This window comes from Pseudochaenichthys georgianus, chromosome 15 (assembly GCF_902827115.2).
Source record: "Pseudochaenichthys georgianus chromosome 15, fPseGeo1.2, whole genome shotgun sequence".
Classification (NCBI taxonomy): Eukaryota; Metazoa; Chordata; class Actinopteri; order Perciformes; family Channichthyidae; genus Pseudochaenichthys; species Pseudochaenichthys georgianus.
Genome location: NC_047517.1, coordinates 5200452 through 5344630, shown reverse-complemented (window position 1 = coordinate 5344630; position 144179 = coordinate 5200452). Strand labels below are relative to the sequence as shown.

The 144179-nt window shown below is 43.3% G+C and overlaps 5 protein-coding genes across 7 annotated transcripts in view; all 5 read left to right on the top strand.

The window, feature by feature from the left end:
- The window catches only part of vps8 (VPS8 subunit of CORVET complex), a 111329-nt gene extending 79940 nt beyond the window's left edge, over positions 1–31389 (top strand). Inside the window, 13 exon segments of the mRNA XM_034101307.2 lie at positions 3751–3797; positions 3917–4061; positions 4760–4849; positions 4944–5111; positions 5699–5780; positions 6398–6480; positions 7022–7102; positions 9141–9310; positions 24199–24324; positions 24326–24368; positions 25475–25528; positions 26281–26361; positions 29015–31389. Coding sequence (XP_033957198.1) covers positions 3751–3797; positions 3917–4061; positions 4760–4849; positions 4944–5111; positions 5699–5780; positions 6398–6480; positions 7022–7102; positions 9141–9310; positions 24199–24324; positions 24326–24368; positions 25475–25528; positions 26281–26361; positions 29015–29140 — 1296 coding nt within the window. The 3' untranslated portion in view covers positions 29141–31389.
- Positions 31390–45096: 13707 nt separating this feature from the next.
- fam98a (family with sequence similarity 98 member A) lies at positions 45097–56199 on the top strand. Its single transcript, XM_034101303.2, has 8 exons — positions 45097–45250; positions 46002–46150; positions 47012–47146; positions 49543–49724; positions 51526–51606; positions 51693–51809; positions 52344–52511; positions 54786–56199. The coding sequence occupies exons 1-8, from the start codon at positions 45213–45215 to the stop codon at positions 55569–55571; spliced, it is 1656 nt and encodes a 551-aa protein (XP_033957194.1). The 5' UTR covers positions 45097–45212; the 3' UTR covers positions 55572–56199.
- A 493-nt stretch (positions 56200–56692) lies between these two features.
- LOC117459824 (uncharacterized protein DDB_G0287625-like) lies at positions 56693–84668 on the top strand. Its single transcript, XM_034100961.2, has 8 exons — positions 56693–57070; positions 77151–77293; positions 77403–78018; positions 80034–80655; positions 81768–81835; positions 81939–82035; positions 82117–82235; positions 83522–84668. Exons 1-8 carry the CDS (start codon positions 56840–56842, stop codon positions 84080–84082), a joined length of 2457 nt encoding a protein of 818 aa, XP_033956852.1. The 5' UTR covers positions 56693–56839; the 3' UTR covers positions 84083–84668.
- A 22683-nt stretch (positions 84669–107351) lies between these two features.
- On the top strand, positions 107352–117816 carry LOC117460153 (perforin-1-like). 3 transcript variants are annotated; one of them, XM_034101418.1, is made up of 2 exons: positions 107352–107454; positions 117284–117816. In XM_034101418.1, the coding sequence occupies exons 1-2, from the start codon at positions 107382–107384 to the stop codon at positions 117679–117681; spliced, it is 471 nt and encodes a 156-aa protein (XP_033957309.1). In that variant the 5' UTR covers positions 107352–107381; the 3' UTR covers positions 117682–117816. The 3 variants fall into 3 exon arrangements, with proteins under 3 accessions (XP_033957309.1, XP_033957308.1, XP_033957310.1); XM_034101417.1 differs by having other exon boundaries at positions 107352–107472; XM_034101419.2 differs by lacking the exon at positions 107352–107454 and adding an exon at positions 110106–110126.
- Positions 117817–122595: 4779 nt separating this feature from the next.
- LOC117460023 (ferritin, middle subunit) lies at positions 122596–125297 on the top strand. The gene is made up of 4 exons (XM_034101229.2): positions 122596–122907; positions 123588–123734; positions 124762–124887; positions 124992–125297. The coding sequence occupies exons 1-4, from the start codon at positions 122806–122808 to the stop codon at positions 125145–125147; spliced, it is 531 nt and encodes a 176-aa protein (XP_033957120.1). The 5' UTR covers positions 122596–122805; the 3' UTR covers positions 125148–125297.
- Positions 125298–144179: the final 18882 nt, after the last annotated feature.

Genomic DNA, 144179 nt, shown 5'->3' with positions numbered 1-144179 from the left:
TCTATATGTACAAAAGTGGTGGGGCACAACAAACTTAGATGTCTATATATAAGCTTCTGCAGTGAGGTTCATGGCTGGTGAGGCACTGGCACTGACTCTTCAGGTTTACAAATATTATATTTTGACCTAAATCAAAATATAATATTATTTTCAAAAGCCTCTTTAGTCTGATGCTTCAATTCATTTTAAACAGACAGTTCAACAGAAGGATACCCACAAAATGTAATTTTATCATTTAAATATTGAATTGTTCTCTAAGATCCCATGTAAGATCCCATGTAAGATCCCATTTTCAATAAAATGGTGGTCTTGAAAATGAAGTCCATTTGCCTATCCTTCTGGACAAAAATCTCTATTACCATCCATCCATCCATCTTCTCCCGCTTATCCGTGGTTGGGTCGCGGGGGTAGCAGTTCCAGCAGAGAGCCCCAAACTTTCTTTTCCCTGGCGACATCAACCAGCTCTGACTGGGGGATCCCAAGGCGCTCCCAGGCCAGCGAAGAGATATAATCCCTCCACCTGGTCCTAGGTCTACCCCTTGGTCTCTTCCCAGCTGGACGTGCCTGGAACACCTCCCTAGGGAGGCGCCCAGGTGGCATCCTAACTAGGTGCCCGAACCACCTCAACTGGCTTCTTTCGACGCGAAGGAGGAGCGGCTCAACTCCGAGTCCCTCCCTGATGACCGAACTTCTCACCTTATCTCTAAGGGAGACACCAGCCACCCGGCGGAGGAAACCCATCTCGGCCGCTTGTATCCGCGATCTCGTTCTTTCGGTCATGACCCATCCTTCATGACCATAGGTGAGGGTAGGAACGAAAATGGCCCGGTAGACAGAGAGCTTTGCCTTCTGGCTCAGCTCCCTTTTCGTCACAACGGTGCGGTAAAGCGACTGCAATACCGCTCCCGCTGCTCCGATTCTCCGGCCCATCTCACGCTCCATTGTTCCCTCACTCGAGAACAAGACCCCGAGATACTTGAACTCCTTCACTTGGGGTAAGGACTCATTCCCTACTTGGAGTGGACAGTCCATCGGTTTCCTGCTGAGAACCATGGCCTCAGATTTGGAGGTGCTGATCCTCATCCCAGCCGCTTCACACTCGGTTGCGAACCGATCCAGTGAGTGCTGAAGGTCGCAGACCGATGAAGCCATCAGAACCACATCATCTGCAAAAAGCAGTGGTGCAATCCTTAGTCCACCGAACTGCAGACCCCCCCCCCCACGACTACGCCTCGAAATCCGATCCATGTATATTACAAACAGGATTGGTGACAAAGCGCAGCCCTGGCGGAGGCCAACCCTCACCGGAAATGGGTCCGACTTACTGCCGAGGACCCGGACACAGCTCTCGCTTTGGGAGTACAGAGATTGGATGGCCCTGAGCAGAGACCCCCTCACCCCATACTCCCGCAGCACCTCCCACAGTAACTCCCTGGGAACCCGGTCATACGCCTTCTCCAAGTCTACAAAACACATGTAGACCGGATAAGCGTACTCCCAGGCCCCCTCCAGGATCCTTGCGAGAGTAAAAAGCTGATCCGTCGTTCCACGACCAGGACGGAATCCGCATTGTTCCTCCTCAATCTGAGGTTCGACAATCGGCCTGACCCTCCTTTCAAGTACCTTGGAGTAAACTTTCCCGGGGAGGCTGAGTAGTGTGATGCCTCTGTAATTGGCACACACCCTCTGATCCCCCTTTTTGAAAAGGGGGACCACCACCCCGGTCTGCCACTCCTTCGGTACTGTTTCCGACTTCCACGCAACGTTGATGAGACGTGTCAACCATGACAGTCCCTCAACACCCAGAGCCTTCAGCATTTCCGGGCGGATCTCATTTTCTCTTTGCCACTGTGGAGTTGTTTGACGACCTCAGTGACCTCCCCCCGGGAGATTGGTGTTGATCCCCCGTCATACTCCAGCTCTGCCTCTAACATAGAGGGCGGAGTTGTCGGGTTCAGGAGTTCCTCAAAGTGTTCCTTCCAACGCCCCAACACTCCATCAGTTGAGGTCAACAACGTCCCATCCTTACTGTACACAGCTTGGATGGTTCCCTGCTTCCCCCTCCTGAGGTGTCGGACAGTTTTCCAGAACAACTTTGGTGCCGCCCGAAAGTCCTTCTCCATGTCTTCTCCAAACTTCTCCCACACCCGCTGCTTTGCCTCGGCCACGGATGAGGCTGCTGCCCTTCGGGCCTGTCGGTACCTTGCAACTGCCTCGGGAGTCCCCCGGGATAACAAATCCCTGAAGGCCTCCTTCTTCAGTCGGACGGCTTCCCTGACCACCGGTGTCCACCAGGAGGTTGGAGGGTTACCGCCCCTTGAGGCACCTAGGACCTTGAGACCACAGCTCCCCACCGCGGCTTCGGCAATAGAGGCTTTGAACACCGACCACTCTGGTTCAATGTCCCCAACCTCCACAGGAATGCCCGAAAAGCTCCGCCGGAGGTGCGAGTTGAAGGCCTCCTGAACTTGGGCCTCCTCCAGACGTTCCCAGATGTCATAATAACATACAATTGTATAAAACACAATTTGCTTACATCTTTGTTCTCTTTTGAGAATCAAACAAAACAGATTTAAAATTAAAAAAAAGAATGCAAACAAACAAGTGAAATGAACTAAATAGCTGAATTGCTTTTAATTCACTGGCAGGAGCGACAAGTGAGGAAGAGCAAAAAGTGAACAACGAGGGAGAGATTGAACAAAAGGAAAGAGTAGAGGACAGAGAGAGTAATGAACAGGAAGAAGACAGAGAGACTAAAGACGATGGAAGAGAGGCTGCAGGTTATGGAAAGGAGAGATACATGGAAAATGAATGTTGACAATGTGTTGTGATCATTTTAGCCTCTTCTGCATGTCCAGATCATTAATAGTAACAATCAACTGATTCTTATGTATTACACTTTAAAAATAATTGATGCTGACATTGTCAGCCCACTGACATGGGTTGAAATCAATATATTATCCAATGTGTGACCCCCCACAGGACTTAAAAAGCACCTAACTAGATCATGAAAATCCCAAAAATCTCAGGGGGTATCCCCCGAACCCCCCTAGCATGTTTGGACCTCGGTATTTAGGAAATCCTGGATACGGCCCTGTGTGAGTGTGTGTGAACTAGCTTTACAGCTTCCCTGCCATTAATCTGAATACTTTATTTATCTTGGGGGAATTGGGTTTTGTAACACTTGCTCCATTTTACGCTGAAATAAATAAAATATTGAATAAAATTGAATTAAAAAAATATATAATCATAAGAAGTTTTAGTAATAATATGTAACATAATTTACGTTACATCTTTGTGTTTACTGTGACCCTGACGACGTCCTGGTCGTTTTTTGGATCTATTAAAAAAACTCAATCAAATTTGCACAGCTAATTCATTATGTGATAAGAGGACATATAGGTGATAATCAGTTGGCAAGCTGTTTTTTGTAAATATCTCTGCAAAAAAACAACTCATTTTATACAAATGCGGGGCCAATGGGGTCCAGGAAGACGTCTTCCTGGACCCCATTGAAACAATCCATGAAAACAGGAAGCCTTTATGGAAAATGTGGATGTAGTTATTGTTGCCGTTGTTGCCGTTTTCTTTGTCTTTCAATGCGGAAAATAATAAAGAAAATTATGGGTTTATAAAAATATATTAATCTGTGCAACACAATATATACACACCTGCTGTACAAATGTATCCCTCTCTAACTCTCTCTCTCTCTCTCTCTTGCTCTCTCTCGCTCTCTCTCTGTCCCTTCAGGATGACCAGTTACTCTTCAGGTTCCTCAGCTGCCTCCTGGAGCCACGGTAGGGGGGGCTTCCTGTCCTAATGATAACTCTGCTGCCTATCTCCTTATATACATTATCTCCTCCTCTCCTCCCTCCTCCTTCTCTTCCTCCACATTTCTTGATGTGCTGTGTCACAGGGAGGGCCATCTCTCAGGGACCATGCTGCCTCTGCAGAGGGACCTCCATGAGCTCCTGCTGGACTTACTGTGCCGCTTCGGCCCCCGGCAGCTCCTGGGCTTCCTGCAGACCTCCCAGCACTACAGACTGGAGGAGGCCATACAGGTACCGTCCACTATACTACTGTTGTTGTTGTTGTTGTTGTTGTTGTTGTTGTTGTTGTTGTTGTTGTTGTTGTTGTTGTTAATACACATTGCATGTGTTTGTGAACAGGAGTTAAACTTACTCCAAGTCCACAGCAAGGCACGTTTTTAAATATAGCACCTTTTAAACACGGGGTAATTCAAAGTGGTGGAAAAAACCATTATGACGAACATCAAGGGAAAACATTATTACATTACTGTATAAAACACAGAGATTAAAGTTAAAGAAATAGGTACATACTTAATTTCACCTGCTTAACATTAGCATGTTAGCATTGTTATTGTGAGCATGTTATCATGTTGTTGTTAGCATTTATCTCACAGAGATGCTAGCATGCCTGTTTGGTTTTATAGTTCAGTGCCCTCCAATTTCGCAACAGTAGATGGTTTTACAAGTGATTGGGCTGCATGTTCTCAATGGTAACTGGCTTAAATCGTTCATGAATGCAAGACTTTTAGAAGGATAATAGAGAAAATATCAATATTTCAGGTCTCTTTGTTTCACACATTTAACCAATGATGATCTGTTTTTAACTTGTAGACACAGGCACATAAAATAAAAGTTCAGAAATGATTTTACTTTCAATGTGTTGTGTAACCAAGGTCTGAGATTCTTCCTACAAAAACTGTTCTTCTGCGTCTTTCTTTCCACCTCTGTAGACAACTCAGAAGTACCACCACAGCGAGGCCACAGCCTACTTGCTGGAGATGAAGGGAGATGTTCATGGAGCTTTTGCTGTCCTGTTAGAGGTAGCTACAAACTAGCACAGATAAATCATTTCTTAGATGTATTAATGAACGAACATGTCACCATTTACCAATTTGAAATGTGTTTGCTTTGAAGACTCTGAAGGAGAAACTGAGTGTCCTCACTGCTGAGAGTGAGAGAGCAGATGCAGGGGGGGAGGAGAGAGACAGGGACCACACACTGAGCAGAGTGAAGGAGTCGCTGAATGACATCATAGAGCTGTGCCACCGAAGCTCTGACAGCCTGGACCAGCAACAAAGAGAGGTACTGCTGCTTCCATGCATGGGAATCAAGGTATTATTTTCAGTCCTGCATTTGTGTTTAACGGTATTACATTTATATCACGAAAATATATAATATGAATAATTAGAGGATTAATGGTCATTAATCCGTAATTTTGTTATTAGAGCTTCGTTTTGTTTTTATGCACTTCTGTATTGGATGTTGTAATTTAATCTATCCACAGAATGTGACTAGAAGATTTATAAGGCATATTTACCGAATTTAAATATTTCCTTTACCATTTAACAGTTTGACAGTGTTCTTTATCCACTCATGCAACACAAACGACTACTTACTAAAAAGTAAGCACATTCATTGTTTATAATTGTTTATCATTTAAACCGCTCTCTTATACATCCATGATTGATACGCGAGTTGTTATAACACTTTCTCATAGCCTGCACTTGTGTTTCCTCACTCCCCTCTCCTCCCTCCTCACTCCTCTCTCCTTGACGTCTCTACATACAATTGCGACGTCCTTTGATTTGGCGTGCCCCGATCAAAGAGGACAGAGGAGGGATTTTGGGATAAACCTGCTGTCTCCTCATTCATCTTTTCTTGTCTCACAGGTCTTGTGGTTTCCACTTCTGGAGACCATGATGGCCTCTCAAAAACAAGTGAAGGGGCTTAATGACGAACACACATTTGAGGGTAAACACGCACACACGCGCACACACACAAACACACATGCACACGCACGCACACACACACAAACACACACACACACACACACACTGGAGGAGCAAAGATTCACATTCTTTGACCCTCGTTTTGTTAATGTGTTTTTATTTTAATGTGGAACAAAACAATTCATCCAGATATTTAAGATTAGATTATATTCAATCAAGTATTACATCAAGAATAGAAACATATCTTTATGATTATATTTGGTATGATTGTGTTTTATGTAGCCATTTTTTATTATTCATCAGCTCAACAGTTGGCCAGTGATAATGATGGTGAAGATTATTCAGACAATGCTGCTGACGTTTGTGTATAATCATTTTTATATTAATGGTGTGTGTGTGTGTGTGTGTGTGTGTGTGTGTGTGTGTGTGTGTGTGTGTGTGTGTGTGTGTGTGTGTGTGTGTGTGTGTGTGTGTGTGTGTGTGTGTGTGTGTGTGTGTGTGTGTGTGTGTGTGTGTGTGTGTGTGTGTGTGTGTGTGTGTGTGTGTGTGTGTGTGTGTGTGTGTGTGTGTGTGTGTGTGTGTGTGTGTGTGTGTGTGTGTGTGTGTGTTTGTGTGTGTTTGTTTGTTTGTGTGTGTCAGTGCTGAAGGAGCTGACCATGAAGGTTCTCAACTGTATGAGCAGCTTTATTCCTCTGCCTGCTATCATCCAGCGGATACTGCAGGTGTGTGTGTTTACTGCTATTAAAAATATTGTTTTTTATAGATGCACTTTTGTAAAAATCTTATTTCACAACTGCAACTTTCAAGAAGACACCTACACATTGTCAATCTGTTTTGAAACACTCAAAACTATGATTAGTCCAGCATGATGTTAATATAAATAACAGCAATGTTTTTGATAAATACAATGAAAGATAAATCCGGAGTGCAGGAAGTGTCCTCCGAGTTAAATCAGGATCAGTTTGAGCCTAAATGTGATTGACCACGCCCACATGCACCAATCAATACAGCATTTCAGAATGTTTGTTAATACTGTACATGCCCCAAGAGCATGCGCATAAGAACTGTTGAAATGCACTCCTCTGGGTTACATTTGACAGATTATTCAAATTTGCAATAATCCAGGATGCAAGATATTTATGATCCAAGGAGACTTGTTGAAGAGCAGATGTTGCTGAAGGGATGTAACTTATGATTTTATAAAAGCGAGATATATCCCTTGGTGATGTTTTCTGTGTATGACGTGACGCCTTTGTGTGTCAGGACCCGGTCTATGGGAGAGGAAAGCTGGCAGAGATCCAAGGCCTCATCCTTGGTATGCTGGATACCTTTAACTATGAACAGGTAACCACTTTGTATCATAAGTAAACAGCAGCGCAGCACCTGAACACAACACATATCAGAGCTGCTCAACTATGCTGCCTGTAAACAAATAAATAAAACAGACCTAAATGTTTTACTCTGGTTGTGTGAAGAAAAACTTTTGCTTGTTTAGATTTCAAACTTCTATTATACAGTGGGGCAAAAAAGTATTTAGTCAGCCACCAATTGTGCAAGTTCTCTCACTTAAAAAGATGAGAGAGGCCTGTAATTTTCATCCTAGGTATACCTCAACTATGAGAGACAGAATGAGAAAAAAAAATCCAGAAAATCAGATTTTTAAAGAATTTATTTGCAAATTATGGTGGAAAATAAGTATTATGTCAATAACAAAAGTTCATCTCAATACTTTGTTATATACCCTTTGTTGGCAATGACAGAGGTCAAACGTTTTCTGTAAGTCTTCACAAGGTTTTCACACACTGTTGCTGGTATTTTGGCCCATTCCTCCATGCAGATCTCCTCTAGACTCTAGAGCAGTGATGTTTTGGGGCTGTCGCTGGGCAACACGGACTTTCAACTCCCTCCAAAGATTTTCTATGGGGTTGAGATCTGGAGACTGGCTAGGCCACTCCAAAACCTTGAAATGCTTCTTACGAAGCCACTCCTTCGTTGCCCGGGCGGTGTGTTTGGGATCATTGACATGCTGAAAGACCCAGCCACGTTTCATCTTCAATGCCCTTGCTGATGGAAGGAGGTTGTCACTCAAAATCTCACGATACATGGCCCCATTCATTCTTTCCTTTACACGGATCAGTCGTCCTGGTCCCTTTGCAGAAAAACAGCCCCAAAGCATGATGTTTCCACCCCCATGTTTCACAGTAGGTGTTCTTTGGATGCAACTCAGCATTCTTTCTCCTCCAAACACGTCCAGTTGAGTTTTTACCAAAACTTTCTATTTTGGTTTCATCTGACCATATGACATTCTCCCAATCCTCTTCTGGATCATCTAAATGCTCTCTAGCAAACTTCAGATAGGCCTGGACATGTACTGGCTTAAGCAGGGGGACACGTCTGGCACTGCAGGATTTGAGTCCCTGGCGGCGTAGTGTGTTACTGATGGTAGCCTTTGTTACTTTGGTCCCAGCTCTCTGCAGGTCATTGACTCGGTCCCCCCGTGTGGTTCTGGGATCTTTGCTCACCGTTCTTGTGATCATTTTGACCCCACGGGGTGAGATCTTGCGTGGAGCCCCAGATCGAGGGAGATTATCAGTGGTCTTGTATGTCTTCCATTTTCTAATGATTGCTCCCACAGTTGATTTCTTCACACCAAGCTGCTTACCTGTTGCAGATTCAGTCTTCCCAGCCTGGTGCAGGTCTACAATTTTGTTTCTGGTGTCCTTTGACAGCTCTTTGGTCTTGGCCATAGTGGAGTTTGGAGTGTGACTGTTTGAGGTTGTGGACACTGACAGGTGTCTTTTATACTGATAACAAGTTCAAACAGGTGCAATTAATACAGTTAACAAGTGGAGGACAGAGGAGGCTCTTAAAGAAGAAGTTACAGGTCTGTGAGAGCCAGACATCTTGTTTGTTTGTAGGTGACCAAATATTTATTTTACCGAGGAATTTACCAATTAATTCATTAAAAATCCTACAATGTGATTTCCTGGATTATTTCCCCCCATTCTGTCTCTCATAGTTGAAATGTACCTTGGATGAAAATTACAGGCCTCTCATCTTTTTAAGTGGGAGAACTTGCACAATTGGTGGCTGACTTTTTTTGCCCCACTGTATATGTGAATATATCTGTAATTGACATGAAATATTAAATGATTCAATTTAATTCAAATTAGCTTTATTGGCATGACGATAATACATACACAGTTAAAACAATAAAAAATCATGTTAACAATGTTAGGTATAAGTAATTGAACATAACTAATTGAAATCAATGATAATATATAGATAATAGATAATATAACATAATGATCTGTAATGATGAAAATCTCTATTTCCTCCCGACTTCTACAAGAGAATAATAATGCTGTCTGTTCTGTTTTAGACTCTTCTTGAAACCACCACCAGTCTGTTGAACCATGACCTCCACTGGTCCCTCGCTCACCTTCGCGCCGCCGTCACCAGGGGGCTGCACCCCCGACAGGACCACTGTAACATCTGCCTGCAGCAGTACAAGAGGAGGCATGACTCTGCGGAGGAGATAATCGTGTTCAGGTACCACTGCAGCAGACTCAAATTCACATGACCTGTGGCTTCTGTTAAATCTCACAGGCTCCGCCCTCTATTGGACTCTATGGGTACTGCCCTCGACCTCACTATGCGAGCGTTCACCTACTGAGAAATCTATAAACGTAGCCGGCCCCCGGGGGCGGGCCTACCTGAGTGCGCGCGCAGTTCCACAGTATATAAGGCGGCCTCGCCTCCCGCCCGTCATCCTTTTCTCTTCAGTGAGCAGGATAAACAACTGAGAGAGCTAAGGAGAGAGAAGAAAATTGAGAAGAATGGAAAACTCACCAGTCCTTGAGCACCGACCTTGCCCTACGTGCAACGGTCTAATCGCAGGTGCCGATCCCCACCGCCTGTGTTTCGAGTGTCTGGGGCCTGAAAACGCAGGGGACGGCTTGCAGTCTCCCTCCTGTAATGCCTGCCGGATGCTACCACCGCATGGAGCACTTTCAGGCCTACTATGCGTCGCCGGAAGAAGCGGACGACCATGTGGAGATGGAGGAGCAGGAGGCAGTGCCATTTGTGGGACAAGGGGGGGCAAGCTGGGACACACCGTGTCCCAGCTTGCCCAGCGTGTCCCCTTGATGAGAGCCTGGCGGCCCATCTGCTTCCGCAGGCAGCTGGATGGGCGGAGGGGAAAAAGCCTCTGCCCCCGCTGCCGCGTGACCGAGAAATGCTGGATTATTTGGACAGAATATTCCGGCTCGGTACGCAGATGGCAGCAGCGGCCAATAATCTCGGTGTGTTGGGCGTGTCTCTGATTTCCCCTCAGCAGGCCGCCCCCGACCCCCCGCCTCAGGACGGTAGTGATTATTCGGACCGCTGTATTGGCCAGATGAACAATCTGGTCCATGGTGTAGCTGCCGCAGCTGGCCGTGTGAATATCCCTGGCCACGGTGGCGTCACGTGTGGCTGGGACTCACTGCGCTGTCCAGGAAGGACCGCAAGGATCTCCTTGGGGCCCCCGTATCCACGGAGGGGCTCTTTGGGTCGATCACCTCGGTCACCCAGCGCTTCCTCTGCCTGGAGGAAGAGAGGCTGCAGCTCAGCCGTATGCTGCCACTGGCTCTTCCTCGAGCTCCTCCGCAGGGGAGAGAGTGCAGCGCTACAATGAGGAGCAGAGAGAGGCGACGGTATAGAGCCCCCTCGGCTCCCGTTGCCCCCTCCACCTCCGCGGCCCGTCCCGCGGACCCGGCTCAGAACCGGCAATTGCAGGTTTCGGCTCCCTATCCCCACACACGTTCAGCAAATGTGTGGCCATGGCACTTCAGCCGCTTCGCGACCACGGCATGAGGGTCTTCTTTTATTTATAAGGCTGACTTCATCTCTGGCTACGCCTCCCTGCAGTCTCTGGATTTCCTTGCTCTCACTGAGACCTGGATTACTCCATCCAACACATCCACCCCAGCAGCTCTCTCCACAGCATATTCCTTCTCCCATACACCCAGACCCACTGGCAGAGGAGGTGGCACTGGTCTCCTGCTCTCTCCCAAATGGAGCTTTTCCCTCTTCAAGCTACCTAACTTCGCTCCTTCCACCTTTGAATTCCATGCCGTCACAGTGACCCATCCTATACAACTAACCATTGTTGTTCTCTACGGTCCACCAGGCGCCTTGGGAGACTTCTTGGAGGAATTAGATCATCTCTTCTCACACATCCCTGAAACTGGCCCTCCCGCTGTACTTCTCGGAGACTTCAACCTCCAGACGGGGAAGATAGACGAACTAACATCTCTGTTAACCACCTTTGCTTTCTCACTATCTCCGTCTCCACCGACTCATAAAGCTGGCAATGTCCTTGATCTCATATTCTCAAGGAACTGCACTACTTCTAACCTCTCTGTAAACCCGCTCCACACCTCCGATCACTTCTTCATTTCATTCTCTCTACCCCTTTCCAAACATAACAAACTAATCTCTTCGCATCCTGCACTTGTCCGCCATAACCTCCGTTCCCTCTCCCCCTCTACCTTTGCCTCCTCGGTGCTCTCAGCCCTCCCTTCCTCTGACTCGTTCCAACTCCTGCCTCCAAACTCTGCTGCAGAAACTCTCCTCTCTACTCTCTCCTCCTCTCTGGACTCTCTCTGTCCTCTCACATCTCGACAGGCTCGTCAGTCCCCTCCTGCTCCCTGGCTAAATGACGCACTGCGTGCTAATAGAACCGTCCTTAGGGCAGCAGAGCGGAAACGGTGGAAATCCAAACACCGTGACGACCTCCTAACCTATCAGGCTCTCCTCTCCTCTTTCTCTGCTTCGATCTCTCAGGCAAAAAGCACTTTCTTTCAAGATAAGATCCAATCTTCCTATTCCAATCCTAAAAAACTATTTTCCATCTTCTCCACCCTCTTGGACCCTCCCAAAGCCCCTTCCCCCTCCTCCCTTCTGTCAAGCGACTTTGTTAACCACAGGTTGACGATATTCGCTCTTCTTTTTCTGACTCACCTTTACTCACCGCCGGATCACCTGAGCCACCTTCAACCGGCACACTAACCTCCTTTTCCCCTCTCTCTCCAAGTGAGGTTCTTACCCTCATTACCTCTGCCCGCCCCACCGCCTGTCCTCTGGACCCTATCCCTTCAAACCTCCTTCAGACTATCGCTCCTGATATCTACCGTTTCTCACCCATTTCATCAACACTTCTCTAACTTCTGGTCACTTTCCAAACAGTCTCAAGGAGGCAAGAGTAAACCCTCTCCTAAAGAAACCCACTCTCAACCCGTCAGATGTTATAAACTACAGGCCTGTCTCTCTCCTCCCGTTCCTGTCTAAAACACTTGAACGCGCTGTCTTTAAACAACTCTCCCGTTATCTCCATCAGAACAATCTTCTGGATCCGCACCAGTCTGGTTTCTTTTTTTTTTTAATTTATTCTACTAAAATCATACAAAAACAAAAACGTATAATTCATACACACAAATGAACAAAATTAGTAGAAGCGGGAGGGCTGAAGCATAGCTTATGGGGAGTAGCCCTCCCGTGCATCGTCATTAGCATCAATATAGTAATGGCACATATTTCGTCAAAAACGTATAGAAATTAAGGAGTACAAAAAAATAAAGAAAACTAACGAAAACTGGAAAAAAAATAAAATAAATAAAATAACAGTTAGGGCAAGAAAAAAGTAAATGCATATATAAGCAACACTGGGAATATCAAATACTTGTTAGCTGGAGTAATCTGCAAATATAATTGTTTTTACTTTAGTTTTGAATTGTTGATGACTAGTAATACTTGAAAGGTCTGAGTGAAGTCCATTCCACGTTCTAACTCCGATTATGGATAAGCTGTGTGATTTGATGGTTGTTCTACAGGGCTTGCTATACAACCAGTTAGGATGCCTGGTTGGGTATTTCCTAACTGTGGTTTGGAACTGCTTTTGAATGTTAGTAGGCATTTTGTTATGGTAAATGTTGTGCATAATCAGTACTGTTTTAAGTTTTACTATATCAACACATTTGAATAGATTGAGTTTTTTGAATATGGGAGTTGTGTGTTCATATTTACCAACACCACAGACTATTCGTAATACTTTTTTTTGGGATGTTATTATTTTTTGTAGATTTGTTGCGTACGTGTTTCCCCATATTTCGGAGCAGTAATAAAGGTAAGGGAGAAATAGACTGTTATAAAGAGTTCTGAGTATTTTTTCCTCGAGAATGTTCTTAGTACGATACAAAATACCTATTATTTTTGACAGTTTAGTTTGTACATAATTTATATGATGCTTCCAGTTGAGTTTTTCATCAACAATGAGTCCTAAAAATTTACATGCACCAACTTTCTCTATCTCAGTATTGCAAATCCGTATAATACAGTCATTTCTACTCTCAGACTTTGTATTGAATAACATGTAATTTGTTTTGGCCACATTAAGGGATAATTTATTAACTGCAAACCAGTTACATAGTATTTCCAATTCTGCATTAACAATTTTAACAAGATCACCAAGATTATGATGGGAGCAGAGAATGGTGGTATCATCGGCAAACAAAATGAATTTTAACATGTCTGAGGTGTTGATAATGTCATTAATATAAATCAGGAACAGTTTTGGACCTAAGATTGATCCTTGAGGGACTCCACATGTTATAGGAAGATTGTTTGATTTCGCCTCGTCTATGTCCACATATTGTAGCCTATTTATCAGATAACTCTTGACCCATTCTTTGGCTTGACCCCTTATGCCATAATGTTCTAATTTGTGAAGCAGTATGGTATGGTTCACAGTATCAAAAGCCTTGTTAAGGTCAATGAATATACCAGCTGTAATCATTTTTTTTTCAATGTTGTTGGTAATTTCTTCAACCAATTCAATTACTGCTGAAGAAGTAGTGATTTTTCTGAAATCCATATTGGCTGGGGCATAGTATATTAAATTTGCTGAGGAATGACTCCAGACGGTTGTTAAAGAGTTTTTCCAGGATTTTTGAGAATTGTGGTAGTAAAGAAATCGGTCTATAATTATTAAGACTAGATTTATCACCAGATTTGAAAACCGGAATTACCTTCGCGATTTTCATTTCATTGGGAAAAATACCTTGTTGAAACGATTTATTGCATATATTTACTAGGGGGGCTACAATATTTGGTGCAACTTGTTTAACAATATTCATACTAAGTCCTAAATAATCTTTGGACTGTTTACTATGTTGAGTATTAATAATATCAAGCAGTTCATTTTGCGTGATTGGGTTCAGGAACATACTCTGTTGGTTGCAGTTTTTCAGAAAATCATCCACTTTAGATGAAGTTGGGCTGATTTTACTCGCCAGGTTGCGGCCAATTTCAGTAAAGAACTCATTAAAGCTATTTGCAACATCCGTTGGGGTTTTTCCTTCAGTTTGGAATTTCTTGAATTCGTTTCTGTTGTCAGTTCTTTTCTTCTTAATTATGCTATTTATTACCTTCCAAGTGGTTTTCATATCTCCTATGGCATTTTCTAATTTTTCAGAGAAGTATCGTTTTTCACAGTTTCTAAGGATTGTAGTCAATTTGTTTTTATACAATTTATAACGGCTTTCATCTTCAGTGCTTTTACTTTTCAAAAAAGTCCTATATAGTGCATTTTTCTTACAGCAAGCGTTTTTCAGTCCACGAGTGAACCAGGGTTTTGAGTCATTATTATTCCTGTTGCCAATCTTAATTTTAATATATGGACAACATTCATTCATGTTTTGCATGAAAATCCTTACAAACTCATTATAGGATTTGTTTACATCTTTAATCTCAAATACTTCTTGCCATTTTTCATTTTTTAAGTTAATATTTAATTTATTTAGAGAACTGTCATTTAATGTCCGTTTAGTTATGTATGTCTTTTGTTCTTTATTATTTACAGGTTCTCTTCCGCAAATTGTGAATATTGGCAGGTGATCACTGACATCAGTGATGAGGGCCCCACTATGATGTTCCGTTTCAAGGACGTTAGTGAAAATGTTATCAATTAACGTTTCAGTAGTGCTAGTTAACCTGGTTGGTTTGGTTATTAGAGGGAGAAGCCCGAGAGAAGAAAACATATCCATAAAGTGTCTCGCCTGTTGGAGCGAGTTGTATTTTAATAAATTAACGTTGAAATCTCCACACACATAAAGGTTTTTAATTCTATGAGGTCTGAGCATTTTTTCTACTTGTTCATTAAATTCCTCAAGATTGCTTCCAGGCTTTCTATACATGCATGAGACGAGTATATGTTTGTTCTGTTTTAGCTCAATGTCTACGGTGACAGATTCAAGGAGGTTGTTGCAACAGAGGGAAAGACTCTCTACCAATCTCGCAGAGAGTGTGTTTTTAACAAACAGTGAAACCCCTCCACCTCTTTGGAGCTTGCGATTCATATGAAAAGCCACATAATCGGGTAAAAAATTGTCAACAGTGTTTGAGTCTGTTTGCCAGGTCTCTGAGATTGCAATGATGTCAAAAGATCTATTTATGAGTTGAAGATATAATTTGATTTTGTCACTATTTGCATTAAGGCTACGGGCATTAAAGTGTATTAATGAAAAACCATTAATAGCTTTAAGTTCTAAGTTAAAAGTGTTTCACTATAGTAGCAGCAGTTGTTGGTAAGATTCCTGAAGAAATTAGAGTCTGGGTCAATGTGGGAGTCGAAACAGTTCTGTCTTATTAGATTTTCATCAAAGAGATTTAAATCCTTAGAGTTCACTCCGGTCACTGTGGTCACTGGGACTGGGTGATTTGAGTCCATGGTGCATACACGGAGGTAAGTTCATGACTGATCATACAATACAGAGGATTTATATTAACACACAGGACAAGATACAAAACTGAATATAACGGATTATTATCGAGTGGTCGATGTAACTTTTGACTCACGCTTAATGAATGAAGTAAGGGAAAATAGCGCATAGATATAATTGCATTATTTGTCAATACTTTACCAATAGCGGGAGTAATATTCTTATCCTCAGAGTTCATTAAAATATAGATAAATCCACACTGTCCTTCACAATCGATACTTTTCCTTCGTTTGTTTTAATGAATATTTTACAGTCCCTGATCCAGGTAGCTTCGATTTTGTTCCTCTTCCTCAGGTCTCTCGCAGTTCTTGCGATATCCGCGTTCCTTTTCGTGAGGTGCTCGTTAATGTAGATTCCGGTCCCTTTCAGTTTCTTGGCATTTATCATCATACGAACTTTTGTCTTTCTGCTCACAAGTTTTATGATCACCCTTTGGAATCCACTTTCCGACGGCTTCCCAAGTGTGTGGCAGATCTCAATCTCCTCAGACTTCAGGTACACGCCACGATCGTTAAGTGCCTCGAGCACCTGTGTTTCGACCGAATCATGTCCGTCTTTGTCTGTAGAAGGCGCAGAATCTCCTTTCACTACCTGGGAATATGGTTTTATGATTTTTAATCCGGTCACGATAACATCCTCTTTTCGGGTGTGTTGTTCAAGCTCCTCGATCCTTCTCTCCAGCGTGACAATCTTCTCGTCTTTTTCCTTCATTATCCTCTCCATGCTTCCGATCGTTTCCAGCAGTTTTTTAATTGTTATGCTGTCATCCTTCCGGGTCTTATTTAAGTCACTTATATCCTTGGTAATACTGGATAAAGCGTCCTTAATTTCTAGGAGATCAGCGTTCGCTGCGTTCGCAGCATTCGCTCGTGTCGCCATCGTGTCATTCAGGTGTGTCCACTGAACAAACAAACTCAAAACTGATATTTTTAGCAGCAGTAGAGATGCATTAGCTTGTGCATCTCTATGAAGTCCTTTAAAGTAAGATGCCACAGTTCGTTGCAAAGCTAACCTCAAGTTACTTCGTTTGCATTCGAACAGTAGCAAGCGATACAACGGCTACTGACTGTCAGCATATAAGAGATTACCAAGGCAGGTCACTCCACAGAAACTGCTCTCATTGCTGTCACTGAGGAACTGCACACTGCTAAAGCAGCCTCCCTCTCCTCTGTCCTCATCCTGTTGGACCTGTCTGCTGCATTCGACACGGTGAACCATCAGATCCTCCTTCACACTCTCCAAGAACTTGGAGTTTCAGGCTCTGCACTTTCCCTCCTCACCTCATACCTCAAAGACCGCACCTACAGGGTTACTTGGAGAGGGTCTGAGTCCGACCCTTGTCAATTAACTACAGGGGTCCCTCAGGGCTCTGTTCTTGGTCCTCTCCTCTTCTCCCTGTACACAAACTCGCTCGGATATGTCATTAGCCTGCATGGTTTTTCATACCACTGCTACGCTGACGACACCCAATTAATTCTGTCCTTTCCCCGCTCAGAGACCCAGGTCGTCGCACGCATCTCTGCTTGTTTAGCTGACATCTCTCAGTGGATGTCCACTCATCATCTCAAGCTCAACCTTGACAAAACTGAAGTGCTTTTCCTTCCGGGAAAAGATTGTCCCTCTCTTGACCTAACTATCAACATCGGCCCCTCTGTTGTTTCCCCGACTCAGACTGCAAGGAATCTGGGTGTGATCCTAGATAACAACCTGTCGTTTACTGCAAACATCGCTGCTACAACCCGCTGCTGCAGATACACGCTTTTCAACATCAGGAAGATACGTCCCCAGCTGACCCAGAAATCGACGCAGGTTCTGGTCCAGGCTCTCGTCACCTCACGCCTAGACTACTGCAACTCCCTCCTGGCTGGTCTACCTGCATGTGCCATCCGACCTCTGCAGCTCATTCAGAATGCAGCGGCTCGTCTGGTCTTCAACCTTCCAACATTTTCCCACACCACGCCGCTCCTCCGCTCCCTCCACTGGCTTCCGGTAACTGCTAGAATCCACTTCAAGACACTGGTACTTGCGTACCATGCTGCGAATGGATCTGGCCCTTCCTACATCCAGGACATGGTTAAACCGTACACCCCAGCACGTGCTCTACGCTCTGCATCAGCCAAACGGCTCGCTGCACCCTCGCTGCGAAGGGGACCCAAGTTCCCATCAGCAAAAACACGTGGGTTTGCTATCCTGGCTCCAAAATGGTGGAATGAGCTCCCCATTGAAATCAGGACCGCAGAAAGCTTACACACCTTCCGGCGCAGACTGAAAACTCATCTCTTTCGACTCCACTTCGAGCGATAGAATGACTAACAAAGAACTGCTAACAGAGCACTTAAGGCCCTGACACACCAAGCAGTCACCAGAGGACTAGCCGACTCTGAAGTCGGCTGTTGCCTGGCCGTGTTCTCCTGCGTTTTGGCCATGTGTCGCACGGGAACACACCGCACCGACTTCAGTGCGTGAGTGGCAATAACTCTCCTTACCAGCAGGCGGCGGTAGTGTGTATTCGTCATTCAAAAGAGGCAACAACCGGAAGACAGAGAAGAAGAAGAGTATATTTTCTCAGTAATATCATACAGAGCTGGCGTCTCCTGGATCAAGGTGATGAGCAGGTCTTCGTTTGCATCATTCCAGATCGCCATGATGAGATGAAAATGAATAGCAGTCTGTGTGTGCCTTCTTAAATCGTTTGTTTACGTCCCTCACTTCCGCTTCGCTTCTCATGCACTGATTTGCTAGCTGAACAGCCAATCAGAGTGATTATTTGGTCCGACTGCCAGACCCGATGCATGGCCGATTCAACATGTTGAATCGGCCATGCATCGGGTCTGGCAGTCCAAATAAGGCGTGTCAAGGTCGACGGTGCGGGACACACCAACCTGACTACGGCGCCGCGAATGCCCGACAGCCTCTGACGGCCTCTGACTCCCAAAATCGGGTTGGTGTGTCAGGGCCTTTATATACTAATAAAGGACTGGCTTATCTAAAGCCAGTTGGGTAGCACTTGAAACGATTGGCTCTTTGAAACCTGATGTTCTTATATGATTCTGTTTTCTTCAAGGTTGTGTCTTCCTGGTCGAATGTACTTATTGTAAGTCGCTTTGGATAAAAGCGTCAGCTAAATGCAATGTAATGTAATGTAATCTGGACGACCTCATAGTCATGTCCAGGTCCATGGAATGGGCAATGTTTCACACAGCCCAATTGATCCTACACCTAACCAAGTTTGGTTTTGCGGTCAATTGGAAGAAGAGCAATCCCATACCTCACCAGCAGGTGCAGTATCTGGGGATGGTGCTCAATGCAGGCTACGCGCCACGCTGTCAGAAAGCAGACAGGCGTCCCTGCTGTGGGCAGTTCGCAGACTGCGACAGGGGGCAACAGTGACGGTGTTGACCATCATGCAGACTCTGAGTCTCATGGCGGCCACTCACTCCGTGGTGCTGCTGGGGTTGCATCTGTCAGTCATACTAGTGGCCCCAGACTGCCGCGTGGCGCCGTGGTTCGTGGAGGTGACATAGATGATGGTGGGCCAGCCCTGGGCAGTTCCTCAGGTCTGGGGGGCAATGTCTCAGGGGACTGGTGCGATAGGGGCGTTACCCTCTCTGAGCCAACCTCTCCAGGCTTGGCTCCTGAGAGGGACAGGCTGAGACAGGTGGGATTGTCTGACGAAGTTATCTAGACTATCCAAGCAGCAAGAGCAGGATCCACCACAGCCTGTTACAGGCCAAAGTGGTTGGCATTCCAGCGATGGTGTGAAGAGGGAGGTCTGGAGCCCTTATCTTGTACACTGGGCTCTATACTGTCCTACTTACAGTTACTGGTGGACAGAGGACTGGCTTATTCCACTGTTAAACTGTATGCAGCAGCCATTTCATCCTGTCATGAGGGATTTGGCGGCAGGTCAGCCTTCAATCAGCCGCTTATGTCGCGGTTTTTGCAGGGGGTCAGGAGGCAGCGCCCAGTGGTGTATGCCTCCGACCCGCAATGGGATCTGCCGTTGGTGCTCGAGGCTCTGGTCACAGAACCATTTGAGCCTCTGGAGCTCTCCTCCCTGAAGGCGCTGTCATTAAAAATAGTGTTGCTGCTGGCCCTGACTTCGGCCAAGAGTGTGTCCGAGCTGACCGCTCTGTCGGTGCACCCGAGTTGCCTGTGGATCGGGGGGGGCCGTAGCAGGGCGACACTCAGGCCGACACTCAGGCCGACACTCAGGCCGAACCCCTCCTTTGTTCCCAAGAACTTAAGGAGTTCGTTCAGGTCAAGTGCTATACAGCTGGGCGGCTTTAGGCTGCGGCCACACGAGGACGAATACGGCTAAACGCATAGGATTAACGCAAACGCAATCACAAACAAGCTTCCGTCCACACGCAATAGTTATCCGGATAGTGTCTGCCCACACGAGACCGCTCCGTTTAGCTCCAACCGCTGGAGAAGCTGCAGTACATATGCAGGAGCCTGTACGTGGCGCTGTAACTTCCTCCACAAAAGCAGCGAAGAAGCATGGTTGTCATGGTTGCCCTTCTGTTTATTCTCCGCGGTGGGGGCCGAGGGAACCGGGCAGAGTTTTTCGCCAGTCAACGTGTATTAAAGTTTAAATCTTCTGGACAAAATGATAAAAGTGCCGGTCAAAGGTCTTCTTTGTTATTTATTGAGCTTTAAAACAAATGAATAACGACTCTATATATTATAATAATAAAATACTCGGAGCCTCTCTTTTTCCTCCCTCTCTTCGGACAGCGTCAGTGTCTGTCTCATGCAGCATCTGATCCAGTAATCAGTGACCCGGCCGACAGTAAAAATAAACATATTTATAACTAGTTTAGGGAGTTTGAGAGGTAATTAAAATAGCTAAGGGTGATGATCTGACTTGAAGTGTGTGTGTTTTGCTGCAGCGGGAGGAGCTGCAGGTGAGCAGAGCTGCGTGTCTCCGTCCTGTCAGATTACACTTCACTCGCGTTTATGTCCATATCGAGAGAAAGATAAATAATCTGAATTCAGGGTGCAGTTTACTTTGACACGGGGGTGAGCAGCAGAGGTGGGGAGAGGCGGGGCTATTGCCTCATCATTATTGCTGTAGATGTTGCACAAACAACTGTAGCATGGTCAATAGCGTCCGGAGCACGATAGCAACTCTGCGATCCGCCATTGTTGTTGTTGTTGGTGGCGAAACACTTCAGCAATGGCGCGGGGTAAGCGGAGGTGAGCAGAAGAGGTGGGGCTATTGCGCAATCACTATCAGTGATCTGGAAATGTTCGGATAGGGCGTACACACGGAGCCGTTTGACCCCCCAGAGAGTTGCGTATGCCTTTCTATCCACCTTGGGACCCGTTATCGTTTCCTCAGTCGTTTAGTGCCGTATTCGGTCGTCCTCGTGTGGCCGAACGGTCTATATGACACTAAACAGTAACGCAAACGACCGAATTCGTCCTCGTCCCACGAGGACGAAAACGGCTAAACGCATAGGATTAACGCAAACGCAATCGCAAACGCAATCGCAAACGCAATCGCAAACGCAATCGCAAACGCAATCGCAAACGGCTTCCGTCCACATGCAATAATTATCCGGATAGTGTCTGCCCACACGAGACCGCTCCGTTTAGCTCCAACCGCTGGAGAAGCTGCAGTACATATGCAGGAGCCTCTACGTGGCGCTGTAACTTCCTCCACAAAAGCAGCGAAGAAGCATGGTTGTCATGGTTGCCCTTCTGTTTATTCTCCGCGGTGGGGGCCGAGGGAACCGGGCAGAGTTTTTCGCCAGTCAGCGTGTATTAAAGTTGAAATCTTCCGGACAAAATTATAAAAGTGCCGGTCAAAGGTCTTCTTTGTTATTTATTGAGCTTTAAAACAAATGAATAATGACTCTATATAATATAATGATAAAATACACGGAGCCTCTCTTTTTCCTCCCTCTCTTCGGACAGCGCCAGTGTCTGTCTCATGCAGCAGCTCATCCAGTAATCAGTGACCCGGCCGACTGTAAAAATAAACATATTTATAACTAGTTTAGGGAGTTTGAGAGGTAATTAAAATAGCTAAGGGTGATGATCTGACTTGAAGTGTGTGCGGGAGGAGCTGCAGGTGAGCAGAGCTGCGTGTCTCCGTCCTGTCAGATTAGACTTCACTCGCGAGAGAAAAATAAATAATCTGAATTCAGGGTGCAGTTTACTTTGACGTGGGGGTGAGCAGCAGAGGTGGGGAGAGGCGGGGCTATTGCCTCATCATTATTGCTGTAGATGTTGCACAAACAACTGTAGCATGGTCAATAGCGTCCGGAGCACGATAGCAACTCTGCGATCCGCCATTGTTGTTGTTGTTGGTGGCGAAACACTTCAGCACTGGCGCGGGGTAAGCGGAGGTGAGCAGAAGAGGTGGGGCTATTGCGCAATCACTATCAGTGATCTGAAAATGTCCGTATAGGGCGCACACACGGAGCTGTTTGACCCCCCAGAGAGTGGCGTATGCATTTCTATCCACCTTGGGACCCGTTGTCGTTTCCTCAGTCGTTTAGTGCCATATTCGGTCGTCCTCGTGTGGCCGAACGGTCTATATGACACTAAACAGTAACGCAAACGACCGAATTCGTCCTCGTGGGGCCGCAGCCTTAGTCTTCCACCCCATATTGGGGACAGGGAGGCTAAACTGCACCTCCTCTGCCCGGTACGTGTGCTGGCATGTTATGTGGAGAGCACGGCTGTCATTAGGCGCAATGAACAGCTGTTTGTGTGCTTCAGGGGGGGTGTGGCCGGTAAAGCTCTGTCCAAGAAACGCCTGGCAGAATGGCTCTGCGAGTGCATTACACATGCCTACGGTCAGGCGGGGAGAGCCTTCTCCACGGGGGTCCGTGCGCACTCTACACGAGCTATGGCTGTGTCAACAGCCTTATTTAGCGGCGTGAGTGTGGAGGACATATGCACGGCAGTGTCTTGGTCCACGCCAGGCCACTTCATAAGGTTTTATCCCTTGGAAATGTCTGGCTCCTTCTCATCGTCTGTGCTTGCTGGGGCAACACAGGACTGGTGAGGGGGGGAGGCGGGCTGTGGGTCAGTAGTTATCTGACCCCCCCCCCCCCCTGGACATAATGCACTTATGGTTTCCCATGCTCCTTAGGCACCCGGGAAACATGGTGCGCAGTGAGCCCCATACAGGGCTGGAGCCTTCCTCACTTTTTTCCATGCACACTCTTCACGAGGTAAGCGTGTCTGAGTGTGCTCTATCAGCCTAGTAAACTGCGGCCCCGACTCCTCCACGGTCATGGCCGAGGGAGGAGAGGTTGCGGTGCAGTGGCTGCTAATCAAAAAGCCGTTCCACATTAAATAAACAGATGTGGAGCAGATGTTGAGTTTACATTATCTAAGCAGAGCTACTCAAGTATCTAAAACTTAAAATGCTAAATTGTATACTTACAGGATTTGAGTGTATTAACTAAGAAAAAGTAAATATAGATTAGATTAGAATCTTTAATGACCACACAGCCAGGCTGGTGGAATTCGTGTTCAGTGCAGTGTATTACAGCTTGTTCCATACAATAAACAGACAATAAAAAGTACAACACACAGCACAGGGCAAAGACATATCATAACATAAAGTTCAAGGTGTGGTGGATTGTTATTGTTCATTGGGGTTATGTAGAGTCCATTTAGTGTCCGTATTGCAAAGGGGAAGAAGCTGTTTTTAAAGCGAGCGGTTTTGGCGGACAGTGACCTGTAGCGCCTCCCTGAGGGCAGAAGTTGGAAGACATGGTGACCTGGGTGGGAGGGGTCCGAAATTATTTTCTTTGCCCTTGTGACAGTTCGTTGGTGGTGAAGTGATTCGAGTGATGGAAGGGGACTGCAATCAAACTAAAATCAAGTCAAAGGATGTAAATTGTATTAACAGCGCTACGCATTATGGCATAATCATAATCACTATTATTTTCAATTCAGAACAAGAGTTTTTATCATGATTATTGATTAATAACTTTCACTTCTAAACTTTTTGCCTGCTAATGTACAATTTGGGCTACACAATTTTGGAAAAAATATTTTGTTTGGCATTAAAATGCATCAATTGAGAACCTCTTCTAAAAATAAATAAAAAAGTAGGTGGCAGTGGCTCAGTCTGTAGGGACTTGGAACTGAAGGGTCGCCGGTTCACGTCCCCATTGGACCAACAACAACAAAAAGTGAGCTGGTAGCTGGAGAGATGCCAGTTCACCTCCAAGGCCACTGCCGAGGTGCCCTTGAGCAAGGCACCTAACGTTGAAACTGCTCCCTTAGCGCCAGGTACCTGGCAGCCTCTCTGCTCTGCTACCTCTCCTATGTGGTTGTGTGTGTGCATGTACAGTATATCCTCTGTGTGTGTGCATGTATATCCTCCCTGTGTGTGTAATGTGTGTAAACACAACAGAGTGGGGAAAGACATTTCCCTGTAAGGGATTAATAAAGCATATCTTCTTCTTCTTCTTCTTCAAATTAGTGTTTGTTTCTTTAATTGAGTGCTCTAATTCTCATGTTTATGTCAAACGAAAGCATCACATATGTACCTGCCCTAAGCTGTGTGTGTGTGTGTGTGTGTGTGTGTGTGTGTGTGTGTGTGTGTGTGTGTGTGTGTGTGTGTGTGTGTGTGTGTTTTGTCAGCTGCGGCCACCTGTACCACTACCAGTGTCTGCAGCAGAAGGCCTGCGGGGGGGGCGTCACTTCAGAGCTCAACCAGCGCTGGAGCTGCTACAAGTGTTCCTCCAGCCAGGGGGGGAGGGGGGGGGACTACCACCGAACTGAAGAGAGGCCGCATCACGTCCCTGGCACAGGTGTGTGTGTGTGTGTGTGTGTGTGTGTGTGTGTGTGTGTGTGTGTGTGTGTGTGTGTGTGTGTGTGTGTGTGTGTGTGTGTGTGTGTGTGTGTGTGTGTGTGTGTGTGTGTGTGTGTGTGTGTGTGTGTGGTGTGTGTGTGTGTGTGTGTGTGTGTGTGTGTGTGTGTGTGTGTGTGTGTGTGTGTGTGTGTGTGTGCAGGGTTGGGAGGGTTACTTTGTAAATGTAATCAGTTACTGAATACATGGCTCTGAAAGTAATCCGAATACAGTTACAGTTACGTGTCTTAAAAAAGTAACATAATCAGATTACTTTTGGATTACTTTCTTTTTCCTGGGTATGTTTTGGTGAACAGGAGACACAAAAAGCAAAAGGAAACTGAACGTGTTTTTACGGTTTTAATGGCTTATCAAGAGCACAACTGAAACATCACATCTGAAACGATGTAACAACATAATACACTCTTTGGGAATGCAGCTTGGGACGTGAGGAGTGAGGGACACGGCTTAGAACGGGCGTGTCGCCTTCTGTCCTGCCAGTGTTGGCAGGACATGAATTAAAATGTCGAACTCGGACTTCATTTTAAGGAGTGTGTGCACCAGTCTGCCTTGATCTATGTATTCAGTGTGTGTGTGTGTGTGTGTGTGTGTGTGTGTGTGTGTGTGTGTGTGTGTGTGTGTTTTAGAAGATCCTAACAAAGATTGTTTCAGATGTTTTCACATGCTAACCTTTTATTTGTAAAGCTTTTGGTCAGGGTGTCGCAAATCTACGGTTATCGTCTAGACAGGACCATGTCTATGGCCCCTTGGTTCCTACTAAACATATTCATGTATAAATATAAGCTTACAAGCATAGGGTTCTATTTTCCTGCAGGCGCAAAGAAGCACTTGGGTGCAAGCAGATTTGATGCACTTTTCTTTAGTAGAATGTATCTTTAGCATCAGTAATTTACTGGTGCTGAACTAATGTGTTGACAAATTATCTCAGACCAACCATTGTATAAAATGATTTGATGATTCTGTAGAATATTTGAATAGATACACTGTTGTGAATTTTCTTCCAATAGCTCACAATCCTGACTGCCTGTTCTTCTCTCCATCTCCCAGACTCGTGTTACGTCGGTGCATCATGACGGAGGAGCAGAGGCTAACGGGAAGAAGGTACAGCTCACAGACAGGATATAGAAATAATGTACTGCTGGTGGGCCGCCATCTTCGGCTCTTGTTATGTTTTACAGTCAGATTGAATTTCAGTCGTTCAATTTAAAAAGGCAATTCCTGCTTATAACAGCCTGGGCCTCGTGTCCTGCGACTTATTTTTTTACATAATGTACATCATTTGTAGCAGTGCTATAAACACAGTACATAAAGCTTTATTGCAGCATTCTAATGTGTCTACTGTCAGGTATGTAGGGAGGTGTGTGACGCAGTGGGTTGTGCGTAGGTGTTCGGATCAGGGGATCTCTCTCTCTAGGTCGTCCTTAGACGAGCCCTCCATCGTCACTTCCAGTCATCCCGGTTCTCCATACATCTGGCCAGTTCACCATCCGCTGCGATGTTCCTGCGGACTCTCGCCGCTGGAAGTATAGGATTTGGGATGACTTTGTTCTTCATGGTTGGCTTTACTATGCTGATTAAGGGCGCAACTCCTCTGTCTTGGTTTTAGTTCAGAGTGTCCTTCTCCTAGATGGGTTGCCTTCCATGGCTATGAGCCCCATCTGCCCCTGCTATTTTGCCCATAGCTGGGGAGCAGTTTTTAGGGAACGGTTTCAGGTAGAGAGGAGACTTGGGGCTTTTAGCAATATAAAAAAGGTGTATTTCTGCTGCTTGTACTACAGCTGCTCTCTGCATTAGTTCATTTTAGTTAGTGCTTATTCTTTGACAACCTTCTTCTGTTCTTCGCCGTGGGCCAGGTGTTTGTTGAAGCAATGCTGGACTCTCAGCAGGAGCAGTCCTGGGATCAGCTGCGCTGTCTGTACAGAGGACCGTCCAGGGTGAGCTCAGGAAGAACCTCCCTGTTAACACATTAACCTTTTGAAGTATTCTTTTATGATTTTCAACAAACAGAAAGGTTGAATTGTGATAATATAATAGATTTGACACAGAGATATGAACAACATGATTAACAGCAGCATTACATACAGTAATCTGCTATAATACAGCGTAGTGTTGTGCATGCATTATGCCAACCTTGTTAATAGGACATTGATATTGGTTTAGAAACATGCCAGAGAGCCTCCTTCTTCAGAGTTTTATGGTTTTTTACTATTTTTTTAATTTATATATTTTTTTCTTTTCGGTAACTTTATATTAAGGTACACAAATTCACCATCAACTAGTTGTTAATTAACATGCATATTAGCAGTATATTGGCTCTTTATTAGTCATTATAAAACACTTATGCGCCTCTCAATATGGGCCTAATAAGGCAGCAGCACCACAAGAATAGTAATTCTCCCATAATAACACTTAACAAATATGATCTATTCTTCTGTAACAAGACATGAAACTATAAGTGTTAATTGTGTTTAAATAACTCAAAATGAGGTATTTCTATCTAAGAATATGTTCCCCATTTTAAAGTGAAGTCTTGTTCATAACCAATAAGCTATTAGTTGGACTCTAATTGACCTGAACAGGTTCCCTATTCTGAAGTTGCCTCCTCTTCACACTTTGTAAATACATTATAGCACACAACTACTGAAATTAACCTCAACAGTACATGAACAAAGTAGGCACACGTTGAAATATTATGCATTATGCATTACATGTCACTTGTTAGACGCTTTTATCCAACGCGACTTACATACTCAGTACTGTGGACAATCCCCACAGGAGCAATTTGGGGTGAAGTGTCTCAGGGACACAACGACACGCTGACTGCAGTGGGACTCGAACTTGCCCTGATTCAAAGTTCAGCGCACTAAGTTCAGTGCATTATCCCACTGAGCCACAGCCTCCCTTAAACCAGAGAACATACAAACATTCATTGTGTCATGTATTCTGGTAACTATCACAATAAATACATTGTTTAGTGTTCATAACAGTATTTTAATGTAATAAATAGCTAGTTAATATAATAAAATACACAGTAACAATACAATAATTATACAAAAAACAACCAACCTACAAATTAACCTACATCAAAATAAATATATTATCTAAAACGGGTGCATTTTATTAAAAATAATAAATAGTGTTTAATATTTAAATGGGAACAAAAACGGTAACAATATGTATGATAAGAAATGCAACAAAGAAATTACAACATTTTTTTCTTAAATGTTTTTTTCCCAATCTGGCCAACATTTCTGTCTGTTGAAGCCACTTCTTGAAGCAAAGTGAAAAGAAATGTACATATATAAGTACAGTGATACAGCTTCACCAGCAATAGAGTTATTTTAGACACAATTAACATTTATAGTTTAATGTCTTGTTACAGAAGAATAGATCATATTTGTTAATTGTTATTAAGGGATAATTACTATTCTTGTGGTACTACTGCCTTATTAGGCCCATATCGAGCAGCGCATATTAAGACCAAAACCATGTACAACAACTTCCTTACTTGCAATAAATAAGCACTAATTAGAGGGTCATTGAGGAAAAACTCTCAACTAATGGCCTATTACTTCTAGAATATGGTCATGTAGAATAAGGCAATAATACATGTTTTATAATAACTAATAAAGAGCCAATATACTGCATGTTAATTAACAACTAGTTAATGGTGAATTTGTGTACCTTTAATATAAAGTGTTACCTTTTTTTCCTCTTTTCTCGTGTGTGGAACCCAGGAAGAATAGCCAAGTGTTAGTGCTAATGGATCATAGAAGACATAAATGGTAGTTTTATAACCATGACCAGGACTGGAAACTCCAAAACCATCGAATCTTTTATTAATGCAATTTTTTAAAACTTAATATCTACCTTGCGATTACTATTTAAAGGTCACCTATTATGCTATATTTGAACAATATACACTGAACAAAAATATAAATGCAACACTTTTGTTTTTGCTCCCATTTTTCATGAGATGAACTCAAAGATCTAAAACATTTTCTATATACACAAAATAACCATTTCTCTCAAATATTGTTCACAAATCTGAAAACATCTGTGATAGTGAGCACTTCTCCTTTGCCGAGATAATCCATCCCACCTCACAGGTGTGGCATATCAAGATGCTGATTATTGCACAGGTGTGCCTTAGGCTGGCCACAATAAAAGGCATAAAACAACTTTACTCTAAGTCCCTCCCCTAGATGAATACACAGACACACAGCTGGGGAGGGGATTCAGCGAGAAACTATATATGGGGACAATAGGTTGGGCGGGACATTGCCAGGAGTTCAACGTAAAGCCAGCCCACATTATAGTAATGTCGTCTTATCGGCAGCAACTCTGGATCAGCTCCGTTGTACCCGCATTTTTTGGGGATGTGGGTAAGGAGGAAAAAAGAGAGGGTTTTATTTTCTGACACTTTGTGAGTCTCCTTACACACTAGGGACACATATTTATGTATAAAAGACATCAAAAAGTGCATTTTGCATATTAGGTGACCTTTAACACTTATACAGGTACTTTAGGTAATTATTTCAGTGTATGAGTGTGTTCTAAAATATTTTCTCACTCTCTTTCTTCCAGTTGTCCATCCTTGCAGAACTCTCACAATGCCAAAGCAACGAAAAGACAGGGCTACTGATGCCGACCCAACCCGGGACAGAGAGTTTCCAACTCAAACTCTCTCCTCCACCCTTAATAGAAGAATAGCACCATCACTGGATCATATTTTCTTCATTTGTTCAGAGACTGAGATTTAGCTTCCATCTGATTTCCTTCATTCCCTAACTATCTTTCATAAGTAAATATTGCATTGTAACACTTATTATTATTCAATGACATTTGATATTATATAAAATGTTTCAATATGTTTATTTCAAAACAAATTGTAACTGTCTAATTCTGATAATTGTACTGATCTCATCCATTGTAAATGTAATGCAGTTGGCTGAACTGGGTTGCGTTACTTGCATCTTTTTTGTGATGGAAATTATACTGTAACTTTGTTTACACCCAGTAAAAACACGCTTTAGCCTCTTTTTTTTAGAATGTGTCGGAGCCGGGATGCCTGTTAACTTATTCCGGCAAATTACTCAGACCTGCTAATAACTTCAACTGCCCAATTCAGTTGTGACATTTACAATCGTCCGACAGAATTCAGAGGCATCTCCTCATAAATGGCCGGTGATAATAAAAAGCACATTCACACTTTCATTCAACAAACCAATTCTCATACACACCTATATCCAGCATGAATTCAGAGGACCATCCTCATAGGTGGCTGGGTGCTAATATTCAACAAATCAATTCACATACACCGCTATCCAGCATGAATTCAGGGGGAAGTTCCTCATAGGTGGCTGGGTTATAAAACTAATTTGAACATTCATCAAACAATTCACTCAGCATTCAACAAATCAATTTGAGAGATCTTACCAAGTTTGAGAGCCCTTACCCGGAGAGAGCTTACCAGGGGAAAAAAACCCCACTCTCTAGTTTTCTCCCTCTCAGCTAGTGCTTTTATGATCCACACAGGGACAGAAAACCAAAGACACACCTTCATGCCCATATTTGTGGAAAAAGGGCATGGCCTCTGATATGCAAGACTGGACATGTACAGACCTATGTTACAGACATATTCTATGGCTATGGCATAAACACCTTTTTGGGGCCTCAGTATTTCTCCAACAAGTCAGGAGCCCCCCCCCCTCCCTATTGTGCACCGCTGTGAGGGAAAACAACTGTCTCCCCTCTCTTATCAGTGACACTCATAAACTATAATATGTTTTTAAACTCAACTTAACAAACCACTTTGTGTGGTACATACTGTGATTATAGAAACATATAATGCATTTTCATTGAGGGTTATACAAGAATATATTTGATTATAATTAACTTTCGTCTTAATTATTCAACCTAATATGGAGACCTCAACAAATGTTATTCTGAAACACTTCTTTATTGTAAAAATATCACAATTACCTTGTCAGCTTCTTATTGATAAATGGTCTGTGTTGACTGAAACCAAAAGTGAAATAAGACTCAAAATGTTACCTCCTTGATAACTGTGGTGCATGCAGCAGAATTTAAAATATTTGATTGGATGTTTCTTAGGCCCAATCCCAAACCAGGCCCAATCCCAAACCACGCCCTACCCCTACACACTCCCCCTCCGTGACGTTGTGAACTCCGTGGAGTGACACTCGCAGCTCAACGAGGCTCCCTCCTGTCAGATGGAGGGAGTAAATACAGCTGCAAGCTTTGGGATGGCCTCCTCTCTCTCGGCAGAAACAGGAAATGCTGTAACTGTATGTAACAACGGTTTCAAATCAGCATCTCTTGGGAAAAAAATAAAAATTAAGAACTAAAATAAAACTCCCAACACCTTTTAATTGTGTTGCTTTTTTGTAAAGCTCTTTTAGTTTTAAACCTGATTTTTATAAGCTTCTCAGTTTTTGCAACAGTCTGGGGGGGGGGGGGAGGAGCTCCAACAAGCCATTTAGGACAGAGTGAATATCGGTGACTACACATACTATACAGAGATGCTGTATGAGAAACCAATGTGAGTTTGGAAAATTGCACAGTATAAATCTATTCTAGACCTCAACAATGGAATTATGATCAGTAGAAATGGCCATGACATGGGCCCTTTCAGAATAGTTGAACTAACAACCGGAAAGTCTGCACACTGTAACCAGAAACAGTTACACATGTAGACTGATTCTTCATTGTAAAAACACAAAAGAGGAAAGGAAAACTGCAGATAGAGGCGAAGTCCCTCCCCTTCCGAGGGATCTCATGGGACCCCGGAAGCGGAAAATTATACATTGAAGTCAATGGGGAGAGAAAAGTAATCTTTCGATCCCGTTTGAATTGTGCCACGAATGACACATATGATGTTTGTCAATTTAAAAAGAACATTTTGCAAGTCAAAAAAATAAAAATGTGTCGTAAAACTGTGAAGTTACAATTTTTTTTGTGTGAAACCGCTCAGTGAACTACAGGTCTCTGGTCTCGCACAATACGCGTCACCATCACAAAGATGGCCGCCACGTTAGCAAATTTCACCTGTTTCTTTCAGAATAAGGCGAAAAGTATAAAACGAGGTGAAAATCACTACAAGTCTGGGCATGTTGAGAGCTGTACATACACGAAAGGGGAGTTAGTCGGTTCTGTAAGAGCAGCGGGACCGGCTTTACAAGGTTTCGGTGAGTAATATGAGTGCAATGTTTAACGTTAATGTCAGCTAGCTAACATTACAGTAGCTAACAAGGTACACTAACGTGTTTTGTTTTCTCCTGAAGAACATCGTGGTCTGTGTATGCTGTGGATAACATTAGTGTTCACAAGAACAAGATACACTCCCGTGTTTTGTTTTAGTTGCTCTTCAGATTGAAGCGGCCAGTTTTATATCGACTATACTGTATGTGTGATCTCCTTTTACATCTCGTGTCATTTGAGTTTATTTGCTGTGTGTAGATTCAAGGGTTTTGGTTATCCAGGCACAGCTGTGTGTGACTCCCTCGGGTACACTGGTATGTGTTTTCCTAATGTAGAGAGCATTGATTAATTAATAAACTACACACTGAGTCTAGATCCTGACCAAATCCTTTTTTTTTGTTGATCAAATGTTTTTCAAAAATGTATTCATACACATTTAGAAAAATACAATGTACAATCACAACCAATACAACACACATTACAGAAAAAACAAGCAACAACAATCAGACAAGAGGACAAAACAATGGAAAATGTCTGTGATTGTGCACGGGGGATGTACAAATGCAGCCACGCTGCAGCATTGGCAATATTTGCCATGTGGCAGATCAGCTCCACAGATGTAGAGTGCCAGTGGAGGAAGCCTGGCACTTCAAAAGTAGTCCAGCTGGTGTCTCAACTGTACCAACAGCGAGAGGAGACATACAACCCACTGGCCAGAGACATCGCCACTGAGGATGTAGACTGGTTCAGGTCTGCACTGAGGGGCACACAGTGTGGCATGGCATGGCTTTTGTCACCTGAGCCAGAGCCGCGGCCTCAACATCAGGCCATTGTCACCGTGAAGGAGCAAGGGGGTCGGGGGCTTGAGGCAACCCTGCCCTGCAATCCTTGCCTCAATGCGACTGAGCAGAGACCAGCAAGCTGCCATCCAGACAGCCACCGTAGGACAGTGGACAAATCCTCAGTGGCAGTTACACAGACAGGGCAGGTTGACAGCCAGCAATTTTGGTGCTGTGCTGCGGTCGGGACTTTCATCCACTCCATGCGCGTCCCTCATGAAGAGGGTGCTTGGGGGGTACAACTTGGACGGAGTCATGGCTGTCAACTGGGGGGTTGTAAACGAGGCCGAAGGGGTGAAGGCTTTTGTGTAGGCCTATCGGGTGACAGTGTTCGAGTCTGGTCTCTTTGTGAGTGAGTCGGGTGTTTTGGGAGCATCACCCGATGAACTTGTGCAGCCATCTGCCCTGCTGGAGGTGAAGTGTCCACACAGCCAGAGAAACATGACCATCGCAGAGGCAGTCCAGTTACCATCCTTCTGTCTCCGTGAGGAGGGTGGGTCTTATGTTCTCAAGGAGAATCACCCATACTGGCACCAGGTCCAAGGGCAGCTGCACATCACAGACCGGAGTCTCTGCTATTTTGTTGTGTGGACCACGAAGGAGGCGATCATCATCCCCATCCCCAAAGACCCTGCATGACATGGAAATCTCCTCCTCCTGGAAAAATTCTACACCCAGCATATGCTCCCTGTGTTGGCCAGTAGAGAGGGGGACATTTAAATAAACATACTCTTAACACCCTCGGACTCTGCGTTGTATTTCGTATGTGTGATGGGATGTTATGCAAATCTTTTGAAAAATGTATCTGTAAATTGTATAATTTTATTTTTCGTATTTGGGATTGTTAGAAACGTCTTTTTGATCTCTCTGTCTATAAACACAAACTGAGTAAGATTGACAATAAAGTTGACTTTGAATTTGAAAAATATATATATTCTTTATGAAAATAGTTGACTGTTGTCAAATGAATCCAAATGAAACGTTGGACTGAACTACAACTACGCCTTTAAATCTCGACGGACTGTTTTTCAGTGGGATGGCAAGTTCCTATCTTTAAACATTTATTCGTTTTTTCTCAGAACAGATTTGATTTTCTGAAGTTAATTTAACTTTGCCGACCATGTAAGGTCATTATTAAAAAGGTACAATCAATTTGTTTAGGGTTGACTAAAATAATGAAAAACATTTCATTTGGATAATTTACTGACAGAATAAGAAACTCAATGATGCTCTACTCACCTGTTCCCGTTTTATAAAGTGAAACAGTTGAAACGATAGATTTTAGTAAACTTAAAAACAACCTCCAAAAGCTATCAAGGAATATACCGAATACTTTTTTTAACTTTATTACATATTTTTATATAAATAGTTTGAATGATCCATAATTGACAGAAGCTTGTGTTTACACTGACCTGTTACTCATATATTAATGTCTTTGTAACTTCAGTAAACCACTACCTCACTCATTTCTTTCATTCATCACGGTTCAGTAAACTAAGTGATACATGAACCAGTTTAATCATAATAACGTAGGATTGCAACTCTTTGAAAATGTAGGTGGCTCTTAAAAGAGCCGTTGTGTTTGGGTGTGCTGGTCTCAGGTCAGTCTAAGCCCTCTCTCCGCGGATGCGGCGGGCCAGCTGGATGTCCTTTGCCATGATGGTGACCCTCATGGCGTGGATGGCGCACAGGTTGCTGTCCTCGAACAGGCCGACCAGGTAGCGCGCACACGCACGCACGCGCGCACACGCACACACACACACACACACACACACACACACACACAACAGCTGGCTATTTCTTTTATCAGGGGATTTTGCAGGTTGACCAAGGCACAGCAAAGCTGTACCAGCACATTTGCCGTGTTCCTGAGGTGGGAAGGAATCAGGTCCAGAATCCTGAACTCCTTTATTCTGGCATTTGCCCTCTCCACATGGATCCTGTTCTTTGCAATTTCCCTGGTTGCTTTCACCTCACTCTGTGAACTTGCCCTTATTTAGGAAAGGGGGAATGTTCACTATGACACCCTCAGGCACAATGTCAGAAATTAAAAAGCCCTTGTCTGCTAAGATAAGGTCGCCAGTCACTAAATGTTCCAGAATGCCTGAATGCTGCATAATGGCCTTATCAGACAGAGCCCGGGAATAGTTGGCTGCAGAAGTTGATGACTCCATTTGGGGCCACAGAGATGAGCACTTTGAAGGAGTGCATCCCTCTGTAGGTGGAGTACGTCAGTTTGGCTTGGTCCATCTGACTTGGGGCGGCCACGTGGATGTCGGTGCAGTCTACAATCATTCTGCAGTTGAAGGTAGAGGACTGGAAAGCAGCAGGCATGCTCTTTTGGTTTTTTTGCCTACTGGGCACAGTGAACATCATGTTCTCGAACAGCAACCTGTGGAGCAGATGGACCATTGTGTTCACCACATTACCCACTGTTGCGGTACTGCAGTGGAACAGCTGTGCAAGGTGCTGGTGTGGATAATTCTGCCGGATCTTCATCATGGCCATGAAGACCTGGTCTGCCAGCAGGATGCCCTCCACTTTCCATCCAGCGAAATAGACAATGGAGCCCTCAAAGTGCTCCACCAACCCTGCCACCCTTTTAAACATGGCCTGATCAGGAAGCCCCGTTTCCATTCGGATGACATCATCAGGTAAGCCTGCTGCTGAATATTTGGCCATTCTCATAAAATTCTCCCCTGCCAGGTCTGCGGAACAACTGGACTGCACGCTGGAGAATTCGGGGGTCAGTTTCTGCAGACTCAGGCTGCAGCTGTGGTCTCTGGACTGATTAACAGCTAAGCTCCCTTTCTCTTTTGTCCACTCAAATACACTTGGCCCTTTCTCTTTTCCATGTGGAAAATGGCAGCTGCATATTCTGCTTTTCTCATCTGGCTCCCCGTCTGCTCATCTACAATGAGAAAATGATATAATTAATTACTAATAATCATTTAAACCTGTTATTACCAATATTTCACAAATTCTTCATGTAAACTTAAGAGCACAGCTGTATGTTGAGTATGTCAACTTTGCTTGGTTCATCTTACTGGGGGGCAGCCACATGGATGTCGGTGCAGTCCACAATAATTTTGCAGTTGAAGGCAGAATGAATGAAGGCAGAATGAATTTATTGACTCAGAATGAAGCACAACTTCATGTTGACATTGACTTTATTTGTAATTGTGTAAACAAATATGAGCATTGATTAGCAAGCAGGACCTGCAGGAACAGAGCATGGTGATGGATGGAGCTGGGAAGAGAGAAGAATAAAGAAAACGGATAAACTTTATTATTGGATATTAAAAATTCAATTTCAAAACAAGTTGCCGCTCCTACAGTTTTCTAGTATGTAAAGATGATTTCACATGACCTATGCAAAATATCACACTCAATACATGTGTGTCTCTGGGGGGTGCATTGTGCCTTTGATGTATATAAATAATATACCATAACCAAATACTATTACGTACAGTGGAAATCAGGTTGCCAGAGCAGGTCAGTCCAGTGTGCATGTTCCTCAGGGTCTCAGCAGTTACAGGTGAGGTAAAGAACATAAAAGAGAAAAAGATCAGTAACAACACTTTAAAGTAACAACACTTTGAATAATGATCTCTTTTAATAATTTACTCTCAGTAATCACTCAACTACAGTCTTTCCAACAAACAGATGTGACGTTAGCCTACCTCCCGCCCCCTAAGCACCTGGTGGATAGGCTACTCTTCAAATGTTTCATAAAATACTTACCATCATGACTACTCTTACTGTTTAACATTTTGGTTTACTTCATGTTAAGGCTAATACAAATGATAAGGCTAAGTAATGTAATGTAATGCTATCTAACGTGCTCGCTACTAGCTAGGTAGCTAACTTGACTATGTTCCATGCAAAACATGTGTATTACCTGATATGTTTGGTCCAACGACTCCTGGTCCTTTCATCAGACGGGAAGCGATAGAACGAGCAAGTGGTATGATCACTTTTGTGATTACAACCTCGTACAAAGCACACAGGCATCTTGTAAAAGTGAATGTCTCTTATATTTATTGGAGGGAATAAATCAGTTAAGAGATCTTCTTCTTCTTCTTTGCTTTAATTACGAGTCGCAACCAGTCTTGGAGCATTATCGCCTATGACATCACTTACGCGACCCAGAATGGGATTTGTAGTCTTTCTAGTTGCGTATTTTTCATAGTCTTATATTTCAACAGTTTTACGACAAACTGTGACTTTTTTTACATGGAAATGATTGTTTAAGATTGACAAACATCATATGTGTCATTCGTGGCACAATTCAAATGGGATCAAAAGATAACTTTTCTCTCTCCATTGACTTCAATGTATAATTTTCCGCTTCCGGGGTCCCATGGACCGGAAGTAGATGGGCGTAACTTTGCCACTCTATAAGGCCTGTGACCAGTAGTGGAATGTAACTAATTACATGTACTCAAGTACATGTACTTAAGTAGAAATTTGAGGTACTTGTACTTTACCCGAGTATTTTTTATTTATAATACTTTATGCTTCTAATTTATTGCATATTGGAAGCAACTTTTGTACTTTTTACTCCACTATATTTATTTTACACATTTTTTTCTGAAATGTGAAGATTACAATATTTAAAAAATGTGAGTATATTCTGCAATGAGTACTTTTGATAATTGATGTACATTTTCCTGATCGTACTAAAATGCATTTACTTCAGTACAATTCTTGTTGCAGTACTTTTACTGTATTCGTACAGTGTGGTATGAGCAGAGTTGGGTGTAACGCGTTACAAAGTAACACCAGTGTGCGAAAAAGTACACGTCCCACCGTCCGGGACGTGTACTATTTACAATATCGGACAAGTAGATCTTTCAATTGACTTGTCCGGCGGACAAGTGAAGTTTTTCGACCTGATTTATTGACAAATTATTGATACATTCAGTTTACAAAAGGCAGAAGTCATTCGCAAATTGTACGTGTCCGCCATTGTTCGTTTAGAAGTGTTAGTTTCGGTTCTGCTTGTCGATTCCTAAGGAAATGCATCTCGCCGCTTTCTGTACAGTTAGACGGGGGCGGAGCGGGGCGGGAAGTGTAGCACAGTGGCAGGCTTGGGAAGCAACATTTTTCCGGTACCGGGATTAATAAGAGTTGTGAGGACTGCAGCTCTCTCTCTCTATGTATGTATGTGTGTTTGTTGTTTTTTTTCTCTTTCTCTTTCTCTCTCTCTCTCTCTCTCTCTCTCTCTCTCTCGAAGTGAAGCAGCCTCATCAGAGGAGACTGGGCCAATTGTACATTCTCAAACTGCACCACTTAGAACTAACTAAACAATGCAGAGATTATTTTTATATAATTGTATTCAATAACCGTAAGAAATTAAACAGTATGTGATTTGTAAATAGGAATACAGATTTGACTTAATGTTTTCATAAATATATTACTAAATAACCGGAATCCAAACGATACCCAACCCTATGTGTGATGCAGTAAAATCTCACTTCTCACTTACGTTAGCGGTGTCATAAAAACCGTGGGAAAATGTAAAATACGATGACGAAGAAGAAGATTCCAGTGGCCCCAATTTTTGTCCATTCTGGACAAGTGAAAAATGTATTCGGACAAGTACATTTCCAAACTCACTTGTCCATGGACAAGTACTCTCTAAAAACTTTTTCTCACACTGAACACGTTACAAAGTAACGCGTTACTGTAATAATATTACTTTGTCGGTAACGGAGTAATTTATAATTCAGTAATCACACTACAGTTACTAACATTGCCCCGACAGGCGTTACTTCGTTACTTTCTAAAATCAGTCATAATCAAACCTCAACAAACACCTGCAAAGAACACATGCTAAGGTGAAGCTAACGCACATAGCTGTTGTTTATTTATATCACACACGTAGTCTGTTCTTCTTCTCTGTTTTCCGGTTGTTGCCTGTTTTGAATGACGAATACACACTACCGCCGCCTGCTGGTAAGGAGAGTTATTGCCACTTACGCATGCGCAGTTCGTACGTGCTCGGCTGAAGTCTTTGCGGTGTGCTCCAGTCTGGCTCCAGTGCAACACATGGCCAACACGCTGACGCAACAGCGTGAGCAGAGATAGACTGCGCAAAATATACAGATAGCAGGAGCCAGAGGACAGCCATGGTCAGATATGAAAACATTCAGGAGCTATCTGGATCAGTCTTATGCGAGAATGGAAACTGAACTAAAGAGAACATTTGAAACTTTAGCAGTCTGCGTGATCTGCCTGTAGGGAGGGGCGGGCCGGCCCTGCGAGTAAAGTAACGAATTACTTTATGTAGAGAGTAACGAAGTAGTGTAATATATTACTTTTTTTTTTTAAGTAATATGTAATATATTACTTTTTTTTTAGTAACGACCCCATCTCTGGGTATGAGTAGGCTACTTTTACTCAATTAAAGAATGTGAATAGAGAGGCGAAGTCCCTCCCTTTCCGGTGGACCTCCATGGGACCTTATTTCGGAAAAATTATGTATTGAAGTCAATGGCGAGAGAAACTTTATCTTTCGATCCCGTTTGAATTGTGCCACGAATTACACATATGATGTTTGCCAATTTAAAAGATAATTTGCAAGTAAAAAAAAAAATGTTTTGCCGTAAAACTGTGAAGTAAGACTTTTTTTGTTTGAAACCGCTCAATGAACAACATCTCTGGTCTCGCACAACAACACACGTCACCAAGATGGCCGTCACTACTGTCTTGCCAAACAAGGGATTGACTACCCTCACTATTGTAACGTCCGAGGTGTTAAGAAATATCTCCGCAATGGAACAAGCTTACGTTTCACTCTCTATTGCATGATAAAGCCCAGGGCAACACCTTCGTCACACATGTTGCCACTTGTTTGTACCATTTCCAGTGTTTTTTTATTGGTTAAGTGGTCCTTGGTATGAAAAAGTTTGAGAAACACTGCTCCAAGGGAAAGGCTACCGTGAGGTTGTATCGCCGTAGCCTGTCATAATGGACAGTTTGGAGAGAGGATTCATCCCCAAACGGGCTACTTAGTTGGTACGTGACTAGGGCTGAACAATTAATAAAAAAAAACAGCCATTGTTCATCAATCAGAAGTGGCCCATGATAGAAGGTGATAGACAGATTGATCCAATCACCTGCCAAGTATTTTTGAAAGTGCCTGCCCTTTACCAAATGGCTTCCAATGGAGCTTTCCTAGATGGTTCGGTGAAACAAACCATCTGAGTCAGGTTAGTAATGCGCCATCACATGTTTTACATATATTACAGGGTGAATCTTAAACTGAAGCTTGACTTTAAAGCAACCCAACGGAAGTTTCATGTAAGTTTAGTTATTTCACTCATATCTCGGGCTGCGGGGCTGCTAGAGACGGGAGTACGTTGATACGACCTTCCTAGCCGGAGATATGGCCGCATTTTACAATAAACTTCCGTTTGGTCGCTAAAAAATAAATATCGCAATTCGAATCGCAATCACAATATTTGTCAGAAAAATCGCAATTACATTTTTTCACAAAATCGTGCAGCCCTATTTGACCCTGTAGTGGTGAAACCGGCATCTGGGTCTCGATGCCAGTCACTGGAAGTTTCCCTGCAGCCGTCCGTGCGAGGATGGAGATGGTGACCGCCGAGAGGGAGACAAAAACCTCACTCCACGCCTTGGCTGACGTTCCCCAGCGCTGTGTGATCCTTGCGGGACATCGCTGCCTGGTCGTCGCGGTGAGAAGTCCGCAGAGGTGTCTCGGGTTCCCGCTCACGTGGAGACCATTCCCTGGCACCAAAACCATCCTGCGGTCTGCGCTGAGGAGAACGGCCCCTGCTGCGGTCGTCCCTGTGGGAATCCCCAGTGGTAGATCTGCAACCAAACCCGCCACAGTCACAGTGGCAGGCACGCCGGTGCACCCTCTGCCCCACTTGGTCCTGCTGACGATCCCAGGTCAAGGCGGAGCTCCCTCTGCCATTCTCAGCTCCACGGCTATGTGCTCTCAAGTCTTTCACCTCAGTCTGTAAGTTGTCCACCTTCAAGGTGAGGCGTTCAACCACATTTATGAGCTTATCCGTGGTATTAGCATTACCAGTGGCGACTGGTCATTAGGGGCACAGCCCCACCTAGTGTCAGCAGAAAGTATTAAAATAATGATTACAACAAAATGCAAAAAATAAATTAAAATATATATAAAATATATTTTAAGTCATTTTTAATCATCTGATTCGTCTGTACATTGCTGTTTTAGTATGTGTTCTTCTAATTAGTGTCTACAGTGTGTGCCTATTGAGCTGTTTGTTTAGAGCAGGGGTGGGGAACCTGCGGCCCCCGGGCTGTATACGGCCCGCGAGACAATTTGGTACGGCCCTCGAGGTAATTTATAAACACACGCAAAAAAGAAAAAAATTAAAGAAATCTAGACCGCAAAAAAATTAAACAAGCGAGTGCCTGTTTTTCCTGGCCAATGTCAGGGTCCTTGAACACAACACAAGCCTAACGTGTCATCACGTGATATGTCTCGTCTGACAGGGATGCAGTTCTGACGGAGAGCACCAGAACGCCGCTCCGCTCCTGCACTTCCAAAAATTGCAGTACCGATAAGGAGCCTGACACATGCCGCAGTTTCTCCGTGTCTGTGTCTTTAGTTGAAAGCCCAGTGGCGATCTGTTCATCTGTCAGACTGATCAGACAGTCAATAACTGTGTTGTTATTAGCATCTGGTTAGCTAGCTATGCTAACGAATATAAGAAGCTTTGTCGACAACCAGTGAGGTAAAGGCACATCTTTATATGATCATTATAGTTATCAAAAAATAAGAGAATAAAGTAAACGGGTATAAAATACTATATGACAGTAAAAAAAGTTGTTATTAATAAACAAGAATACAGTTTGAAAGGGGAGTGATTTGTAAAATATCCATAAAGAAAAATAAATCTGCTTCCAGTTCTGTTTCATCTGGGTGTTGAGAGATGTCTCCATAGATCTCTTCATGTTGCTCTCAAAGTGCAAAAATCTTCGGAAACTAAATACATTTGCACACATCTTGTGTCCATATCTTTCTGTTTTGGTGGTCATGCCACACCGTGCACGTGAATGCATGTGCGAGTCATGGTAAGATATCTGGATTAAGAGGTTGCTTTTTCTTTGCACAGAATGAAAGAAAGGTGAAATTAATGAGCTGTGATTTTATAATTTTTAAGCAGAGGTCAATAATTTGTACGGCCCTCGGAGGATGTTGAAAACATTGAAATGGCCCTTGAGAGGAAAAAGGTTCCCCACCCCTGGTTTAGAGCCACGTGGGACTAGGGATGCACGATATTGGTTTTTTGAAACCGATACCGATAACTTCCTGCTTCTCAAGACCGATACCGATAACCGATATTTAACCAACATTTAATATATATATATATTATATATATATATTAAATGTACCTGTAGTTTTTACACACCTGGTGGTAAAAAAAAGACTAGTAGTGAGCAAATGACATGAGCATTACTACTCTGAACAAAACAAAGCCAAGAACAGTTTTGACTCTTCAAAGTGACCATATTTATTTCCCCAAATAAATATAATTGAGTATTTTTTTGAGTATTGCCTTTTTCAAAAGCCTCGTCGATAGGTAAAAGCCCCGGTGCCTTTGCAGCTGGCTTTGGATTCACCGCTAGTTTAGCAGCGCAGGCGTCTTCGTACGCTTTGAACACACCATCGTAGCGATGGCGATGTTTCAGGTGACTAATCAGGTTGGAAGTATTATAGCTCGTTGCCTTTTTCCCTCCTTGTGGAACTTCTGCATTGCATTTGTTAATACAAATAGCAAGCGAACTATCTAACTCTGAAACTTTGAAATAGTCCCATACTACCGACGACATGTTTGTTTACTGTCCTGGCTTCACGGCCGCACACCATTTACGTCACAGCCAGGCATGAGTTAGGGAGCGCTGGATTTGTGAAAAACTCCCCTCTTCCTAAACCACTAATAACACAGTACTGGCAAAACGGGAGGAGCCGAGTAAAAAACAAGCGCCCCTCATCCCAATCCACCCACACCGCAGTATTTTGTTCTTTTTTTTTTACCCAAAAAATATATTGTATATTATCAGGGCTATTAATATTTTATCGGGTTTATCGGGATGACGTCATAATTCCTAATATCGGACCGATAATTATCGTGCACCACTATGTGGGACAAAACCCGATCCTGCCCCTCCCTCTCACTGTCTAAGTGAACGGTGACTGTAAAAACTACACTGCGCATGCTCAGAGTATTTTCCTATTTAATGTGTGTGGCAAAAAAAATGACCATAGGGGCATAGAGCTGCCATCCCCACCATACGTCATCTCACATAATTCAGAGCTGATTGGCTGTAAGTACGTGTGCCGCGAAAAGTGTGGTGTGTGTGAAGAGGAGAGAGACGTGTCCTAAAACCAGGAAGTAAGCTGTGCATGGCTTCCCTCCACAAAAAAGCAATGAGATTTCTTCATAGGATTTTAGAAAATAGCTCAAAATATGATCTGTGGGAAACGTAGCTGTTAGATAAATGTATGTTTTGTTCAGCCGGATAATATCCACATGTCTACCCTACTTATATAATTTTCGAATCATAAATCCATAATTTAGATTTATGATAGACTTTTGAAACTACAAGAAGATAAGGAGGACTTTTACAAAAAAGTAAGAGATTTTTCTCCAGAAGGATAGGCAAATGAAGTCAAGGTAAGACCACCATTTTATAGAAAATGGGATCTTACTAAGAGAGAACAATTCAATATTTAAATGATAAAATTACATTTTTTTGGGTATCCTTCTGTTGAACTGTCTGTTTAAAATGAATTGAAGCATCAGACTAAAGAGGCTTTTGAAATAATATTATATTTTGATTTAGGTCAAAATATAATATTTGTAAACCTGAAGAGTCAGTGCCAGTGCCTCACCAGCCATGAACCTCACTGCAGAAGCTTATATATAGACATCTAAGTTTGTTGTGCCCCACCACTTTTGTACATATAGAAACGCCACTGAGCATTACAATCGAAAACACCAGCCGATGGTGAATTTAGCGCTGCATCAACAGCAGGATGCGGAGGACAGTAGGGCAAACCAGGCGTGTTCAACCTCATTGCCTGCCTGGCCCGCTCACAACGCCCAGCAATTATCAACGCCTCCTCCATATCAGTCGCCCCCTGTTCATTGCACTTTGCTTGAAGTGCAGGATCAAGGCCAGTCAAAAAACGTCTGAATTTCTCACCATTTACTGCAGCGCGGTCATAATCGGGAAAAGCCTCAGCCACGAGTCTGGAAATGTCCGCCGCATACACCTCCAAACACTCGTTCGCCTGGCGGGGCCGTGCAGATACAGACGTCTGGAAATAAAGCAGGAACTGTCTCTGGCCAAAAGCCTCCGCCAGCTTCTCCTTCACACGTTCGTAATCACACTGCACATCTGCCGGCAAGGTGTCCCACAGCAGGAAAGCTGCACCGTCCAGTCTGGTAGGTAGAATGTTCAGCAAGGTAGCTGCGTAGCTCGTCCCCTAGCACCCCTCGTCTGAGCACGAACAGCGGCTTCAAACTGTTTTATCCACGTAGCGAACTGCCTCTGGCCGTCACCCCTAAATATCGGCGGCAGCTCCACTTTAATATCATTAATCACAGAACCAGTCCAAGAAGCAGTGCATCCGTTATAATCGTCTTTCATATCGCCGTCACTCTTCATTACTCCGAACATGACGCTTCGACGCTAGCACCGTTAGCACAGCTAGCCAGCAGAGCCGACCAGAAAGTGCAGTAATTGTCCACAGAAAATAATAATCCAAGAGCAGATAAAACACACTCCGATACCGCTGCCACCAATGTAACGTCCGAGGTGTTAAGGCTTCAAAGATACTTCTGTGTAACAAAAACTCAGGAATTTAGTACTTTGTGGAGCGTCCGTCCCAGATAGCGCCTCCGTTTATTTATGTCGAGTGCACACCACACTCTCCTTCACCACTCCAGGACAGACTGCGTATGCTCACAGCACATGACATCTCAACCCAATGCTTACACTATTCACCACAATGAAACACGTCCAGAAGAATGTCATGCAAAGCTGCCTGCCTGCTTTCCTTCGATTCTCCCTGCCTGATTTTTTTAATGTTCAATGTTAACCATTGTGCAGATAGCATGAAGTAATAAAAGATCGCCGAAGTTAATGTAGCGTTAGCCTTAGCATGTCTCCCTCGGGGACATCCGGGCTTAAAGGTGTATTATAGAATGATCACACCGGTGTGACAGTAAGCTACTCTTCAAAGGGTTCACGAAATATGACTACTACTCTACTGTTTAACACTTTGGTTAACTTAATATTACTTCATGTTAAGGCTAATAAAAAATGACAAGGCTAAGCCGGCTGCTAACTAACGTGCTTGCTACTAGCTAGGTAGCTAACTTGGTCCAGCCAGCCATAGATATATATAAACAAATATATGTGTCCCGTTTATATATAGACACATATATTTTATATATAATATATTCCCATGGGGCGGAAGTAGAAGTGCGGGACTTCGCCTCTCTGCCTGAGACATCAGAAGGTTTTCTCCTCCCATGATGTCCTGTTTCCACCCCTGTCCACGCGGTGGCGGTAAGGCGCCTCTAAAATGGTATGACAGCCGCCAATAAACAAGTAGAAGAAGAAGTTCAACGTGTATCAGCTGAGCTGGCTGATAACTCTTCTATAGTACCTGATTTAGAGCATAACCACAGAATATTGGGATGGAGAATGATACTCTCGTCTCTCTTGAAGATTTAGGGTGAGTTATAAAAGTGACATGTGTGCCTCTGTGGGAACATTGTGTGCGAAAGCTGCCATTCAAATGAAGCTTATCAGTCTTTCTTATTTTGGCTTTGGAGTGTAGCTTGCTTTAGCATAACGGCTAACTTGCCTTTAGCTAACAGTTAGTGCAACGGTGATGTTTTTTCATTGCTAATCATGTGAACATTAGCCACTTGTGTGCTGACCAGTATTAATAGACGTTCAGGCTTTTTACATGTTGTGCCAGCAGCTGCGTCAGCACAAGCTGCTCCCATGATTCCCATCAGAGCTCCAACACATTCCTGTCATTTCCCATTCCAGCTCCTCTTTCTAAAAATACACCACCTATTCATTCTGTCTTGATTAATTACTATCCTGAAATATATTGTAGCCTCTCACAATGCAGTACACGTCCTGTGCCAGTATTGAGGTGGCATCACCTTTCACTGTGTGCAATTTTACCAAGAACAAAAACCAAGAGAAAAATAGAGAACAAACATATTTATGAAAGATGTAGAAAACCTGAACTGCCTGCAATTACCCTTCACAGTAGGCAAGAAAAGTATTAGTTTTTCAGTTTTTAAAATGTGCTTGGTTTTGATAGGCAAAGGAACTTCGTACTTGAGTGTGGACTGGAGTCTGCTCTTTGAACCTCAGGACAGCTTATCACTGTTGCATGCTGTCCTGATGGAGCCTTGCGCCGTGCCTGTCCGGGTGGAGGTGCTTTAACATGATCTGTGTGTCTGCAGGTACCAGGGCCCTCTGTTGGAGGATGGAGCTCTGGATGGTGCATTGAGCGGAGGAGCAGCTTCCCCTGAGTTCACTAAGCTCTGTGCCTGGATCAGCACCGAGCTGAGGCTCTACTGCCAGCTGGAGGAGAATGTGCACGCCACTAACTGTGAGACTCATCACTGGTTGTTCTCTATCATGTTCTCTTGTGAGGTTGGGGTTGATGACAATGGCAAAACAAATGTCATATGTGCTTATGTTGATGACTCGTGCTGAGGTTTGGATATATTCCAATATTGAATAATTAGGCCTGATTAGTAAGATATTATCCAATGGTAGAGGGGGGGCTATTCTTAATCACCTGTCACCAGGCTTGGGGAGTAACGGGTTACATGTAGTTAGATTACATCATTATGATACAAAAAACAGGTAACCGTATTCGATTACAAATACATTAAAAAACAAGTAATCAAATTACTGCTACATTTTAAAAAATAAAATAGAGATTACTAGCAGGATAACAGTGTTTATTATATTATTAAAGGTAGATGTAATGAATGAACTGTTTGAATGGTTTATATGTATGCTACTTTGGTTCTTCTTTATTTTAAATGTATTTTATAATGCAGTAGGTGGACACCTAGGTAGGTGGATATATTAAACAAAAATATAGTCTATGCTTTTGATTAATATATTACATTTACAGAGAGTTTGTAAAATGTACTGTTACTATTTTTTATATGAAATATCTCGGTTTCTTCTTTCCTAAGGTTACATCGTTGCATACACACATCTTAATGTTATTTATACTGTCTTGTTTTCATTTGCATTGTATTTGATATTGAGGTAATCAGGTGACATTACTTTCATATTGTGATATTCAGATTAGGTTACTGATGTTTTGACATGTAACTAGTTATTGTAACAGACAACGTTTTTAAAGTCACCCTCCCAACCCTAAGAGAGAGAGAGAGTAGACCTTGTCTTATGTCATCATGTTTAATGTGTTCGTCTACCCTGCCCCCCCCAGGTCCGAGTGAGGCCGAGGCCTTCCAGCTGGAGATGAGCGGCCTGCTGTCGGAGCTGGCCTGTCCGTACCCTGTCCTCGCCAGCGGAGACATCACCCAGAGGTTCCTGAACAGCACCGACTGCCTGCTGCTCCTCAGTAAGATACAGCAACTAATGCCACTTTACTTGGTTACTCACTGCTGAAAGTAATTAGTTACACTACTAGTTACATTACTTTTGGATTACTCTGTAACATCACCTTAGATGGGCCATAAATCCAATGACAAAAAACAATATAGTTTAACCTCATTAAGCCCAGATCAGCACAAATCCTTAATCTAATAAGGACAGTACTGCACACAGACCTCAGCCTTGTTTTCTTTAGCCGAGTTACTTTGTAGCGTGTTACAACCCTGGTTATCATACAATACTAAACACATTGAGTGACCGTACCAACTGAACAAAGTAACATCTGGTAGCCATGAGTAATACTTCTCTTGTCAAATAATTTGCTATTTAGAGCAACTATTTTTTTACTCTGTGTTTTTAAAAAGGTATGTAGAGCAACAAGTCTGGATGTTCCACTGTTTAATTGTCCACCTTACTGTAATCTGTTCTTCCAGCAAATATCCTGACATTTCAAACAAAGGTGTAACTAGTGATGTTAATAACAGCAGGTAGTCGTTAAGGTGTGTCTGTGTTGTTCATGCTGGCTAGTTGCCACACTCAAAGCTGGACAGATATTTCCTTTATAATGTTGCACGTTGCTGTGCAGCTACATTAATCCCTGCGCTGCTCACTCTGAACCTCACGCTGGACCTCACGCTGAACCTCACTCTGAACCTCACTCTGAACCTCACTCTGAACCTCACTCTGAACCACACTCTGAACCTCACTCTGAACCTCACGCTGAACCTCACTCTGAACCTCACGCTGAACCTCACTCTGAACCTCACGCTGAACCTCACTCTGAACCTCACTCTGAACCTCACTCTGAACCTCACTCTGAACCTCACTCTGAACCTCACGCTGAACCTCACTCTGAACCTCACTCTGAACCTCACGCTGAACCCACACGCTGAACCTCACGCTGAACCTCACTCTGAACCTCACTCTGAACCTCACTCTGAACCTCACTCTGAACCTCACTCTGAACCTCACTCTGAACCTCACTCTGAACCTCACTCTGAACCTCACTCTGAACCTCACTCTGAACCTCACTCTGAACCTCACTCTGAACCTCACTCTGAACCTCACTCTGAACCTCACGCTGAACCTCACGCTGAACCTCACTCTGAACCTCACTCTAACCTCACTCTGAACCTCACTCTGAACCTCACTCTGAACCTCACGCTGAACCTCACTCTGAACCTCACTCTGAACCTCACTCTGAACCTCACTCTGAACCACACGCTGAACCTCACGCTGAACCTCACTCTGAACCTCACTCTAACCTCACTCTGAACCTCACTCTGAACCTCACGCTGAACCTCACTCTGAACCTCACTCTGAACCTCACTCTGAACCTCACTCTGAACCTCACTCTGAACCTCACGCTGAACCTCACGCTGAACCTCACGCTGAACCTCACTCTGAACCTCACTCTGAACCTCACTCTGAACCTCACTCTGAACCTCACTCTGAACCTCACGCTGAACCTCACGCTGAACCTCACGCTGAACCTCACGCTGAACCTCACTCTGAACCTCACTCTGAACCTCACTCTGAACCTCACTCTGAACCTCACTCTGAACCACACTCTGAACCTCACGCTGAACCTCACTCTGAACCTCACTCTGAACCTCACTCTGAACCTCACTCTGAACCTCACTCTGAACCTCACTCTGAACCTCACTCTGAACCTCACGCTGAACCTCACGCTGAACCTCACTCTGAACTCACTCTAAACCTCACTCTGAACCTCACTCTGAACCTCACTCTGAACCTCACGCTGAACCTCACGCTGAACCTCACGCTGAACCAAACAAGATAAATATATCCTCATTGTTGACACAAAGAGAGACCAACAGTGAACTTTGCAATGTTACCATAAACAAGACCAAAAGAAAAATGGGAAGCAACATTTATTTTGAAAGATGCAGACAACCTGAACTGCCGGTTATAAAGCAGCTACAGTTTTATGTGTAGATACTTTATTCATCCCACATTGGGACATTCTTGTGTTACAGGAGCAGCAGTGTGTTTAGACATAATAAAATGAAAAAATAAACGGTACATTTTAAAATCTAAACATAGTAGAAAGACATATCGCAAATAATACACAATATAAAAGTAATATTAAAACAATATGTACCATTTATAATGGATCTTCTGACAGCTGACCAAACATTGGTCTATGACAGGTGGATTTCTGTATGCCAGAACAATGAATTCAATCATTCTTAAATACATTTCAGGTGTATTTTCTGTTGTTATTTTGTTACTTTGATTTGGTCAATTTCACATAGCATTGAAACATAGCATTCTAAATATGACCTTCTGAAACATAAGTAGGCTGTGAATACATTTTAACCCATCCATTTTTTTCCGCAGCCTTCCTGGTGTCTGAGTTGGAGGCGTCGAGGATGATCCTGGTTAATAAGCCTGAAAAGAAAAACCAGGAGTCGGGCAGCCCCATGTTCCTGGAACTGAAGGGCATCTGCATGTCCCTGGGCATGTCCAAGCCTCCAGCCAACATCACCATGTTCCAGTTCTTCAGCGGCATAGAGAAGAAGGTCAGTAGGTCTGGAGACAGACGATGGATGCTCTGACAAGAAAAAGTGAACAGGGTTTACCTGCATCTCAAGCTGCCATTCCGCCTGAGTTCCTGACAGTAGCTGCAGAAAACCCTCCAGTGCTGTCGGATTGTAAAAGTCATCGACCATTTGAATCGACCATTTGAATCTTTTTCTCTATGCCTTTTTATTGTTTTTCATGTTACATGCCAATGGTAAATTAAGTAATAAGATATTATTATTTAAGTTGTAAAAAATACTCAGTTACAAGTAAAAGTCCTGCATTTAAAATCTTATTTAAAGGTCCCATGTCATGGCCATTTCCACTGATCATAATTCCATTGTTGAGGTCTACTAGAATAGATTTATATTGTGCATTTTTCCAAACTCACATTGGTTTCTCACAGCATCTCTGTAAACTACGTGTATTCACTGAATTTCACTCTCTGCCTTTAACGGCTCGTTGTAGCTCCAATAGCTCCAGCCCCCACACTCCCTGTGAGCACAGTGTGCTCTGATTGGTCGGGACGTTGTGAATCGCACTAAGCTCCGTGGAGGTGTTGTTTCCTTGTTTAGCCAAACTCACCCTGAGCACACACAAAGTCACAGCCGAAGTAAAAACAATAAGTGTGGCTTGATATTGAGTAAGAAAAAGGTTGATAAACGCTGTGAGAATGGGTCTGCAGAGAGAATTTCGCCGCGATCCCAACGGTCTGTTATCAGCCTGCAGCCAGGGAGGAGTGTGTGAGGAAGTCCGTGGATTGGTCAATTTGGACCAATCAGCAGGGGCTTAACGTAACAGCTCCGCAGACGTAACGTAACGGCTCCACGGATTGGTCCATTTCGTTCCGGGTACGGTTGACATCATGATGTCCCCGGAAGAATCAAATGGACAGTGACGTATCTCCAACGAGGCGTTTTGGGGAGGTATTTTCTGTTAGAGTTTTACTCCCTACATGGTGTACTTGGAGGGTTTTGACTCTGCACACCGTTTACATGCAGACAAACCTTCATAACACACAAGGGGACGAGTAATAACCGGAAAAGCATGACATGGGACCTTTAAGTAAAAGCACTATAGTATTTGCATCAAAATATACTAAAAGTACTAAAAGTAGTTGTTAAGCATAACGGTCCATTTCAGAATCATATATGTTTATTAAATGACTGTATTACAGTGCCTGAAAAGATGAAGAGACCGCTCCAAATTGTTCTTGAATCTCAATCTCTACATGTATGGCAGCCATTCCATTCCAGTGTCTGTTGAATTCCAACACAGAGACATCTATTCAGTAGCTTATAGATTCAAATAAGAAGATGTTCATTTGACTTAAACACATATAAATAGTGAAACCAGAGGAACCGATAATGCTGCAGGGTTCTCTTCCTTATTTCCAGAGCTGTATGTTTGTTTTCACCTTTAGTCCATCACAGCTGGTAAAGGTTGCACTCATTTGAATTACTGTAATACTGCAGCTGGATTATTTTATATTTATTTTTTAGTGTAGTTATTATTTTTGCAAAGGTATCATCTAAATCTGTAAAGTAGCTAAATCAGTCAGCTAAATGTAATGGAGTAAAAAATACAGTTTTGACTTCTAAATGTAGTGGAGTAGAAATATATAAAGTAGCATAACATTGAAAAATACACAGGTCTCGTATAAATGCCTCATAATTCTACTTGTGTACAGTACTTGAATAAATGTACAACAATGTGTCTTGTGTGAGAACAACATGAGCCTTACACATTGCTATCCGAAGTGTGGTTTAATATGTTGTATTTTCTGTTTGATCTTCCCAGCTGAAAGAAGCTATGAGTAAAGTCCCACCACATCACGTAGGAGAGCCTCTGATGAAGAAGGCCCTTGGACCTGTGCACGTGGTGAATACCGAAACACTATCAAGAAACAGAACGTTTTTAAGGAACATACAACAAATAACAATACATCAACATTCTCTCTTTTCCAGGAAAAAATTGAAGCCATCAACCAAGCACTTGTGAAGGAGTATGAAATGAGAAGGAAAATGCTGTTGAAACGTCTCGATGTGACCGTGCAGTCCTTCGGTTGGTCTGACAGAGCCAAGGTATGTGGAAGCTTCCTCATTGTGGATGAAGCACAACTGAAGCATTTCACAGAGGACGTCTGGACACTTTGTGTTTACTTAGCAATATCTAGGTTGGGCCCCTCTTGTTCACGTGTGTGTTCTTTGCCCTGCTGAGGGGAGAAAGGAGTTTAACAAGAGAAGGAAAGTGAATGCAAAAATGTAAATGCTATACATAGACACCGAAAGCATGTAGATGCATTAGAAAACGAATATTGTCAATATCAATAAGTTTGACTATTGTTGATTAATTGTTTATTTTTTATAAAACTTGAAAATCGATTTTTATTTTTCTGTCATTCCATTAAATCAATCCAAGTGGACTACATGACACAATGTTATACCCTTTAATCGCTGCTTCTGATTGACTATCATATTCAAAAATAAATCAAATCAATCCTGCACACCACAAGTGGTACATATATATATATATATATATATAAAACATGACGGATATATTGAATATATTGTTGTCTCATAAAATGAAAACCCTCCCTTGTGTTTGTCTCTTTACAGACGCATGCTGAGAAGTTGGCCAGTGTTTACCAGCCGCTGCGTTCTGCTCTCTGCACCAAAAGTAACATCTCTGTCGCTCACCTCCTCGCTGCTCGACAAGACTTCTCCAAGATCCTGCGCACGAGCAGTGGCAAGATCCGGGAGAAGACTGCCTGTGCCATTAATAAGGTAGGTTCAAAACTGGGGAGTCAAACGTTTTCATGCAATATTCAATGCTGTGCATTCCCGTCTCTGTTTATAAGTGCAAGAAGTAATGTTCTCATGACTGTTCTGTGTCGCTTAGCACATGTTTGGCCATTTAAATATGGGCTAAAGCTGTTTGAAGTAAACCGTTCAATAACTGATGATTACATATTACCAGTGCAGTGGCTGTTTGGAGAGTGTTCCGAATCAGTCAGAGTGCTCAACACTGCCCCCCCCCCCCCCACCCCCGGGTCCTCTGCAAAACACTTGCCAAGCATTTGAGGAAACTTTGAGAGCCAGCTATAGCTTATCTTTAAGGACAATTACAAATCTGTTAGTCCAGAGATATACGACTCAATACATAATTGAGGAAGTCACATATGATCTAATCAATACCCCTTATTGTGCATGTCTCTCAGTCTCTACAATGATTTCAAGAATCACCAATGTGTATTTTAATGTATACTGTATATTCCTCTGAGCCTTGATGATGGAAGAATATCAAGGCTCAGGTTTGAATGAAACAGTTGGTCACTGTAGTGTTTAGTATATGCTGCTCAAACGTTTCCAACAGGAGAAAATAAAAGATGAATTTGTTAGGGGATCTGATCATTGTATGATTACACATTTGATGCTTTTCCGGTTATTACCCGTCCCCTTGTGTGTTATGAAGGTTTGTATGCATGTAAACGGTCTGCAGAGTCAAAACCCTCAAAGTACACCCTGTAGCGAGTAAAACTCTGACACAGAAAATACCCCCCCAAAACGCCTCGTTGGAGATACGTCACTGTCCATTTGATTCTTCCGGGTACATCATGATGTCATGTCGTCCCCGGAACGAAATGGACCAATCCGTGGAGCCGTTACGTCCGCGGAGCCGTTATGTTAAGCCCCCGCTGATTGCTCCAAATTGACCAATCCACGGACTTCCTCACACACCCAGTGCAGGCAGCTCTGCTGATTTCTCCTCCCTGGCTGCAGGCTGATAACAGACAGTTGGGATCGCGGCGAAATTTCTCTCTGCAGACCCTCACAGCGTTTATCAACCTTTTTCTTACTCAGTCTCAAGCCACACTTATTGTTTTTACTTCGGCTGTGACTTTGTGTGTGCTCAGGGTGAGTTTGGCTGTGTATCGCTAAACAAGGAAATCACACCTCCATGGAGCTCAGCGCGATTCACAACGTCCCGACTGGTCCCGACCAATCGGAGCACACTGGGCTCACAGGGAGGGGGGGGGGCAAGAGCTGCAACGAGCCGTTTAGTGGAGAGAGTGAATACTGCTGAATACACATACTTTACAGAGATGCTGTATGCGAAACCAATGTGAGTTTGGAAAATTGCACAGTATAAATCTATTCTAGTAGACCTCAACAATGGAATTATGATCAGTAGAAATGGCCATGACATGGGACCTTTAAACTATTTTATATATATATATGTCAATAGATGCTTTAAGCCAAATTATGAAGAGTTGTTTTAATTTAGACAAATATTTGGTTTTAGATTAAAGCAGTAGAGAAGAGTGATGATTTATTTCATTGTAGCACTTCTACAGCAATCCAATAGTGGTGCAGGAATGACTCTTTAAACATGCTTAATGAGTCAGCATTTTACTACATCTGGGTCCCTTCTCTCGAAGTGCAATGTTTTTCTTTTAATGTGTTTTTAATTAGATGCCTGAAATAAGGTCTGTGGTTAGCACACGCTGAAGAGATTTTCACGTTTTGATCCACGATATATAATACGTCAGTAAATACCCCACTGGTGATGTCATAAAAACAGTTGTTGCTTACGGGTGACTAAATAAAACTACTCATCGTCACCAAGCCAAACATAAGCCGACCTTTAGCGGGAGTGACATGAAATCATGTGCCCACTGTGGTTTGTTAACAGCCTAAAGTTAGCTTTTTACTTCTGGCTTTGCATTTATGCTTCGAAAATCATAAAGTGGTGTTAATATATGGAGATGATCCTGCTGAACAAAACATGTAAGAATCATAAACATGATTGCCAAAGATCCAAATTGCTGCAATATTCCAAAATCCAATGGAAAATTCCATGCTTTTTGGCGAGGGAGCCCTTGCAATGCTAACTTCTGGGCTAATACTAACTCCAGTCTACGAAGGAAGCCCTGATAGACTAAAGAGCCAGCAGACGGTCTTTACATAATTGGATTTATGATACTTTCCTTTGTGCCGTCAAGTGACAGAAACTAGAGCTAAACAAAGCAAAGATTTAAACGTGTGTCTATTTTTCAGGTTCTAATGGGCCGAGTCCCAGACAGGGGGGGCCGCCCCTGTGAGATCGAGGCTCCTCCCCCAGAGATGCCCTCCTGGCAGAAGCGTCAGGATGCCCCCCAAGTCGGAGGACACTACGCTGGGAGTGGGCATGGAGGCGGCAGGGGGGTCTACGACCAATACTCCCAAGGTGGACGTGGAGGATATGAGAGAGGAGGAGGTAGAGGAGGAGGAGGAGGAGGGGGAGGAGGAGGAGGAGGAGGAGGAGGAGGAGGCAGCAGAGGGGGGAAGGTGCAGGGAGGCTGGGGAGAAGGAGGTGGAGGAGGGAGAGGCTCCTACAACCAGGGCCACTATCAAGATGCAGGAGGTCATCAGGGGGGAGGAGGGAGAGGGGGCTACGGAGGAGGAGGGAACAACCAAGCAGGCTTTCAGGACTCTGCTTTCCACGGAGGAGGAGGAGGCGGTCACCATGACAATAACCATCAGGAGAGAGGCGGGGGTCGAGGAGGTCGCGGGGGCAGGGGAAGAGGAGGCCGAGGAGGAGGAGCAGGAGGAGCAGGAGGAGCAGGAGGAGGAGCAGGAGGAGGAGCAGGAGGAGGAGGAGGAGGAGGAGGAGGAGGAGGAGGAGGAGCAGGAGGAGGAGGAGCAGGAGGAGGAGCAGGAGCAGGAGGAGGACAAGGTGGAGGCTGGGGAGGGAGAGGGGGGCAGAATTTTAATCAAGGAGGACAGTTTGAACAGTTCTTCCAACAAGGCGGGCAGCACTACAACCAAGCTGGCTTTACTCAAGGCCGACAATACACCAGTTGAAGAAGAGTGGGGGGGCATCGCAGCAGAGTCCACTCAGAGACCCACTCCTCGTCATGTGAACTGATTTAAAATGCCTTATGATCAGATTTAGAATTTTTAGCATGGGTAAAAGTGGATAAAGATGTTAAATGAGGACCCTGAGACACACAGACAACACACACTCAGTATACGCCGTTAGGTTATTGTTTTACTACAGAGAGTCTTTTCTTTTTCATACTGGTGTGTTAATGTTTTTCCTGCCTCCTCAATTAAAGTATTCAACAGCTCTGCTATACATGGCTAGTCGATTCGTTGGACTCTGCTGTTTTGACCTCACATTTACACTAAATTAGCCTTATATTGGACATGTTTTTGAAGACAGGGAAGGGTCCTGAGATTTCAGTGTTACTTTGTGTCTGACATGAGAAGTGCGCTCTCTTGAAATCCTTAATATATTAATTGAATTTGACGATTACTTGAAAACGGCTTCACCTTTCCAGTTGCAGTAGATTTGACTGGAATCTCCTTTGTTACTTATTTAAGATGTCATTTTGTTCTACTCATGGAAGATTGTGTGCATACAAATATGGATGTTGGAAGGTTTGCATGGGTGTGTGAATGAGCAATAAAATCTGAAATGAAAACATTGTGTTTTTGTAGTCAAATGTTGCTTTATTATGTCTTACAGTTGATGATAATAATTCACAAACACGGTTTATATATATTAGTAAATGAAGCATCAAGTCATGGTGTAGCGGCGCCAATAATTTGGTGTCAGGATATACCAAATGACATTCTGGAATTGAATGAGCAGATTTATAATAAACTTATATATATCTGTTTTAATCACACTGTAACATAGCTAAGGTAATTCCATTATTTCATTTAGATAAGGAAATAAATAAAAACCTGAGGAGCTTTTATTTTTGAATGAATAGGTACGACGGTAGAAGTCTATTTACCGTCACACGTCGTTCATTCTATATAAATTAATGACCTACGGGAATCCAAAATGATGTTGGACAATGTTTAATCTGTGTAATTGACACTATGTAGAATATAAAAGAACAAGTGCCGGTAATGTTTAACTCCGTGCCGACGTAGACTTTTATTCTGAAGGAATTGCTCCGGATGTTGTCCTTTTCACTGTAATATTTCCGGTGGCAGGCTTAAGCATCTGTGCAGCCGACTGTAGAAACACGTTAAACAGCACATTTTCTTAGAAATAGTTTCCCTTTGGTGTATTCACTCTTCGGTGGAGGAGTTTGAATGCCCTCTTGAACACCAACATGTACCGCCCGGTTAAACCTGGACACGACATGTACCGCCCGGGTAAACCTGCACACGGCCCGCCGCCGTTCGGACCTCTGCCACGCCATGGCCCTCCTTTCAGACACGGAGGGCCCTGTAGGGGTCCCCCCCCAGGACACACACCACCTGCACCTTGCGGACCCTTTTCAGCCTCAACGCCGGATAACCATTATCTCCACAGCAGGCCACCAAGAGGTCATTTCACGAGAGTACGTACCCAACAGGCTAGCAAAGCTAGCTATCTATGCTACATGATTCAAATAAGGGGTTGCTAACAGAGCAGTATGCTAGCCATCAGAGGTAGACCACAGCTACGTATGCCTCTGCTGTTGTAATTATCTAAGTAAACTTAAGAGTAAAGCTACCTTTCTTCTTTTAAGTGTATTGAAAATTAGAGAATATTGGATCATGTCACTAACATAGCTAACATCAGTGCTGGAAAGTAACGAAGTACATTTACTCAAGTACTGTACTTAAGTACACATTTGAAGTACTTTGGGTACTTTACCCAAGTATTTTTGTTTTGTACTTTTTAATATTTCTACTCTACTACAATTTGGAAAGACATTTTTTACTTTTCACTGCACTTAAAATATGCAAATTTAAAATCAAGCAATACAAAAACAATCACACATTAAAAGGGTTGTTGAGGGCTTTGTGAGTAATCAGGAGGATTTTGAAGTTGATTCTTTGTCGGACGGGGAGCCAGTGGAGGTTCTGGAGGACGGGAGTGATGTGGTGTGGGAGCGGAGTGAGGAGGCGGGCAGCAGAGTTCTGGATATGTTAGAGTTTATTGAGGAGGTTGGATGGTCTGCCGTAGAGCTGGGGTCACCAACCCTTTTTTAGGGTGAGGGCTACTTTAAAAAAATAAAACAAGTCGGGGGCTACTTTTACTCCTTTTTTTGTTTTTTGCAGTGTATATATTTAGCACATTGTAACGTTAATATGCTTACCTTTAACCTTTGTGTGCTGTTTGGATCTGTGGGACCCGTTTTCAGTGTTTATTAAAAGAACATGTTTGCAATCTAATTATTTTAACCTGCTTTATTTGGGGGTGGACGGGCCTCACCTCCTCTTGGGGGGTCCCGGGGCATGCTCCCCAGTGAAGATGTTTTTTAAAATGTTGAAGTGAAATGCACTCTGGTGTATCCATCAATTCTGGTGAATTTGTGGATACAGCTCTCAACACTCAGATGAAAGGGAGCTGTATACTTTTCAATAATCCAATCATCTTTAGAATATGATCACAACCAATAACAAATCATTTAAACTGGTGTATTCTTATCTTATGTTACCTAGTTAGCATTCTTTCTTTTTATTTATGCATATTTTACTAATCACTCCCCTTTTAAACTGTTGATGAATGATCAATGATTTCTTACTTTATCTATAGATAAAGGTGTGCTCTCCCAGCTCTCTCGCTCGCTCTCTCTCTCCCTCCCTAGCTCTCTCTCTGTCTCGCTCGCTCACAGAGGCTGTGTGCTCCTCCGTGGCGATGACGGCTTGCGTTAAAAAAATAATACACATATTTGTAAAGTGGGGGGACACAAACGGGATTTCGAAAAGAGCGGGGGACATGTCCCCCTGTCCCCAGTGGAAATTACGCCATGTGTGTGTGTGCGTCAAGTGCAATAAATAAATATGCAAGTTGCAATACACACAGAGTAAAACTCTGCCCCTCATGTGTTGTATAGGCTGGCACGACTAGGCTGTTCAATGGGGCTGATGTGTTGTGTAGATTCTGCCAGAAGGAAAATCAGCGGGTAGGTGCCACATTGCTTTTCTTCCCGACTGCAACTCTGAACCCGCAAATCAAGCAAGAACGTGATTGGTCGATATTCATTGTGGGGGTGGCGGGAGGAGAAGTGTTAGATAGATATAGAGTTGTAGATAGAGTTTGCTATGATTTAGGTTTCGTTTATGCATAGGGTAGATTCTTTTAATTACATTTCCTTTTTTGTTTTGTATTATTTTATATATTTTGGATTTGCTTGGCGAGCTATTTTTTAGAACATGCCCCGCGGGCGACTCACATTGCCCCTGCGGGCGACTAAGTGCCCGCGGGCACCGTGTTGGCTACCCCTGCCGTAGAGGAAGCTATTGCAGTAGTCGAGTCGTGATGTGATGAATCAGGGTTTCAGCAGCAGAGGAGGAGAGTGATGGGCGGAGACGGGCAATGTTTTGAGGTGGAAAAAGGCGGTCCTGGTTATGTGATTGATGTGGTGATTGAATTTGAGCTGACTGTCGAAGATGACTCCGAGGTTGCGGATGTGAGGGGGGGGGGGGTGGGTGATAGAGTATTGCTGTCAATGGTGAAGATGACATTCTGGATGTCTTTGATACGGGATGGGGGGCCGATGATGATGTCTGATTTGGCACTGTTCAGTTGGAGATAGTTTGTTTGCATCCATGCTTTTATTTCTGAGAGACAGTTGGTGAAAGTGGAGTGTGTTGTGGGGGTGATGGTTTTTGTTGAGATATAAAGTTGGATGTCATCGGCGTAGCAGTGACATTGTGGCGACGAATGATTTTGCCAAGGGGGAGCATGTAGAGGATGAAGAGGAGGGGGCCAAGCACCGAACCCTGGGGGACACCTTGGGACAAAGGAGCAGTGGAGGAGGTGCAGTTGTTGATGTTGATAAACTGATGTCTGTCCGTGAGGTAGGATTTCAGCCAGGAGAGTGCGGTGTCGGTGATGTTTAGTGATGATTCGAGGAGGGACAGCAGGATGGTGTGGAATGCTGCGGTGAGGTCGAGGAGGATGAGGATGTTCAGGCTGCCGGAGTCAGAGGAGAGGAGGAGGTCGTTTGTGATTTTCAGAAGAGCTGTTTCTGTGCTGTGTTTTGATCGGAAACCGGATTGAAATGGCTCAAAGAGGTCATTGGAGCTGAGGTGGGATTTTAGTTGTGAGGCAACGACACGTTCAAGTATTTTTGACAGAAAGGGGAGATTTGAGATGGGCCGGAAGTTGGACATGATGTCAGGTGTGAGTTCTGGTCTTTTGAGAATGGGTGTGACAGCAGCCAGTTTGAGAGAGGGGGGAACTGATCCAGATCTGAGGGAGGAGTTAATGATGGTGGCGATGAGTTGGGAGATGGCAGGGAGGCTCTCTTTAACACATTTGGAGGGCATTGGGTCAAGTGTGCAGGTGGAGTTAATTCCGGTCATGAAGTCGAACAGTTGCATGGGGGTCACAGGGGAGAAGTGGGACAGGGGCTGTGAGGTGAAGGGGGGGGAGCCAGGAGGGGAGGTGGGGGGTGCTGATGAGGGTGTCAGATTGCTGTTAATGTTGCTGATTTTGGTTTGGAAAAACGAGAGGAAGGAAGTTGCACTGTTCGGTGGTGAAGGACGAGGTGGCGTTGTCACAGGGTTTGAGAAGTTTGCTGATGGTGGAGAACAGACGCTTGGGGTTGCTGGAGCCAGACTGGATGAGTTGTGAGTAGTAATTAGACCGGGCTGCTTTGAGTGTGTTACTGTACTGCTGGAGATAGTCTTTGTAGATGGACTGTTAGTGTGGTTTTCTTGTGTTGGCGTTCCAGTTGACGTTTCCTTGATTTCATTTGGCGGAGTTCAGGGGTATACCAGGGGGCGGAGTGTATGAAAGAGACATTTTTAGTTTTTGTGGGGGCCAGTTCATTGAGACAGAAGGAGAGGGTGCTGTTGTAAAAGTCCACAAGTTCAGATGCGTTTTCAGAAAGTGGGGGTGGAGACAGACAGGCACCTTGCAGGTAATGGAGGCAGTGATTGCTGAAGGTGAGATGGATTTGAGATTTCTGTAGGTTATTGTGCGTTTTTGCTTTTGGGCGGCGATGGGTATGTTGATGTCCATGATGATGGCTCGGTGATCAGAGATGTGGAGATTGAGGCTGGACAGATGATGGATGGTGTTAGGATAATATATGATTATCGCTATCGATTAAACCATCCAACATTATATTTAAGTAAGTATAACCATGAGTGGGTTAAAAGAAAATTAATTGGCAGCATTCTTTTATTGGAAGCCACGTTTTTTTATTCAGAAATATTACACCTTTTCAGCTCCTTAAATGTGAACATTTCAATTAGTATTTCTTCAGTTACATTTTCCTAATCGTATTTAAATAAGTTTACTTAAGTACCATTCTCGATTAAGTACTTTTACTGTACCTGTAATTAAAGAATGTGAATTAGTACTTTACTCAAGTAAAGATTCTGAATACTTTTTCACCACAAAACTTGCTTTAGACTTTATTTAATTATTCCATACTAACTCACCAAAACCTCACAGTTTGTGTCATGAATATTGTCTGTGGAAACAAAACATGTGGATAGTTCTTTTAAACTCACAAGACGTTACAAAATTATATTGCTCGATAGAATTTTGTCATACATTTTTGAGTTTGTGTATTCTTAGCTCACCAATTATGAATTGGGTTGAAACTTGCTCTGATCATTATGGGAACCCTAAGGATAATGTGCCACATGTATTCATGTCAGCTGTGTTAGCTGCATGTTTTATAGTAATTAAATGAAGATAAAGAAATGTTATAAACAAAAACATATTAGAAATCCATTGTTCCTCCCACTTCGGGGAAATTTACATTGTTACGGCAAAAGGACAGTGTAAAAGAAACATAAGGGTGCTCCGATCAAACGAAAACTCATCATTCACTGCTGATCTGATTTGAACGTTAGCTCTTATTACTTATTTGGATACTTTCTCGACTGAACTTTAATTCGATCTGGGATAGCAGAACATCAGCTCCACCTTATCCAGAGAGGTTTCTCTTTGGGGAAACACAGAAATACAAAGTGCAGAGTGTGAGGGAAATATTTTGTTGTGTGTTTGTACCAAAAAGCATTTTGTGTTTCACATAGGTCTGCCATAACTTAGAGCAGGGGGTTAAAGGTTAAAGGGTTAAAGGTTCCGCTTTCCTGTTGGGGGACTGTGACTAACTGCCAGAGGACTTTAACAGACTGTCTTTGTCTCTGAATCCAGGTTCTTGTGATTATCGATCAGAAGACGTGCGAAATAGAGGCTCCTCCTTGATTATCTGTGTAGATTTGCGCTGTGTTTCTGTGTAATCTTCAGTGTTGGCTGGGGAATCACATGATGAAGTCGTGTGAGAACCCTGCCAATGCTCCCGGCCGTGGCTCTCAATAAACTCAGGTGTTTGATATAAAGCGGACTTCAGCCTCCATTCCTTCCATCTACATTGCTGAAAAGAAAATCTCTCTCACACAGAGGAGCAGACTTATTGTTGCTCAACAGAGTTTATAGAACACACTTCTTGTGTGAGGAATAGGGCTGGGCGATATGGCTATCTCTATACACAATATATATTGCGTTTAGGGATCCGATCGATCGGCCGCCGATCAATATCGGCCGATACTCACTCTCTACTGATCGATTGGTGCTCTTTAAAAATGCCGATCGCGAGAGCCGACATAACACTATTCTCTGTGCGCGGCAAAACAAGCTCGCCAAAATGGCATCATCAGTCAGGCAGTATTTTAAGGTGTCCGAAAATGACAATAAAATAGCGGTATGCAACGTGTGTGAAGTAGGCCTGCAACAAACGACTAATTTGATAGTCGATTAATCTATCGATTAATGAAACGACTAATCGACTATTCGGACTATTACGCCTTGCACAATTTCTCAAGCGCTCTTATTTAGCCATCAACTTTTAGATTTAGCTTGAGGTTGTTTTAGGCATGTGGAAACTAACAATGAAGACAATAAAGATGAATACTTGATTAAAAAATACATATTATTAAATTAACTAAACAAATTGTTTACAAAATGAACATGGCTTTTCATTTAAATTAAATAAATAATATTTCACATCAAAAGAAACAGTGTTTTAGCAAATAATAAATAATGTGATGACAGAACTGTAAACAGAATAGCTGAAACTTTAACAAACTAAATAACTCGGTTACCTCTAATCATTAACCCATGTTTGTATAATGGAGTTAACTCTGTGTGTTGCTGCTAGCATGCAGAACACCTGAAGTGAAAACGTTACTCGTGGACGGGGCTACAGAGCTGCTAGAAAGACAGTCGAACCCGGTGCATTTCTCCGTCTGAATGTGGAGCACTTTTGCTAAATGTTTAGATAAATTGCTCGTGTTACCGCCCTTACATGCTAAACTCTTATTGCACTTTTGGCAACGAGCATCGAGACGGGTAAAGTTTAACAACACCTCGGAGCGGCGTTCTCTCCGCCATCTCCGCAGTGTGTTGCTGCATGTAGTAGCCGCGTGTGTGTAAACTGCCCCGCCCCCTCCCACACAGACCAGGGAGAGAGATCTCGTCTGATCGAAAATACATCATAGACGCATTTGTTTGTCTTTTTGCATATTATAAACGAGCTGGCCACACTAAGACTGTGATATAATGTTTTTGTATCAATAATACACGACATATATTTTTTAAATGTCCCCAGTACCTATAACGTTGTAGCTTAACGGCGCGTAAAATGCACGTGATGACGTCACCAACGAATCGACGACTGAATTAGTTGGCAACTAATTTGGTAATCGATTTTAATCGATTAAGTCGATTAGTTGTTGCACCCCTAGTGTGAAGCAGAAATCCGGCAGCTCCACCTGCTGTGACGAACCGGTGAGCGGAGCAAAACACGCACTAAGAGTTAGACCTAACACACTTAGCTATTTTATCTACCTCTGGAACAAGCTAAACTAGTTATACATATATTTATTCTTCACTGTCGGGTCACTTATTACTGGATCAGTGAGCTGCATGAAACGGATACTGACAGGCTGTCAGGAGAGAGGGAGAGAGGAAAAGAGAGCGCATCCGCTCATTTCTCCCGTGTTATTATCCAAAGTTAATGTAAACTTGAATAATGTACTTCATTTGAATGTAATGTTGGTTGTAGTTTGTGGAAGAGCCAGTGAATGAGCTGAGTTTTAAACATCACTTTAGATGGAAGATCCCCACTCGATCGGATCGGCGATCGGTATCTGCCGATACCGATTCCGGCGATCGCCCCCAAAATTGGCGAACGGAGCATCTCTAATTGCGTTATTTTAAAACCTTGTGGAACTTCATTTATGCATTTTCCATTTTCCCGACAACCATACTCATACCTCATTCACACCAACGGTGTTTCAGGGCCGGTTCGGAGCTGGAGCTTGAAAAGCACCGGGTTTTCCTGTTCACACCGCAGCGGAGCAGCCTCTTAGCTCCGGAATCCGGTTTGTTTCAAGCACCTAAAAATTGTCCGGCTAGAGCAAAAGCACCGCCTTCGTCATGCTTACGTCGAGGCGGGGGCAGGGGGAATCGGAATCGTCGTTGAAGTTGATGATTACGATTGTAAAGCAGTTTTTAATGTAGCATGTAACGACTGTTTAGTTGGTAGTAAAGTTTCTTCCATTTCGTTTCGACAGAGCAAAACCAAAACGAGTAGCGCTTCAACACAATCGGCCATTGTTGTTGTTGTCGGTGTGAGCTGTGAGGGGTTTCCGCACGGTTTGGCTTTATGAAGCAGCCACGCAAACGGTTACGTCATGACGCAATGACGCAGCACCAGTCGGACTCTGGGCGGTATGAAAAGAGCCGGAGCTAAACCGAAGAACTGGTTCTGAATCTGAAAAGCTCTAGCACGGAGCTTGAACCGGAGTTGCGTTGGTGTGAATGAGGTATTTGTCACCATTTCAGTGCATGAAGAACTTTCTTTCAGCACATTTTGGATCAACCTCTTCCCTTGGCTACAGTGGCAATACAACGTACCTGATTCACAATGGGTAAGTCTGTGTAAGCAGATGTTTTGTTAACTGTTGAATAAAAATAGACTAGGTTTGCCAGCTGTGCTTTTTTGTGTCACATTATACTTATTATGCCTCTTTAATTAAGTTTCTTAAGCTTACATGCAACCTTCCTTAACAAATAATTAATAACCTTAATAGTATAACTATAATAAATCTTTAAGATCCCCTATTATACTGTTTTTCATCAATATATTATAAAACATTCATGTATATACAAAACATGTCTCTGAAGTGTTTGGCTTGAAATACCAAACAGATAATGCATTGCAGCATCCCATAATCCCCTCTGTTTTAACCCCTACTCTTCTTTTTTTTGTTTTTTGCAGTGTATATATTTAGCACATTTTAACATTATTATATGCTTACCTTTAACCTTTGTGTGCTGTTTGGGTCTGTGGGACCCGTTTTCAGTGTTTACTAAAAGAAAATGTATGCAATTTAATTATTTTTACCTGCTTTATTTGGGGGGGGGCCTCACATCCTCCAGGGGTGGCCTCACATCCTCCAGGGGGGACCTCACATCCTCCAGGGTGGACCTCACATCCTCTAGGGGGGGCCTCACATCCTCCAGGGGGGACCTCACGTCCTCTAGGGGGGTCCTCACCTCCTCTAGGTGAGTCCGGGGGCATGCACCCCCGGGAAGATGTGTTTTTAAATGTTGAAGTGAAATGCATCAATCTGGTGCACTTTGAGCACAAAATGAATTTATGGATACAGCTCTCAACACTCATATGAAAGGGAGCTGTATACTTTTCAATAATCCAAACATCTTTAGAATATGATCACAACCAATAACAAATCATTTAAACTTGTTTATTCTTATCTTATGTTACCTAGTTAGCATTCTTTCTTTTTATTTATGCATATTTTACTAATCACTCCCCTTTTAAAATGTTTTTTGTTTTTTTTACTGTCCTATACACATTGGAGTGATTTCTTACTTTATCTATATTAAATAGATAAAGGTGTGCTCTCCCTAGCTCGCTCGCTCTCTCTCTCGCTCCCTCCCCGCGGGCACCGTGTTGGCTACCCCTGCTTTAGATGGAAATAAGGAGCCACTCCCTACGCCCCTCTGAGAGATATTTGGTTAAAAATAACCCAATGGTGCTCTAGGAGGAGATTCAGGTGATCAGGTGGGGTGGGGGGGGGGGGGGGGTTACCTTGGTTAGTTATTGGCTAATGGTTACACAAGACAAAACATCGTTATGACATCATAAAGTGGCCAAAATCTGATCAGCTCATTTTCAGACAGGTTTTTATATAAATGGATCAGGACAAAAAGAGAGAGAATGTTTTTTCCTGAAACTTTCAGAATCTCTTAACGCAGAGGTTTATGTATAAAAGACATGAAAATGTGGATTTTGCATAATAGGTGACCTTTAATTGTTATTTATGTAGTAGACATAACAGGATTGTAATACATTTTTCCTCATTCTAATATTTGTTCATTAATCTGTAAATCTTTTTATATTGCTTCCCATTTTGTGCAGTACAAAAATACAAAGGAATCAAGGATCAAGAGCCATTGGACCTTGCACAAAGGTTTTGCAGCATTCATCTACAGCTGGAGAAGGAGTCTTGGCGGTCCACAGAAAAACTCACACAACCAATTTTTGTTATTTGTTTCTTTTGATAGAACTGTTTATTTACGACCACAAAGTTGAATCATAATCATTGTGTTTTTTTCATATACAAACAATTATTTGCCTTAATCTTGCCTTGTTAAAAACGGTCAAACACAGGGATGGGCAAATGGTGGCTCCTCTTTTTGCGGCCCTCAGATTAATTTATAAACAACGTAATTAGTAAAAAAATTTATTAAAAAATATATTTGTATTTGTAGTACTGATACCGTCCACTAGACTTCTAGTTACGTCGCGAGCTGCGCACATGATTTAGTTCGGCAGCCAAATACCGCGAAATAATCTGTGACGTGTTTGTGTGTATTGTTTTTGTTTCCCGGGGAAACACTCACAAGAAACACCGGCTGTTGTTATGCCTGCTGTGACGTTAAGTTGCCGCTTGTAATTATGCTGTTACAAGCTTAAAAGTTGTATTTATCATTTGAATATGGTGAAATAAGTTTAATATTCTAAAAACCAAGACTTTGTTTATTTGAAATCATTTGAATTCATAATTTCAGCGGGAGGGAGGGGGAGCGGTGCTGAGGAACAGCAGAGTGTCTTAGCTAGGTTCAAGTTAGACAACTACAATTACATACAATCCATGCAATTTGTGTGTGTTCCAAGTGAATCTGCGGCCCCCTGGTGGCCAGTACATACATTATGTGGCCCCCACCACCATCCAAGTTGCCCATCCCTGGTCTAACAGCAAAAGAAACTATAGGTTACTTACGTAACCCCAGTGCTCAGAGTAACATGAAGTGAGATGTCTCACTATGGGATGCGCCTCATCGCGGAGCAAACAGAAGCATCAATCTCATTACGTCAATCCTGATTGGCTGGTGATCTTGACGTCAGCGTCAGGGAATTCACCCCCTATAAGTAGCTTGCGCCACGACGCATGCGTCATTCAAAATAAGCACCTCTTCTCGCTTCACCATAGCAAGGAGGGCCGTCTGGTGAGACATCTCACTTCATGTTACTCTGAGGTCTGGGGTTACGTAAGTAACCTATAGTTCTCATTCATAACACTCCGTTCGATGTCTCACTATGGGAAATTGTAGCTCCCGTATTGTCAGACGAGCTTATCTCGAAAATCACCAAACCAACCAGAACTTAACAGGTAGAGCTCTGACTCAACCAGGTGCCCAGCACTGCTTGAGTCACACTGGGAGCAGAGCCCAGGATGCAGCCAGACCCTGAGTCGAAAGAGCTCGGCAGGGTTGGGCTTCAACCACACTCTGCCCTGGGGCGAACTGAGTGCATGAAGACTGTACAGATAGTGCATGAGTGCCACTGGCTCGCTTGGCAGCTGCCAGGGTCAGCTTCACGTCACACTGTATTCAGATTGTACCACTCACAGGCCAGGCCCATAGAGCCAAGCGCTCTGGGTGTGGGTGAAAGATCGCCCCCCCCCTCTTGGGACAGTATGTCCCTGCGTAGTGGGAGCTGCCATGGCTGCCCGCACAGCAGCTGATATATCTCCGCTAGCCAGTACATAGCTGGCCAGTGCGGAGCTATCAGGATAAGTGTGTGGCGTTGCTCTCTCACTCTGGCCAGAGTTGGGGGTATCGGAGCCTGGGGTAAGAACGCGTACAGAAGGCCCGGAGGCCAATCGTGTGCGAGTGCATCCATGCCTAACGGTGCATTTAGATCGCGCATCGAAAAGAACAGCTGACACTGAGCGTTGTCTTTCGATACGAACAGATCCACCGCGGCTCTGCCATAACGCACCCACAGCTGGCTCACAATCCTTGGATGTAGAGTCCAGTCTGCATAAAGTGGTATACCTCTGGACAGTAGATCTGCCCCGAGGTTCATCACTCCCGGTACGTGCGTCGCTCTCAGAGAGAGGAGACACCTACCGCTCCATAGGATCAGTTTGCACGCCAGTGTGTGTAACTGGAGAGAACGCAAACCCCCTTGGCGGTTAATATACGATATTTTGGTCGTATTGTCTGTCCTCACGAGGACGTGATGTCCCCTGAGGAAAGGCAGAAAGCGTTTTAGGGTGAGAAACACCGCTAAAAGCTCCAGGTAATTTATGTGCGCCCGCTGGAGGTCTCTGCTCCAGAGACCCCTCACCGGGCGACCTTCATAAATACCTCCCCAACCTGTCAGACATGCGTCCATGGTGACCACTTTCCGTGAAATGGCGCAGTGCCATTACGCATTTCACAGTAACCATCACTCTCCCATCACTCTTAGTTTTAGGGCGGCCACCCATTATTATAGCGCTTTTCCAGATGCTCAAAGCGCTTCACAAATACACATTACACATATATCATACATGCAATGGTCATGTACTGTGGACAATACCCACAGGAGCAAGTTCAGGTGAAGTGTCTTGCCCAAGGACACACCGGCTTTACAGACGCAGCAGCGGCGGGTTTCACCCCTTGATCTGATGATCATTGCACAGCGCACTGCGCCACACCGTCCATCTTCACGCCTCAAAGTCATCGAGGCACTTTTACAAGTACACATTAGTATCATACATGTACTGTGGACAATACCCACAGGAGCAAATCCGGGTGAAGTGTCTTGCCCAAGGACACAACGGCCTGACGCAGTGGCGGCAGGAGCGGGTTTCGAACTGGAGTTCCCCAGCACCCCCCTTGATCTGATGATCAGATGCACAGACCACTGCGCCACCCGTCCTACGACCAGGATGGCTGACGCCATGCGCCCCAGCAATCGCAGGCATGATCTGAAGAGAACATGTTTGCGCAGCTGGAAAAGAGCAAGACAAGCTCTGAAAGCTTTCACTCTTTCCGCTGACAAGCGAGCTGAAAAGGGCACCGAGTTCAGGCATAAACCCAGGAAGAGTATAGTCTGCGCGGGGCACAACATGCTCTTCTCTGTGTTTATTATGAAACCCAGGTTGAGCAGGTGCTTTACGAGGACATTTGTCTGCGTAACAGCCTCCTGCTCCGACTGTGCGAGAAGCAGCCAGTCGTCCAGGTAGGTCGCCAGGCGAATACCCTGTTGTCTTAACGGGGCTATCACGGCTTCCGTACATCGTACAAACACCCTTGGACTGAGAGACAGACCGAAGGGGAGTACTCTGTATTCATAACAGATCCCCTGAAATGCGAATCTCAGATATTTCCTGTGTGGGTAATATACTGGGATGTGAAAATACGCATCTTTCAGGTCGACTGATGTAAACCAGTCATTTTGTCGCACGAGCCGCAGCAGAGATGTGTGAGTGAGCATTCTGAACGTATATCTTTTTAGATATTTGTTCAGAGCCCTCAAAACAAGTATTGGCCGAATTCCGTTCCCTCCCCGTTTGGGAACGAGGAAGTACTTGGAATAGAAGCCGCCCTGACTCTGCTCAGCGGGTACAATAGATATAGCCCTCTTTTCTAGGAGTGAGAGAATCTCTCTCTCCAGAATATGGGCTGACTATCCTCGGGCCTGTGAATGCAGAATGCCCGAGAAGCGAGGGGGGGTGACAGCGAATTGGAGTCTGTAGCCCCGTGTTACTGTCTTGAAAACCCAAGCAGATGATGTGAGCATCTTCCACTGCATGCTCCTTAGAGCCAGTGGAGATGTCACGTATCTTCCCCTCTGAGTCTCTATTTGTTGTGTTATGAGGCCCTCTAGTGTCTGAACACAGTGGTGCCCCTTTTCGACAAGCGTGGCGGTGGTGCCTTCACAGACCCGCCTGTAATCCGCCTTTTGAGAGATGCCGTAGCTGCTCTCAGAAGGGGAACAGTTGACGGGCTGTTTATTGGTTTTATTGTTTTTCTTTTAATTTTTTTTTGAGCTGCGCCCTCGGCCTGAAGCCTGGATGCGTCAGCGGCAAATGTTTTATGACAGAAAAATCAACAAATGTGTGACATGTGTTTGTGCGGACTTGAGGATGGTGTTGAGGCATCTCTCGAGGCGGCGGGAACACATTTAGAGCTGGGGAACCGTGGACTTCCAGCTCTGTCACAGAGGGGAGAAGGAGGGGCTGTCACGCCGCTCGCTTCTTCTTCCTCGACTGCTGGCCGAAATTCTGGGTTGGCTGCTGCCGGAACCGGAGATTTTCTAGGCCAGCTCACCCTCGTCTCCAGCCTGGGCTGGGGACTCGGGGCGGGCTGCGTCTTCGGTGTTTTAAACCGATCAGGGTTCGAGGCAGCTTGGGCGAAGGACTGCTGCTGCGAAGGACTGCTGCTGCGAATGCAGCGGCTGGACCCTTCGAGGGAGGCAGAGGTGGAGTGCCTCGTCCTCCTTCTTTTTCGACTCACACCTCCTTTACATGGAGGCGAGAGCGAAACTCGCCTCCCTCGGGAACGATGGGCATATCCAGCACATCCTCCTTTTCCCGGTCTGGGAGGTTGGTGAGGTTGAGCCATCTCGCTCTTTCCTGCACCACCATGATCCCCATTGCCTTGCCCGTGGCCTGGACGGCGCAGCGTTGGACACGGAGACAAATGTCCGTGACCGCTGCCATCTTGTCCAGAGTGGCTGCCCCCGGGTTACCCGACAGGTCCTCGCAGAGCTCCGCTTGGTAAGCGGTTAGCAGCGAGGACACATTCAGGGCCCTGGCGGACAACGCTGCGGCTTTGTAGGACCGTTCAGTCATTGTCGACTGAAATCGGTCCGACTTTGCTGGCAGCGTGGGGTTCCTGCTTGGTGACGGGCCCATCCTCGGTAGGAGGTGGGCCGCTACCAGTGGTTCCATGGGCGGTATGCGGAGCAGGCCGAGCTTCTCCATTCCGTCACAGTCTAGGGAGGAGGCACCCTGGATTGGGACCTTGTTGCTGAAGGGCCGGTCTCTCCACGAGACCGACACCTCATCCAACATCTCCGGGAAGACCGGAAGGAGTTGCCTCTTCGCCCGCGCTGCTTGGGGGAAATGTTTCCCTTCGTAGCGGGACCTGGAGGTCTCCTTGGCCATTTCAGGCCATGGGATGTCGAGTCTGGCCGCGGTGCGTTTACACACGGCCTGCAGGTCCATGCTCAGACAGGGCGAAGCTGGTGTGCTATCGCCCGGGAGAGCAGCCTGAGCCGATGACATGAAGATGTCCTCTTCATGTTCATCCGACTCGGACAGGAGGAACACCGAGGCGTCCTCTTCGTCCTCATCGTAGTCCAGCTCGAGGACATCCTCCGCGGGTGAGGTCATGGTGAGGTCTAACCGGGAGCCCCAGCTCGGTAAAGCGTGGGGTCCCGTTCCCGTGTGTCTTGCCGTCACCGGGTCCCGGCCTGCCAGGGCGCGGGAATCCGGTTCTGCAGCCATCGCAGATAATGAGCCCCAGACCGACACGGAGAGGGGTTCACTCTCTGCGGCGGACTCCCCCGCGTCTTGTCTGCCGGCCGGCAGGTCAGTGGACATGGGGGGGGGGGTCCTGCTCCAACAGGCTAGCTTGGCGTGCTAGCCGTCGGCGGAGGCTCTTCACGGTGAAGCGGACATAATGTCCGCACGAGCCGGGATTGTCGATAGCCCTCGGGCGTGTTCCAGCCCGAGGCAGGACGAGCAGACCTGGTGTGTGTCTGTGCCCGAGATCTTCAACCCACAGCCGCAGAGTCGAGCCACCGAGTCCCTGACTCCTCTGGTGTGAGGGAGAGAGGCGTCCATCTTGCTCGCCTCGTGGCGTGGAGAGGACCCGCTCTCAACAGGTAAGTTGGGAGAAACCAACCCTGACCACCCTGTCCTTAATCCGGAGAAAAGGACGGTGTGGGTCTTTTATTATTAAGAGAACGGCGAGGTCAATTTCAATACTAACTGGCGTTAGTATTACCGTCTTCCTGCAAAGCAGAAGGAGTAGCCGGCGAGCGTCCGTCGACCGAAATGGTTATATTTGGGTTCAGTCTGTGGACCGTTAAGCTTGTCCGGCTACTATAGAGATGTGCTCTGAAGCGAGAAGAGGTGTTTGAATGACGCATGCGTCGTGGCGCAAGCTACTTACAGGGGGTGAATTCCCTGACGCTGACGTCAAGATCACCAGCCAATCAGGATTGGCGTAATGAGATTGATGCTTCTGTTTGCTCCGCGATGAGGCGCATCCCATAGTGAGACATCGAACGGAGTGTTATGAATGAGAACTGATTCCCTTTTTCCTAAGACAAAATAAAAAGAATGATGAGAAAATAGTGGTTTGATTAAAAATATAAATGTTTTACAAAAGCCTGTTGAAAAGTGTTTTTCCTGTTGTTATTTTGAACCATACTAGTACCATGACTCCAAAGGCCTGGGAGCAACAGAAAGCAGAGAAATGTAGCTTTCTTTTAAATGTACACATCTTTGTAAAATGTGCAGTTCCAAAAGCGTTTTACATAAGGACTGATTGCACATATGCTAACTACTCACATGGAACATTTTACTGATAGTGAATCAAAATAGCTTCTCTGTGATTTGTTTTCTTATTCCCTATGGCATTTTGTTCACAGTACATCATTGAAATTGATACAAACATATTAAAGATATAGAAAAAGGTCCCAGAGCTAGTGTGCTCTCTAACCTTCGCTTAAAAAAAGCTTCATATGTTTTCCACTCTCCCCTTCGTAGGTGAGCACTATTGAAACAACTCATTATTCCTGCATATTTGTGGCAGATTTCAATTTGAAACTTGCATGAAAATGTTCCTTCTGTGTTTTAATACTGTTGTATCACGTGACTTGAATTTTGAATTGAGCCGTCCCTTATAGATAATATCTCTTTACGTTAGTGATGGGAATTACGGCTCTTTTTAGTGAGCCGGATCATTTGGCTCGGCTCACTAATGGTGCTTTTCCACTGCAAGGCCTCGCTAGGCTTAGTACGGTATGGCTAGTCCTTGTTAGGCCAGGCTCACTTTATGCTGCGTTCCCATTACAGTTTAGGAACTGGGGCAGTAACTTTAATAACGCAGTGTCGGCTGAGGCGTGACGTCATCTTCAATGCGAACCACTGAACCAACATCAGCCGTTAGCTGTTAGCACTCAGAGCTCCTCATATCTGTTCAGAAACTAGACAAAAGTTAAAGGTGACCTATCATGCTATATTTTAATAATATATTGTAGGGCCATACCTATATAAGGTATATTTATACATTTTCTTTTTCAAAATACCAAAAAGATCATGCATTTTAGCCATGCCTCATTTCGCTCTATTTTGCTCTCCTCCACCCCTGTCTTTGCATGCACTGCAGCTGACCACGCCCCCCTGCAAAGGAGGGGCCAAGTTACGAGGTCATGTTACCATGCTGTTACCATGCCACGGCAACCTCTCATTCCCCTGATAGGTGGAGAGTTGGCCATATAGGCGGAGCTCCTCGTCACTGACGTCAGACTATTTTCAAATCTGTATCGGTCTGTATCAGATCCGTTAAAGCCCCATTTTTAGAGATTTTTGGTATGGAGGAAAAGAGAGAGGGTTGTGTTTTCTGACACTTGGTGAGTTCCCACACCAGGGACACATATCATGTATAAAAGACATGCAAAGGTGCATTTTGCATGATAGGTCCCCTTTAAAGTACAAACCACAGACTGTCTGTGTCATGCCAAATACAGTCGCTGGTTTATTTATGTCTGTAGGCTGTTGTTGTGAGTGTGGACGGTCGGAGCATATACTCCGTTAGCTTAGCCAATCTCCATTCAGAAAACACGCATTTTAAAAGGTTTTTCGCCTACCGTCTGTCTGCAGACTTGTCAAAGCATTAATTCATGGTTTTTACTAACCGGTATCAGTATGTTGTTACTTCGGCATCGGTATAGGTATCATCATCACTGTTCGACCTGAACTCAGGGCAGCGAAGGCAAAACCAGACAACACACAACGTAGTTTTACGTAGCCAAAACGGCAAATACCTCTTACCTTTGCTGTCTTCTGATCAAATGTTGTGTTCAATGGCATTAAAATGCAGAAGACACTGCTGAAGGTTAATCCAATGTCTCTGTCACTTTGAAATGATTACTGATAATCAGTGTTGTGCTAGTTACTGAAAACCAGTAACTAGTTACCATTACTAGTTACTTCATTTCAAAAGTAACTCAGTTACTTTACTGATTACTTACATTACACCAAAAAGTAATGCGTTACTGTGAAAAGTAACGTTTTAGTTACTTAAAAAAGGGCTCCCATTATATTAATGCCCTTATAGCCTTCATTTCAGTACTGTTATAATACAATGTGTTGATCAACTTGACATGCATTATATGCAATCTGGATAGCATCGATATTAGCTGGCTTTACATTTTTGTATATTCTTTCTCCAGGTAGTTGGAAAAAGTTTTCCGTTTCATGTGCCGTGTGCCGCCCGGACATGCAATCATGCTAACTAGCTCCTGGAAAGCGGGTGACTCCACTGTAGCAATAGCCTGCATGTGTTCTACAACATACCGTGCAATGGCTTTATCGACTTTTCCCTGGCTAGCAGTCCCTTGGTTAAAATCCAGCCGCTGTTGCTTAGGTGCAGGCGGAGGTGGAGTGGCGTCGACTGAGTCTCTGTGGTTTTAGCTACTAGCTTCGTCCCAGCATGTTGTTTTTGCAGATGTTTTAAGAGATTTGAATGACTGGTTTGGGCAGTAGATAGGCTCTTTGACCCGCCAGGACACAACTTACATTTAACTAAAACGTTCTTTTCTTTGTGCTCGACAAAAGTGAAATAGTGAGAATATCTCCAGGTGGAGAAACTAGACTTGAGCTCCGCCGCTGCCATGATAGTCTTGTTAGTAAACAACACAAACACGCCCACAGCCCGTCTCCGCATGTGACACAGGTACTGTACAAGTACTGTACTTAAGTACTGTTCTCATCTCTGTTCACCTGGCTGTTGACTATCTAAAAAAACTAACGCAGTAACAGAGTAACGCACCATGTAGTAACGGTAACTGAGTTACTGAATTTAAAAAGTAATGCGTTAGAGTAAGTAGTTACTTTGTAACGCGTTAGTCCCAACACTGCTGATAATCCATCAGCATATTTATGATGAGATCAATAAGCCTAGTTTTCAGTTTTCATAGCGTAACATAGCTTTCGGTTTGGGCAAGCTGCGTGCGCATCACTCTCACTCAATGGTAACGTGTAGGTGGATTTAGGATCTCCTCCTTGATTCTATTGGCTCTAACGGTTAAAGGGAGGTGTCAATCACCAACATCGACCAATACACCCAAATGACCCCAGAGGTGGGTTTCTTTCTCCTAAACCTCTCTAAAAAGGTCAAATTTCACTTTTTTTTGCATTAATCTTGATACAGGGTACTTATTATATGTTATAGTTTGGATTCCTAAAGCTTTTAGTCTACTATCCCATCATTCAAGGGTGGTTTTCACTATAAGTCATGTTTTTTTTTCGACGGACACTATAATTTACATTTTTCTACTATGTTCAATCTGAATTTACTTTAAAATAAAAAAATCTATATTGATTCTGACTTTTCTACATCCAACTCACAGGTTTATCATTGCTTTAAGAAAAAAGATTATTAATTTACTCCTTTTTAGAAGTGAAGATATAGTCATTTGTTCTGGGAATGTCATTTTCGAGCCTGAGACTGCAACGAAAGTAACAAACACAATGCATTATCCTTTTCAATTACAAAGAACACAAATTGGGTTAGTTACATTAACAAATAACCATAAAACAACAATACTGTACAATAACAAAATTAATGCCTTGAATAAACCGAAATACTCTCGCGCCGAATATTCACTGCTGATTACTACAGGATTCGGAGTCATTGTCATCGATACCACTTTTTATGTCTCTTGCAGTGGACTGATGAAGTTTTGCCCACGAGGGACTTTTCTTAATCATAAAATAAGCAACATGTCAAATGCTGTAGGAACACTGAAAACCACCTTCCCAAAATGTTAATAGCTATATATATACAGTACAGTATACAATGAAACTGAAAATAATCTCTTATTCAACTAAATGTATACAAAAATAGATGAAATAAATAGAGAAATGTCAAAATGATTCAGCTGCAAAAAACGGATTAAAAAGACATTTGAAACTGACTGATGAAATTAAGGAAACTGATTGTTTCTGTAAGGCCGGTTAGCACTTCACTTTTACCATCATTAAAAAACCAAAGGAGCATGTACATACATTCATTATACCTTCAGTAGTAGCATAGCATATAAGTGCTAATGCTTTATTATGTGCCTACATTGGCAACAATGCTAGCTCCTAGGTTTTAACTTGGTGCGGAACTACGCCATTGGTCCATTTCTTTAGTAATTGTTTTATCACTTTCTGTTTTCCCTGTGCACATTGTTTACACATATTGTATCTCCTTTTTGACAGTCAATACAGTTAAAGTTTTAGTCAGAAGTCAAATAATAATTTGGGCTCTAAAAATTAAATTATTTCAAAAATAATGGACATTTAAAAATAAATGTCCCCTAAAAATATCCTCGCATTCAATGTTTTGTATTGTTTAAACAAAAACCAGATCACATAACACTTTTTCAACATTCAGAAAATGAAAAGTAAACTACTTTCCTGCAACAATTTGGTACTAAATGTTTGAAGTTTGTTTGTCCTAGAAAGAAACCAACTTTACAGCATTACTCATTATGTATGCCAGCATTGATCCTTATGTCCAGACTGTTTCTTCTATACATGAACCCAATTGTTGCTGATAATGATATGATGATGATATGAATAGGCCTATTCCTTTTATGTCACACAGCTGATTTTAGGCCTGTCCAGCATTTTATTTGCGGAAAGATCACACACATTTTCCTTGGAAATTGAAAACGTACTGTGCAATCTGTTGTAACCATAAACCTTTTTAAACGGTTACCCAAGTTTCTAAAAATGTTTAGTGTACACTTTTTACTCAAACATTTAAAAACATGTTAAGCATATACAACGGCCCCCTTTCAAATTCGTTTTTTCTCAAGTATGCTAATACAGTTATGTATTGTACAGCACTATAACATGAATTCTGAATACTCTCAGCCCCACTGTAGCAGCTTCTCCATAGACCGTAGTACAGTGATTGCTGTGGGAGGCAGCCAGCAGATCGTCCCTCCTCCACAACCACTGCATATTCCCATCCCAAAGTGGAATACAACTCCGGTTGAACATCCTCCAGACAGCAGGTACATCTTTCTATGTTGTGTAATTCTAAGCAGGAACAGTTGAACTAATGCTTTAATGTATATGTTGAGTGTTCTCTCTCATTTGAAACAAATGCATGCTGCTTTTCAGTGACCAAGCTGGTGAGGAATTCCTGAGATGCATCGCAACAAACAAGCCTTTGCCAGACTATCTCAAAGGGAACATGGCATACAACCTGGCTGAAGCTTTTAAGTCGGCAAGTGTCCTGAAAGAAGCAATGAAATCAAATCCTGAGTTCCCGAAGAATACATCCAGGAGCAGAAGCCGCAGTCGAACCCGCGGAAAATCTCGAGCCAAGAGCCGTGCAAGAAGCAAAAGCCGATCGCTAGACCGAAGTGGACGCAGCAAAAGTCGTGCTCGGGGCAAGAGTCGGCCAAGAAGCAAGAGCAGGGCAAGAAGCAAAAGCAGGGCGAGAAGCAAAAGCAGGGTCCGCAACAGGAGTCGGAGCCACAGTCGAGGCAAGACGAGTCATGTGCGGAGCAAGAGCCGGGTCAGGAGGTCCAAGTCACGAAGCAGCAGTGCTGAAAGGAGGCATGGAAAAGACAAAAAGAGAAAGAGGAGCACCAGCCCCAGCTTTGGCAGCAGTGTTGACATCAGTCATAATCTGACAGAAAATAGTCTGTTAAAAGGACTGAGGCTGGTCATGAACAGCAAAGAACTGGAGGAGCGGATGCCCACTCTCAAAGATGCCATCCTCACTATTCAGGTAGGGCTGCACGATTTTGGGAAACAATCTAATTGCGATTTTTCTGACAAATATTGCGATTGCGATTCGAATTGCGATATTTATTTTTAAGCGACCCAATGGAAGTTTATTGTAAAATGCGGCCATAACTCCGGCTAGGAAGGTCGTATCAACATACTCCTGTCTCTAGCACCCCCGCAGCCCGAGCTACGAGTGAAAGAACTAAACTTACATGAAACTTCCGTTGGGTTGCTTTAAAGTCAAGCTTCAGTTAAAGATTCACCCTTTTAGATGTAGAACATGTGATGGAGCATTACTAACCTGACTCAGATGATTTGTTTCACCAAACTATCTAGGAAAGCTCCATTGGAAGCCATTTGGAAAGGGCAGGCACTTTCAAAAGCACTTGGCAGGTGATTGGATCAATCTGTCTATCACCTTCTATCATGGGCCACTTCTGATTGATTAACAATGGATGGTACATGTGGAGCACAGCACTTCTGATTGGTGTGGATGACCAAGAAGAAAAAAGAAAATGTAAAAAAAAGTTTGCGATTTAATAATCGCATCATCTCGAATTGCGATTTCGATTTAAAATCGATTAATTGTTCAGCCCTAGCTCCTCGTCCATTTTCTAAAATGCTCTGTGTCAACCAGCACAAAAAATGGGATTTATGAATAATAGCATCTATGTAAACCTCGACAGAAGTATATCTAGTGTTTTATTTTAACACTTGAACACTTGATCTAAAAACACGATGACTGTAGCTGTTAGTGAATTAGGGTGAAGCTCCGCCACAGACCTTAGGCGCGTTCACACCGCAGTACTTTTCCCACTTTAGTTCCGATATAGTTCCGAAATGTTGCGTTCACACCAAAAAAAGCCGGAACTAAAATTAGTTCATGAGAACCTTTTCACCCCCTTTCGTGGGAGAAAAAGGTTCCTATGTCTGATTGGCTTGGGCGGATTGCAAACCACGCCCCGTAAAACTCCCAAAAAGTTTTGTGAAACCGCCATTTCAGTAGAAGCTGCTGGGACTCCCAGCAGCTTCTACTGAAGCCCCCAACTCCGGGGACTTCCGGCCGGGGACTTTGGGCGGCAGTATACGCCGTGAAGTGGTTTGCGGCCTACCAGTAAACCCAAAGCAGAAGAAGAAGTGACTTCATTTGCCTAATCCTCCCCCAGGGACTTATTCCGGTGTGAACGCGATCTGTACTTAGTTCATGAGAACTAAAGAGTTCTGATGAACCTTTGTGGGAAAAGTACTGCGGTGTGAATGCGCCTCTTGTCAACTGCTGTAGGTCACATTTATATCCATTGTGCATGAAAAACGCAGTCCTTGAAACATGAATATGATACTAACCAGTAACCACCAAAAAGTTGGGAATGCTCTTGTCTTTTACACACGTTTTAAATACAGTGGGTGCTGGTGACACAGATGGGGAGCTAGTCAATAGAATCCTGGTTATATTCTTGTGTTGGTTCATGTTATACATTTTGTTTAGCTTCATATCAAACTATGGCTTATATATCAACTTAAAAAATAGAATTAGGCCAGTGGTGGTTTTATTGTGTTGCTAATTATTCTAACTTCTCTCCATTTCAAAAAGATACAGACCAAATCATAACCATTAACATCTGGGATTTACTTTTAGTTATGGTATGGTGGCAACTCTCAGTATTGTTGTTAGGAGATGTCAGGGTGATTGGCTGCCACATGGAAGACACTCCAAATAGTTATGGGTTTGAGGCTTTAATCCGTGCTGGACTTGAACCTACCAAGCTAAGTCTAAGACCTATCAACTGAACTACCAAGCTGCAAGGTCCAGTGTGTTACTGCCAACACTGTTCATACCACATTCTGCACAGTGGACATCCACCTCCATGGATATAGCTCCTGGTATAAAACATTTGCAAACATAGACATGTACGTCGTTTTTTCCTAAAACATTGAATTAATAGCCAAAATAGATAACAAAGGGAAGAAGCTGCTATCTGCTAATTGTATGTCCTTGTTATAATTTTATTTGTGCAGGGTTCAGATGGAAGCAGAAAAGTGGAGCGTGTTCATGAAGAGCTCAAACATCAGCAACATGAGAGCAATAATAATTCATCATCATTGGAAAATGACAGTATGCTACTTCCTCATGACAGAGTAGGGAGCGACTTCTCTTGGCTGCAGGCGGAGAGTCAGCAGGAATCCACAGTCGTGAATGCTGAGGAGCTTGAAGACGAAGAGTCGTTCTTGTACGGTAATGAAGACACTGGAGAAAAACAAACCAATAAATCCTCCACCACACTTTTTGCAGCATACAAACCACAGGGAATGGATAGTTCTGGCAGTCAACAGAACAAACCCATTTTCAGTAGCTTTGGGGATATGCTTGATCTCAAGCAAACCCTTCAAATGACTTCCTCGAGCGTAGCCTCTGCCAGTCTGGACAGCAGTGAGTGTGAGAAGATCAAGAACATATTAAAAAGTCTGGACACAGTAGACGTCGGCAAGATCATGGGGAAGATGCAGGGTCAAAAGGTGGAGAAGCAGCGGTCTCCTGCACCTTCCAGTTCAGAGCGGACAGCAGCAGCCTTAGCCCTGCCCGAGCTGAGTAACCCTAATGTACGGAAAGCTCTGCAGTCCCTACAGTCACTGATCAAAGGTAAGAATACTGTGTTAACACGGATTGATTTAACTGATCATGCCATCACCTCTTCAATCAGCTTGTTCATTGAGTTAAAGTGGCAACAATTGTTTGCTTTAAATGATCATTTTGAATAAATGTTGATTGCCAAATGTAATGGCTGTTAAAATAACAACACCATCAGCGTTTAGATGTATTCCTTATAAGCTTCACCTTTACTCTGTAATTCTGTTTGTCACCAATGAGATCTCCCCATTTGAATTAAAGCAAAAAGGATGTGCGTTAACAATTGTGTAACCAAAACAGGAAGAGGTTTGCGCTTTCGTTTTTCCCAGTAACTATCGATAGCTATCCCCAGTAACCAGAGTATCAATGTTAATTATTTGTAGTTACTTTCCCCAGTACGGTGGAACAGCAGAAGTAACTGTGTAAGACAAAATGCAGTGTGTTGTCTTTAGTAGTAGGTCCAAAGGAAAAAAGGTTTGTTAAAAAATACCACTTGGAAACACAGTTCTCAGTTCCCATGGACAGGGCAGACAAGTGACTTAAACAAGTTATCAGGGCAGCAAACTAACAATCACATTTCAACAATAACTATAACCATGTTTGCTAACAACTGGTTAAATCCTCACATAAATAAGTGCAATCTAAACTGCGAACTATTTTGTTGATTGGCCTTGGGCGAAATGGTAGGAAGTGATGCAGCTTTTTATTGTGAAAGGTAAGAGCGGAAAGAGTGTGGTGCTGCTGCCATTAACAAGGTGAGCGACATATAGTTTGTCTAGGTTCAGAGTACGGCGCATACATGTTATTATTTCACCTTAATAAGTACAGGCGGACTCATTCTCTCAGCTTCGGTGCTTAGTGCCATATCTCTCTCTTGAGATGTTTCAGCTCATAAATACAGCTCTGATTTGAACACTCTTTAAGTTACGACAGAAATGTAATGCTGTATACCGCAATACTTTTCTAATGTCTCATTTGGAAACACAATTGATTTCCGATCTGTTTCTCTACAGTTGCCAAGGATAAGATGATCCGCTGGATCAATGATTTATCTTCTCTGACTTTATTGTCTAATGCTTACGATGTGATTAAGAGGATTATATTGTTCTTCTTCTTTCTTTAAGCAACAAAGGAGAAGCGTGAACAAAATGATGGCAGTGGTACATCGCAGACATCCTCTGATAATCACAAGGTATTGATTTTCAAGCTGTGCTACTGATAGTGAGACAATTGGAATGCATTTAAGAATCACAAAACCCCTGATTTATTTTGGAATTGTTGCATGTGTTTTGTAGGCACGTGACAATGAGGAAGGGAAGAACGACAAACATGCCCGGATGAAAAAAATGGAATCCTTGATGAATGAGCTGGAAGGATTGTTGAAACAGGATGGTAAGGCAGTCTCCTGTGATGAATGTATCCTTTAGCGTTAAATACTCTACATACTTCACTGTCTGCCTTCTCTCTTTACAGGATTGAGTTTTCTGTCACCAGTGATTGGGTTTTACTGTCAGAAATGTGAGGAGTTCATTGGGGATTTGAGTAGTGCTGAAACCCATGCAGCCATCCACCGCCATGGGAACTCGGGCAGTGTAAGTATAACTCCTGTTCATCTCTGTGTGCTGTCAACAAATCCCATAAAAGACTGAAAACAAGGAAGAAGGCCGCTTAAAACTCTTTGATCTTTACAGTCTTTAGTCAAGTTATAGTGAGGCCAGAATGTCCACTTTGTTGTATTAAAAAGAATCTTATGTAACTTTATTCATCCAAACTAAATATTTGTATTTAAACACTGAAGACTGTATGCTCATAAATTTGCTTGTTTTTTGGACTAAATCTTAACTGGCAGAAACGATTAAATGCAATGCATATTCATGTATTTATTTTAGTGCTGTCAAAATTATCGCGTTAACGGCGGTAATTAATTTTTTGAATTAATTGCGTTAAAATATTTAACGCATTTAACGCAGCCATTTAACGCAGCCATACCCATACGTGCCACCAGTGGCAGCGCCAGGGTATGGCTGGGGTAGGCTACACCCATACCAAGAAATGGCTTAGCCCCATCATGAAAAATTATGTTAAAGTAAGCAAAATAAAGTCTGCCAACTCGCGCGGAGTAAATTTCACAGACAGCAGTTAGTAAGATTGATTTCAGTAGCCACGGTTTTGAAAACTTTTGTCACGTAGTGATCAACTTCTCAATAGAACATCTTTGATAATGTCTTCTGGCCAATCAGAATCAAGATAACGGCGTTGTGTTGTTTCAGGAAGTCCCGACGGAGAATACTTTTGCTGTAGTACAGGGGTGCACATAACTAACTGGTACGCAGGTTATGTGCGTGATCTGAAATGCGTACCGTCACTTGTGTCACAAAGCGCATTTGCGTACCGACGTACTTGTGAAGCTTTTCCAGAAGGCGGTTAGATCACCGGACGACAGAGTCGGTCTCCGTCTGCACAGACAGGCTGCTGTTAACGTCGGTCTGCACAACGGAATTGTGCCAAAACTACGCCAACCGGCTGCGCCCCCCCCCCCCCTTCACTGGAGAACTGCGCTCAAACAGCTGATCACAACGTTCACACTTTCTTGATTGCTCATGTTTGTACTAGTGGTTTTTAAATCTTTTTAGATGTGTCGGCGCAGGGGGTCCTTTTTTAGAGATTTGTTTGTCTGTGTTGTTTTAAAATGTGTTTCATGTGCAAACCAAATCTTCTTACTGGTAGAATAACAAATAAATAACCTGAACCCTGTTACATTTTCACAATCTTTAAGTTATGCCCAAATTCATTTAAATAATGCCATAGCTTATATATTGAAAATGTACACTCACCGTAACATTTTTGCTGGAAAATCATTTTATTTATGTGTTTTTAGCATAAAGTGCGGATGGACAGGAATGCTGAAGACAGCAAGGGACCCTCACACCATTTGAGCAGCAGCTCTGCTCATCCACAACCCTCAGAAAGGAGGGACCACAGGGGCTCTGAATACAGAGAGTCAGCCGAGCACAAGAGTCACAGAGCCCACCAGCAAGACCCCCAGCGAGACTGGAGGGACGACAGGGATCAGAGAAGCAAAAACCACAACGAGGGCGGGAGCCACGGGGACGCCATGGGAAACATGTCCTTGAAACAGGAGATGAGGAAGGAGAGGCTCCTCATCACGGTGTCTCGTGGACAGACCCCTCCTCCTAAAGGGAGGGCCAAAAAGGAGGTGAACAAGGAGCAGAACATCGGGAGTCTTAACAAAGTCAAAGTGGAAGACACTGACGGCAAGGGAAATCAATCCAACAGCAGCGGAGAAAAGAAAAGCCTAGTAAAATATGAAAGCAGCGGCAGTAGTGATAATGACAAAGGTAAAACACAGAAAGACAGATCCCCTAAAAAGAAGAAGAAGAAGAAGAAGGATAAGAAGAAAAAGAAGGAGAAGTCCTAAGTGTTGAGTTATGCTTGAACCTACACTGAGAACCACATGGTTATTTTGTATAGGTGTGATCCGCAGAGGAAGGAGTTTTCATGGTGTAAGGAAGTGCACTTCCCTTAGATAAAGATTCATATAAATGTTATCTTTGTGAGTCTCTGGTTGAGAGGGTTCTCGCCTGAAGTCTTGAGTTATTCGAGGAGTAAGTTCCTCGCTCTGCGACTTCCAAACACATCGGAGACTCATCTCTACTAGACGCACAGGTAACATTTTGAAAATCTTCTTTGGCTGTAAATCGTCCAAAATGTCAGCATGCTTATTTTGCTTTGTTGCTTCCTACAGATTTGACAATGAGAATGAATATGTTGCTGTACAGTAAGCTTTCAGTTAACCCCCACATCCTGGTTTGATGTTTCAAGTCAGTGTTTGAACGATTGTATTAATACCATAGTTACCGTGTACCGTGATGGAAATGTGATGCGTGTATTTTGCAGTTGTGTTTCACTTTCCTACTTGTCTGTATGTTTATCTGAAATACAAGATCACACACAAGTCTGTCTCCTGTTTTGACATTTTGAAATAAAGAAATGTGTTTACCACATCATTTGAATGAGTCAAATGCTTTTGCAATCAAGAGATCAGATGAATGCTTCATGGGTTTGCATTGGCTAGAAAGATTGTCTTTTATTGTGATTGTAGTAATGTGTTTTAGTTAGTAATGTGTTTTTATTACACTTTGGCTCGACCAAAAATCGCTTTTAAATGTGCTTTATAAATAAAACTTGATTTGATTTGATAGCAAAAAGAAGACAGTCCTTCACGTAGCATTATAGAAAGTCAAATGCTGTAGGGTTGTGCTGTATTTATGATATCTTATGCTTATATATCTTTAAAACTACATTAAGGTGGCAGATGTAATTGCTGCCTGTGTTGAGAGACTTCAGAAGTGCTGCTTTGATGTTCCTCACAGTGAGTCCTTCCTGACTGTGGAGGCAATGAGAGACCTGTCTTTGTTGTTAATAAAGGATGGGAGTCTGTTTAATATTAACAAGTGTATTTTCCAGAAGGCAAGGGCTGTGAAATGAATAACCTGAAACAAATAACTGCATGGAATTTCGACATAATGATATGAATAATAATACGTTTTATTTGTATAGCACCTTTCATACAAGAATCTCAGTCCAAAGTGCTTCACAGTAGACATCTCTTAAAATACTCACAGAAAATCGACATCACATTTAATACAATAACCAGTAAGGCAAAAAAACGGCTTTGAATAGACATATCAAAAGATTGATTAATGGTACGACAATAAAAGTGTATTAAAAGGAGGATGGTGCAGAAAAAAAAAAAACTATTGTAGTTTTAAAAACATAATCCAGAATCTTAAAAGGACTGTCGATAATTTCACCCGGCTTTGTCCATGTTTCACAAGAAGAAGAAAAAAGCAGGCTGGCACAATAAAACACAAACTGATCTGAAAACATTTAATGAATAGGTGAATCTGATCACACACACACGCATACAGATAAATGAACAGATACAAATACAAACTTATAAATACTCCATCTACAGTATGCATGCACATAGACACAACCATAAAATGATAATAATAATAATTCATTTATTTTATATAGGCGCCTTTCAAGGCTCTCAAGGTCGCCGTACAAACACATAAAAACAAGATACACAATACCTAACACCAGCATAAGAAACATAAACAAGACAATGCAGTATATAACAAATCAAATAAATAAAACAGGATGTGTGATGGATAACGATCAGGGTGGATATGCGAGTGTGAAGAGATATGTGTTGAGGCGTGATTTGAAAATGGGGAGAGAGTCAGTGTTGCGGATGTCAGGTGGGAGGGAGTTCCAGAGGCGGGGTGCAGAGCGGCTGAAGGCTCTAGACCCCATGGTGGTTAAACGGAAGGGGGGTGCAGTGAGGCTGAGGGAAGCAGAAGATCTGAGTGTGCGGATGGGTGTGTTGATGTGCAGGAGGTCGGAGAGGTACAGAGGAGTGAGGTTATGGATGGCCTTAAAGGCGAGGAGCAGAATCTTAAAAACGATACGGGATTTGACGGGGAGCCAGTGAAGTTGCTGAAGAACAGGAGTGATGTGGTTAATGGAGGGGGTTCTGGTGATGATGCGGGCGGCAGAGTTCTGAACCAGTTGAAGTCTGTGGATGGATTTGAGAGGGAGACCAAAGAGAAGGGAGTTGCAGTAGTCGATGCGGGAAGTGACCAGGGTGTGAACAAGAATGGCGGTGGTCTTAGGGTTAAGGGACGGGCGGAGGCGGTTGATGTTGCGTAGATGGAAATGCACATAGCCTACACATATTATGGAAAATATAATGCAGATACATGTAAAGGCCCTGACACACCAACCCGATTTTGGGAGTCAGAGGCCGTCAGAGGCTGTCGGGCATTCGCGGCGCCGTAGTCAGGTTGGTGTGTCCCGCACCGTCAACCGTGACACGCCTTATTTGGACTGCCAGACCCGATGCATGGCCGATTCAACATGTTGAATCGGCCATGCATCGGGTCCTTAGAGGTAGTGGATTAATAAACTTGACCTTTTTTGCGTTCCATGCAAATAAGTATTTTTGTGCAAATAAATGAAGACTTACTAAAGAATGTTTCCTGACAGTGACGCCTCCCTTCTCATCTGTCAGTGTTAATTTCATGTTTTTTGTCCTTCCCTTCACACTTGTTCCACCCACAAGGCTCATTGTATGTCTTTGTCTTTAGCTGCACTGGTTAGCTGTTAGGAGCTGCTGACAGCAGAGAGTTAAGTGAGAAGTCAAATAACCAACTTTTATCATAACATAATCTTTAGTATAAATTACATTTTTATTGATTGACCCCGTAAACTTTAATAATGACAGAAAACATACCTTTTGGATTTATAATTTCCTATTCCGCTCTAATGTGTGAGTGTGTTTAGTTGTATGTGTTGTAAAGATGGACACATGTATTGATATAATCTTTGCTTTATTGTATGCCTCTCTGTGAACACCTAGTCCAGATCAGTGGTAGATACTCGCAGATACGGCCTTATTCATTTAATGGAGATTGATAGTGATTTGATTATTATAAGCAGATATACGCCGTCCACTTTCTTGTATTTTTAACACAATAATATAATATTTCATTCATCCTTATTATAATTTGAAAGGAGACACTGTGCATAATGAGCACTTTTACTTTTAATTGACTTACATGTGGCTGATAAAACGTCTTTACTTCTACTTAGGTGCCATTTTGAATTCAGGACTTTGACATCGAATGGAGTATTTGAAGACCAAAGTGTTTTAGCTTGTCTTTAAGTAGAGGAGAGGATTTCTTCCACTCTACCTGACTGACTGTGGTGTAGTCGAGATTATAGGACCTTTGTCTCTCTGTTCCCTTTGTTTGAATGAGTTTCCTCCTGGGTGTATTGGTGAGAGGAGGGTGTTGAATCTGTTTGGAGACCTGCTGGATATCCTCCTGGATCTTCTTCATAAGATATCAGCATGGTTAGTTCATCTGTACACAGCATGTCTGTCTGTTCCGGTTGTTGCTTTCCTAAGTGTTCTTTACTGTACTCTGCCACTTTAAGCATGATCTGTTCCACGTTATTCTACTCTACTAATCATCATCACTTTTCTTACGGCTGATTGGCCTCTTCTGGACTAAATAATGTTGTTTCTTTATATATTTCCATAGAAAAAGGATTCCCCTCAACATGTCCCCTCTTGCAGTCTAGGTGCTTCACTGAGATTTTGGTTAAAGTGGACCTATCATGCTATATTTGAATAATATATTGTAGGGCCATACCTCTATAAAACATGTCTGTGAAGTTTTTTTTCTCAAAATACCAAACAGATCATGCATTTTAGCCATGCCTCATTTCGCTCTATTTGCTCTATTCCAGCCCTGTTTTCACAAGGGCTGATTCTGTGGCAAATGAGCTGCAGCTGACCACGCCCCTCTGCAAAGGAGGGGGGCGAGGCACGAGCGTCATGTTACCATGCTGTTACCATGCTGTTACCATGCCACGCAACCTCTCATTCCCCTGATAGGTGGAGAGTTGCCCATATAGGCGGAGCTCCTCGTTTCTGACGTCAGAGATATTTCAAATCTGGATCAGTCTGGATCAGATCCGTTGCAGCCCCGTTTTTAGAGATTTGGGTATGGAGGAAAAGAGAGAGGGTTGTATTTTCTGACACTTGGTGAGTTCCCTGACACACCGAAGACACATATTCATGTATAAAAGACGTACAAAGGTGCATTTTGCATGATAGGTCCCCTTTAAAGTACAAACCACAGACTGTCTGTGTCATGGCAAATACAGTCGCTGGTTTATTTATGTCTGTAGGCTGTTGTTGTGAGTGTACAAAAGTGCATTTTGCATGATAGGTCCCCTTTAAGTTAAATGCCTTGACATTGAATGCAACTTGGCTGGAATCAAGTTGCCAACTATGCCGTATGATTCGCCAGCTTGTCCAACGTGATCCAATGTGATGATAAGAAACTTAGAATATTAACTATTCTTCTTTAGGATTTTAAAAGTTTTTTCCTAACCCAATCCAATCCTGTACAGATTCTTAAACCCATTCAGGGAGTGATTTGTAATATTGATATCTAGACAAGAGAATATGTTTATTCCCCCTACATAATATGGCTGTATGTTAGGAAGCATACAGTAAAGCTCCATTAAAGCTCTCTGTGTTTGTGTCTCTACTACAAAGTCACCCTTTATTCTAACTGTCGCCATCCATACACAAACCAAGATAATGCACACTTCTAATTTCCCCCCAGAACCAGCTAGTGTAAAATAAAATATATCAAGACTGGGCTTTTCCAATTAGATATAATTGTCTACACTTTTAGGTACATGTCTGACATACTGATTATACAGCCAAGGTGAGTTTTTGAAACACTATGTGAAACACTAAATCCTTTGCAGGAACATTAAAGTATAGAATGAAAATAAAGCTTTCATTTATGCAGAACTGTGTGTTTGAGCTGTATAATGATGAATAAGAAAGAGGATTCTTCTAAATGTGTTCATGTCCAACCATGAGTTCCTGGTCTTCTGTTGATTCATGGAAAAAGGTCCCATATACTCTTTTATACATATCCAACAATTATGTAAAGGTTTATGCTTGTTAAACTGTCATAATGAAATAAAGAAAGGACAAACTCAAATGTGGCCTTGTTCTTGTATTTATTGTTGATATATTTTCTACCTTTTATTAATGATAGATAATGTATTTACTGCAAAGAGCATCATCATCACTTACTTCACCATCAGTCATGAATAATATCTTATTAGCACTAATACACCACATTGTAATATACATGTTATAAATCCTATTGCAATGTGCACATTTTTACCGTAACTTGTTTATATAATGTTTTATTTTATCTTTTATTTTACTTTTACTTTCATGGTTTATGTTCAAATCAATATTTTGATTCTGTTTTTTATTTATTTATCTTTCATTTATTGTAGTTTTAACTGAAGCAGCCAAGATGAACATGAAACATGAAACCACATTTTTCCAGGGATAAACAAACTATTCTGATTCTGAGTGAATAATGCACATTATTTTCCCCAGAGGTGACTATACTGTGCAGTAAAGGCCATAATAAATCGAGTCCCCGGTTTAGTATTCCTACGTGTATAACGTTGAGATTATTGCATTAAAAGTGTAGACACAATCTTTTTTTTTTAGCTTGAACAAAACAGTCTCCCCTGACTTGTAAACTGCAACCGGCAAGATATTTTAGCAGACCGTTGTACACTTCTTTTGACAAATATATATATCTATATAACAATAATTAAGTAGGGATAAAAACACATATACCAAGGACCCATAACTAATTTTATTTACTTGAAATAATCATTTCACAGATAATTGATATTTTTGTCGTCCATAAAAATGACAACTTTTGACACTGTCCTGATGTGAGTGTTCCGGACAGAAAGGGCTGTGATACCCCTGTTGGGCAAGCAGATGGAGAGCAGCTCTCATACATACACAAGAGATACAAAAGGATGTGAACCCAGGGCCGCCCCTGGCCAACTTGGGGCCCCAAGTGACATTGTGAGATGAGCCCCCCCCCAACCGACAGGAGTGAACAACATTTTTTTTTTGGACACAAAGTAGGCTACTTTGCAAATATAATTCCTGTTTATTATTATTATCAACACAGTTACTTTTTTATACAGTGAGGTAAATGGTAAATGTGCATGTATGTCGTTCAGTATGCGTTTACAGGTGAATACGTCTGCATTTCCTGCCAAATACTAGCCTCAAAAAGATTAAAATATATATATTTTTTTTTTTCCTTTTTTTTTCTCACTCAAATTAATAATTATAACAGTACAACAAAAAAATTCCAATGTCATGGAGTAATAGATGTATTTATTTTTCTTCTCAAGAGAGTACCAGAATGTGTATTTTATGTTAGTATTTCAAAAAATCTCCTGGGGGAGAATCCCCCCAGACCCCCCTGCAGGGGTTGGGTTTTCAGCATGTCAACTCTTTCACCTGTGGGGAAATTGCAGGATTGGCTCCAGGTCGCCCTTTTTATTTACTACAAGACAAATGTGCCTTTTTATTTCATACAGTTCCATTTGGATTGAGACAGGGAAATGATCTAAACCTCACGCGTGGCGTTTCACTGTCAAGGGGGGCGATATAGCGTGTATGTAATTACATTGCAAATAGTGACATGAGCCCCACGACTGTATGGGTTAGCCCTACCATAGATTACCCAACAAAAATACTCTGGAGCCGCAACTGCTGACCCGTATTGCGCATGCGCAAATCTAAGATCCAGTAGAAATTATAAAAATAAAAAAAGTCTGCTGCTTATTGTTCTAGGCCAAAATAGAGTCATAGAGTATATGAGAGTGAGAGTGTGTTAATTAATATATTTGGCAGTTTGGAGTATGTCTGTAGATTTGTTTGTGTGTGTGTGTGTTTGTTTCATGTATAGGCCTCTCACGATAATTCATTTTGTTGGATACATTTTCCCGGAAATTATTGTCGGCACCGTTGTATGACCATTTTAGACCACTGACATAATGATAATATATAATAATAATTCAAGTACATCCTTTCAAACTGCTAGTCACATCCTCATGTAAATGGCAATTTATCGAGTTCATTTTAATTTATCGTACGATAAGTCAATTAATTGCTCATCGCGACAGGCACACAATAAAACAGTGGAAACAAACATGTGTTTGACTTTCATTAGTGAATGAAACTGTGTGCCCTTTGTAGTCTGTGTCCAATATTGTGTATTTGTATATATATCCTGTATATATGCTAAGATCCCGCTGCTGACACGATAGCAGTCATTTTGTGCGCATATGTGTAATTAAACCCATCCATCCATCCATCTTCTCCCGCTTATCCGTGGTCGGGTCGCGGGGGTAGCAGTTCCAGCAGAGAGCCCCAAACTTTCTTTTCCCTGGCGACATCAACCAGCTCTGACTGGGGGATCCCAAGGCGCTCCCAGGCCAGCGAAGAGATATAATCCCTCCACCTGGTCCTAGGTCTACCCCTTGGTCTCTTCCCAGCTGGACGTGCCTGGAACACCTCCCTAGGGAGGCGCCCAGGTGGCATCCTAACTAGGTGCCCGAATTAAACCCATGATATCAAAATCTCACTCCAGCCAGGTACCCAAAGTTGGCAACCCTGGTATAACAAGCTAACGGCTAACTCGCGCCAGAGTCCTGCACGGGTCTGATTTTCAAGACCCGCTCCCGCCCCACACCCGCGACGTGCAATACCGAACCCGCCCCGCTACCCGCACATATTGCCAATTAGTTCCGCGACCCGACCCGTCGGCACAAGATCCGCGACCCGACCCGAACCCGCATATATATGAGCAGTGAAAACGTGCAATTATTAACACACGCAGTTGCATATTTGTCTCAAAAAGCGTGGGATGTTGGTTATTTTCTCCATCTGGGATGACACCAAAAGCCTCCCAGACGTTGGATTTCGCTCTTGAGGAAGTGTTATTGAAAATGCTGTATTCTCCGCTAGAGAGCTTCACCTCAGCCATTTCGAATGTGGCGCGCACAGCAGCAGATTGATGCGCTGCAGAGGTTATGATTATGCACGGTCCCGCGGGGGAGAGGTCTGAGGATTTAAACATTAAACTAAATTATCATTATTTCAATATATTTATTATGCAACACCCGCGACCCGACCCGCATCATCTTTGTTTACCCAGAACCGAACCCGGAAAAAAGCGCTTGAAAAAATACCACCCGCGAATCACCTTTTTTGCGGGTCACCCGTCGGGTACCCGCGGGTACCCGACCCGATGCAGGACTCTGACTCGCGCTAGCATCGCGAGCTAAGCTACATGCTAAAATGCTAACCGGAGTTGGCAATTCTTATCATAAATACCTCAAATTGCATTTAATTGCTCATTAACCGTGTCGAGTTTTCCCAAACTGTTACTGAGTTGATCCGTTAACATGTTATAACATTTACTGATTATTTATACATTTCTAGACAGTTTACCCACCTGAGAACAATGACAATAAGTCACACACATTAGCGTATGGAATGTTCTGGCAATCCCTTAACTTCTTAGGTCTTATCCCAAACCAGAACGTCAGACCTCTAGCCAATGTAAGTGTAGAGCACCATCTACAGGTTAAACTGTATAACAGCACACAAACTAAATAGCAGTCGATACTTGTAACGAAGCTTGGTGAACATGAGCTTTTATGTAACTTAATAATAATAATAATAATTCCTTACATTTATTATAGCGCTTTTTCCAGTGCTCAAAGCGCTTTACAGATACACATTACACATATTTTTTTTATTTATACATGCAATGGTCACTATGGACAATACCCACAGGAGCAAGTTCAGGTGAAGTGTCTTGCCCAAGGACACAACGGCTTTACAGACGCAGCAGCGGCGGGTTTCACCCCTTGATCTGATGATCATTGCACAGCGCACTGCGCCACACCGTCCATCTTCACGCCTCGAAGTCATCAAGGCGCTTTTACAAGTACACATTGGTATTATACATGTACTGTGGACAATACCCACAGGAGCAAATCCAGGTGAAGTGTCTTGCGGCAGGAGCGGGTTTCGAACTGGAGTTCCCCAGCACCCCCCCTTGATCTGATGATCAGATGCACAGACCACTGTTCAAGTCTCAAATGTGTAATGGGTAAGCTCCTCCCACACTGGGATACATTATACTCTGCACTTAACGTACAGTATACTCACAATACTATCAGACAAAATGAGCAATGCAAGTGAAGAGAGGACAGCCCTGGGCTATATGGAATACATCCTTGAGGAGGATCACGACAGCGAGATAGAGGAGAACGTTTCCGAGGATGAAGACTACCTTGAGGTAAACGATGAAGATTATGATTATGATCAATCAAATGAGGAAACTGATATTCGCCCAGATGCGACATTCATGTCCAGAAATTGTGAAATTCAGTGGTCCTCATCCCCTAATGGCCAGGCAACACATCGGCAGCAAACATAATGAAGGCAGTGCCAGGGCCCACCAGTCTCTCGTGTCACAGACATCAAGTCTGCTTTTGAGCTGGTAATTTCGAACACAGTGCTGAAGATCGTTCTGGATATGACCAATCTGGAAGGGAGACGTGTGTATGGGGAGGAGTGGAAGGAGCTGGACTAAATGCATTTACATGCGTATTTGGGTCTCCTCATCCTGGCTGCGGTCTACAAATCCAAGGATGAATCGACAGCCAGCCTGTGGGACGCAGACACAGGCAGGAATATAATTCGAGCCACAATGTCTCTGGGGACTTTCCACATTTTCTCAAGAGTGATCCGATTTGATAATCGTGACACAAGAGCTGGCAACCGTGAGAGAGACAAGCTGGCAGCTATAAGGACAGTGTGGGACAAGTGGGTAGAGCGGCTTCCACTACTCTACAACCCAGGACCTAATGTCACAGTGGATGAAAGGCTGGTGGCATTCAGAGGTCGTTGCCCATTCAAGCAATACATGCCTTCGAAACCGGCAAAATATGGCTTGAAAATATGGGCAACATGTGATGCAAACTCCAGCTATGCACTAAACCTGCAGGTTTACACTGGAAAGCCAGTTGGAGTAGCCCCAGAGAGGAATCAGGGCATGAGGGTTGTGCTCGACATGGCACAGGGTCTCAGGGGTCACAACATAACTTGTGACAATTTCTTCACATCCTACAGCCTGGGTCAGGAGCTCCTGAAGAGAAAGCTAACAATGGTTGGAACTGTACGAAAGAACAGAACGGAACTCCCTGCCGAAATGCTGGTGATCAAGAACAGGGTCCCTCAATCCTCCAAGTTTGTGTTCACAGACACCACAACCCTACACACACACACACACACACACACACACACACACACACACACACACACACACACACACACACACACACACACACACACACACACACACACACACACACACACACACACACACACACACACACACACACACACACACACACACACACACACACACACACACACACACACACACACACACACACACACACACACACACACACACACACACACACACACACACACACACACACACACACACACACACACACACACACACTCTTAATTGCTGTTACAATAAAATACTTGCAATACAAATCCTTATGACTCATTTGGCTTGATTCTAAATGAACGGGTCAATTTGACCCTGAACAGAAGAGATGTCTCGTCTCTATTTATCAACATCAACCAATTGTAAAACAAGTTGGAACATTTTAAAATTAATTTAAAACATGTTATGTTATGCAAAACTAATGTATTTTATATCAAGGCTTTTCCAATGTAAAAAATAAATGTGTTTGAATGTATATTTTTGGGGAAAACAAGTGACTTATTATAATGGAATCATGATCTGTGAGGGGTGAATAACACAATTGCACTAAATATTGATTTCATTGATAGTAATAAAAGGTACAAACTATGTAAAAAAAAAAATCTGGATTTTGGGGCTTCTGACCATTTTTGGATAATTAAACATGCACTGGGTCAAATTGACCCACGAATATTATTGCTGTTACAAAAAAACGAATATAACAGGAGGGTTAAGCATTACATGCCTCATATTTTACAGTCCACATATCCACACATTTCATTTCATCGTTCATTTGACTCAGATGTGCTGATAATATCCGCAATATAAATCTTTAAACGTCTTCTTACCTTTAAAAGTCCATCACGAACGGTCTATTATGCTGCAACTCTACTGTGCTGCTAGCCGCAGATCGTGGAACTCTCAATAGTTCCCCTGGAAGTCAGCGGCAAGCTAACTTCCGGGGAATTATTGAGGGCTCCACGATCCGCCATTGCTGTAAAAAAACTGGTCCATTGGAGTGAACGGAGATGTCGTAACTCTTCTATTATAGGGCTCTGGTCAGGGCCATGCCAAGGGAAGCCAGAGGTGGCTGGCTTCTCTTGCCTCACAATCCAATCAAAGCGCATCAATTTAGTGTTGCAGTGACGCGTCCTAAAACCCGGAAGTAAGCTGCGCTCGGTTTCCCTCGACAAAAAATAAATGGGATTTCTCCATAGGATTTTGGAAAATAGCTCGAAATAAGGTCAGTGGAAAACGAACCTGTTAGATAAATGCACGTTTTGTTCAGTCGGATAATATCCACATGTCTACTCTACTTTTATAATTTCGAATCATAAATCTTATCGATAGAAGATAGATAGTGTCACTGCACCACTCTCACCGCCGTTAGAAAGTAGCAAGCAACTGAAGCAAGTGCAATTATGGAGGGTGGAGATTTGGAGTATTTAATCAAAAATAATTGTACTAAACTTCCGCTACAGCAATAACAAATAAAATCTGATGACAGGCCGATGCCCAAACTGGAGCTGTGTACAGCGAGGGAAAAAGGAGTGAATCGGACGTAAAACGTTAAAGGTCTCCTGATTTAGTTTGTGAATGAATGCTTATTAGAGTTTCGGCTGCAGAGTGCGTGCGGACATGTCGGTTAGATAACAGGCAAACAGTCCTGCATCTGTATGATATGTGCGTAAAATGCCGGGTGCTGTAATCACTCATCTGGTTACCCGACCCAAAAGAAAGGACGTATTATTGGCTTCCCCTAATTTTTTTCCCACGCCAAGCTACTGAGAATACCTACCATTCCTGACACCGGAGCTCTCGTTTTCAGTGGCTGTTGCCACAACGCCTCAACACACTGCCAGATATCTGGCAACGGGGGCGAGACGCAAGCCGGTTGCGCCGGGCGGGCCAGATCGTAAAACCCCTGGTGGAGGTGGCCGGCTTCGGTGGCAGTGGTGGGGGGACAAAGTCATCTTCTTCCTCCTCAGCAAAAGGAGCCATAACCCGCACGGCTGGGATGGCGAATGTTGGTGGCGTCGCCTCGGCCATATCCTGGTTTCCCACGTCCACCACCTCGAGCTCTCGAAACAGAGCTGATGGGGATCGGTGCCCGCTATTAACCCGGGCATGAGGGACATGCACGGGTTTCAGTGGCGACCCCATTTGCTTGCCTGGAGCTAAGATACTTTTTACTTGTTTTTTTGTTTGTTTTTTCGAATGTTTTTCTGGTCAGGTGTTGTCTCGCTCGCTGAGGAGAAAAGGATGACAGTCAGGAGGTGTAGCTGCCTTATATACTGTGCAGCCTGCGCGCGCATTCAGGTAGGCTCGCTCTGATTGGCCGGCTACGTTTATAAAACTTCAGTGTGTGAACGTTTGTGTATCATTGATGAGAGTAGTACCCATAGAGTCCAGGAGAGGGCGGAGCCTGTGTGAGATAGAACAGGACAAAGAGTAGGCCGGAATGCCGGCAGGACACGAGGCGCTGGAGTAGGCCGGAAGGCCGGCAGGACACGAGGGGCTGGAGTAGGCCGGGGAGCCGGAACTGGAGCTGGAACCATGGCTGCTTGAGCCGGAACAGGAGCTGGAAACGGGGCCTGGACCATGGCTGCTGGGGCTGGTACTGGAGCCGGAGCAATGGCTTCTTGGGCCGGAACTGGAGCCGGAACCATGGCTGCTGGGTCTTGAGGTTTAAAGCAGGTGTGCAGTTTATTGGGAGGAGTCACAAAGTCCCTTAAAAATTCCGGCAGTGAGCTCCTTAACCAGGGCTTATCTGCAACTTCCCGGCGTGCCCGTGAAAGAGCAGCCTCCTGAGCCTCTTTACCATGAGCCCTCATCCACTCTCCAAGAAAACATAAACGTTTGCAGGATAATTTGCCAACCTCATCCTCAAAAAACACTGATAGGTCCATCTGTGGTGAGATCCTTCTGTCAGGGATGAGCAAAGCAAGCAGGACCCAAATGCAGGAACGGATACGAGGTTAACAGAAAATACCTTTATTTCAAGGCTACAAGTAAACATACAGAGCAGAACTCACTCCCCCGTGAACACAGTCAACAACAACAAGGATCTCACAAAGACTAACAGCCAAAGCAGAACCTAAATGCACCCAGGACTAATCAAACAAACAAGACACAGGTGAAGAGGGAGGACAGAACCACCCTGACCTGGGACAGACTCAGTGATTGTCAATAAACACAGAATCAATCAATCAATCAATGTTTATTTATATAGCCCAATATCACAAATGTTACATTTGTCTCAGTGGTCTTCACAGTGTGTACAGAATATCAGTATGACAATACGACACCCTCTGTCCTTAGACCCTCACATCGTACAAGGAAAAACTTCCAAAGAAAACCCAGTTTAAAGGGAAAAATGGGAGAAACCTCAGGGAGAGCAACAGAGGAGGGATCCCTCTCCCAGGACGGACAGACGTGCAATAGATGCCGTGTGTAAATTGAAAAGATAATACATTTGCAACATAGGTAGTCCAAATGTTTGGAAATGCATGTGTGTATAATAGGAAGATGAATCCACGAGGATATCCATCCAGGACCTATGATCCAGGACCACAGCCACGACTCAAGATCCAGCGCTCGCGATCCAGGACACAGGACCGCAGGATCATCCATGACTCCGGATCCCAGCGTATATAGACACCAAAAAGAAAGACATTTGGGGAAGCTGGGTTAATCGGAACATGAGTGTACACAGGTATAGACAGAGAGAAGGAAGAAGTAAGATGTCCCCCGACAAACTAAGCCTATATCAGCAAAACTAGGGGCTGAATCTAATCAGCCCTAACTATAAGCTTTATCAAAAAGGAAGGTCTTAAGCGCACTCTTAAAAACGGATAGGGTGTCTGCCGCCCGAACACAAACTGGAAGCTGATTCCACAAATGTGGAGCTTGATAAGAAAAGGCTCTGGCTCCCATTGTACTTTTAAAGATTCTAGGAACAACCAACAACCCTGCATTCTTGGAACGCAATGCCCTAGTAGGACAGTAGGGTATAATGAGTTCTTTAAGGTAAGATGGCGCCTGCCCATTAAGGGCTTTGTAGGCGAGAAGAAGAATTTTAAATTCTATCCTGTGTTCTATAGGGAGCCAGTGTAAGGCAGCCAGAGCAGGAGTAATGTGGTCCCTTTTCCTAACTCTGGTTAGTACACGAGCCGCAGCATTTTGAATCAGCTGAAGCGACTTGATTGACTTCTTGGTACTCCCTGATAATAAAGAGTTACAATAATCCAGCCTAGAAGTAACAAATGCATGGACTAGTTTCTCTGCATCGTTTTGAGGCAAGATATGCCTGATTTTTGCAATGTTACGTAGATGGAAGTAGGCGGTCCTTGAAATTGATTTTTTGTGGGCGTTAAAGGATAAATCCTGATCAAATATAACACCAAGATTCCTTACAGTCTCACTGGAGGCCAAATTAATGCCATCCATAGTTAGTATGTCTTTAGATAATTTGTTTCGTAGATTCTTCGGGCCAAGTACAATAACTTCAGTTTTGGTCGTGTTTAACATCAAAAAGTTTAAGGTCATCCACGTTTTTAAGTCCTTAAGGCAGTCTTGAATTTTATTTAGATGATTAATTTAATCAGGCTTGATTGATAAATATAGTTGAGTATCATCCGCATAACAATGAAAGTTTACAGAATGATTCCTTGCCTAACGGAAGCATATATAATGTGAACAAAATAGGTCCGAGCACTGAGCCCTGTGGCACTCCATGGCTAACTTTGGTTTGCGTGGAAGATTCATCGTTAACACGTACAAACTGAGAGTGTTCAGATAGATAGGACCTAAACCAGCCTAAAGCAGTTCCCTGTATGCCAACTAAGTGCTCTAGTCTTTGCAATAGGATATCATGGTCGATAGTATCAAATGCAGCACTAAGATCGAGCAAAACAAGAATAGAGACAAGTCCCTTGTCTGAGGCTATTAGAATATCATTTGTGACTTTAACCAGAGCTGTCTCTGTGCTATGATGTGTTCTAAAGCCAGACTGAAAATCTTCAAATAAATCATTGTTTTTTAAGTAATCACACAACTGTTTTGCGACCGCTTTCTCAAGAATTTTTGAGAGGAACGGAAGATTAGAAATAGGTCTATAGTTGGCTAAAACCTCTGGATCGAGGTTGTGCTTTTTAAGAAGCGGTTTTATCACTGCTACTTTGAATGATTGTGGAACATAGCCTGATAATAAAGACATATTCATAATATTTAATAAAGAAGTGCTAATTAATGGAAAAACTTCCTTCAACAGCTTAGTTGGAATTGGGTCTAACATGCACGTTGATGGTTTAGAAGAGAGAATCATTGAATGTAATTGTTCAAGGTTAATGGCTGAAAAGCATTCTAGTTTACTATCTAGTGTAATATTAGAACTTACGATTCCGGGAGCTGTTGATAACACTATACTGGTCGAAGGCAAGAGGTCATTAATTTTGTTTCTAAGAGTAACAATTTTATCGTTAAAAAAGCACATAAAATCATTACTACTGAGTGCTATGGGAATAGAAGGCTCAATGGAGCTGTGGCTCTCTGTCAGCCTGGCTACAGTGCTGAAAAGAAATCTTGCATTATTCTTATTCTCATCTATTAATGAAGAGTAGTAGGCTGCTCTCGCTTTACGCAGTGCTTTCTTATATTCATTGAGAGTAATATGCCAAATTAAACGAGATTCTTCAAGTTTAGTGGAACGCCATATCCTTTCAAGTTGTCTAGACTTTTGCTTTATTTTGCGGGTTTCGGCATTATGCCATGGAGCTAATCTATGTTGTTTTATTTTCTTCTTTTTCAAAGGAGCAACAGAGTCTAATTTTATTCGCAGCGCATCTATAGCACTATCAACAATATGATCAATTTGGGGTGGTGTACATTTTGTATAAGTTTCCTCCTCTACATGCAGACATGCTATCGAGTTAAGTATTGGTTGAATCTCTTCCTTAAATGTGGCTATAGCACTAACAGATAGGTTTCTGCTGCAAGAGCTTTTGACTAATGCTTTGTAGTCTAGTAACAGTACTTCAAAAGTTACTAAGAAATGGTCGGATAAAGCAGGATTATGCGGTTCGACTAATAGTTGCTCAATTTCAATACCATAAGTCAGAACAAGGTCGAGAGTGTGATTATAACAGTGGGTTGGTTTATTTACACTCTGACAGAAACCAACAGAATCTAATATAGAGTTAAATGCAACAGTAAGGCTATTTTTATCATCGTCAACATGAATATTAAAGTCACCTACGATAATTACTTTGTCTGTTTTAAGAACCAAAGTTGATAAAAACTCAGAGAATTCTGATAAGAATTCTGAATAAGGACCTGGTGCACGATACACTGTAACAAATAAGATTGGCTGCAAAGTTTTCCAGGTCGGATGCGTAAGACTAAAAACGAGGCTTTCAAAAGAGGTATAATTACATTTTGGTTTAGTATTGATAAGTAAACTTGAGTCAAAGATTGCTGCAACTCCACCTCCTTGGCCCGTGCCTCGAGCAATATGAGTGTTAACATGGCTGGGTGGAGTGGCCTCATTTATGCTGACATATTCTTCATGTCTCAACCAAGTTTCAGTGAGACAGCATATATCAATATTATAATCTGATATTAAATCATTTACCAATATTGCTTTAGATGCTAGAGATCTTATGTTTAAGAGACCACATTTAATCTTCCTGTTTTGTTGCACTGTAGTAGTTGTTACATTTACTTTTATTAGGTTATTATGTATGACACCTCTATTAGGTTTTACCTTAAATTGTCCTTGGGCAGACACACACACCGCTAATATTGGGTATTTTATTGGGTTCGGGATTCCTATGGGTGACTGCCTAGGAGAGAGCGCAGAGAAGCGTGTAAGACTGCGACTCCGCCTCCTGGTCTCAACTCCAGTTTGTCATGGATTACGTCCACAAAGCCCTGAAATGTTTGCCGAAATGAGATCTGCACCTTTCAAAGTAGGGTGAATGCCGTCTCTCTTAATCAGACCAGGTTTTCCCCAGAAGGCTGTCCAATTATTTACGAAGCCCACATTGTTTGCTGGGCACCACCAAGACAACCAGCGCTGAAATGATGACATGCGGCTATACATGTCATCATTGATCAGATTGGGGAGGGGACCAGAGAAGATTACGGTGTCCGACATTGTTTTAGCATAACTACACACCGACTCCACATTAAGTTTGGTGCATTCTGATTGGCGTAAACGAACATCATTACCACCGACGTGAATAACAATCCTACTGTATTTACGTTTATCTTTAGCCAGCAGTTTAAGATGCGCCTCAACAGAACCACCTCCTCCTGCGCTCCACCTCCTCCTGCACTCCACCTCCTCCTGCACTCCACCTCCTCCCACCTCCTCCTGCACCTCCTCCTGCACGTCTACCTCCTCCCACCTCCTCCTGCACTCCACCTCCTCCTGCGCTCCACCTCCTCCTGTGCCTCCTCCTGCACCTCCTCCTGCACCTCCTCCTGCGCGTCTACCTCCTCCCACCTCCTCCTGCACTCCACCTCCTCCTGCGCGCTCCACCTCCTCCTGTGCCTCCTCCTGCACCTCCTCCTGCGCTCCACCTCCTCCTGCGCTCCACCTCCTCCTGCACCTCCTCCTGCGCGCTCCACCTCCTCCTGCGCCTCCTCCTGCGTGTCTACCTCCTCCTGCACCTCCTCCTGCACCTCCTCCTGCGCTCCACCTCCTCCTGCGCTCCACCTCCTCCTGCGCGCTCCACCTCCTCCTGCACTCCACCTCCTCCTGCAGGGGCGGATCTAGACAAATATTCATGGGGTGGCAAGAGGGTGGCAGGAGATTTTATGGGGTGGCATCCCCTGACAGAAGTATATGCTGATTTAAATCGCAATCATATCAATCAATTAGGGGTGTAACGGTACACGTACCCGTACTGAAATTATTCGGTACGGGCCCTTCGGTTCGGTACACGTGTGTAACGAACGAATATAGCGTTAAACGTAAAAAATTGAGAACATGAACAACTTTCTGGAAGTAATCTCAGGTATATATCATAGAGCGACCAAGTCATTTCATTGGACGAGAGGCATACTATGAGAGCTGGTCACAGGGATGCGTTCAAATGTAGTCAGTAATTTGAGGAACTGTCGAAATGGCGAACGCAGATAAAGTTGAGCTGAAAATCCTCCAGCATCATTTAAGTCTCCGGTTTGGGAACATTTTGGTTTCGCAGTTACATACAAGGATGACGGACAAAGACAGGTGGACCGAACCAAAGCCGTTTGTCTGCATTGTTCAACTAACATTGGTTACGCGGCTGGCAATACATCACACTCATTTGAAAAGGCATCACCCGAATGTGAATATCACCGGTACCAAAAGAAAAAAGGCTGAAGAGCAAACCCAACTCCCACTAGCATGTAAGCCTCCACCACTCGCAGAAAGTGCAGACCGAGCCAAAGCTATTACAAACGCCAAATTTCCTTATGTTGCCATGTTAGCAAAGCGCTACCTGGCTGTATCTGCTACCTCTGTCCCTATAGAGGGTGTTCTCCACAGCAGGAGACATTGTTAGTGCCAGCAGATTTGCCATTTCAGCAAGCAATGTGGACAAGTTCATCTTTCTTTAAACAACATGAAAATACAATGACAAGCAAGTCCTGATACTGGCTGCTTAGGTACTAGTACAGTTCAAATACAGATTATTTCAGGTCATCGAAATGCTGCACCTTAATGTTTATTTTACTATATTTTGTATTTATTTGAATACATTAGTCACAGTTTAATAATAATTAAAACAAAATATTTAATGTTTTGTGATAATTTTTTCTGCTGTACCGAAAACGTACCGAACCGAACCGTGACCTAAAAACGAGGTACGTACCGAACCGAAATGTTTGTGAACCGTTACACCCCTACAATCAATGTTAACTTGGAAAGCCACAATATTAATATTTTAACTCAATCACATAGGTGATATTATTGTGGCACATCAGTAAAGCCTTACATATAAGGTGGCAGACGTAATTTAATGAATTTTAACTGAACAATAACTGAATGAGTTTGTCTCACTCTTAGACCAGCAGGGGTACCAAATATATGCAGACTGCTGCAATAAGTACATTAATTAACTGTCTCATCGATGTTTTTCTGAATGAATATGATACTATTAACAATCATATTATTCCTATCAGCTGTCAATCACTGTTAATAAATAATAATAATAATAATAATAATAGATTTAATTTGTTAGCATTTTTACAGGTGCTCAAAGACGCTTTACAGATATAGTGAAGAACTGTTATGATTCACATATTCATTTATTATTGAATAAACTATATTTTTTGGAGGAGTTAATGATGAATGTTCATCAAGATGCTTGCTCACCCTCCTTCAAATTTGAAAAACAAGTAATGATATCATTATTGATATACAGTTACAACTTTGACTTTACATCAGAAAGAACAAACATTAAAGAAGTGACTAACTGCATCAGTTAGGATTAAAAAACGTGTATTCTGCTAAAACATATACATCGCTGCAGTTATTATCCAGTGGAATGTGCTTACCTACTGCAGGCATGAAAACGGGTCAGGGGTGAAAAAGGTGAGAAGGATATTATCTCTAGGGGGGGTCCGGGGGCATGCTCCCCCGGAAGAACATTTTGAATATTCCATATTTTAAACCATCAATCTGATGCATTTTGAGATGCATTTTTTTGCCAACCTGGGGAGAGCTGGAGAAACTTAACTTCAGCCATGAGTCAAAAATATTATGACCTCCTTACTAAGTATTATCAGGGATGCAAACTCATCAGGTATGGAAAAGGTGACAAGGACCCGAGCCCCCGACCCCACGGAATATCGGCTTTAAAATGAGGAATAACAGAGGATTTTAGCAGTCAAAACAACTAAAGCAGCAGTGTTAATAATAACAGAAATGGTAAAGAGTCACATCTAATAGAAATATATAAAAGCATTTATTTTAATTGTGTAGCAGTCAGTTTATAATTTTGGCAGCACTGTTGAGCATTTTGAAAATCTATTGTCATGCCTCTGTGCAAGGCTGAGTCTTTCTATCTTTATGGCATCTGGTGTAAAGTAACTAAATTCATAAACTCAAGTACTATACTTTGGTACAATTTTGAGATACTTGTACTTTATTTAAGTATTTCAATGTTTTGCTACTTTGTTCTTCTTCTCCTCTACAGTTCATAGGTAAATGGTGTACTTGTACTCCACTACATGTATTTAATACCTTTAGTTACTTCACAGATCTGGATGAATGATGTGAAATCTAATCAAGTGTTGAATCAGACTTTAGTTCCACCTGGAGTAAATCCACCAGCTACCCTGCAGTATACAAATTCATTCAAACTAGCTGCACCTTCACCAGCTTTGAGAACACTTTCATGATCAATCTTTATAAAACATATCATATATATTATTCTGAAATGGACCAATCTGCACAACGACTACTTTTACTGTCGCTACTTTCACTATATTTTGATGAGAATACTTTTCTACTTTCACTTGAGGAACATTTTGAATGCAGTACTATTCACTCTGGTACTTCTACTTTTACTCAAGTACAAGACCTGAGTACTTCTACTTTTACTCAAGTACAAGATCTGAGTAGTTCTGCTTTTAATCAAGTACAAGATCTGAGTAGGCCTACTTCTACTTGTAATCAAGTACAAGATCTGAGTACTTCTACTTTTATTCAAGTACAAGATCTGAGTATTTCTGCTTTTAATCAAGTATAAGATCTGAGTGCTTCTACTTTTACTCAAGTACAAGATCTATACTTATACCACCTCCGTTTATCGCCTATGAAAAAAAAACTATTAGAAAACGAAGGCTAAAGCTAACGTTAGCAGATAGTGACAATGTATGCTAGCTAGCTAGCTCAACGATTGCGACAGAAAAACTTTTCAGTGCACATCACGCTCCGACAGGGAGCTCTGCTCTGAACACCTGAACGGCCCGTTCTAACAGCTGTTCACCAGCGGTCCAGTCTGTGCCACAGTTATTATTAACGAGCGCACCCGTAGCTAATGTGGCTGCTGAAGCTAGACCATCATCGCGGAGCAGCAGAGCCGACGGGCAGGAAGACTCGAGCACACAGCTCGCGCTGAATTATAATATATAAAAAAAGAACACCATGCGTGTCATGATGGCACATAACAGCTCGCGGCCGCAGATTACTCCGGGTCCCAGACCCCCCCCATACCCCAAAAATATTTGTATTGCAGATCTACATGAATCACACAAACGACCTATTTTGGATTCAAAAAGGTGAGTGATTCTCATGCCTGGTATACTGTATATACATAGGATAGTAGAATGTACAGATATACAGAGACTTGCAGATTGATAGCATAAACAGAATAAGTTATAATGCATTAAACAGTACAAACACTTGTTAACAGTTTGGATCATCAGCTTCACTAAAGCCTACCTGTGCACATCATGGACGCACTGCAGCTGCTTGACCCGGTTCATCACTACTGGAATAAAAGCACTGTTAGTGTTATTCAGAAAACAAGTCATAATCCAGACAACATATATATTGAGGGACTGCGGATGGAAATTAGGGTCACTTTTAAATGACGATCAAATGTACAGCATTGTTTGTGATGTTGTTGTGTCTCCTTCACCTGGGATGGAGACACCAATGGTTTTGAGTGACAGCTGGATTGATTCCTGCATCGTGCTCTCCACTTTCTCCGGGATCTCCCACTAAATCAGCATTGAAATATTGATCACTTAACACTGACATGTATGTTTGTGTTGCAGTGCTCCTAGTTTCATTTCACTGCAGGAGGAAATGTAAAATGTGACAAAGCATCAGGTCTCTCAGCTGTTTCATCATGGCGTCTTCAGCCTTAGCAAACATGACGCCTTTTGAACCATGAACGTGCATTTCAATAGTTTCCCTCATGTTTCTCAGCGTGCCTTCTCCTTTCATTTCTTTTGCTCCTTCATCAAACAGAAACATGTTGACATCAAAATGTGTGGAGGTGTATTTCTATGTCTGTCGTGGTCTTCTGTCTTCCTGTCAGAGCATTCTTTCATGGTCTCCTCCATTGTTGCTGTCAGGCTGCTGGAGATCCTTCTCTTACGCTCACGGAGGAGTTTCTTCAGGTTTGTTTTCACCTTTTCTTCCTTAGAGAGAGAACGTGAAGCAAATATCAACATCTTTGAAAAAGAATATGTTGCAAACTATGCTCATCTTTCCCTTTATTCTTTGCTCCAGATTGTACCTGGAAAAGCAGAACATGACTCAAAGTGATAGCACGTGTTCACCAGCAGGGGGTGCACTTTGCCCAATATCAGAATATTCTATTGTCATCTTGAGAGGGTCCTCATGAATTGGGACAGGGTCCGCTTTACAGCTGCAGGTCATTCTTCAAAGCGATCTCCAGCTCATATTGAGGTATTCCAGTGCAATGTATATGAATATGCTGACTGATCAATATGTATTCTATTGATCACCCTTCCACTACAGTCTCCCTGGCCTGGACAAACATGTTTGATCATGGACTAATGAATAGGTCCTCTTGAGAAATGCCAGCTGCAGTTTGACATGTCCGCACTCCTTATTCCTGATCTCCTCCTCTGTGCCAAGTGGACATGTATTGATGACCCCGTTGAATGGTTCTCATTCTCCTTCATTTCTAAAACATATGAACCCAAAGACATGCTTACATTCAGAAGGCCTTAACACATTTGTATTTCAATGTATTGTAAAACACAATTGATCCAACACAGGGTTTGATGTGTTTAGTAAGTCTTTTCTTACGGGAAGGTCTTCTTATTATCTTTTCTTTTTGCCGCTGCTTTTAATTGAAACTGAGCGGTTGTGTTTCGTTTTTGGTTGATGAACATTTGGGGCTGGTAACCCAGGGAAACAGTGTCTGGGGACTTTGTCCTGGCTGCTTTTCTCTGTGCATGCTGCTCGGGACGGATGTGCCATACAAGCGCACACAGCTCATGTTCGGAGAAACCTTAAAGAAAGGCATCAGTAAAGTGGAACTTCTGTGTAAACTATTCATATTATTCATACTATTCTTAGACTGCACTGTAACTTTTTATTCATGTATACCTAGGGTACGTTGGAGTGGGTACGTGAGATTTATTTTATGTTAATGAAAAAAAAACATAATTAATGCATTTAAACAAACTGCTAATAGTAGATGAACTACTTTCTTCAAAGGTTTACAGAAACTCTGGATAATAAACGGCTCTCTTTCCCTCTCCCTCTCCCGCAGCCCGTCAGTCTCGTGCAGCTCGCTGAACCTGTAATAAGTGACCCGACAGTAAAGAATAAATATATGTATAACTAGTTTAGCTAGTTCCAGAGTAGATTAACTAGCTAAGTGTGTTAGGTCTAACTCTTAGTGTATTTTGCTCAGCGGTCCGTCACAGCGGGGAGCTGTGATCATGCGGAGCTGCGTGTTCTCCGTCAGCAGCAGCTAGGGTGACCAGATCCCAACAAACCAAATGTGGGACAAGGAGTATGGTTGTGTGGGACAATGTGGGACACCCTCTCAACAGCAACCCCTGGAAAAAAAACGTAACAAATATATAACAACAGAGCAGAAAGTGAAGTCAAAATGCAGTTTTTTAATAAAGAAAAGTAAACTAAGGCTAACCAAGGCAGCAGGCATTATTCACTTCAAGTGTTTAGAAATGCATCTTCTTAATTCAACTAGTGTATTACCAGTACAAGTAGGCACAGCATAAATTAATAGATAAAATAAAACCAACACTGGCCAGGAGGGAACAGAAACATAATGATACATAAAATAAAATAGCTTTCAGTTTTGTACATCACAGCAACAGAAGGTGGGCCTTCTGTCACCTAGAACCACTGGTGTCTTTGATTCTGTCAAACAACTCTCCACAGAGGCAGGGGCAAGCACATCTGTTATTATGGACGCTGCTTGTGTACGACCACATGACATTTTCTTTACTATCTCAGAGTCTGGAAAAATGGTCGGCGCTAGCTTGTTACCAGTCATTTGACCGGTATGAATGGGAGTGTTGCACTGTATGGTAAACACTGGTTATTTCTGCTGCTGTTACCTTTGTCTGAGTGACCATCATTTTTTGGTTTGAGTAATGTCTCCATAGAGTGGGATGTCTCTTTTTGAGCGACACGTTTCTTGTGAGAATCGCATTCTCTGTGTCTTTTGACGTCATATTCACCGCCATGTGAAATTGAAAAATGACTCTTGCAAAGATTGCAAAAAACTCTCTGAGAGTCGCCCTGCACTGGCTTCACCCACGGGTAAGTGTCTTCCCAGTCTTTGTTGTATGTGCATCTTCTTAGCTGTAGTTTCAGTTTCCTCCATTTTCCATAACCTGCTGCGTCGCCTGCGTTCGTTGTTGTTGTTTGGCGGGGTGGGGGGGTGTGTGTGAGTGAGTTACTCTCATTGGTTAACACTTGACCAGCACCCGCCGTGTGTTACAGTTTGATTGACAGCAAACACAGCCCCCTGATGATAGCCTTCCCTGCTTTCTCAACAGCCATTGGATGAATCTGATTTTAAAGAAAAGCGTTTTAGCCAATCAAAATGAAATATGCGGGACATCGTCTCAATTTGCGGGACGCACCAAAAGTCGTGAAAATGCTGTGCAGTCCCGCGCAAAGCGGGACATCTGGTCACCCTAGCAGCAGCGGATCTGATCTCTCTCTCTCGTCCGGTTAGACTTCACTCGCGTTCGTCCAAATCTATCAGATCTAGCTAGTTCTAGCTAATTATATGACTGCCTGCTTTTCAAAGGACATAAACAATAAGCGTTGCTTGGCAACGGCGTGTGGCCGCAAAGTATAGCGCAAAATTATGCATATGTTTATATGAGGGGTCAAAATCCCATGCTCATAAAATGCTCATATATTTTTTTCTCTTCGTTCCCCACGCCCCGAAATAAATAAATAGATATACCAATTTAAGAAAAATAAGGAAGTTTGAGCAGTGTGGGTTTTATATTAACAGAGTTTCGCATATTTTAAAACACTAAGTGTAATAACTGCAGTTAGCCTCCCTGTCAGAATGACAAAGGTCCTCAGTGAAGCTCAAGCCCATGTTTCACGACATTAAGTACAACTTATTAAAAAGATCAGTTCAATGCAACTAATGTCGTCTCAGTGTTATTGCATGATGTTAAAATTGGTTTGCCATGAATTTAGTGACGGATTGTAAACATTTGAAATGTAGCATTTAAGTGTTTCTCAGTTACTGTTGTTGTTTTAATAAATCAGACCCTGATGGTGCAGCGCTGTGCTGTGCCTCTTTATAGGCTTTTTGTCCCTAACAAATTATTTCTGCACTGATCAGGGGGGACTTAGCTGCATTTTACATTCTAAGTCTGTCGGTAAAATGCTGATAGTGTAGCAGGTTGTGTAGCAGGTCGTGTAGCAGGTCTTGTAGCAGGTTTTGTAGCAGGTCGTGTAGCAGGTCGTGTAGCAGGTCTTGTAGCAGGTTGTGTAGCAGGTTGTGTAGCAGGTCGTGTAGCAGGTCGTGTAGCAGGTTTTGTAGCAGGTTGTGTAGCAGGTTGTGTAGCAGGTCGTGGAGCAGGTTGGTCGATGTGTTGTGGGAGGGCGGGATGAAGCTGATAAGAGGTTTGCTAGCCTTTAAAAACGTAAGGAAGAGCACCCAGTGTGCAGAGAGACCAGCATCAGGACTACAGGTAATACTGCACTGTTCATAATAATAATAATATTCAAATGTTCCTGTCATTTTGCTCAGAACAGCGTTTGAGCTTTACCTTTTCAGTTCTTCAGAGTAACCTGAGTTAGTGGCTGTCTTCTTTTTTTTCTTTTTTATTATGGGTGTTTTGTCGTATTTTTTATCCTATGTATTACCTGCTGCCGTTTTATGCCTTTTATTCTACATTTTATAGTTGTACTGTGAATTGTGTCCTGTACTGTAAAGCACTTTGTACATCCGTGTTGAGAAGGGTGCTATATAAATAAAGTTTTACTTACTTACTTACTTACTCTTTTGACATGCTGCACACAGCGGTCGCGGTACTTTATGTTACGTTAGAATGCTAACTTTTGGTGAATTTAGGAGAAATCTACAGACGCAAATAGACAAACTATAGTAAAATAAACACTTAAATGTGTATTTTGTACGTTTTCCTTCCAAAAGCCTGAAAGAAATCAAAATAGCACAAAATCTCAAAATTGACCAGTACTTGAAAAACGATGTTTTTGCCTGCCGTGTCTCGCCTTAATTGGAGAAAGTTCTGACACATCCAGTCATTGATTTGTTCAATGCACTTACTCAGTGTTTGAATTGGAGCATAGTCTCCTGGTGAAATTGTTACGTAAATTTGTGTGTCATCCGCATAGCTATGGTAACTTATTTTGTTGTTCTTCATTATCTGAGCCAGTGGTAGCATGTAGATGTTAAAGAGAAGAGGCCCCAAGATGGAGCCTTGAGGTACCCCACATGTCATATTTGTCAACTCAGATGTGTATTTACCTATAGAAACAAAGTTGTTTCTGTCCTTTAAGTAGGATTCAAACCAATTTAGAACTGTTTCCGAAAGTCCCACCCAGTTTTCCAGTCGGTCGAGTAATATGCTGTGGTCAACGGTGTCAAACGCAGCACTGAGATCTAATAATACTAACACTGAAGTTCTGCCACTGTCTGTGTTTAAGTGGATGTCATTAAAGACCTTTACAAGAGCAGTCTCAGTGCTGTGGTTTGGACGAAAGCCTGACTGGAACACATCAAAACAACTATTTAAATGCAAGAAGTTACTCAACTGTTGAAAAACAACTTTTTCAATGATCTTACCTAGAAATGGCAGGTTTGATATGGGCCTGTAATTGTTCATTACTGAAGCATCTAGATCAGGGGTGCCCAACCAGTCGATCGCGGGGAGATTCCCAGTCGATCGCGAGATGTGTCTTAAAATAGAACAACAATATTCTGTTTTATCGTTAATGTCCTATAACATAATCTTCCCGTGCCAGAATAATGCACTTGAATGCACCAAAGCTTTGTGATTGGCCGCCGTGACCCCATGTGTCGGGGCGTGGCTGGTGGGCAGTGGGCACTATTTCGCTGACGTTGTCAATAGAGGCTTCTCAATACTCAAATTTCCCCTCCTCGACTCCCCTCCTCGACTCCCCTCCTCGAGACTTAGACCCGCCCACAGGAGATGCGAGCGGAGGACCGAGGAGGGGAACCGAGGAGAGAGGAGGGGAAGTAGCAGACGTTTAAAGAAATGAGAACTCCTCTCCTCTGAGCGGTCATATTAAAGCGACGTCCGTTCATTATGACGTGGCAACAGCTGCATCAGCTGTCGAGTGTTTTGTCATATTTTATAATCTCTGTTAGATCAGCTGAACATTGTTCCCCCACATATTTTATTTGAATTCATTGAGAGTGCGGTATAATGAGACAATAACAGGCTACAGATGCGGACACACACACACAAATATATTTATATAAATATATACAATTTAAAGTATGAGAGCACTCTCATAATAACGTAACACAGTCAGAGACTGGATATACCCCCCCCCCCCCCCTCTCTCTCTGGTCGCTGAAATGGGGAATTGAAATTACGGGCCAAAAGTTGTATTTGCAAGTATTAAAAGTAAGGACATCAAACCAACTGAGACCCGTCTGTCCGCGGCATCTGCGCACTGTACAACACACACCTACACACTGTACAACACACACACCTACACACTGTACAACACACGCACCTACACACTGTACAACACACTGTACAACACACGCACCTACACACTGTACAACACACACCTACACACTGTACAACACACACCTACACACTGTACAACACACACCTACACACTGTACAACACACACCTACATACTGTACCACACACACCTACAGCTGCTAAAGCATAATCAGGCTACAGCCGTTGTGTATTTTATTATGTGAAGCACTAAATGGTTTTAGAAAAATATGGACTCTTTGTAGATATCTACTAAACTAAAGCAAATAAAGAGAGTAGGCCTGTTATACTGAGTGATATATATTTTACACACTGCTCTGCTTTCTGCAGGACCTCACAGCTGTTCTCACTGTAAACATCGCGTTGCGATGAGAGCAGGTTCTCAAATAATATCCAGGGGATGCATGCAGAGCTGTCATTGGCTGAGATAAGTCCGGCCGTGCGTCACGCCTCCACCGTTCCCGGAAATGCATCCGCGGAGGAGCCGTGGAGGAACCATCAGTGTATCCTCGGTTATAGCTCCTCCAGAGAGCCTCCTCGATGCTCGATCCTCGGTCCTCGGTGTGCATTTAGAGAAATGAGACGTCCTTCAAAATGGCGCGCTGAAATTCATTTCCGGGTCACTACCGGAGGACCGAGGAGTCGAGGAGTCGAGGAGGGGAAATTTGAGTATTGAGAAGCCTCTCATGTCAACAGGAGTGACAGTCCGCACACAAACAAGACCGCAATTATGGCAGAAGCAGAAAAGCCCAAAATATATAATTTTCACTCCGAGTGGGAGGATGATTATTGTTGTATGTATTCCAATTCAAAGTCCATCTGTCTCATCTGCAATGCGAGCGTGGCTTTATCGAAGAAGGGTCATTTAGGAGCGGCATTTCAAAACAGTGCACAAACGCTACGAGACGGAATTCCCTCCTAATTCTGCCCTACGCTCCCAAAAGGGGAGGGGCCTGAGAGGACAGCTAAATGCACAGCAGTCCATTTTCACCAGGCCCAACAACAAGAGCAAGGCTGCTCCAGAGCATCTTATCGTGTCAGTCATGTTCTTGCGAAACACATGAAGTCTTTCAAAGACGGCGAAGTTGTGAAAGAAGCATTCCTGGAGGCTGCCGACTCGCTTTTTGGGGGACAGTAAAAATAACAGAAGCATTTCAACAGGTTTTTGATATAATAAAAACTCAAGTTAGATACCGTTATTAATCAGCTGTAAGTTTTAATTTGTTTGAACTTATTCATTATAATTATTGTACAAAATGGTATAAGAATGCAAACTTACATTTATTATAGTCTATTATCAATTCAGGTTAAGAAACTAGTGTTGCTTGCATCCTATTTTAAAGGCATTTATTGTTATACTCTACTAAAATGCAACAAAAAAGGGTTTGATTCTATTAATTTTGTCTTTTTTATTGCACTTTGGCAGCAGATTCCTGTGTAGCTTCAGATCTGAGTTGTCTTATTAGTAAGCCTCATTTATACTTTTGTAGCAACACTATTTTTATATAATGGCAAAGAAAGGGTTCAGAGTCTTTTCTTTTTTTCCTGTGTCATATGTGGCAGCACTGTTCAATGTTTCTTGAAAACATTACCCACTGTAGTGTGACGTGTGGATAAACTCCAACTCTGTATCAACAACACTGTTGTGTAACTTCAGTTAAATACTTGTATGTGTGTAGATTAGAAAGAGGTAAAATAAAGGATCTGCAGTATTTTATGGAGTATTAAAGGTCAGTTGTATACAAGTAGAAGTGTGTATTTACCTGGTAGTAGGCTGTCAGTAATGGCTACGCCTCTCTATTTGGACTGGTAGATCTCGGCAGACTGGCAACTTTAAAAGTAGCTCTCGGTTCAAAAAAGGTTGGGCACCCCTGATCTAGATTATTCTTTTTTAAGAGCGGTTTAATGACTGCAGTTTTCAGGGCCTGTGGAAAAATACCTGAGTGAAGAGATTTGTTTACTATATGAAGTAGATCTGAGGCCATGCAACGAAAAACATCTTTGAAAAATCCTGTTGGAATAATATCAAGGCAGCAGGAGGAGGATTTCAGAAGTTGTATAATGTCCTCTCGGTTTTTATCATTAATCTGATGGAATTGTGTCATGGTGTTTGAATTGATATTAGGTGGACACAGAGACAACACATTTGCTGTTCCTGATGCAGAGGCACTGACTGCTTGTCTGATTTTCTGAATGTTGTCAGTGAAGAAGGAGGCTAAATCATTGCACGCCCTGGTGGATAGAAATTCAGAGGCGACTGACACTGGGGGGTTAGTTAGTCTGTCGACGGTAGCAAACAAGGCACGTGCGTTGTTTTTGTTTTTGGTAATGATGTCAGAGAAGAACGATTGTCGTGTGTTTTTCAATTCCAAATTATAAAGGCCAAGTCTCTCTTTATAGATTTCAAAGTGAACCTGGAGATTTATTTTTCTCCACCTGCGTTCAGCTTTTCGACACTCTCTTTTTTCTGTTTTCACGGTCATGGCCTTTCTCCATGGAGATATTTTCTTGCCAGACACTTCCTTTACCTTAGTTGGAGCAATGGCATCTATAACATTTTACATTTTTGAATTAAAATGATCTACTAGCTCATTTACTGAGATGTTAGCAGGGGCAAGTGGGGAAGAAATATTCTAAGTAAACATTTCCCTAGTATTTTAAATTTAAAATTTAAATTTTTACAGTTAAATATCGCTTTGTGGTTACCTCTTTTTGAACATTTTTGTGAACAGAAATAGAGCTCTCAAAGAAAACACAGGAATGATCAGAGAGCGCAACATCAGTCACCACAACCTTAGAGATAATCAGACCCTTTGAGATAATTAAGTCCAGAGTGTGCCCCTTATTGTGCGTGGGCTCCGTCACATGCTGAGTCAGTCCATAGCTATCAAGAACACAAAACAGTTCTTTAGCCCCTCTGTCCTGGGGGTTGTCAACATGGATGTTAAAATCACCAACAATGACTAGACGGTCAAAGTCAATACACACTATAGACAGCAGTTCAGTAAGGTCATCAAAAAAGCTTGCACAGTATTTGGGTGGTCTATAGATATTTAGGAACAGAGCTCGAGAGGAGCATTTCAGCTGAAGGGCCACATATTCAAAATAAGCAAAGTTCCAATAAGATGTCTTCCTGCATTGAAGGGAATCATTGAACAAAATAGCAACTCCACCCCCTTTCTTATGCATTCTTTCCTGACTCATAAAACTAAAGTTGGGAGGGGTTGATTCGATAAGGACAGCTGCACTGTTATTTTGTTCAATCCAAGTTTCTGTTAAAAACATAAAATCGAGATTGTGCTCAGTGATAAAATCATTGATTAAAAATGTTTTTCCTGCCAAAGACCTGACATTTAATAACGCTAGTTTAAGTTCGTTAAACACACTATCAGTCAGGTTTTTTGTAACAAGCTGTGGCTGACATGGAATCACTGCTAAATTAGATAAACTCACACAAACGTTTGAGCGCTTCCTGTTTCTAAGATGATTCACCGCTCTTAATCTATTACCTATCAACACAGATATCGGCAAAGCTACAGGCAGGCAGGGCCCCGGCATGTCCTGTAAAGAGTTGGGAGTGCCATACGCCCTTGAGCCTGGACCCAGCACATATCAGTTTGCAGCGTTTTGTACACACACATCCCTATCAGGCTTTGAAGGGGAGGGAGGACCCACCACCCTGCTCCTCTCATCATAGGAGGGCAGGGTGAGGGCGACACTGTAGAAAGGGGGGTTTGGAAATCTGCTTCCATCTTCCTTGTATTGTTTTGGTTTGGATGATTGTGGTAGGCATGGTGATGAAGCCGGGCGAGATGGTGCGCATCTCTGCTTCGGTGATTTTGGTGGGCGTCGTTGAGGGGTGGGGGTAAAGGACATGCTGCCAACCCTGCGTGTCGCCTTCATGCGGTCATCGAACTCCAGGGGGGAGGGCGAGGGTGAAAGGGTGAGCGGAGAGTAGAGAGAGCTGGGGGATGAATGAAGAGTATCCTCAAAGGCGTTGACAGGGGGGGGGGTGACGGGCGGTGGAGACTCCTCCATGTGTCTCATAGGTCTCCCATAATCAGAACATTCCTCAGGCGGGTGCAGTGATAATTCTTCAGGGTTTTCTGCGCGATGTGTTGTGTCTTTCTCCTGTTTTGATTCCTCTTGCCGCTTGTCCTTGGCAGAGGGAACAGATTGATGACGCAGGCAGTTGAATATGTTAGAGATAAACAATTTCACTCCTGACAAACTCCATTTGCCTTGAAAAGATGTCTGCGGTCCCAGAAAAAGTTAAAATTGTCAATAAAATGGACAGAATGGTCAGTACAGACAGTTGAAAGCCACGTGTTCAGTGCAAACAATCTGCTGAATCTCTCCACTCCTCTTCTGACTGGCGGTAGAGGGCCACTGATGAACACATCTGCATTTAGAGAGCTGGCAGTTTCCAACAGACATTTAAAGTCTTCTTTCAGCACTTCTGACTGTTGTTTCACAACATCATTTGTTCCAATGTGCAGAACTACATTCTTCACAGTCGGATGTTCAGCCCCAATATGCAGGACCTTCTCAGCCAAGTCAGAGACCACATCCTTGGGAAAACAGAGTACTTTGGTGTTGTTCTTGCTACACAGACCTTTTACATCTCTTACAGCAGAGTCACCCACAATCAGAGTTTCAGGCCCAGTCGTTAGCTTTCCCTCTAGCCTTTTACTTTTGGAGTAGCTATTGGTCCTTACCCTGCTGTGTGAAGAGGACGGGTTATCAAGGTCATCAGAAAGAGATCTCCGGCTCTCGGTCAGCGGAGCGTATCTGTTCTGGATTGGCACACTCGGTGGTTTAGGAGGAGTTTTTGTAGTTCTCCCTTTAGCAGCTGTCCACGGCTGTTTAGGGGTTGAAGAGGCGCTCTTCCTGGGTGATAACAATGCAGGCCAGCCGGTCGCATCATAGATTTCTGAGCGCTGGGCTCTGCCTGTTATCCGTCCTCCCAAATCCCATGGAAATGATTTACTCTTAGGCTTTGCACCCAGAGAGTTCCAGGGAGGACTACCACTTGTAGATGTATTACCCAGTACACAGCCCTCCTGTTCCTTGGAATCCTTGTAGCTGCTAAGTGACATTTTTCTAACATGTTCATCTTCCACAGCTTCTGCAGCCATGGCCTCCTGTTCTCCGCTCCTGCTCTTGGTCCTGTGCGCTCTGACAGTGGCTGAAGCCCAGCTCAAGCTGTTTAACCTGCGGGCCAGCAAACTTGATTCAAGCTTTCTAGGAACTCCGGATGGCTATGTCAAGGTTTTTTATGGATCTACCACTCTGGGTGAAACATCAGTTCGCGACAACGACCGAAACCCCTGGTGGGAGGAAGAGTTCACTCACTTCAACGCCCGAGAGAATGAAGTGATGAGGCTTGAGGTTTATGACGAGGACTTCTGGTCCGATGACCTGCTTGGAGTCTGCCGGCGGCAAATTAAGCTGGGAACCCATGAGCATGAATGCGTTCTTGAAGAAGGTGGCACCCTTCATTACACCTACTCCCTCGGCTAATTCAGTCAGTAACACTTCAAAGATGTATCCGACTATAAGTCTTTACATGCAGCCTTTGATTCTCTCAGACTGGCTCTGAGAAACAAACAAATACATTTGCAAAATATGTTGTTCTGGTGACTGCCATAGAGCATCTCTGGCTACTCTTCCCTATTTCAAAGGTGATTAACAACAAATAAAGAGTGCTGAAACAACTCAATGTGTTTCATGTCATTTATCATGATATTACGAGTATATAAAGGAATGATTCCATATTTTCCATGTCTAACATTCAAAACATGTTGTTAGATAGTTATTTAGACACAATTAACACTTATAGTTTCATGTCTTGTTACATAAGAATAGATCATATGTGTCAAGTGTTATTATGGGAGAATCACTATTCTTGTGGTGCTGCTGCCTTATTCGGCCCATATTGAGCAGCGCAAATTAAGACCAAAACTCATGTTCAACAACTTCCTTACTTGCAATAAATCAGGACTAATTAGAGGGTTATTGAGGAAAAACTCTCAACTAATGGCTTATTACTTGTAGAATATGGTCATGCAGAATAAGGCATTACTAAGTGTTTTATAATGGCTACTAAAAAGCTAATATACTGCTAATAAGCATGTTAATTAACAACTAGTTGATGGTTAATTTGTGTACCTTAATATAAAGTGTTACCAAAAGTTCTTTAGCCTTCCCAAACCTGAGCCTCACGCGCCACCTACGTGTTTAGCGTGGTTCTACAATCAGAGTTAAAAGGGTCTGTAAATGCAAGGAAAACAAATGGCCACAGCATTTATATTAAAGTTATATATGTTTACACATATAAATCATCAACACAGGGCTACATTCGATTGAAAAGGTATACGTGGTCAAATGAAGAGCCGTTTGGGAGCCGAGCCAAATGATTCCCATCACTACCACACACATATGGGGCGAAGCCTGCGAGCTAGTTCAGGCAGTCAACTCGAGCACCAATCATAAAGGACAAAACAAAGAGGCGGAGCTGCTTTCAAGCAGAGCTTCTCAAAGTGTCTCTTACCCGGCACTCGCCTGAAATAAGGTCTATTTCATTACTAAACGGAGCGTCAGCATCTTATGCAACTCTGAGGAACATGAACCAGGTTACTGCACATGCTGCACATTTCCAATCTCAGCTGATTACTTCAACTTTAAACTGCTGCCTACACTAGTTGGCTCTTTGATTGTACTTGTTAGATATATGGTCACACTAGTTTGGCACTCTGCTTTACTAGTTGAATACAACATTATACTAGTCACTCTTTTTCAGCAACTAGTGGCACTTTTGTCCGACTAGTTACTACATAAGCCTTACTAGTGACGCCAGGAGCAGCAGGAGCAGCACCAAAGTCCCAACTTGTAAGCTGTTTTGATGAACTAGTGGCCCTCTGACCGTACTAGTGACATAAAAGTTAACTGCGCTGCAAAAACTCTGACATTGTAGACCAATGCATGATTAAATACACAAAACAGTTTATATTATGCATTAATAATTGTGTATTAGTTCTATCTTTATAGAGAGCATTATACATTTAGAATCAGAGGCAGTGAGCGGCTGGAAAGTCACACCGCCATGGGGCACAAACAGTTGCTGACGTGATGTTTTCTTCATCCTCAGGCGTTCCATAAGGAGGGTCAGGAACTCACGCTCGGGACCACCAGTGTCCCCTCCATCCTCAGTGTCCCCTCCATCCTCAGTGCGTCCCTCATCATCAGTGAACTTAACTGACGTCTCATGAGAGGGGTCGAATGAGGCACCTTTGAAGCCGCGGGTTGCTCCATCCCACACACTGGCTCTGTTCATATTGAACCTGCTGCAAGATGTATTTGTTATTTTTGCAGAGAGCTCTGCAACAATGTCCTCCGCAGTCAGGTGTTCTGTGCTGGGAAAGACAAAGTGATGTATTGTAATATTAAATGATGAAGCTATAATAAGATTTACAGAATAGAATAGAACAATTAAGTGGTAATAGTAACAATTACTACCGTTGCTCCATTTTGTCTTCTGGCTCAGACTGGCTATCAATAATGAGAAGTGCATTCACAGTTGTGTAGTTGCTGCAGTGAGAAGACAGTCGAACAATTACAATTACAATACATAATATATGTATGACAGTTATATTTACTAAAGGATGTCGATCCTCTTCCCATTCTTTTTTAATACATTGGGTTCTAAACAGCACTTTGGTCATACTCCTGCACAATCCTTGTAAACGTTTGAAATGGATGCAACACAGAATATCTGATCTTTGAAAAATATTTGTGGGTGTTTTTTGTATCGTCTTCACTAAGATGTTGTGGGTGCAATTTGGAAATGTATAAAAGTATAATTGTTCTGCTTCCTGGCAATGTTACCCACTGTGATTGGAGGCTATACAAACAAACAAATGTAAAAATAAAGATACACACCACACAACTGTGTCACCTATAGAAGTGGTTCTGACCCGGGGCAGACTGGACCTCTTCCTGGAATGGGGTTGGTGGTCCTGTAAGGCCCTAGCCAGCATGTTGCATTTTGTTATTGTTCCTGTTTTCATTGTTGTTTCTCTCATTTCAGTCTCAGCTTTCCTGCCCTTGGTTGAACTCCACCTGCTTCCCTTCCCTAATTAGCCTCACCTGTGCCCCATTATCATCTCTCCCTCTGCCTACTTAGTCTGCATCCACAGTCCCTTCAGTGCCAGTTCGTCTTAGTTCTTCCTAGCATTCCAGCAGTGTTTTTCCTAGTATCTGATTCCACGTGTACCTGACCCAGCTTCGTGTCCTGACCCGGTCCCTGTCTAATCCTCGTCTGTTTTGGTAGCCTTATTGACTGATCTCCCGTGTACCGAACCTTGGCTATAAAGACCTTTTTTGCATCCTAAGCCTCTGTCTCCGAGTCGTGCTATTGAGTCCTCTACTTGTGTTCATTCAGTCGTTACAGCTCCATCCTATTTTTACCCAGGAAATAAGTGCAGTTGATCTAATGACAGTGTCATTAGCACACAAAGGTATTTATTAATTTCATGTTCACAAATTCAAACCTACATGGTATAATTACATTTGTAATTAGTCTTACCCGATCAGACGCTGGCTGTGGGTGCCTGAGAGGTCTGATAAAGGTAAACAACAAATATATTCAAACTACTGAACTGTTAAAACATTCTACTTCTTGTGGCACAAAATAATATGTTGACAATGTTTTATTTTAACCTGGCAAACTGTTGTCCATTCGTGGAGTGCTCACTTTTGGAACATTTGGAATGTCCCACACAAATGAGTGAAATCAAATAGATTCACTTTAATTAAGAATAAATGCCACGATAAATCCAAACTGACCAAGGTACAATATATTGTTTAACTCTCACATTAGGATTTACATTGGGGCACAATAAACCAACTCCTCTCTGCACCTATAATATATCTATATGATGTCAAGAGTTACATTTAGGTGCACAGTGCTGTCTCTTGACTTGCAAGCTCTTTCACCAAACAAGCTAACGCTAGCTGGGTAAATATGACGCTCTTTGTATCAAAACAAAACTTACCTTTTTATATATCGACTTTGTCCACTTCGATCAACTTTGTTTCCTCCGGCTTCAATTTCCATCACTGTCGTTCGTTCTCTCTCTGTCTGGTCAGACATCAATCTGTTCCACGTAGCGCGCCCCCTAGAGGCCTGGAGCACTTCCGGAATGTTTTTTTTTTGTATGTGTTTTGGGATTTGTACGTGCTTTGGACTTTGCATATCATTTTGGTATTTGCAGCGTTTTTTTGTTGCGTTTGTTTTCTGGGTTTGTGTGTTGTATTTAGTTTGCATCATTTCTGTAAATGCAGCGTTTTTTGGTTGTATTTGTTTTCAGGATTTGTTTGTTTTTCATTTTAGAATTTGCAGCTGTTTCCTGCTAATGTATGTGTTTTTGGCCGTTGTTCCGCGTTTGCATCTGCCGGCCACCGTAGCTTAGTGTGTGCTAAAATAGCAAGTATTTCTTTGTTACTTAGGGAAAGTCTGAAGAATAGTTTAATTAAGTCATCCAAATCCGGCTCTGCAGGCATCGTTGAGAGCAGCGCAGCAAACTGAGTAAAAGTGTCCATTACGGAGTACTGATCTTATTTATCAGGAACACTTTATATGCAGGAACAAAATTCCTACCTTTAATTTAAAGCCAGAAAGTGTTAAACACTCTTACTGTTAACCTCACTAACTTGTTTCATAAAATGCGAACAAGTCTAGAATGGAGTAAGACAGTTGTGGGCCACAACCACAACTGTCTTACTCCATTCTAGACGAGATGATGTTTGAGATGTTGATCATTTTGATGGTTAATAGCCTTGATTGTCAGCTAGCTGCTAGCTGCCTTGTTAAACACACTTAATGAAATCTCTACAGAAACATGAAAACCATGTTGTTTAGTCATCACTGTTCCAACAAGCACAAACTTGCGTGTCAACGAACTAAACCATTATTTATTTCTTGGACCCCTCTGGCGCGAAGAAATTCACTCACGTCCTCCATTGTTGCCTACTGCAATGTGTAAGTCTCTCACTGAAGCTGGTTCTACAGTTACCGGTATTTCTGACTTTTTTCTCCCAAAAAAAAGAACGTTTTTGTTTATCTGAAAACAAACACGTTTTTTTATCTGAAAAAAACACGTTTTTTTTATCTGAAAAAAAAACACGTTTTTTTTTCAAATCCTCTTCCGTAAAAATGTGCAAAAAAAAAGATGAATAAAATGAAATTAATTATAATAAAAAATATGTATATAACATTTTCTGTATATAAACTTGATGTCAAAACGGCTGAGTCATTGTCACCAGTCTGAAGAGAGAATGCTTAGTCACCGTCATGTGATCTCCAAAGCTCACTGATTGGAGGAGACGCGCAGTGACGCCACGACCCCCGTCTGGTATAAATACAGGAAGCGACTCAACTGCCATTTCACACTCGGGAAGAAACAGTTCTTGCTTCAACAGTGTTTGAACGGAACTTTTCTTTCATCTCTATCTGAATTCGCACTTAAATCCATTCCGGACACACAGGAAAAAACCTCTGCTTCAATTTGCACTTCCGAAGAGTCTTCGTAAGCTTTATTTTTGTACCGTTTTGTTAAGAAAAACAGCGAAGAAACGCCAGTTGAGATGGATTCCCAGGTGAGACAGAACTACCACCGCGACTGCGAGGCGGCCGTTAACCGAATGCTGAACATGGAGCTGTTCGCCTCCTACTCCTACACCTCCATGGTAAGAAACACTCTTCTTACACCGTTACATGTTAATTGTGTGCCTGTATTAAATTGTTTAAGTGTATTATGAGTAAACAAGCGAACGTCACAGGGGAACCACGTAGTCTCTGGTGGGCAAAACACAAGTGCCTAGAGAGCCAAGGACACACACAAACTAAAAACTGTTTAACTGTTTGGTACCCAATCAAATACAACATTATCTCCATAACCGTGGAGTAATCTGGTGATGCAGGGTGTACAAATACAAGATAGCGGACTATTGTTTTACAGATGTCCTCATACAATCACAGAATCCCTGTTTTAAGCTAACATGCATTAGCATAACCTAAAGGCTACAGACTACATTATTCTCACTTCTGTTAAACTGTCTTTAGATTACAGACCCTCCTCTGTTTCTACCTCAGACTGAACGGGTATTACTGACTTTATCTAATCAGACACTTTAGTATTTTAAGATGATAGTACTTCTACTTAAGTTATGGATCTAAATACTGCTTCCATTTCTGACTGTTCTCGTCCCTGTCCACAATTCAGTACACATAATGCTGTGTCATGCTTACGCTGGTTGTTATCCCCACCCTGAAATCATGACTCATGTTTCTGTCTGCCCTCGGCTCATAACGACCGTTTGTCTCGACCTGTTCTGTGTGTAACGACCGGTCTGTTCTCTGTCTGCAGGCCTTTTATTTCTCCCGTGACGACGTGGCCCTGCCCGGCTTCGCTCACTTCTTCAAGGAGAACAGCGAGGAGGAGCGGGAGCACGCCGACAAGCTGCTCACCTTCCAGAACAGTCGAGGAGGACGCATCTTCCTGCAGGACATCAAGGTAAATATCTGTCAGGACGTCATGTCTGCAGAACGTCTACAATACGATAATACTTTAATGGTCAGATCAAGTCTGAAATGCTCCTTGCATCACAGCAGCTCCATGTGTAACACCACCAGACACACATCAAGACACACGAGCAACGAACCACAAACATGTAACATCACAGCAGGGTCAGTGAGAGAGAACCTGCTCAAAGAGCTTTTAGTCAAGGTGAGCGCCTGTTGGAACTAAATGTCTGCCCGACGCACCCTGAGATAGTCTACCAGATAAACTGCTGAGTCACTCAATCCACCCACATCCTGTTTATGCAACGCTCTGTAAACAAACAAGAAGCAGAGGCTGTTGAACTCAGTACACCGTGAACAACTTGAACTGCAGTATTAAGACTTTAAATACTCTTATTTTGGTAAAACATGTTTACCCTAAATCTCAACATCCTAGTGCCGTTAAAGCCACAGATTTCATTGGCTCTCGGCTCAGGTGACTTGGCAGCGCCGTGAGAAAGCTTATTTAGGGTGGGGGTCATTTATCCAACTATATGTACCATAATGCAACAGGGCGTTGACTTTAACGGATGCATTAAAGGCTTGGCTTGGAAAAATACAGAATATTTCCATTTGCACCTCGTCCTGTTTTATTGTACAGGACTAATCTTAGTATGTATATTGACATGTCGTCTAATAGATTAAATGTACTTTAAAGGGTTTTTATTCTTGTTCCAGCGGCTTGTGAATAAGGCTTTGGGCTCGAGTACAAAATATAATTAAATGCATATAAAAAAAAAAGTACATGAACAAATATTTTTAAATGTCTTTTTATGTAAACATGAGAAACTAGTGTGCTTAAATGAAGAGAAGTGATGTAGACTGCAAGTGCATACGGGTTATTATAAAGGGACAAACTTAGTGGTGGCGTTCCTAAGTCTGTCTTAAAATAAACATGTTTCTCACTTATTTAAGACTAAGACTGAGGCTCTTTGCTTTATGTACCCTCCCCTCTAACTGGTGGTGCTCCCTCGTTACAGAAGCCAGAGCGAGACGAGTGGGGCTCGGGTCTGGAGGCCATGCAGGCCGCTCTGCAGCTGGAGAAGAACGTGAACCAGGCTCTGCTGGATCTGCACAAACTGGCCTCAGACCACGCCGACCCTCATGTGAGGAACACCTGCTGAACATGAGGAACTACACACTGATGATCTCTGGGGTTCAACGTCTCTGAAGCTTTAGTTGTTAACGTCTGCTCTCTCCTCCTCCTCAGATGTGTGACTTCCTGGAGACTCACTACCTGAACGAGCAGGTCGAGTCCATCAAGAAGCTCGGAGACTTCATCGCTAATCTGAGCAGAATGGACTCCAACACCAACAAGATGGCCGAGTACCTGTTCGACAAGCACACCATGGGGGGGAAGAACTGAACTCACCTGACAGATCAGCTGATCCTCAGAGTTCACCTGATCTGATCATATGTAGATGATCATGTTTGACTACATTACCCATAATCCTCCTCTCCTGTTACACTTTTAACATGGAAGTTTCTGATGACTGAATAAACGTTTTGAGCTGGATTCTGTCTCGAGACTTTTTCTCATTTTAAAAGGAGAAGGTATCTTTTAAACCTTGTAAGCTTTTAGGTTTGAATGGTACATTTAAGCAATGGCTCACTTCAGGCCGTGGTATATGCTCATTATATCACAGCTAGGGGGCGTGGTTCAACCCCCCTTAGCTGTGATGCAATGAGGATATATCACGGCCTGAAGTGAGCTATTGCTTTTATAAAACGGTTACCAAGTGTGGCAATATGAAAGAAAACTACACTCTAATTTGTTTCTATTAGTAAATAATGATGATCAAAATAAAATGTTCCCTCCGTTGCCTTCTGCACGAAACATAGTGCGAGGTGGTTGCTATGCAACAACACTAACAGCTATCGAACATATTAGACAGAGCGTTGATCCATTATTTGGCTATTTATTTACATGAATGTGTTTGTTGCTGTTTATTGTGCAGCCACTGAGAACCTGTCCAGCATCAGTAGCTTGGCTTACGAGGTTACTTATAGGTTGAGGTTGTTCTCGGCTGTTGCTTGGCGTGGCGAGAATATTTCTCCGGTCCCCGAGATTGGGCTTCCAGCAGCTCTGGAGAGAGCTTTCGCACCTGTGGCCACTAAGGAAGCGAGAGGGAATGCTGTCTGAGATGTTTTTGAATCCGTTGGAACAAGTGTTTTATTGCTTGTAAACACCTCTTAGCTCAGGATGTGTCCCAGCTGCCTTCAAACATGCCGTGGTTAAGCCACTACTTAAAAAGAAAAATCTCTATCCCTCCATTCTCGCAAATTTCAGGCCCATCTCCCAGCTACCCTTTTTATCTAAAGCCCTGAAGCGAGTAGTCTACGCCCAGCTGCAGGTCGTTTTTAACCACGCATGGCATCCACGAAAAATGTCAGTCTGGCTTTAAACCTATGCACAGCACTGAAACAGCCCTTTGAAGAGTTTTTCATGATCTGCCCCTAGCCGCCGACTCAGGTAGCCCAGCTGTTTTGGCGCTGTTAGATTTAACTGCTGCCTTTGACACTGTGGATCATAGTATCCTGTTTTCACGGCTTGAACAGTCCGCAGGTATTACAGGCTCTGCCCTTGCATGGTTCAGGTCCTACCTGACGGACCGTAGCTTCTCAGTGCAGTTAGGTGCCTTCTCCCCTGCCAAAGCCCCTCTTATCTGTGGGGTTCCCCAAGGCTCGATTCTGGGCCCCATCCTTTTCCTATTGTAGATACTGCCCCTAGGTTCAATTCTCACAAAACATAATAAACCCTTCCATTGTTATGCTGATGATGTACAGATTTATCTGCCTCTCAATCAAAATGCCAACTCACTACAGCAGTTGAAGGACTGCTTAATGGAGATAAAATCCTGGCTGAGCCAAAACTTCCTCACCCTCAATGAGAGCAAGACCGAGGTCATCTTTTTTGGATCCCAACCAACAGTCTCCCCGGTTGATATTCTGGGCTCCCTCAATAAAAGTATCCTCCCCTCTGTCATGAACCTTGGAGTGACCTTCAACAGTGCCTTTAAATTTGATAAGCAGGTTAGCACTGTAGTCAAGACCTGCTTTTTCAAAATACGACTATTGGCTAAGACCAAGTCGTTTTTATCTTCTAATGACCTAGAAAGGGTTATTAACGCCTTTATTACCTCGAGACTGGATTACTGCAACGCTCTGTATGTGGGTATAGACCAGGCCTCAATTAGACGCCTGCAGCTAGTGCAGAACGCAGCTGCACGTCTTCTCACTGGCCATTAAAAGCGTGACCACATCACCCCAATTCACTCCTCCATCGCTACACCCCAGGCAGAGCCTTAAGGTCGGCTGATCAGCTGCTGTTGATAGTGCCTAAGACCAGGCTCAAACCCCGAAGGCATCGAGCTTTCGCAGCGGTGGGCCCCAGGCTCTGGAACACTCTGCCCCTCCATGTGAGGTCGGCCCAGACCCTGTTTTTTTTTTTTAAATCAACACTTAAAACTCACCTTTTCTCTCTGGCTTTTGTTTAATTATTTATTTATTTAGTTATCCACAGAATTGATACTATTTTTAATATTATTAAGTGTTATTAATATTATTGGGGTTTTATGGGGTTTCAGTTTTTTTATGATTAGTAGGTTGGGGGCGGGGAGACCTCAGAGAAGGTTCTGACTGGACTGACTGGTTGCTACGTCTGGTTGCTTGGAGCTGAGTTGGTATAACCCTGAATTAGATTAGAACATTTTAGAAATATGAGAAATAACCTCTTGGTTTTATAAACCGTTTTGTAATTACTTTTTCATCCATTTTTGGATCTCTGCTGGGTTTTCTTTTAAAACCCTAAACCGAGACTTTCGGTGGGGCAAGATGGAGTAGGCAGTGTCGAATCTAGCTCCCGTAACTTTTATTCATTGACTATTTTAAATCCCCATAGTTTTGCCTTTGGCCATCTCCAGGTGGATAATTATTCCTCTCTGAACACTCTGGTGCTGGATTATGGCTGCCAAGCAACAGAGATCGGGCAAGAAGGAGCAGTCTTCCGTGCCGGCGGCAAATGGCGGTGACTTCAACATGGCGGCCTTGGCTAACCAACTGGAACAACACCGGAATGCTATCTCTGCGGATTTCAAGGCTACTATATCTACGCTCGAAGCCAAGCTAGACTGCATTCAAACCACAGTCTCCGATCATACCCACTCAATTAATTCGCTTGAATCCAACGCTAACGAACAAGACGGACGCATACAACGTTTGGAATCGATGTGTGCTAAACTAGCTGAGAATAATACTAAGCTACAAGCTAAATTGACGGACCTCGAGTCTCGCAGCCGCCGTAACAATATCAGGATCATTGGTCTACCTGAGTCCATCGAAGGGCCTCACCCCTCTTCCTTCTTTTCTAAACTTCTGGCTGAAGTCCTTGGTGACAGCGTTTTTGAGTCTCCACCGGAGTGCGACAGAGCGCACCGTACACTCTCCATCAAGCCAGGACCGGGTCAGAGACCGAGACCCGTGGTCATCAGGCTCCACAGATTCCAGCAGAAAGATAAGATCATCCGTGAGGCCAGAGCTAAGAGAGGCAAGCTGCAGTACCGTGGGACCCCCATTGCAATCTACGAGGATTATCCTTCTGAGATAGTGGAACAGCGCAGGGAATACCAAGAGGTGATGTCTGAACTTTACCAACGGGGCTTCAAGCCCGCACTACTTTTCCCGGCGAGGCTTAACATCACACTGAAGGACGGGGCCAGGAAGAGACTTTCCTCCGTTTCTGAGGCCAAGAACTTTATTGCAGCTAACCGATCTGGTATCGGCTCTCATGCCTCCTCCTCCGCCTGACTGCTGCGGTTTGGTAACGTTAGCCCATTTTACTAGCCTTACTGGCTACCTAAGTAACTTGTCTGACCTGTTAGTTCACATGGGTTCCAATTATGCCGTTAACACGCAGACAGACATGTGTGTTTTCCCACGGCTAGACTTCTTATATTTTCTTTTTTTGTGTGTGTTCCTTGCCGTTATGAATGCCTGTTGATAGGTCACACCAGAGCCATTTAATAGAAGAGTTACGACATCTCCGTTCACTCCAATGGACCACTTTTTTACAGCAATGGCGGATCGTGGAGCCTCTCAATCGTTCCCCGGAAGTTAGCGCCAAGGCTGGCAGAGCTGTGGAGTTGCAGCATAATACACCGTTCGTGACGGACTTTTAAAGGTAAGAAGAAGTTTAAAGATGTATATTGCGGATATTATCAGTACATCTGATTCAAATGAACATGTGTATTAAAGGATGTCAGTGGATTATCCCTAAATTAGTAGATTTAGGGAACGTTTACAGATAACAGATTAAGCTAGCATACCGAAGCAAGTTAGCAACACACGTTGAACAGCCTTTTAATTGTAAATTCCGTTCTCTTAATGTCATTTCGTCCAACATGTTGAATTAGAGAAGAGGGGCTTCTAAACGGGATTGTATGCGGGGGTGGAGGGAGTTAAATATTAGATAAATATAACTTTGGTGCGTGTAAGAGTGAGTGTTTTTAGCAGAGCCATATTGTGTCCTTGTGATTCTGTTGATTATTACCTGTCTGTATAATGTTGCAGCCCAGCTGATTCTGGATTGATGGCAAAGGGAGAGGGACTTAAGTGAGAGTGAAAACACAAGGTACGTTTAATACTACTGTTTTATATAAATAAACACGTTATCTCCCCAAGGCAATAGGTGTGCTATATAGGTGTGTATAACCCTTTCTCCTGTCTGTTACTCCCTCTCTCAGCACAAGAACCAGAGGGGGATTCAATGGAGCTTGAATACCTGCACTGAGACCCTCATCCTGCACCCTGAGTCTCAACTCTCAGTGTTTTTCAAGCCTTTCCCTGTTTTTTTGTATTAAACAAAACATTAAGCTCTCCCAATGGTGTGGTTTTCGTTTTGTGAAAAAGTGCAAATGCAGTGTTTGTATATAAATCACATATTTTGTTGCTGTTGGTCGTGAAATTGCTCCTGCTGACTTGAGCCAGCCATTTTTTCCTCCGCTCTGTGTCAGTGGGGAAGCCGTACATTCGTACTCCTTTCTCTGAGCGATTTGAGCATCCCCAGGCAGCACATCAAACCATGGTGGCGACTAGGAGGCAGCACAGCAAACCATGGTGGCGACTAGGAGGCAGCACAGCAAACCAGGACAACACGGAGGAAAAGGCACCGACAAACTGCATGATATGCTCTTCTATGTTTATTGAATTCCATGTATTTGCAATGGATGTTCCTAAAGCAACACATTTAACATCATCATCATCATCATCATCATCATATCCTGTCGGTCTCCTGTCCTTTCTGAAAGCCATAAAGACAACATTAGTCATTTAGATAACTTGTGTCCTCAATTACCAGGGGATTACTGAAACTACCATGAATTTAAGAAAATGGTAGAAATGAATCCAATCTGAATTTTAAAGCATTACTTTAGATCCCCTCCCTCTAAATGTATCAATAAACATTATAAAGTGATGCTCCTGACTACCATACAAGTTTAAGAAGATAATATTGGTTTGAAAGAATTCAAAGCTATAAATAAACAGCAACAGGCTCTTTAACCAAGGCACTGTTAGTAACATGTAAACTAGTTGTTCACACTAATCCTAATATTATCACTTAATATTAGCAAATTCGATTTTATTTTTGAAAACATATTGATGTAAATACATACACATATCGATTTGTTGTATAAATATTGCAAATCAAAACCTTTATTCACTAATAATTACCAAAAATCGTAGTTCTATCTCCTGTTATCAATGCATTCACATTGCCCGCCATGAACTTCCGGGGAACGATCCCTCGTCTACATGAACCACGTGACGATAACCGTTTTTGGACTTCCGGTGTCGTAACTCTTCTATTAAATAGCTCTGGGTCACACGACACGTTATCCGGAGCTGTTGCACTTGCTTATTTTCTTGTCCACCTGTGCCTTTACCATTCAGGGATTTCTTTTGCACTTTTTTATTTCCTATTATGTCTCATTTAGGGTATCTGTATGGATAAAATACATTGTATTCACTTGTTGGACCGGCTATTCATGCTGATTTTTACTGCACTAAATTGTATGTGTGTTCTCTTCTCTGTTCTCTGTGGTTTGGTATTGGCATAGATTTATCTGCATAATATTTGACAATTTCCTATTCACTTACCCATCCACTTGTTCTGTGTGGGATATTTTGGGGATGGTTTACTGTTTAGATAGGGACTAGGTCCCCGGAAGACTAGTGTTAGTGTAATTACAAGCGTTAGTGTAATTACATAGATCTAAGCTAGAGTGCTTGATTATGCTGTGCATTTTGGGTTTAGCTATAGGTATGGCCACATGTTTTTTTTTTGTTTGTTTTGTTTTTGTTATTATCATTACTATTATTATTTTTCGTCGTCCTCTCTTCTCTTTCTCCTGTGTATGCAAGATAGTGTTTGTCCAGGTAAACTTGTCTTTGAGGAACTTCCTAGATGGTGTCTGCCATGACAACGACAGGTAGAGGAGTGCGCCTGATTTCCTGGAATACTAAGGGCATGAACAACGCTACTAAGATTGGTAAGGTAATGACAACGGTTGCAACATCTGAATGGAGATGTCATATTCCTGCAGGAAACTCATCTTAAATCTTCTGATACCCTTCGTATTAAAAGGGCATGGATGAGTCACTTGTTCCACTCAAAATTCTCCCACAAAGCCAGAGGGGCAGCTATTATTATTCACAAGAATGTCAGATTTGAATTGACAAATTCGATATCAGATCCCAATGGTCGTTATGTCATAGTTTCGGGCATACTACAGAACACACCAGTGATACTAGCTTCTATCTACGCTCCCAATTGGGATGATGGTAATTTTTTTGTGAACCTCTTTGCTCAAATTCCCAATGCCGACAACCATCGTATTATTATGGCTGGTGACTGGAATTTGGTCCAGGACGTGAGTCTCGACAGGTCATCGCTCACACAAGCCACTCTCTCCAATTCAGCCAAGGTAGTAATGCACAATGCATTACGATTAGGACTCTTAGACCCCTGGAGATTTATTAACCCGCAAAGTATAGCATTTTCCTTCTTCTCGCACAGGCACCACACTTTTTCACGAATTGATTTCTTTTTACTCGATAACAATTTGATTCATCTAGTCAATTCATGCGAATACCATCCGATAGCCATCTCAGATCATTCTCCCACTTCGGTTGACATTAATTTCCCTCTTGGTATGTCCCCCCCCTCCATTATGGAAATTCAATTCTCCCCTGCTGTCAGACAGTGAATTTAGAGACTATCTTTCCACTCAGATTTCTTCCTACATTGAAATTAATGACACTTCCGACGTTAGTAGCGGTATTCTTTGGGAGGCTCTTAAGGCCACTGTGCGGAGACAGGTCATTTCGTACACTTCACGTAAGAGAAAAGATGAAAAGGCTTTCAGAAATCTGTGTTGAGCTTCACTTACTCGATGAAACATACTCCTCCTCTCCCTCTCCTTCTCTCTATAAAAAACGCCTCCTGCTACATTCAGAACACGACCTTCTGATGACAGGCATTGTTGAGAGACAACTGAGACAGTGTAGGCAGCGTTACTTTGAGCAGGGCGACAAAGCTGGTAGACTCCTAGCTCAACAAGCTCGTGCGGTCAGTGCGTCCAGATTGATTCCCCAAATCCGATTGTCCGATGGCAACCTTACTTCTAATCCAGCTGATATTAACAGGTCTTTCTCGGAATTTTACACCAATCTCTACACTTCGGATTGTCCCCCGATCCCTGCCACGACCCCCAATCCTCTTGACTCCTTAATTTACCCCAAAATTAACGAGAACATCGCTAGTGAATTGGGCGGCCCCATCTCCACCCTTGAGATACATGATGCAATACAATCTATGCAAAGTGGGAAGTCTCCTGGGCCCGACGGCTATACAGTTGAATTCTATAAGGCATATTCTTCCAAGTTAGCTCAGATTTTGGCTAGGATGTACAATGACTCTCGCCAGTCAGGCCGATTGCCAGAAACTTTGTCCACTGCGTCTATCGCCTTGCTTCTCAAGAAAGACAAAGATCCTACTTCGTGTGGCAGTTACAGACCAATCTCACTGTTAAATGTGGACTGCAAGATACTGGCCAAAATACAGGCTATCCGTCTCCAACGTGTACTGCCAGATATCATTTCGCTGGACCAAACAGGCTTTATGGTGGGGAGACACTCTTTTTTTAACACAAGGAGGTTGCTCAATATAATTTTCTCTCCTTCCTCTAACACCCCCGAAGTCATAGTGACACTTGACGCAGAGAAGGCCTTCGATAGGGTTGAGTGGGGTTTCCTATTTTCTAGTCTTGATAAATTTGGTTTCGATTCCTAATTTATTTCCTGGATTAAACTCCTATATACCTCTCCATCTGCCTCTGTACACACTAATGGCATTAGATCTCCCCCTTTCTCTCTCCAACGTGGTACTCGCCAGGGGTGTCCTCTTTCGCCGCTGTTGTTCAATATAGCCATTGAACCTCTCGCTATCTGGCTCAGAAGCCATGATAGGTTTGAGGGCATTACGCGTCATGGCATGGTTCATAAACTGTCTCTATATGCTGATGACCTTCTTCTTATGATCTCGAACCCCTTATCCTCTCTCCCCCCCATACTGTCGATTTTAGATCAATTTGGCCGTGTATCAGGTTACAAACTAAACATTCAAAAGAGCGAAGTATTTTTTGTAAATAAAATGGCTGAGGCACTTCCCCAATCCCTATTCCCCTTTAAAAGGGCTGTGGAGGGGTTCAAATACTTGGGGGTGTTTGTTGCAAACTCTTTTAAAGACCTGTTCCCTAAAAACTTTCAGCCTCTACTAGATAAATGCAAAGCCGATATGTCTAGGTGGGCCTCCCTTCTTCGTCTCTTGCGGGTCACGTAAACCTTATAAAGATGGTCATCCTGCCAAAGTTTCTTTACCTTTTCCAACACATCCCAGTGCGCATCAATAAATCTTTTTTCACTGATCTTGATAAGCAGTTGAATGCGTTCATCTGGAACAACAAGCCTGCCCGTATTAGAAGGTTGTGTCTCCAACTCCCTAAATCAGAAGGGGGCCTGGCGCTCCCCAACTTTCGCCACTATTACTGGGCCTCTAATATTAACAAACTCCTCTATTGGGCTAAATATAAACTTTCAGACCCCTGCCCACCTTGGGTACATATCGAGCTGTCATCTTCTGCTCCTTTGCACTCTATAATCTGCTCTCAGCTCCCTGTAGCTTCCCATACACATTTGAGTAACCCAATTGTTACTAGCACCTTAAGCATTTGGCTCCAATTCAGGAAACAGCACGGGTTACATAGAGCTTCGGTTCACGCCCCAATTTCAAACAATCACCTATTCTCCCCATCGTGTACTGACCCAGCCTTCCGCGTTTGGTCGAACAATGGTCTCGCAACGCTTAATGACCTTTACGAGGATGGAGTCTTTGCATCCTTTGAGTCCCTTTCAGTCAAATTCAACCTGCCCAACAGTCATCTCTTCCGGTTTTTCCAAATCAGGCACTTCATCCAAAAGCAATTTCCCCATTTTCCTAACCGCCCCCCCGAATCGCCGATTGATACATTTCTCACACTCGACCCTGATCAAAAGCGCTTGGTTTCAGTTCTCTATGGTCAGTTTGGTTCCCTGAGTCCGGACCCTATGGTACCTCTTAAGGAGCTCTGGGAGCGTGATCTAGGTAGCAACATTTCCGAGGATCAATGGAGTGACATTCTCAACCTAGTCCATACATCTTCTATCTGTGCTAGACATGGCCTACTTCAGTGCAAGGTGCTCCACAGAGCTCACTTTACTAATGCTAAGCTGGTTAAAATATTCCCAGATCGTAGTGATGCCTGTAACAGATGCAATCAATCCCCAGCTGACCATCTGCACATGTTCTGGACTTGCCCGAGGTTGGACACATTTTGGTCTGACATATTTGGAACCATTGAGCGGGCCTTTAACACAAAGATAGACCCTAATCCTATGACTGCACTGTTCGGCCTTCCTCCATCTGAGAATATGCCCATTACTATACGCCGTGTCATTGCCTTCACCACTCTATTACCTAGACGCTCTATTCTCTTAAAATGGATACATGCTTCCCCACCAACACATGATCAGTGGATACGTGATGTCTTGCAATGCCTTCAGTTGGAGAAGTTAAGATTCTCATTAAAAGGATCTCTGAAATCCTTCCATACTACCTGGGACCCACTATTAGGCCTTATCAAAGAACTCCCTATCACTTCTGACGCTGAGTCCCAGGTAGCTCTCTGAAAGGAAATAAATAAAATAAATGTGACCATTCATATGAATGGTCACATTTAAGGGGTCATGGGTCATGGCGGAAGAGCAGTAATATTACTGCTCTTCCGCCATGACCCTTTGTCTTTTGCCCTAGACTACTATACTTCTATATTTCCTTTTCCCTCTTAATGAAACCCTTTTTTCTCACCAAGACGACAATGTTTACTATTATTTTCTTCCCTTATACCGGATTCTTACAGACTGTTTTCGCTCTCGACTTTCTTTTTATTTATTTGTATTTGTATTAGTATGATTATTATTGTTATTATTATTTATGTTTTACTTACTAATTCAGTTATTTTACTATTTGGGGCCAACCATACCTGTGGGTGGGGGGTGGGGGGGTTAAATGAAAAAAAAAACTGTAAACAAGGACTCTTTACGAACCTTGAAGTGAATATGGAGCAATACTTTATTTTATTTTCAAGGAGGTCCTTTGTAATGATCCCCATTGTCTACATTTGCTAACTGTAACATCTGTACTGTTTTGTATTGACTACTACTGTGCTTACTTCTTGTCATTTGCTGGATTATGACTTGTTTGCAATAAAAAGATTTGTAAAAAAAAAAAAACCTAAACCCCCCCTTGGGCTTGGTCCCTCCCCTCTCCCTCTGGATCTAAGGTCCGGTAGAGGGGGATGGGGCACAGAGTCGCTTATCCAGGCGGGGGAGTGCATCTGACGAAGAGATAGGTCTTTGTGCTCTCTATCTCCGTTTCTTATCCTACATGTTCACCCTGGACTAGAGGGGAAGCGTTCTTGGACGCCTTTTCAGCTCTGTTCAATTCAATATGCTTTATTGGCATGAATGTCAGGTGAACAATATTGCCAAAGCGTCAAGGATATATGATAAGAAAAACATACAAATACAATTCATTCATTAAACAATTTACAACAATATATTACAAAACCTCAAGTATCAAATATAAAAAAGAAGAAAAGAAAGACACATGAAGTAGAGGAGCAATCAGAGTGAGCTGAGAGGAACAGCTGTTATGTGTTGTTGTTGTTGTTGTTGTTGTTGTTGTTGTTGTTGTTGTCTCTTAGGCTGTGACATGCGCTCACATATTTCGCTGCTTCTATGCTGCTGGCACTATTTTCTCCAAGTACATGTTGCATTTTATTCTGGTTAGACAGTGATTCAAAATCTTGGAGTTCACATGTTATCTTTGTAAAGAACTTTGTTCTAATGTCTTGGTATGTTTGACAGTGCAGCAGGAAGTGTTGCTCTATCTCCACCTGTCTCTGAGGACAGAGCTGACACAGCCTCTCTTCTCTCTGTCTCTGAGGACAGAGCTGACACAGCCTCTCTCCTCTCTGTCTCCACCTGTCTCTGAGGACAGAGCTGACACAGCCTCTCTTCTCTCTGTCTCCACCTGTCTCTGAGGACAGAGCTGACACAGCCTCTCTTCTCTCTGTCTCCACCTGTCTCTGAGGACAGAGCTGACACAGCCTCTCTTCTCTCTGTCTCTGAGGACAGAGCTGACACAGCCTCTCTCCTCTCTGTCTCCACCTGTCTCTGAGGACAGAGCTGACACAGCCTCTCTTCTCTCTGTCTCCACCTGTCTCTGAGGACAGAGCTGACACAGCCTCTCTTCTCTCTGTCTCCACCTGTCTCTGAGGACAGAGCTGACACAGCCTCTCTTCTCTGGGCAGCCAGGTCTGCCTGTGTGGACCAGTCTCTAGGGCCAGGCTGTGGTCACTGAGTCTGTACATTGTTAATGTCTTCCTCAGTTTGGGATCAGTCACGGCGCTCAGATAGTTTGCCACCGTGTACTGTCTGTTTAGAGACAAATAGCATTGAAGTTTGTTTTGGGCTCTCGTGGTACATGTCCAATAGTTGATGTAATTTTCTTTTTCTTTAGCTATGATTTGGTTGGGCCAGATTGTGTGAGGGCTGTCCTGAGGCCTTGTCCTGTTAGAGGAGGTGAGCCTCAGGACCAGCTGGTTGAGGGGACTCCTCTCAATGGAGGGCTTTGTAATGGTAGGAGTTGGGATCGCTGGTTTTTAGGTGGTTGTAGAATTTGACTGCTCTTTTTTGTATCCTAATTAAAAGGGGGAATTGGCCTAGCTCAGCTCGGCATCCATTGTTGGGGGTGTTCCTGTGGACTCTCAGGATGCTCTTGCATATCTCCGCATGTAGGGTTTCTATTGGGTGTTTGTCCCATTGATCAAAGTCTTGATTTCCAAGAGGACCCCACACTTCACTACCATACAGTATGATTGGTTCTATTATTGAATTGAATATTTTGAGCCAGATTCTAACAGGTATATCTATATTTGAAGACTTTTTGATAGCATAGAAAGCCTTTCTTCCTTTGTCTCTGAGATCATTAATGGCCAGATTGAAATTTCCTGTTGAAGTAATTTTGAGTCCCAAATATGTGTAGCTGTGTGTGTGTTCTATGCCAGTGGAGCCCAGTAAGAACCGGTGTGGGTTTCCCTGACCCCTAGGTCGTTTCTGGAAGACCATAATCCTGGTCTTTTCCAGATTAACTGTCAGGGCCCAGGTCTGACAGAAGGGTTCCAGATGAACTGTCCGGGCCCAGGTCTGACAGAAGGGTTCCAGGTGAGCTGTCAGGGCCCAGGTCTGACAGAAGGGTTCCAGGTGAGCTGTCAGGGCCCAGGTCTGACAGAAGCTTTTCAGATGATCCATTTGCTGTTGTAATGCCTCCTTAGATGGAGCTAGCAATATTAGATCATCTGCAAACAGGAGGCATTTAATTTGTGTGTCAGAGAGGGTGAGTCCAGGGATATCGGATTGTTCTAATGATTTTGCAAATTGATCAATATAAATGTTAAACAGGGTGGGGCTGAGACTGCAGCCCTGTTTCACCCCTCTACTTTGGGGGAAGAAATCTGTTTCCATATTGACCATTTTCACCGCACATTTATTATTGGTATACATTGTTTTAATGATATCATATGTTTTCCCCCCTACACCGTTTTCAATCAACTTCAGGAACAGACCGTTATGCCAAATTGAGTCGAATTCTTTTTTGAAATCTTCAAAACAAGAGAAAATCTTCTTATTTTGGTGAACATGTTTATTAATGAGGGTGTGGAGGGTATATATATGGTCTGTGGTCCGATGTTGTGGTGTAAATCCAATCTGACTCTTGCATTATGTTCACTGAGGAAGTCTTGCAGTCGGCTGTTAAGGATGCTGCAGAATAACTTCCCCAGGTTGCTGCTGACACATATGCCTCGGTAATTGTTTGGGTCAAATTTATTTCCATTTTTAAATATTGGTGTGATGATTCCTTTGCTCCAGATGTCAGGGAAATGACCAATGCCCAGAACGAGGTTGAATAGTTTCAACATGGCAGTGTTGAACTTATGGCTGCTAAATGTGAGCATTTCATTTAAAATGCCATCAGGACCGTTGGCCTTCCTTGGTTGTAGGGCCTGGAGTCTAGCCAGGAGCTCTTCCTCAGTAATGTCATAGTCTAAAGGGTTCTGGTTAACGACTGATTCTAGAATGTGTAGTTTGTTGAGGAGATCATTTTGGGCCGAATTCAGTGTAACGGTACTATACAGGTTTTCAAAGTGTGTTTTCCAAATGTCCCCATTTTGAATAGCCAGTTCTTCCTTGTGTGCTTTGCTGAAAGAGTGCCATTTCTTCCAGACATGATTTGAAAAAATGGACTCTTCAATGATTTCAAGTTGGTGCTGCACATGTTGCTCCCTTTTAGTTCTGAGTGTTCTTCTGTATACTTTCAGTGTTTCCCAATATTGGAGGCGGAGCTCAGGATTGTCAGGTTGTCTGTGTTTTTGATTTGATAAACTTCTGAGGGTTTTTCTCAAATGTCTGCACCACTTTTCATTGGTTGACTTTTTTGATTTATGATATTGTGGTTTTTTCAGATTGGATAAATCTGCCACATTGTCAAAGATGCTGTTAATGTCCCACACAGCCTGATTCAGGCCATCGTTACTGTGGGGATACGGGGTGGGCTGTTAATGTCCCACACAGCCTGATTCAGGCCATCGTTACTGTGGGGATACAGGGTGGGCTGTTAAGGTCCCACACAGCCTGATTCAGGCCATCGTTACTGTGGGGATACGGGGTGGATAGAAAATTGTCTAATTGAGATTGAATTGTTTGATGTCTGATTGCTTTCTGGTACTCGTCCTTGCTATTGTTTGTCCATCTATAAGGTTGTTTGGAATAGTTCAGTTTACTGGGTTCTGTTGTGTGAGGGTCTGTTACTGTCTTCTTAATGTAGAGTGTAATTTTACTATGATCAGATAAGGGTGTTAGGGGGCTGACTGTGAACGCCCTCAGACAGAAGGGGTCGAGGTCTGTGATGCTATAATCTACTGAGCTATTGCCAAGAGGAGAGCTGTGTGTGTAGTGACCAAAGGAGTCCCCTCGAAGCCGACCGTTAACAATGTACAGGCCCTGCGTTCAGCACAGCTGCAGTTGTTGCCGCCCACTTTTGTTGACAGTTTTGTCAAAGTTGTTCCTGTGGGGATGTGAAGGGAGGGGAATGCTGATTTGGCCAGGTATATGTTTGTCTCCCTGTGGGCTAATAGAATCTGGTTCTATACCTGTCCTGGCATTAAGGTCCCCACAGATCAGTACACTTCCCTGGGCCTGGTACTGATTGATCTCATCTTCAAGAATGGAGAAACTATTTTCACTATAATAAGGTGATTCTGATGGAGGGATATATGCTGTACACATGAAAATATCTTTATCCATGGCGACCACCTCTCTTTTTATTTTGAGCCAAATTGAAAATGTGCCTTTTTTGATGAGTTCTATTGAGTGTACACGTTTCTCCTTGTACCAAATGAGCATCCTCCTGAATCCCTGCCCTGGGTCACTCCTTTGAGTTTGGTGGATGGGAACACTATCTCTCTATAGCCTAAGGGACAACCAGTGGACATGTCTCCTCTACTCCAGGTCTCCTGTAAAACCATCACATCTGCATCTCCTAACTCTTTGGTGAAGTCTGGGGTCCTGCTCTTAAGGCCAGAAGCAGAGGACCTCAGACCCCGGACATCTCCTAACTCTTTGGTGAAGTCTGGGGTCCTGCTCTTAAGGCCAAAAGCAGAGGACCTCAGACCCCGGACATCTCCTAACTCTTTGGTGAAGTCTGGGGTCCTGCTCTTAAGGCCAAAAGCAGAGGACCTCAGACCCCGGACATCTCCTGACTCTTTGGTGAAGTCTGGGGTCCTGCTCTTAAGGCCAAAAGCAGAGGACCTCAGACCCTGGACATTCCAACATGAAATAATAAATGATCTGGATTGCATTAATGGGTGGTGGTGGTAAGGGTTGGGCCTGCTGTTCTCTTCACTGCCTGAGCATAACTCAGTGGGTCAGGGTGTAGCTTCCGTCGCTGTGGTTGGGGTAGGACCCCTGGGGACAGGAGTGGTTCTGGCCTTGTTTGAGGGTAATCATAGTTGCCCTGGTGGGATCTTAGTGGGTCATGGTGTAGAAGAAGATGAGGATGATCTTGTCTCCATGGGTGTTGTCTGGGTGGTGGTCCAGTGGGGTGCCTTTCTGGTCTAAGGGGGTTTTGGGCCGGGCTGCTCCTTCTGCGGGGTGTGGATTGGTCTCTATTGAGAGCGACGTCTTTCAGTGTCCGGGCGAAGATGGGGACTGTATTTTTATACAGATGGACTTGGTCGTATAGACAGTTGATATCCGTGGTGGGCCAGGTGGACGTTGGGCCTCAGGATACAGTCTCTGGACATGTTGCTGTTGATCCTGTGGATGTGTCGGGGTGGAGGTCTTTCCTTGGTAGCAGGGTTGACATGACCACTCTGCTGTTGGGGAAGGTGGTGGAGGCTTTCTCCATCACTCCTCTGAGTGACTCTGACACTCTCTCCTGCTGGCTCCTCAGGTCGTTGGAGCCAGTGTGGATGAGGACGTGGCTTGGGGATCCCAGCTGCTCCTCTGACAGCAGGTCCATGGCATGTTGGGTGTTTGGACACCAGATGTGAGCCACTGTGTGGGGGGGGACGTTTCTTTTCATCAATGAATTTGCCATTGGAGTCGATGAGGATGACAATGTCTGGCTTCCCTCTCTGCTGTGCTGGTCTGGAAGGATGAGGGGTGGTGTTAGTCTGTGGGCTAGGGGTGGTGTTCATCTGTGTGATGGGGGAGATCTGGGAGTTGGGTTAGCCTGTGGGCGAGAGATGGAGCTGGGGGTAGAGGGTGGCTGCTGAGTTGGAGGGTTCTGGCTGCTCTCAATGGGGGCCACAGGGTTCTGGTTGTGGTCTGGGTGTGAGTCCAGCTGCTCTTTCAGGGCCTGTGCAACTCTCTCTGTCTCCGGAAGCTCCTCAGATAGAGCAGTCAGTTCTCTCCTGTAGCTCTGTCCCTCCTCTCTCAGCTCCCTCACCTCCTCTGTCAGAGCGGCCAGCCGTGCCATGTGACTCTCTCTGTCCTGCTGCAGCTCTCGCACCTCAGTCCTCACGGTGGACAGCTCTCTCCTGTGGCTGTCTCTGTCCTGCCTCAGCTTGGTGAGCTCTGTGCTGATGGCAGACGAGTCCCCCTGGACCGTGGTGTCCTGGGTTGGCTGTTGGCTGATCATCTCTCGCAACTGTACGAGCTCTCTCTCCAACTCTGTGAACTTCACCTTCAGGTCATTGATGGTGTGGTTCAGCTGGGGGTCCTGGGCCTGTTCTGTGCCGGCGGGTTGTCCCTCCTCAGGTTCAGCAGTGGGGCAGCCAGAAGTGGGGGTGGTGTCCGTCTCTGGCAGGGTGTGGTTGTTCTCAGTGGGGGCAGATTTCTCCTGTTGGGCCCGTTCCTTTATAAGGAGAAAGTCCAGCCCAAATTGTGTGAAGTTCCCCTGCACTCTTATATATGTTGACTGTTGTCATGACAGTGTCTGGGTCTTCTACCTCTTTAATTTTGAGTTTCCAGCCATTGCAGATCCCCTCTTTCTTCACAGAAGGGTAGTGGGCACTTATGGCGGCGTGCCATGCTAATGGCTGGTCTGTGAGGAAGATCAGATTGCTGACTTCTCCACTCTTGTACAGGTCAGCAAAGAGCGTCTCTGGTCTATTCTTCAACAGTTTTAGTTTGTATGCCTTCCTGGCACTGTCATTGTTGACTTATTGTGGGTATACAAGAGGAACATCCTCTGTACAGGCTGTGGTTGAAGCCATGGGGCTCTGCTGCTGCTGAGCTGCTGCTGCTGTTACTCCTGAATTCCTCTTCTTAGCTTAGTGTTAGTTAGCTAGCAGGACAGTTAACTAACCGTCAGTTTGGCAGTTGGTTGGCAGTTGGTTAGCAGTTGGTTACATTCTCTGCTGGGTTCTTCAGTTGAACAGTGTCGGTTAGCTAGCAGGACAGTTAGGCAAACCGTCAGTTTGGCAGTTGGTTAGCTTCTCTGCTGGGTTCTTCAGTTGAACCGTATTTTACCCAAGTTTCTTGCCGTATCTCTTTCTTTTTTTGTTTCCAGGTAGGTAAATCCGTTCCACAGGTGTTTCTTCTTATAATTTTGTCAGAAAAGTTTAAGTTTATCTCATTTTAAAAACAGAAAAGTTGAAATCTTCAGGAGCTCATGATGATGCTGCTGTTCTCATCAAAATTCTCTCTCTCTCTGTTTCTTACTATATTCTTCCTACCCCGTTTACCTTGAACTATTCCAGGAGAGTGTGTTGACGTTGACTCATTGGGCCTTTCCTCCTGTACTTGTTTGTTCCCCAGTTCTTTCCTTTAACTGAATCTAGGAGAGGGCATTTAGGCCTCTCTACTTCCTGCTTTTGATTAGTTTAGTTTTTCACCCCCTTTCCCTTGAACTCATTTATACGGGAGAGTGCATTTACGTAGTCACGTTGTGCCTCTCGGCGTATACTTTGACTTTCTGTCTCTTTGGAGAGTGCTAGTACGTTGGACACGTTGGGCCTTTTCACTGTTTTCCCTCTTCATAATTTGGGTCTTCATAATTTCCACCCTATTCTAAGGGGAAGCATGATGGCTTTGTGTTTCTTCACCTCTTACTCGTTTAATATTTAGGAGAGTGCATCACGTAGTCACGTTCTGCCTCTCTTCCTCTGTTTCTGGCTGTTCTTGCATACCCTTGTTTCTCAGAGAAGAGAAGAAATACTATTCTAAAAAGGAGCTGACACATGGTGTCTCTTCACTTGTACACTTGAGGGGTCAGAGTTCATATGGTGAGGGATTCCATGAGCGGTATGCGCCGGCCTGTACCTTTATAAATCAATCAATCAATGTTTATTTATACAGCCCAATATCACAAATGTTACATTTGTCTCAGTGGTCTTCACAGTGTGTACAGAATATCAGTATGACAATACGACACCCTCTGTCCTTAGACCCTCACATCGTACAAGGAAAAACTTCCGAAGAAAACCCAGTTTAAAGGGAAAAATGGGAGAAACCTCAGGGAGAGCAACAGAGGAGGGATCCCTCTCCCAGGACGGACAGACGTGCAATAGATGCCATGTGTAAATTGAAAAGATAATACATTTGCAACATAGGTAGTCCAAATGTTTGGAAATGCATGTGTGTATAATAGGAAGATGAGTCCACGAAGATATCCATCCAGGACCGATGATCCAGGACCACAGCCACGACTCAAGATCCAGCGCTCGCGATCCAGGACACAGGACCGCAGGATCATCCATGACTCCGGATCCCAGCGTATATAGACACCAAAAAGAAAGACATTTGGGGAAGCTGGGTTAATCGGAACATGAGAGTACACAGGTATAGACAGAGAGAAGGAAGAAGTAAGATGTCCCCCGACAAACTAAGCCTATATCAGCAAAACTAGGGGCTGAATCTAATCAGCCCTAACTATAAGCTTTATCAAAAAGGAAGGTCTTAAGCGCACTCTTAAAAACGGATAGGGTGTCTGCCGCCAGAACACAAACTGGAAGCTGATTCCACAAATGTGGAGCTTGATAAGAAAAGGCTCTGGCTCCCATTGTACTTTTAGAGATTCTAGGAACAACCAACAACCCTGCATTCTTGGAACGCAATGCCCTAGTAGGACAGTAGGGTATAATGAGTTATTTAAGGTAAGATGGCGCCTGCCCATTAAGGGCTTTGTAGGCGAGAAGAAGAATTTTAAATTCTATCCTGTGTTCTATAGGGTGCAGGT

Excerpts from the sequence above, each read along its gene's own strand:
- fam98a (XM_034101303.2), top strand. The coding sequence starts at position 45,213 with ATGGAGAATGATACTCTCGTCTCTCTTGAAGATTTAGG. Across the intron at positions 47,147-49,542 it reads CGACTGCCTGCTGCTCCTCA|CCTTCCTGGTGTCTGAGTTG; the intron begins GTAAGATACAGC and ends TTTTTTCCGCAG. Across the intron at positions 49,725-51,525 it reads TCAGCGGCATAGAGAAGAAG|CTGAAAGAAGCTATGAGTAA; the intron begins GTCAGTAGGTCT and ends TGATCTTCCCAG.
- LOC117459824 (XM_034100961.2), top strand. The coding sequence starts at position 56,840 with ATGTACCGCCCGGTTAAACCTGGACACGACATGTACCGCCCGGGTAAA. Across the intron at positions 81,836-81,938 it reads CATCCTCTGATAATCACAAG|GCACGTGACAATGAGGAAGG; the intron begins GTATTGATTTTC and ends TGTGTTTTGTAG. Across the intron at positions 82,036-82,116 it reads AGGATTGTTGAAACAGGATG|GATTGAGTTTTCTGTCACCA; the intron begins GTAAGGCAGTCT and ends CTCTCTTTACAG.
- LOC117460023 (XM_034101229.2), top strand. The coding sequence starts at position 122,806 with ATGGATTCCCAGGTGAGACAGAACTACCACCGCGACTGCGAGGCGGCC. Across the intron at positions 123,735-124,761 it reads TCTTCCTGCAGGACATCAAG|AAGCCAGAGCGAGACGAGTG; the intron begins GTAAATATCTGT and ends CCCTCGTTACAG. Across the intron at positions 124,888-124,991 it reads CAGACCACGCCGACCCTCAT|ATGTGTGACTTCCTGGAGAC; the intron begins GTGAGGAACACC and ends CCTCCTCCTCAG.
- LOC117460153 (XM_034101417.1), top strand. The coding sequence starts at position 107,382 with ATGCTGCTCGGGACGGATGTGCCATACAAGCGCACACAGCTCATGTTC. Across the intron at positions 107,473-117,283 it reads CAGTAAAGTGGAACTTCTGT|CTTCTGCAGCCATGGCCTCC; the intron begins GTAAACTATTCA and ends CATCTTCCACAG.